This window comes from Leguminivora glycinivorella, chromosome Z, assembly GCF_023078275.1.
Source record: "Leguminivora glycinivorella isolate SPB_JAAS2020 chromosome Z, LegGlyc_1.1, whole genome shotgun sequence".
NCBI classification, from domain to species: domain Eukaryota; kingdom Metazoa; phylum Arthropoda; class Insecta; order Lepidoptera; family Tortricidae; genus Leguminivora; species Leguminivora glycinivorella.
The window spans coordinates 40,329,145-40,473,323 of NC_062998.1; the positions used below are offsets into that span (position 1 = coordinate 40,329,145).

The 144,179-nt window shown below is 37.4% G+C and overlaps 6 protein-coding genes, 2 long non-coding RNA genes and 1 other non-coding gene across 17 annotated transcripts; 4 read left to right on the forward strand and 5 right to left on the reverse strand.

Annotated features, from left to right (window-relative positions):
* Nucleotides 1-9,313: 9,313 nt before the first annotated feature.
* LOC125241795 (ecotropic viral integration site 5 ortholog) lies at nt 9,314-69,924 on the forward strand. Of its 6 annotated transcripts, XM_048150430.1 has the most exons (19): nt 9,314-9,453; nt 15,004-15,055; nt 25,470-25,637; nt 28,150-28,317; nt 32,199-32,434; nt 32,704-32,895; nt 33,180-33,344; nt 34,169-34,249; nt 36,325-36,519; nt 37,125-37,283; nt 38,437-38,670; nt 39,169-39,381; nt 39,856-39,963; nt 51,160-51,351; nt 53,160-53,327; nt 58,327-58,422; nt 59,208-59,306; nt 62,200-62,249; nt 65,665-65,799. In XM_048150430.1, the coding sequence occupies exons 3-19, from the start codon at nt 25,535-25,537 to the stop codon at nt 65,669-65,671; spliced, it is 2,466 nt and encodes an 821-aa protein (XP_048006387.1). In that variant the 5' UTR covers nt 9,314-9,453; nt 15,004-15,055; nt 25,470-25,534; the 3' UTR covers nt 65,672-65,799. The 6 variants fall into 6 exon arrangements, with proteins under 6 accessions (XP_048006387.1, XP_048006386.1, XP_048006385.1 ...); XM_048150429.1 differs by lacking the exon at nt 62,200-62,249 and having other exon boundaries at nt 25,402-25,637; nt 65,665-69,924; XM_048150428.1 differs by lacking the exon at nt 62,200-62,249 and having other exon boundaries at nt 65,665-69,924.
* Nucleotides 21,986-22,057, reverse strand: Trnat-cgu. The gene has a single exon. It is a non-coding gene; the product is annotated as a tRNA-Thr (tRNA).
* Nucleotides 43,905-46,336, forward strand: LOC125241799. The gene is made up of 4 exons (XR_007178768.1): nt 43,905-44,126; nt 44,224-44,584; nt 45,194-45,371; nt 46,179-46,336. It is a non-coding gene; the product is annotated as an uncharacterized LOC125241799 (long non-coding RNA).
* Nucleotides 47,279-49,912, reverse strand: LOC125241798. 2 transcript variants are annotated; one of them, XR_007178767.1, is made up of 4 exons: nt 49,611-49,912; nt 49,288-49,524; nt 48,654-48,807; nt 47,281-47,490 (listed from the first exon to the last, which is right to left on the reverse strand). It is a non-coding gene; the product is annotated as an uncharacterized LOC125241798 (long non-coding RNA). The 2 variants fall into 2 exon arrangements; XR_007178766.1 differs by having other exon boundaries at nt 47,279-47,490; nt 49,288-49,912.
* Nucleotides 69,925-70,073: 149 nt separating the features above from the next.
* Nucleotides 70,074-76,294, reverse strand: LOC125241796 (beta-parvin). 2 transcript variants are annotated; one of them, XM_048150436.1, is made up of 8 exons: nt 76,173-76,294; nt 75,886-76,030; nt 75,611-75,700; nt 75,103-75,374; nt 73,542-73,732; nt 72,602-72,716; nt 70,928-71,171; nt 70,074-70,343 (listed from the first exon to the last, which is right to left on the reverse strand). In XM_048150436.1, exons 2-8 carry the CDS (start codon nt 76,001-76,003, stop codon nt 70,267-70,269), a joined length of 1,107 nt encoding a protein of 368 aa, XP_048006393.1. In that variant the 5' UTR covers nt 76,004-76,030; nt 76,173-76,294; the 3' UTR covers nt 70,074-70,266. The 2 variants fall into 2 exon arrangements, with proteins under 2 accessions (XP_048006393.1, XP_048006392.1); XM_048150435.1 differs by having other exon boundaries at nt 76,112-76,260.
* A 183-nt stretch (nt 76,295-76,477) lies between these two features.
* LOC125241797 (LITAF domain-containing protein) lies at nt 76,478-80,488 on the forward strand. Of its 2 annotated transcripts, none has more exons than XM_048150438.1 (4): nt 76,478-76,618; nt 76,853-77,001; nt 78,077-78,230; nt 78,375-80,488. In XM_048150438.1, the coding sequence occupies exons 2-4, from the start codon at nt 76,854-76,856 to the stop codon at nt 78,478-78,480; spliced, it is 408 nt and encodes a 135-aa protein (XP_048006395.1). In that variant the 5' UTR covers nt 76,478-76,618; nt 76,853; the 3' UTR covers nt 78,481-80,488. The 2 variants fall into 2 exon arrangements, with proteins under 2 accessions (XP_048006395.1, XP_048006394.1); XM_048150437.1 differs by lacking the exon at nt 76,478-76,618 and adding an exon at nt 76,698-76,720.
* A 4,066-nt stretch (nt 80,489-84,554) lies between these two features.
* LOC125240939 (ATPase family AAA domain-containing protein 3A homolog) lies at nt 84,555-96,132 on the forward strand. Its single transcript, XM_048149142.1, has 10 exons — nt 84,555-84,844; nt 86,785-86,939; nt 89,201-89,313; nt 89,856-90,062; nt 90,196-90,353; nt 90,863-91,122; nt 91,667-91,790; nt 91,973-92,264; nt 93,344-93,542; nt 94,586-96,132. Exons 1-10 carry the CDS (start codon nt 84,652-84,654, stop codon nt 94,784-94,786), a joined length of 1,902 nt encoding a protein of 633 aa, XP_048005099.1. The 5' UTR covers nt 84,555-84,651; the 3' UTR covers nt 94,787-96,132.
* A 2,559-nt stretch (nt 96,133-98,691) lies between these two features.
* On the reverse strand, nt 98,692-100,930 carry LOC125240940 (ras-related protein Rab-21). Its single transcript, XM_048149143.1, has 4 exons — nt 100,491-100,930; nt 100,202-100,369; nt 99,844-99,962; nt 98,692-99,691 (listed from the first exon to the last, which is right to left on the reverse strand). Exons 1-4 carry the CDS (start codon nt 100,620-100,622, stop codon nt 99,481-99,483), a joined length of 630 nt encoding a protein of 209 aa, XP_048005100.1. The 5' UTR covers nt 100,623-100,930; the 3' UTR covers nt 98,692-99,480.
* Nucleotides 100,931-113,538: 12,608 nt separating this feature from the next.
* LOC125241251 lies at nt 113,539-123,586 on the reverse strand. Its single transcript, XM_048149624.1, has 2 exons — nt 123,440-123,586; nt 113,539-114,901 (listed from the first exon to the last, which is right to left on the reverse strand). Exons 1-2 carry the CDS (start codon nt 123,452-123,454, stop codon nt 113,576-113,578), a joined length of 1,341 nt encoding a protein of 446 aa, XP_048005581.1. The 5' UTR covers nt 123,455-123,586; the 3' UTR covers nt 113,539-113,575.
* Nucleotides 123,587-144,179: the final 20,593 nt, after the last annotated feature.

Consider the following 144,179-nt stretch of genomic DNA (forward strand, 5'->3'; position numbering starts at 1 on the left):
ACAGGACCCACCCGGTATAACATTTATAACAGTCAGGGTTTGAGCACCATGAGCATCCACATATAAGATTTTCCTACATATGAAGTATGTGAATTATGTGCAATTGTGCAAGCACTTAAAATTTTGTATAAACCATGTTTTCTCCTAATTATTTTACTCAAAAAAACAGAAAGACATAGGGGACGTTGCTATAGTTTATATTGTTAATAAACACGCGTGTAAAATATTCCTCAAAATTTGAAAATTCCGGAGGAAAATGGGAACTACGCTTGTATAAATAGAGCAGCGGCCGCCCCCTTTCCTTCTTAGTAATGTTAATAAATAAACCCACAAACTTCACCAAAGCCGACGAATATCTGTGCGAGTAGGTAAGTATGTCGGGCACTCAGGCAGGGCGCGGGAATTAATCCTCCTGCTGAGTGGCTGGTTGGACAAAGCTGCTTGACAAACCTTATTCTCGTCTTGGTGTAAGTACTTACGACGTTGCCATATGTGAAAACACGCGTTATTAAAAATGAATAAAAGAAAACGTGGAGTGAAATGTATGGAATGGTTAAAATAAAAGGATAGAGAGGAAGTCCTAGGAGAAACTATTTTAACCAAATAAAAGTAAAGGTTAAATTCGAGTCATACCAGAAGGTTAAGGAGTTGGCAGAGGACCGAACGCGTTGGAGATTGCTCCACCGACAAGAGCACAGCTCGTGTGAAGAAGATGACGAAGGTCAGTGTAGGTTTTATTCGCACAATGTCTGTTTTATTCGCACAAGGTCTCAGCAAGTAATACTTAGAGGTCATACCCTTCTGTATGGCTATGTTACCTACGTAATTGTTGTATTTAACCTTGTTCTTACAGAAATGTTGGGATAACATAATTATATAAAAGTTAGAACCGCCAATAAACTCCAAGCATAAGTAGTTCTATTCATCACTTTTTCCATACTCCGACCTTTTATTGCTTATTGTTTCTTACATTATATGTTAAAAATATTGCATTTTGTAATACTTTTTTGACTCGTATATAAGTACGATGAAAAAAGAACAAACTAAAGCTTGATCCAGATGTTCATCTTATCTATCACATTTGATACCAGCGCGTGCTACGCGCTACGAGCGTAGCCGATAAAACGGGGAATTGTAAATGTATAATAATATACAATGAATGCAAAATTTTCTGACACACGTTTAAAATAATGTAAGGGTTACTTTGTGCTAATGTTAATGAACAAAAAATGTAATAAAATTTTAACTTCTACTTTTGCCTTATCAGAACACGATACTGAATATGCCCTTGTACCTATTGAGTAATTAATTTTATGACTAGAGATCGTTATCAAGGTGCACTTTTCGTGGCAAACGGTACGGTTGGCAAAAAAAACAAATACTTACATTTAAATATTCACTTTGTTCTTAACTACAAAATAAATACTTACCTTCTTAGGATTACACCTCTACGGTACAAAGCCTTTTCTGATGAACTATATATTTAAAAAAAAAATAGGTACGTAAATGACATTAATTATGTCATAAAAATACATTACGCGAAGTGTAGACATATTATTTTAATCCAAATAATCAAATGCACTCTAGATAAAACTATCTAGAATTGTTATTCAAGTACCCAGTTCAAGTCAAAAGTAGTGCACGAAGCCAAATCGGTTGAACAAATTTTAGTTATTTATTCAATGTAATTTAGATAAATAATTATAAATATGTGTATATTTCATAATTTGTTAAGTATATAATGTTTTAAATACTTGTGTATTTGTTTTTTTGCCAACCATACTCTGCCACCAATACAGCACGCTGATAACGATCTTTATTTATGACAAACATTTACAGCGAATTTAATGAAATGTTTATCTGCGCATTATTTTACGACACATAGCTCTTAAAAGGTTATTTTGAAACTTTGCTCTTAGTAGATCAAGCAAGTCGCCGTCTAGCGAAGGTAGCAATTGTTTTGCGGTTGTTGGCACCCCTTGCTTCTGACGCTGCCAGCAAAGGTGCTGGGCTGTTACTCCCATCGCCGACGCCTGTGCTACGAACGAAGAGTCCATATAATAATTAAAAAAACTAACTTTAAATAAAAAAGTTGACATCACCATCCCCCATGATGAGAATCTCGTGAAAGCCGAGAAGGACAAGTCTAGTCCAGGACCTAGACTTGGCTCACGAGATAACCACCGTGTGGGATGTTGATTCGACGATCATTGTTCCGATAGTCGTTTCAGCGAACGGTCTCATAGCGAAGAGTCTCGACCAACATCTTGAGAGACTCGCTAGGTGGTTGGATCAAGGGTCAGATGCAGAAGGCGGTGATCTTGGACACAGCGCGGATATTCCGGCGGTTCCTCTCTCTGCAGCCCTAGCCATCGGCAGCTTGGGCCCTGCCCCGCTGCTGGCGACACCCTAGGTTACGTTTTTTATAATGTGTTTAAGTATATGTTTTTTATATTGTTTGTATGTGTTTTTGTATTTTACTTTTATATTCATATTATAAACAGCCTAACTTAAGACGAAAGATGAATAAAGGATAATAATAATTTGAAATACCCTACGCGAGTCTAATCTCTCACACATTTTCAAGTGGATACTGTTTTGTTGTTATTTAAATACATTACATGTACAGAAAGGCCATATTTTACAAAATGATCAATCTGTGGACAATATAAAATTATACCGCGTTATTTGATCCTCATGCACCTACTGAATATAGTGTACAGAGTTAAAACATAGCTGTTATCAGTGTTATCAACAGGTAATACGCCAACGACATCAGAGCAAACGTGTTTGACCCAGGTAGGAAAGGTACCTAAATGATCTAATACTTATCGTCTCCGGCGCCTATCGAAGGGCCACCAAGATACAATCGTAGCCCGAAACGCTTTATTTCCATATAATATAAAATTTCTCTCCTTTTGCGGAAAACATTTTTTTTTTCAGAAATCCAGGGCCCATAGCAAATTGTACAATCGATGACACTCCATGACACCATGACGAACGATAATACGCAACTGGCTCTGTCGCGTCAATAGAGAGTAGCTATAAAGATGTTACGATAGAGCGTCAGCGATTGCACGCTTGACTATGATATAGTTATTAATATTATTATACAGGCTCTGAAGTTACAGTTGTACCGGTTGATCCCGGCAGAACTGCTGCGCTCGGCGAGCTATGATAATACTCGTCAGGAAACGGAGCCAGTTCACCAAGTGAATATAAATCAGACTTTAGCGTCGCACTTCTCGCGCTAAACGATAAGTGCACAATCTCACTTCCTTCTAATGCATGATTGCATACTACAGCTTGCATAAGGAAACTACTAAAACGCGCTTACTACATCTAAGCAGTAAAGAGGATTTAGGTTTTGGACACGCGTTCAAATTTTCATCCCGAGACGTATACTTACCTAGGCCTCATTCTCTCAGAGGCCTTTTTTGTTTTCACTATCAGATGTTTCGTAGCGTAGGATGTGTGTAATATAAAAATCAAAATTTTCAAAAATTCTAATTTTTTAATGCTTTTATACGTGCACGATAAGGGTGCTGAAGTCCTGCCGAGAACAACTGCCGATTTTTCATTCTGTGACGTCATTGATCTTAAATAAGCGAATAGACTATACTATACTAGTAGTAGGGAGGTCACACGCCTCGTGCCGCTCACTATACGGTCCGTACTGTACGTGCAGATAAGTAGGTATACGTGTACTCGTATGAGTTCGAGTTGTCCAATTCGTCACTTTCAAGCAAAGAGAGATTTGCTGTAGTGAGTCTGAGAGGGTCTCAGCAAGTAAGCCGGAACCATCAATCCTTCAAAGAATGAAACGTCGCGCTGCTTTTACTTCGTGCCAACCACAAAGGACAGGAAATACAAACGTATAACAAAACAATGGGCCCTTTTTGTAATTGTTTTTAACAACTCTGAATATTACGCTTTGTGCCATGGATCAATTTTTTCGACTATCTGTTTCTTTCGTCGTTGACCAGTTGACAATCAATTGTAGGTAACCTAAAAATAATTTAAAGTCTTGTTGGTACCTACCCAACAGTTGGTTTGTGAGTGGAAATTAATGTGATATGATCATCTTTAATTCCATATTATAATACACGCATGCTCTCTTTCTGCACACTGTCTACGAAAATTCAGCGTTAGACTCCATTAAATAATAGTTATTTGTTTTACAAGGGAGCAAAGTAGTTGTTTAACCGCACGTGCCAATATTGATAACTGAGCAAGTGAAAGATTCCAATATTGAACCGAGAGCGTAGCGAGTGGTTCAAAAAGTGGAATCTTGAGCGTTGCGAGGGTATCAAGGCACGAAGGTTAAACAAACTTTGCCACCGAGTGAAACACAAAATTTTTCACCACACCAACACGAACATACCGACTATAAAACCTCAAAATAAATCAAATCATCGATCATTTATTGGTAAAATCTTGCAGCCAGATTAAGACATCGAGTTAAAATTTGTATGAAATTTGCCCCCTTGTGGATAAAATGCGATTTTGCTATATGTTTTCGAATAGCAAAGAAAGCCTTTACCAGTTGATGTGGTGAAAAACATATTTTAATTTTTACTACACGATTTCATCGACTTGTACCTACTTGAAAACATAAGATTGTTCTTATTAGAAAATGCTTAGAACTAACGTCATTATCATTAGCATTACCTACCGTCATCATTTATTTCCTTCTAAATGCTATGCAGGTATAACACTAAACAGATGTGGTCGTGGTAGTTTGCGTCAACATAGGTACTTTAGTTGTCAGACATACACGAAATAGAATATTACATATAATACCTACATATATTATTTATGTGATTTACATCTACATAGGTAAACCTGCCTGTAAGGATTACAATATTATATGTGCGGCAAAGTAGTGTTCTACTTGATTTCGTTTCTGTATGTCATTAGTTAATTATAATAATTATCTTTTCCCCTTACTAGCTCGGAAACACATGTTTTGTCCTTTAATACCAGCGGGTAAAAACGCATTTTATCCACTAGTGGGTAAAGTAATTTGACCTTGAATATAGTAATTTTTTCTGCTTTAAAATTGTTAAAAGTGAGTGAATCTAGTGATGACGATGATTTACCACTTGTGCAACTACTGGAAGCAGTGATAAACGTGTTTTTTGCGTTGTACCTACTTTCCTCGCTATAGTGAGGGGAAAAGTTTTGTGTTACTTCTCGTGTGTTAAAAAACTCGCAAGTTTCGGTTTTCTATTCTCGAACCACTCGCTTCGCTCGTGGTTCAACGATAGAATCCTTTCACTTGCTCGTTTTTCAATTCCACACTCGGCGTTAAAATACAACTCTGTACCCTTGTATAACAAATAAGTATTTCTAGTGATATTATTAATTATTTAAAAACCCCCGTTTTAAAGTTCACTAGTTGTGCCTGCCTACCAAAACAATGATATGTAGGTACCTACATGATTACGGAACTCTTATTCAGAGTACTAGAATTTATTGCGCTCATATATTGTATAAAAAGAAACGTGTGAAGCCTAAATGAGAAAATCATTAAATACTTTTTTCAGTTAAGAGTAATATTGCGATCCTTTTAAATGCACAGAACGATTAATCTCAAACCACAGTATTAAAGCAAACAGGGGAGTCGGGTGCTGCAACTGTTTGTTTTTATACATGCCATTCCTTTTTCCCAAAGTAGGGTTACTTGCCATTATATAAAACCGCGAATTTCAAAAGTTCTTTAAAGTTTCAAAGTACCTAGTAATTATATTCTCGTTGGCGACCGTCATACATGTCCGTCGTTCTGTGCGTAGATATGTCAAAGCGATTTTACTCGGAAACCATAATATATTATGTGCTTTACATAAGTAGGTATTTTAACAACATTTTGATCCGCTACTTAGGTTCAAGTTATTTTTTCATGGAGCAGACTCCATGCATGTAACTTAAAATAAATACGGAACCCTAAAAATTATGTTAAAAAAAATCAATATCACTTTTAAACTGACCTTTTTTTGAAAGTATCGTTCATAAATAAACAAAAAAAAACATATTCTAATTAGGTAGGTATTCTCCTACTTAGTATTAGTTAGTAATATAACAATAGTTATTTGTTTTACAAGGGGGCAAAGTAGTTGTTTAACCGCACGTGCCAATATTGATACCTGAGCAAGCGAAAGATTCCAACATTGAACCGCGAGTGTAGCGAGTGGTTCAAAAAGTGGAATCTTGAGCGTTGCGAGGGTATCAAGGCACGAAGGTTAAACAAACTTTGCCACCGAGTGAAACACAAAATTTTTCACCACACCAACACGAACAAAATACCAACTATAAAACATCAAAATAAATCAAATCCATCAACTTATTCTGTATTTATGATTCAAAATCATCATTTATAGGTAAAATCTAGCAGTCAGATTAAGACATCGAGTTAAAATTTGTATGAAATTACTTTGCCCCCTTGTGGATAAAATGCAATTTTGCTATCTGTTTTCGAATAGCAAAGAAAGCCTTTACCAGTTGGTGTGGTGAAAAGCTAATTTACATTGTCTGTGGAATAAAAATAAAAAACCGACCAAGTGCGAGTCGGACTCGCCCACCGAGGGTTCCGTATCCGTACAAACTTTCAATAGTTAAAATAATCATGTTTCTCATGTAACATTAAAGACTTGACTAGAAGTTTAGGTATAGCCCCATCTCTCGGTGAATTCGCTAACTAATTTACGCGACCTGTATAGTATGTCGGTTTTTCAGGGATAATTATTTATAATGCTAACCGATTTCGACAGGTTTTATTTTATTTGAAAGAGTTTTTTTACATAAACTCTTGTATTAATTTGAAGTACGATATAAATCCGCAAGAGTGGTTAAATTGAAAGTTAAAATCTGAAAAGACTGCCGATTGTGACCAACGACAAATGGACGCGTTCAGGCTGTTAAGGCCGTGTTGCACGTTTATGCGTCCGTGGCACACAAATGGTCTCGCCGGAAGATCAGCGCTGACCCTGTGGTTAGCATTACGCTGAGGCGGGACCATTTCGTGGTAAACAATTATATGAATGTGTTTTATTTTTCTTTGTTTTTTAATTATTATTTTTTCTTTTAACTTTTGAATGTGCTTTTATTGTTTTATATGTGTTGTATGTTGTTTATCACGAATAAATGATTGATTTATGATTTAAAAGTTTTTTTTCTTAAAAAACAGTTTTCAAATTACAGACACAATTTTATTTTTCCTGTAATATTTAGCATAAAACCAATGGTTCGTAAAATTTTCATAATTTTTCGTTGGTAAACTTCGGAGATAAGGGGGAGGAGGGGAGAACGGTATTTTTTTTACATTTTCCTTCATAATTCTTTTATTCTCCACTGCAAAAAATAAAATTAGTTTTGATATGTACAATTTTAGCTCTTTCTAACGATATCCCACTTGACCTAGTAACTTGACATTTACAGTTTGCCCCCCTTTCATTAGTTAAAAAAAATAATACCTTCAATTTGTAGAGGTTAACAATGTTCATTGTTCATAACTATTCCGAATTTCATACCGATAACATAAGTAGTTCTCGAGATATTTAGTTATGTGACAGACGGACAGACAGATAGACAGACACAATTTTCACCGATATACATTCAGAACGATAGTATTCACGTATGTAATGAAAAGAAATACGAAAATACCCGAGCTCAAAATGCGCGCCATCTCTAACGTCAAACTGCATACCACAGATTACGCAGGTGTTCGTAGTTTCGTAGGTGCTGCGTCTCGCGCTGAATATAGCGGATATCCCACTGCTGCCAATATAATCATAAAGTGAAACTAAATATTATCTTTCGTCTAAACTAAGTTTTATATACATGTTTTATTTTATCTTGATATTCAAACACGAACGGAAAAATACCCATTTTTTGTGTAAATTTCGGTATTGATACCATGCATGGACTTAATAATATAGGCCGGCAACAGACAGTCTTAATTTTCATAATCTTAAAAAATCATAAACTTATAAAATAAGATTGACTGCCTTGCCACACACATTCTTAAAATTCAAATTATTCGCAATCTGTCAGATCAATCTGAAAAAAATCATGATCTTAAAAAATAAGGCCGGCAACAGACAGTCTTAATTTTCATAATCTTAAAAAATCATAATCTTATAAAATAAGATTGACTGCCTTGCCACCATAGATTTAGAATTATTAAACTAGATTGTGTAGTTAGGTCAAAAAGTGTGTCCACATGAGAGGTCATTGTTTGGGCTGGTGTCCCTCTCGCACTTACTGACAATGTCAACATTATTCAGTGACGTCATCACTGTCATACATTGGGGATACCAGTCAATTTTCAAAGTTACTACCAAATCTACTAATACCCATTTGAATGTATTTTTTAATTATACAAATCTTTGATTTATTGGCATCAAAATAATTACATTATAATTATTTTCCAATTCTTTGTAATATATCGAAACCCTAGTTTGAATATAACACTAAAATAATATAAGAAGTTATAAAGTCAGGTAATATACAGATAAAAATACTACTACTATGGTAACCTCATTAACACTGGTCACACGTGCGAGAGGGACACCAGCCCAAACAATCCCCTCTCATGTGGACCGTTTTCTCTAGTCTGATACGATCAACTTTCTCTCTCGGTGATAAGGTTCAATTTAGTATGGCAAAAAATGTGATTGAGCTGTCCCCTGTAAAGGTCTTTGCTTGCCACACACATTCTTAAAATTCAAATTATTCGCAATCTGTCAGATCAATCTGAAAAAAATCATAATCTTAAAAAATAAGACTGTGTGTGGACAGTTGCGAAATTGTATGGGAATTCGTGCACTCGATCTGATTTCGGCCTTAGGCCGGCAACAGACAGTCTTAAATTTCATAATCTTAAAAAATCATAATCTTATGAAATCAGATCGAGTGCACGAATTCCCATACAATTTCGCAACTGTCCACAGTCCACACACAGTCTTATTTTTTAAGATTATGATTTTTTTCAGATTGATCTGACAGATTGCGAATAATTTGAATTTTAAGAATGTGTGTGGCAAGGCAGTCAATCTTATTTTATAAGATTATGATTTTTTAAGATTATGAAAATTAAGACTGTCTGTTGCCGGCCTTCGACTGTGTGTGGACAGTTGCGAAATTGTATGGGAATCCGTGCACTCGAACTGATTTCATAAGATTATGATTTTTTAAGATTATAAAATTTAAGACTGTCTGTTGCCGGCCTAAATCTATGATACCATGACATTGACATCAACATTGTTGTGTTTCTAATCTGTGGTCCTGTTTCGTTATTGTGAACGCAGTCCCTCTCGTCTAGTCTGCACTTTACTTGTAGAGTTTGCCAGCTGGGCGGTTCCAATACTTAAATTTTCTACTTTACTGTTAATGTTAAGCGGTTAGTGAATTTCTTCGTTATAGTACATATTAACAGTGCCCAACACACAAACTGTAAGTACTAAATTAGTTACCAACGTATTTGTTTTCTCAGTTGTCGAGTCGAATCGATACCATGACAGGCGGTGTAAAACAACGAGAGTAACAGTAACATAATTATTGTTTTCTAATTAGATCATCTCATCTACACATTAGCATTAATAGTCAGTAAAATCTCGGCCTGTAATAAAGTCCAATAGGTTCACAATATTTTGTTGTTGTCTAGTGTCAATATCACTTCGGTAGACGTCAGTAATTAGATGTTTTCCAGGTCAATAAACTTATGTACTTTTCTTTTGCCATGATGTTTTTATTACAAGCTCATAAATATACGTCTACTACATTTCTAATTACTTAATATTTTTTAGAACAATCAATAGCCCTCATATGTAGGATAGATAAAACACAAATATTATCAAAATACAGTGCAATGTCGATAATCTGGCACTGTTGCTGACACTGAGGTGCTGGATTAGTGGAAAATTCGGATTACTGGAAATTAGAGCCATTCTCCATATATTCTTTTTTTTTTAAATGTATGTCCTATAAAAAGACTGCTAAAATAATAAACATTCAACTATTATCTAATTTTTAGCCACTTTAAGGTGAATTCAGACTGATAATTTACGCATAGATGGTAAACGCACTTGAAATTATCACTTGCATCTCTATTTTAGTGCCAGATTACCGGATGTTTCGGACCACCCAAGTGCCGGATTGTCGAGACTGTATTGACATTATTGACCAAATAATCACGATTAGATCAGTGTCTGAAATATTAAAAACAAAATTTGAGCCACAGTATGACTATATTGCAATATACTTTTTGTCAAACTAACTTATAACTGCGAGATAGGTTAATGTTTGTAATATTTATTGTATGTTTTATTTTATCAACATATGCTTTGAGTGGCCCTAAAACAATTCCGTAACCTTTTTAATGCCATTACGCCAATGTGGCATATATAAACTCGAGGTCTCACGTCAACACAGATTAATCAATCCATCACAGACCGCAGAGCGACAAATTGATCATTGATAATGTGGCAACATGGCATTAAAAAGGTTTAAATTTGATTTGTCTATCGAATGTTTACCAATGAGAAGGCACACTCAATGGTTACGACAGATGGCACCACCCTATTAGTCCATTGCACAGATAAAGAATTTCATATGTGAGAGCGAGAAGGTGGTATTTGTTTTCTCTCTCTCACATATGAATGACAATGATATGCCTAGACACTTGCACAGGCGCCGCCTGACGGGATAAAATGTCAGTGTGCCTCCTCATTGTACCATGCCTACAAAGAGTTTTAACAAAGTACATATTTAAATTTTGAATGTTAAATACATAACATATTATTCCTTTATTCATTTATAAAGCCAAAGTTAGTTTTTACAATACAAATATTAAAACACTTACAAACTACTAGTAGTACAAAAGATATATGTCAGGTCAGCGTTGCAGAGAGAAGAACCGACATACTATCCACCCTATGTCCAAGACAACTGTGTTCTGCATCTGCGCCTTGATTCATCAACCTACAGTAAATGTTTTCTTCTCGAGATTGGTTGCTCTCATTCTCCTCCGAGTGTTTGATCATTTAATAAACATCCCTCATGGCAGTTATATCATGAACCAACTTTACTGGATTTGTCCTCTGCTTTCACAAAATTCTCTTCAATAGTCCTGACAGTGATGGAACATTGATCCGGATAAAGACATATATTTATTATTATTTGTTAAGTGCTGGTTTTGCGAATTCTTTTTTTGCATTGCCTACTGCTCTTTGCGAGTTTTAACAATTTGTTTATTGTCATTTAGACCAACTAATAACCAAACTGCTATAAACCTGCTATCACCAATTGTTTAAACTATAGATGCATCAGACAGCTATAGACAGATTTTTTATGAACTGTACCTATCAGACATTTCGTCACTACTTTTAAAAAATCTCGTATCTCACGCTGTTCCTCAAAGTTAAAACGCAGTAAGTCTATATGCATTCCATACATACTTACTACAATTTTCTTTTCATTGACAGACGAAGATACAAGTTTTTTTAAAAGTAGTGACGATTCGTAGTGTTCCCCGGGCAACATCAACCTGTCTGATATTCGCTAGTTTCGCCACAGCTACGCTATGCGATATCCATATCGTCCACCAACTGACTTCCTGATATCTTCCGGGTAACTGGCAATCTGTAAGTCTTTATTCAAATCCTGGGACTCGCAACGCAATGTTGCATTAGGTACACTTGCGGTCTTCCCACAGAGAACCTCCTTGGTTGGTCTGTGGGTATTCCTAATTTAGCCCCACTAAGATTGCCACGAATGCTGTCATTTTATATTTTACTGTCGGATGTTCATTTTGGTTTGTCGCTTGTGTGTAACGCGCCAGGTTTGCTATACATCCGAATTTTAATGAATCAGATTCCAGCCCGAATAGAATATATTCAGCAGCCTGCCTTGATGCTTCCCGACGCAAGATCTCCCACTAGACTTCTATTAATTATTCGCAAGTGGCTCAGGCCAAAACTTGAATTGGTTGAAGCTCTATCTTCAACATTTAGACCTCGGTTTTGTTACTCTTTTTTAGGGTTCCGTAGCCAAAATGGCAAAAACGGAACCCTTATAGTTTCGTCATGTCCGTCTGTCCGTCTGTCCGTCTGTCCGTCTGTCCGTCTGTCACAGCCGATTTACTCGGAAACTATAAGTACTACAGTGATGAAATTTGATGGGAATATGTGTTGTATGAACCGCTACAAAATTATGACACTAAATAGTAAAAAAAAGAATTGGGGGTGGGCCCCCCATACATGTAACTGAGGGATGAAAATTTTTTTTTCGATGTACATACCCGTGTGGGGTATCAATGGAAAGGTCTTTTAAAATGATATAAAGTTTTCTAAAAAACATTTTTCTTAAAGTGAACGGTTTTTGAGATATCAGCTCTCAAAGTCGTAAAAAGTATGTCCCCCCCCCTCTATTTTTATAACTACGGGGTATAAAATTCTAAAAAAAATAGAGGTGATGCATGCTAATTAACTCTTTCAACGATTTTTGGTTTGATCAAAGTATCTCTTATAGTTTTTGAGATAGGTTGATTTAACTGTAATTTTTTTGCTGCTACGGAACCCTTTGTGCGCGAGCCCGACTCGCACTTGGCCGGTTTTTTTTAGTAATTTCAGTGTCTATAAAAAGGCATTGTTTAATTGATGTCACGATACTATAATTACTAGACGGCACTGAAAAGGAGAGGGGCGGTGGCTGGGTCGTATCTGTGCCCTAGGTGGCGCTGTGAGCACAGATTACGATAAATTACTAACTAGAACGACACCCTTATAGGCACCATGGTTTTCCCATGGTCAGTTGCCGATAAAGTGAATTTCTAATTCAATTGCGGAATCTCATTAGATTCCTCTCGTAGGCGTAATTCTGAAAGTATGCCGGTAACAAAAATGATATTTTTATAGGTATCATCAGTCACTAGTTAGGAACCTACTTATTGACTACTTTTGCGTTTAAAAGAAATAATAGATATTTAGCCCCATAAACACTCTCCGGTCGTAGGTACTTATTGTTAAAGTACGATTCACCTCCTAGACTTCCCTATTCCGAGTCATTTGGACAGCTCACCCCGTGTGTACCTTTATACTGTATAGGCACATCGCACATCCTGCATTTACGCTCCGGGCTACACTCGGCCTGACGTCTATCCGCGATAATAACGTCACGCTCATTCGTTACGGTACCGCCGCCGTAAAAAAAACTCGCAAGCACGTTCTCGACGGTTTTTATGAAAATACGAATACGTGGATGAGACGCATGTACTGTAGGTATTTTAGTATGTAATCGTGTTCTGGGCTGTATCTGGATGAAATATGTCAGTGTTAGAACCGAACAAAGTTATATGCGGGGGGAAAGTAATTTACAAAGATGTGACAAAGTGAATTATCTATCAGACTGGCCTCCTGAACCCACAAACTATTATTTTAATTTTTGAATCTACATATAACTTAGTTACTATTATAATATTTTAAAATTTATGTAGAATAGCTATGTACAAATGTTTGTACTCGCAGTCTCAGGAGGATAAGCCGAGGATTGGATCTCCGAGAGATATCCGCGAGGTCCTGCTCAATGTCAAAAGTTTGAAAGGATTTCTTGAAGTGTTGGACTAGCAGAACTAGCCTTCACTCCACTCCTCCATCAGACCATCACGGAAACTAGGCGCGAGTCGTTGCCCCCTTGACCCAAGTAGGGGTAGTACCTTATTGTGTTTGGCAATAATTTCATGGCAAGGGTCAGTCTGTAATTTTAGTTCGTGATAATTTAAGTAATTGCTCCACAAGTTCGATACAAGTAGCTAAAATTGTGACAAGTCATAAATAACCTACCTGCCGGGAAATAAAGCTCAAATATTAAACCGAATTTGGTTTCCTACTTAATAGTATTAATCACGCGAGACCGTCGTACCTACCTACTCTCGTTGGTGTGCTTTGTCTGCGGTATACAATGGATTAGACATTAGACTAAACATTTTCCTATGAGGCAATAAGCTCTCAAATTATTCCCTTCTCACAAACGTAACGGACTAAGTTAATGTTAATTCAAACAAAAACGCCTCTAATGCTTGGCAAAAAAGTGTGATAAAAAATCTAGAATGGGCCGGTTCACGAAGGTTACAGTACGTATACGTACAATATTAGTAATGGGCAGTAGATTAGATATAAGTAGGTACTGCTATATCTGGTTCGTTGAATGTTATTCCAATCACAATCCAATTATCTATAAAAGTTGATGCTAACATACAGGTGGACCAGTATAAGTGCGTTTTCCGGTTAAACATAAGTACAAATTTTGAGGACACAATTACACTGGTCACCCGAGCGGCGGCCACGAGGCAACCAATAGGAATAAACACACTGGCTGTATCGTAGCAAATTAGAGAACGGGAAACGTCAGTAGCCGGCCGATGAGTCACGGTGCGTTCTACCTGCCCACGTGGGCCGTGTGTCCGCTTTAGGTATAATACCTGCTATTGTCAACATTAAGGAATTAGCAATGAATTTATTTTGCTCATGAAAATATACGTGCAAACCGCAAGCACAGGGGTCTTGAATTAGCAAATATCTATCTGACTGTAGTAACAGCTATATTATGTGGTTGTACCATAAGTCCACACCTTGCCGCAGTCCGCAGCTGTCATTGATTGTAATGTCCTAGGAATAGATATAATTGTATTAGTGTTGCTGCATGAGTTAGAGATAAATGCGCTAAATAGGAATGAAAAGAAGATTGCGACTGCGAAATACCGTTATGGATTCTTGTAACCGTTGCCCAGTTATTTATTCTTCCACCCTCTGATCGCTTTGCAAAGTCAGTCATTGCATTTTCTAGATATTCATATTTGATTTTCATATGCGCACGAATGGGTTCGTTGCAGTCTTTTTTAGCACGGACTCGGCAGTCAGACCGCTCACAGATAGCCTGAAATCGACATTTTGTTTACTTTCTGAATGGAAATCGATCCCATCCTGAAGTGTTTTTTGTTTGTTTCAGTTTGTTTATGTTTGCCCGTCTGCCAGCTGTGACAAACCCAACCCCAAAAGAGGTAAATATGAATGATTAGACCATTATTGTATCGTAATCGTAGTTTGAATTAGTCAATAATTTGCTGAGTGGCACAATAATTATCTACTTTGATCTAAACATGTGCACTGCTTTGACGGCAGTAAGCTTTAAACTATTATTTGAGATCCAATGGTTGAAATAATGCACATTTTTTTTTATGCAAGATAGTTTACTCTTATGTACATAAACATAACAAGTAAATAAACTCAAACTATATTCCTAGAAGCAGTAGACAGCACGTAATAAAACGGCCCAAGTTTCATTAAGGGGTTCAATGGAAACGAAATTGTGACATTGCAATACGTAACAGGTTTCTTTCTACTGATAGTGATGCCTATGGCCCACACCACAAATTAAACCCGTATCCCGCAGTCAACTTCTATGACACCCGCGAGAATAAGGGGATTGTGAATTATTTAGTCCGTTGTCAGTGTTGTCACTACACGCGAATTAAATGTATTATACTCACCCAAAATAAAAAAACCGGCCAAGTGCGAGTCGGACTCGCGCACCGAGGGTTCCGTACAAACCTGCATTTGATATGAATTTCAACTTGATAGCTCTACGCGTTCATGAGGAAAAAAGTAATAAGTTTATATTTATTAAAAAATATATATTTTGTAATGTAACTAAAAATTTAAGGTTTTCGGAATTTTTCCTTTATGTGTGCTATAAAACGTTGCTTCATGCCAAATTTCAAGATTCTAGGTCGACTGGAAGTACCCATAGCTGGGCATTAACTCGTTAATCCGTTAATCGTTAATTAACGAAGTTAACATTTCGATTAACGGATTAACTTTTAAGTTAACTTGAAAAAATGTTAACGGACTCTTTAACTTCCGTTAAATTTCTCCGAGTCCGTTAATCGTTAATCTAGTAGGGCACAGGCGCCATCTGCGCTGCGAAAAACACGTTCTGAACGCTACTATAAAAGCCCGAAGTACGGCAAATCCTACGATTTGCCGGTAAATCCTATGATTTACCGGTAAATCCTAGGTTTTACCGATGTCGATTGCTAAAAGTCCGAAATATTACCTAAAAAAGTATTCATCACCTAGATTTGCTTTTACTAACTTTGATTCGGTGAATCCTAAGCTTTACCATAGCGATTGTTGTAGTGATAGGGCAGCAAATTCGAGCCCTATTTACGACCACATTCGCTTCCCTAGCCTCTACCGCCCAAAGTGCCCCAACAGTCCCGTCACCGCCAGCATCTCTCCTGACACAGCTCTTGGCAATAGCTCAGGCGATCACTGCCTTCCACGTGCAGCCTAGAGTTCAATAGGCTAGCTGTACTTCGGCCTTTTACAGAAATATAATACGTTATACTGGATACTGATGCATCTAAATGTTTAAAGAAAAGTTCATTTTTTTTTCACGTGTTAACGGATTAACGATTAACTTTAACTTACGTTAAATTTGTCGAAATGTATCGCTTTAACGATTAACGAAGTTAACTTTTTTAGTAACGGATTAGCGATTAACGAAGTTAACTATTTGATTAACGGTGCCCAGCTATGGAAGTACCCTTTAGGTTTTGATTCCCTTGCGAGTACTTGCGAGTTTCAAAATATGCAGCTTAAATTGCTGTTTCTTTTGATTGCGTTGACATAAAAGTTTGATTTTGTTACAGCTTAAAGGTATTATAGACCTGAGTATTTGGTATGAATTTCAATTTAATACCTCTACGCGTTTATGAGGAAATGGGTAGTAAGGTTAAAATTATTAAAAAAAAATATATTATGTGATGTAACTAAAAATTTATGGTTTTCGTAATTTTTCCTTTATCTATGCTATAAGACGTTGCTTCGTACCAAATTTCAAGATTCTGAGTTCACGGGAAGCACCCTGTAGGTTTTGATTCCCTTGCAAGTGTCGAAAATTTGCGGCATAAACGGCTGTATCTTTTGATTGCGTTGGCTTAGAAGTTTGATTTTTTCACAGCTTCAAGGGACAGTAGACCTGAGTAATTGATATAAATTTCAGCTTCATACCTCCACGCGTTCCTGAGAAAAAGGGTCTTGACAGACGGACGGACGGACGGACAGACGGACAACAAAGTGATCCTATAAGGGTTCCGTTTTTTCCTTTTGAGGTACGGAACCCTAAAAATAGATTTAGATAGAAGAAACAAGTTCATCTATCGGCCGAACGTGTCAGATTTTGTACTGAAATTGTTAGCTGCCTGTGTTTTGAAATATGTCTCAGGCCCTTGAGTGCTCATAATTTTTGTGTTGTTGCAATTAAATATCACGTAACGAGGCATTTTTAATGTTTTTGTTGACTTCAACTTTATTACGAAAATTGACGCCCGAAAGCTGCAAACTGCGATTAAAGACGGACAACTCCGTGGAATCTACTGAGTTTATTGGACACGCTAAGTAGATACGTTTGCTTGATCTATGGTATATATGACATCTGTTATTATACTAGTCACTAAAAATCCGCTACCTTCTTCAGAAAACTCCCTGCACTGTGGGATGCACCATGTGATGCATAGTGCCTACTTGACCTGCGCAACTTATATTAATCCTTGGGCTACAGTTTTCACTGTAGCGTTTTATGATAAACAAAAATCTATTATGTGGGTACATAGGTGTTATAATGTTATCCGGCTCTGATCTCATAATAACTAATTGACATGTAAAATATATTATTTTATCAATAAATAAATGAATGAATGAATGAATGAATTGAAAGCGAATAACGAATACTTAAGTAAGTATATAGTTCTTTTGGATTAATTTACGTTTTCATTGAAATTAGTGAATAAAATGACGGTTTTATAATGATACGAGTGAATTATCAATTTGAGGTTCATAGATGTAGGTTTTGGCTCTCGAATGCGCCATACACATTTAATCAATTGTGCTTTGAAAAACGTAGTTTACCAGACTGAACGCGATAGAAAATAGGTATCTTATTTTGCACGTATAATAGCTGATGAAAATGAAGCAATCTTGAACTCGATTTCCCCTTAATGCATACATTTTAGCTGTGTGCGCGCAGGCTCAAAGCGGATGGATAGATTACTCGAATATTCAAACTGATTGAGGTACACCTAAATTGGCGGGTAGCATTTGTCTGTCTGTTTCTGCTCCGTCGTCATAGTCTAGATGAAATAGATTACTCGATACATTTCTCATTTTAGGCAAATTTACGTATTTAGCAATGAATTTCAGGGTGCAAGGCGGACGCTAGACGCCGGGGCCGGAGTAATCAAAGCAATTTTGATACTATTTTGTGTTCATTGTACTAGTTATACCTCATCATAATTATATGTATATACAAGTTCTATTTACATATATGTACAAGTTCTACCTACTTAAACACAAGTCGGAATAAGTAGTATAGGTACCTGTGTGCGTAGCCGAATGCACAAACGCTCACGATAATATCTCTTGCGTAGTTGTCTATCTCTATCGCACTTGCATTGGCGCGACAGAACCAGACTATCTTTCTGCGGCAATTCGATTTCGTTTCGCGTCGCAGCAATTAGTCATACTAGTTATGAAAAAAAAGCTGCACTTTTAGATGGAAGCAAGCCGCTTTACATGGTGATAGTAGACATCATAGTAAACGATTTTTTCCGAGGATATCGAAATTTCATCCCTTAGGAAGCCGAGCGCAGCGAGGTGTTTTATGAAAATGAAAAAAATTCTATCTTTTTATCATATGGTCCGATTTTGACAAATCGTATCTCAAATGAATGATATTGATTAGTGCAATTTAAAAAAAAATATTGTTCAGAAAAAGTAACAAAAAAATTGAAAAATGTAAATTTACGTATCGCATTAAACAACTTCAAAGAATGAATGACAAAATGTAGAATATCGATATACGAGTTTTTTTTATATCAAAGACAGATAAATTCATAATTGAAAACTAAAAACCGCATCGAAATCGGATCAGTAGTTTTTAAGGTACATGTTGCCAAAGTTGGAAAAGTTTAGTTTATATGATCACTTTGCAATTCCTTTGCCAGAAAGTCAGAAATAATCTATTTTTCTTAGACATATCGTCGATATCGACAGACGTCGGCTGCGTTCACTTTCAGCGTTACCAGTGTTACCACTGGTCGCATTCACATTCGATTGTCTGTCCAAACACACTACACTCAGTGTCACTCACTACGTTTGTTCAATTCTGACTTCACCGGTTTATACCGGGTGCCCGGTAATTAATGGACAACCTTTAAACCACCAAGATACTACTACATATACTCGAAAACCAGGCGACTTTTACTAAACCTTAATGTCTATTTTCTAGACCAGTATAAGGTGCCCTCTTGGTGGTTAAAAGGTTGTCCATTAATTACCGGGCACCCGGTATAAATCTATATCCCGGTCAATATAAGTCTAATAAAATAACCGTGAATCATTCAAAACTCTAAAGTCCCATGTTGTAAAATCATTAACAAAAGCAGCTCAGCTTTTGGCGAGAAGTTGGGGAGTAGCAATCCCGAGGGTACCAGAGTGCTCCTGCGAAGTTAAGTCCCCCGATGGCGGGTTAGTGGAACAGTTTGGTCGGCCGTCCAGATTGTAATCGCAGTAGCAGCATTCTCGAAGGCATTAAAATACGTCGTTAGTTGATGATTAAAGACTGTACACGATAAAATCCGGCCATGCATGATATGGAATATTTTTTCCCGAATCCACATTTTGAAGTAATGTTTGTACTTTTATTAACCAGTATATCTTAAACTGTGTAATAATAGTAGCTATTCGTTGTAATGCATGAGTATGTGTGAGTTTTCGTCGAATACAGTCCATAGTACCTTTCATTTTTTGTTCAGCGTTTTTTGACACTCTTCACAGGCTTCCTATCCCACTTTTCACAATAGTAATTATATTTTTAAAAGCCGTTTTACACTCATTAGAATGTCATCATACCACAAAAAAATAGTAATTGTAACTCATTTCAACATTTGGGAGTCAGAAAGGCTTTCTACTCCAAGCATTGAAAGTTGTTTTTATATGGGAAAGCCAAAAAGTGTCAAAAAGTCGAACTCAGCAAAGTTAGAAATTCTCAGAACTTTCTTAATCTTATTACAATCCCAAAAATGTTTACTATTGTGGAATCAGTATATCATCAGGTACATTTTGGCATTTTTGGCTAATATAATTAAACATTAAAATATCTTTTTAACAGGAAAGTTTTGTAAAGACTGCCAGAAGACTGAACAAAAAAATATTGGTACCATGAGATATACACTGCTAAAATTCATAGACCAACTGACGTCATGGTATGTTTATATCTTTAATTTGTAGGTTGATATCCACAAATTATATGGAACCGATCCTGCTTGAAAATTAACTTTCTATTAAAGATTTGCCATATTATGTATGGCCGGATTTTATCGTGTAGTTTTTATATGTACTAGTACGTTAATTCATATGTACAAACTAAACATCGTCTACAACAATGATTCGACGGATAGCGTTGTTCACAGCTAGGTATCTTGCTTCATAGGCACACACAATTAAATAAATGTTTGTTAACATGATCTAAACAGCATTGTTTTGCCCAATGGTAATCAATTATTAATATATTAGGCAGCGTCACATGCGATAGAAGCTTTTGCTTGAAATATATGTTAGTGCCGTTAGACAGCATACTCGTATTGACTTTAGTTGATTAGCCATTTTCGAAACTATCGTTTTAAGTATGTCAATGTCAACCCTAGCCTAGAGTCGCGTATTAAGGACAAGATATTTCTAAACTTCTATAACAAGATGAACCTTTTGAGAATTAAGTAGATAACTTGCAAAAACTATTTTGATAGCAGGGTTCGAAAATATCCGATATTTATAATAAATATCAAAATATCGGATATATATGATATATATCAACTTTGATATATATCTATTTTGTATGGAAGGCATTTCATTTTTGTATTTTTTTGTTGCGTTATTTATGAATACTACTTTAGATAAGGATAAAATGTACTATATATCCTCGAAAACATAAAACATTTTGTAGAAAAACAGTAAAAACAAACACAAAAGACAAGTTTTTTAACAATGTTACATTTTTCAAAACCATTTTTGTATTGAAATATTTATAAAAAAAAAAGATATATATCGGATATTTATATTCATTGATATATATTGTCGAACCCAGCTGGATATATATCCGATATATGTATATCGGATATATATCTTGATATGTATCCATTGATATATATCCTCGAACCCTGTTTGATAGTCCTCAAGTGGTTGATAAATACATAATTATTGTAATTGGAAATTATATACGTGGTAGACAACGACAGGCTGATATTTCTCTGCAACGCTAATGTGGAAGACAGATAAAGAATTTCTGTTTCGTTGTCTAAGGCGCAAATGGCGCAATCGATGTGCGTCTTTGCTAAGCTCTCTATTATTAGGTTTATTGAATAATCAACTAAGCATTATGACATTTTCTTGCTATCGGCATTCTGTATTTTCTATTTTAGTAATTTAATCCTGATTGATGATTTTAATTAAACCTCATTCGGTCTCTACTCCATATATAAATTTCTGCGAAGTCACATAAATCGGGTACTAATGAAGTACTTAGTAATAATGAAGTGACCGTGGTTTGAACTATTCGTAACCGCGTAGCCGTATTTCGGTGTGAGCGAAGTTTTTGTTCGTTACAATTCATCGCAAGCTCTATGCAGTGGCCTCGGTTTGTTAGCGTCGTGTAGTTCAAACGAGAACGCAGCTATGTTACAATTCCGTGCGACATTTTCAGAACTCGATGGATAAATTGGATAACTTTTGCTAGTGACGGTTATACGCGTTTTTTTATTCTGGGAGTTTGAAATCCCATGTTGTTTGGCCAATGCCAATAAGTAAATAATTATGTATGTATTATAAACTGAAATAGATATCATACACGAAGAAAAAACGACATGGCCCACTGGTGGCCGAGCCGGGAATCGAACCCGGGTCTTCAGCTTACGCGGCTAACGTCATTACCACTAGACCACCCGCCCGCCGTGGGCGCAGTGGGCCTTATCGTTTTTTCTTTCGTGTATGATATCTATTTCAGTTTATCCATACTAATATTATAAATGGGAAAGCGTGTGTGTCTGTTTGTTTGTCCGTCTTTCACGGCAAAACGGAGCGACGAATTGACGTGATTTTTTAAGTGGAGATAGTTAAAGGGATGGAGAGTGACATAGGCTATCTTTTGTCTCTTTCTAACACGAGCGAAGCTGCAGGCAGAAGAAGCTAGTAATAATATATAGTAGCGTGACTACTTGAAAAACAACAAATCAAAAAATATTTAATAAAATAATTTGATTTGGTCCATAGTTGTAATTATGTATGTAGTTAAAAAAAACTGAGACAATTGGACCAATCTCAAAATCGAAGTAAAAATGACTCATACATGCTGATCATTATGATAAAGAAGGCAATCTTTTGCGCCGAGCGAACAAACCGGTATCTGTCCCTACGGAGACTTATAACTTGTCTACGCAGCCCTATATATATATATATATATATATATATATATATATATATATATATACTTTAATTGTCTTAATAGTGTTATCAAGTTATGATGATATGACGTTGAGTGTCCCCCGCAGTGAGTCACGCGGCACTCGGCTTGTATACAAACTGTAACTTGATTTGTTTGCTGGCGCCAATGTCAACAACTCGACACCAACGCTGTTCTAATCGAAGTTCCTTAAGAGCTTTTCCGCTACAAAAAATACATTACAATTTTACCTAGCATTACTTACGTTAAAAAGTAAAAGACGTCCCTTAAGTAATGTCAACGGCCTTGAGGATGTTGGATAATTGAGAAGTAGAAGCACTTTTACCTAATCTTCTTTAGGTGCTATGTAATTTTTATGTATACATGGAAGCATTCATAAAGTGCCATGAATAATAATATTACACGAATGTGCAGAGAAAGTATTGGTTAGGTTTGCAGCCAAGTAGGAAACTTACCTACATTTTTCGTAGGTATTTATACTAGAAGGATAAATGCGTCTATACAAAAACAAGGTATAAAATAAACATGAAACAAAGTGTGCAGGTTGATATTTCATGATTGGTAATCCATTTAAGTTTAATACTAGACACATTATTTATTAAGGTAAATAGCCTTTTTTTGGGTGAAGAGTAAAAACAATTTACTCTTAACCTTAGAAACGGTGCACACACATGCTAGAAGCGTGTATATTATTTTTCCCCTCACTAGCTCGGAAACACGTGTTTTGTCCTTTAATACCAGCGGGTAAAAACGCATTTTATCCACTAATGGGTAAAGTAATTTGACCTGAATAAAGTCAAATTAACTGCTTTAAAATTGATAAAAGTAGGTGAATCTAGTAATAAAGATGATTTACCACCTGTGGAACTACTGGAAGCAGTGATAAACGCATTTTTAGGGTTCCGTAGTCAACTAGGAACCCTTATAGTTTCGCCATGTCTGACTGTCCGTCCGTCCGTCCGTCCGCGGATAATCTCAGTAACCGTTAGCACTAGAAAGCTGAAATTTGGTACCAATATGTATATCGATCACGCCAACAAAGTGCAAAAATAAAAAATGGAAAAAAATGTTTTATTAGGGTACCCCCCCTACATGTAAAGTGGGGGCTGATATTTTTTTTCATTCGAACCCCAACGTGTGATATATTTTTGGATAGGTATTAAAAAATGAATACGGCTTTGCTAAGATCGTTTTTTGATAATATTAATATATTCGGAAATAATCGCTCCTAAAGGAAAAAAAAGTGCGTCCCCCCCCCTCTAACTTTTGAACCATATGTTTAAAAAATATGAAAAAAATCACAAAAGTAGAACTTTATAAAGACTTTCTAGGAAAATTGTTTTGAATTTGATAGGTTCAGTAGTTTTTGAGGAAAATACGGAAAACTACGGAACCCTACACTGAGCGTGGCCCGACACGCTCTTGGCCGGTTTTTTTGTGTTGTAGTTTCCTCGCTATAGTGAGGGGAAAAGTTTTGTGTTACACTCGGGTGCAAATGTATTTTACTTCTCGTGTGTTAAAAAACTCGCAAGTTCAGGATTCTATACTCGAACAACTCGCTTCGCTCGTGATTCAACTATAGAATTCAAATACAACTTTGACCCCTTGTATAACAAATAACTATTTCTTTGTTACTAGTATACTTATGATTATGACATATGCAATGCACCAATGTAGTTTCAAATATATTTAAATTTTATCTGATGTTTCTCCCTCCGCCGTGGCTACCAACCTTTATTAGAAAATGTACCATATGGAAATGTACGTGTCTACGAATATTTTATGCAAGACGCCGAGAGCATAATATTTACTTTATATGACTTCGTATACTATGTAGCATGCCTTTGTGTAAATGTCTCTTACATTACACGGACATATTTCTGTGAATGCAGAATAACTTTTTAATATTTAATTTCAGGGAGTGTAAATTACATAATGTTACGGTTAGGCTTGGTTGGTACCTATGTGTAGGTTACAACTGACAGATAATAATTAATTAAAATATTTTTACTGCTCTACTTCATTCGCTGAACCGTATTGTGTAGGTAAAGTAGACTAAAATTATAGTAACAGAGAATTATTGTTCTGAATTTAATTAACTTTCGCACATTGTCTAGGCTAGGGTCACGCCCTATTTAGGGAGCGTTAACCTTCCCGATATTTCTTTTTTATGTTGCTTAAGTAGCTTGAGCGTCAAAAACCTTTGAACTATTACACTAATTAACGAAGGTATTAGGTATCTAATTAAAATATCTATTAAGTAATAATTCCTAAAACAGTTTTTTTAAACCGCGGGATGGCAGTTTCCATAGCGTTGCGGGCGAGACTCACGACTTGCAGCCGCTGCGTGCGTGGTTTTGATCAATTAAACGTACTCGTATGCTGCCGCTGAGACCTTCACGCTTAGTAGGCGGATGACCGAGGTGCGCGGATCGTTCTACTAACTTTCACCTACTGTAACATAGCATGATTACTCCAAAACAAATCTGATACGAATTGTGTGGATAAATATCGTAACTGTCATTAATTGATCTTTTATTTTAAATCGACATTTTTTTTGTGTCGTGGTTGCAACCTTATCATACTCGTTACCATTTGTCATGTTATTCATGTTTGTGCATGTCGGTGGATATATCATTTGCATACCTATCACTGGGACTCGTTATTATTTGGGCTCACTAGTCGAATCTGCACAAAAAAGTAAGACGCAAAATACGGTTATTGCTAGTATTATAGAAGTTTACAAATACGTCAGATAGGAAGTAAGTTTTTAAAGCTCAGAATTGATTGAATGTAATTATAAACAAAGTATACATAAAACATATAATGTAGGGCTAGACAGAGCGACGTACCTACTGTCTGGTCTGATCTGATGGCGTGACTGCGCGTGTCTGGTGCAGAGAGGAGCGAGGAGTGAGGCGGGGCGAAGGGCGAAGGGAGGGCTCTATATGGCACATCCGGAGCCATGAAGGTGGACGCCGAAGCTAAGGACGCGCCCGCCGCGCCTGCCGTCACCCCCGGGACCTCCATCGCTAGTAATACAGACTCGCCTGTGTCATCTCTGGACGGTTTGTTGGTTTAAAACTAACCTCACTAACTCCCAATCACCCAACGCTCTTGTCACATTCCAGACACTTTAATGGCATATCGTGGGTTGCTTGTTGCCAATATAATATATAAACGTCCCCTAACTGACGGACTGTACCTTCATATTCTAGAGTTTATAAGCCTACGAAATGGACTTCACCCTTATTTGGTCTTTTTAACGTGTTGTTATTTGGCGATTATTTCCAAAATATCTTAACAAGTTTGGCATGTCTATCAACGGCCATTTTAGTGTTTGGAAACCAAAGACAGATTAGTTTAACCTCGCATGCCTTCCACATCAAACTTATCCACCCTGTGCAGGAGCTTACACGCAACATACCCTAAATTCAACTCGCTTTTTCATTTGTTTGTTTAGAAATTGCACTTCCGTATAATACAGGACGCATAAAGTGAGTGGCAAGTTCAAGTTTATGATGTGACAACACTAGTAAAGAGTGTGTTACATAGCTGAATGTAGTCATCAACGACAGGGACACGTAGCAATACGCAGAACTGGCATGGAGAAATAGTCATCGTGTATCACGTACTGCGGCGACCTTCTCGTTAGTTACTTCTAGCAAATTTAAGAAAGTGTGACAAGTTTTGAGCTCTGTGTAATTTGTGTAATGCCTCTTGCATACGGCGCATGTCGTGGACTTTGCGCAGATTATACGCAAGTACAAATACCTACATTATACGCACAAACTGTAAACGGGTGGATCTTTGTTTATTGACTTTATTGTATAACGTATCATAGTTTGTAGCCAGGAATTTTTGATAGCAAGTTCTACTAAGATGCTAATTATAGGTGATTTTAAAAATCAGGTTTTTAAATGTAAACCAGAATAACGTAACCAACAAGTAACAATAAAAAGTTGATTCACCCAGTTACATTTGCATAAAGAGGCTTTTAAGTTCATTGACTTGCATATGCCAGTGCGAGCCTCCTGCGCAAGTAACCCGAGCGATATTCTCGTAGGTAAAAGTAAACGCAAGGAGCTCGCGGTATTATCATATAGCATTAACTGGTGCATAGAGTCTACGCGAAACTAAAAGAGTCATAGAATGTATGGACTCCCTTAAATTCTCAGCACTTCTCTTTCCCAACGGATCTGTGAATCCAAAAATATTGAATTTTTAATACAATTACGACACTAGCTAGAGCGCTTCATGCGTAGTATGCAGGAGCCATTACTGAAAATGTTGTGTAAAAAGACCAGTGGCCCTTATCAAGACTCCCTGGTGATAAACTCGCTAACGTGTGTGTAGTGTAATCGTAAAAGTATAGTACTACGTAGACGTTAGCCGTGACAATAATTTGTGGTAAGGCTACTACAGATTTTCGTCTCTCGTCTATATCGACTTTTAAACTTCCCTGTTTACCTAAAACACGATGTGAAGCAACCAAGTGCCATCGTTTTAAACAAGTCACATAACTTGGTGTACTTAGAATTCATGCAAGTAGGTTTTAAAAAGTTAAGCATATTAAAACTTTTATGGTCAATTATTTACAGTGTCCCTAAAAACGGTTTTTGGATAAACTATTGATGATTTCTAATTAGGTTAATTACGTAGTTACTCTAAGAATGTAAAAAACAAGATGGGATTGCTACTTTAATATGACTAACTATATCCTCCAACACTACTCATTTAGTGCACAATCCGCTAACCGATAACAAAGGTATATTATTATATTAGGAATAAGATCAAATATTTGACAGTCATGGACCCACCCTTATGTTCCTTATGCCAAAGCTATTAATTCACGGTCCTAGCTTAGTACATAATATAACATGTACCTAATATGTATAAATACAGCTGTCCGGTAATTAATCGGCAATCTTCTAACGTCGACAGCGTCGACTGGACAACTTAGCCTGGTCTTGAAAATGGATAAAATGTATATCTAATCACTCTAATCAGTCATAAATTAAATGTTTTTTGAGAAATGTTTGTTACTTTGTGCTTCACACATTTATTATTCATCAGAAGCTGTCAACGAAAGAACAGTTATTACCTATATTCAACGAAACTTTTCGACATTTAACGCTACAAAAATGTATACAAATATACTTAATAAGACAATGACCTCTATTCAGTCAGGTTTTCAGTGGGAACCTCATCTAAACTAAAACTTAAAACTGAGATTTTTAGATCTAAAAGTATATTTTTTGGATCTGCCTAAGGTGGTCAGTCGGTGGTAAGAAGGCTGTCCATTGAGTACCTGACCCTTAAGTGTCAATTCAGAAGAGAAGAAGCAGTACTGTCAAATATATGGTCTTTTAAAATTTAATATAAAACTCGAAAGAACAAACCAACTTTCATAAGTAAGCAATGGATACCTATTAATCATAGTCTGACTCAATAAACGACGCTACTACTTATGGGAATGTCGCCATACCAAATTTTCCAACTGTTTCTAGCGGTTTTTTGGCATTCGACAAATTAGTAAGGTAATGCATGAAAGTAATGTTTTTTGGGCATTTCTCTCAGGTTTTCCAACCTCGGAGACATCAGAGACGATTCCGACGCCCGCCCGGGCGCTGCTCGCCAAGCTGGAGGAGGCCAACAGGCAGATCGAAGCGGACGCCAAGAGCCTAGTGCTCAACACAGTACACAGCCGGAAGAACTCCGACACCTCACAAATATCTTTGGCCTCTGGTAACTAACTTTCATGCTAAATACCTATCATTAATACCATGAAACATGCCTATTGTGCATAGCCTCTAAGTGTTTGAACTCTAGCAGTGTATCACACAACAACCTCTTTTAAATCTTTTCTCATATATCTACATCCTAAATCGGATATGTAGGATATCGGTATCCTACATATTTAAGGCTCCATCTTTCGATCTGATCGGATATTATGAAACACTGTTAAATGACATGACTGATATTAGAGAATTTAGTAATGTTCTAAATTAAATACCTACCATCTAAGATCTTAACAACTTAGGTGAGTCGTAAATCTAATTATGTATTTTTAGGGTTCCGTACCAAAAAGGTACAACAGGAACCCTTATGGTGCGACTCTGTCCGTCTGTCTGTCCGTCTGTCACATTCCTAAATATCTCGAGAACTACTAATGCTATCAACTTGAAATTTGGAATAGTTATGAACATTGTAAACCTCTACAAATAGAAAGTATAATTTTTTTAAATATATTAATTTTAATTGTAGAAAATGGCCAAAATGAAGGGGGGCAAACTGTAAATTTCAAGTTACTAGGTCAAGTGGGGTATCGTTGGAAAGAGCTCAAATTGAACGTAAATAAGCTATTTTTTATAATTTTTTTGTTGTGGAAAAAAAAAGAATTTTGAAGGAAAATGTAAAAAAAAAATACCGTTCCCCCCCCCCTTATCTCCGAAGTTTACCAACGAAAAATTATGAAAATTTTAGTAAACATTGGTTTTATAGTAAATATTACAGGAAAAATATAATCGTGTTTGTATTTTGAATACTTTTTTTTTAATTCACAAAAGACTTTTCAGATTTTTACTTTCAATTTACCCACCCTTGCGGATGTATATCGTACTTCAAATTAATACGAGATGTTACGTAAACCATCTTCTGTCCAATAAAGTAAAAACTGTTTAAATCGGTTAACATTATAAAGAATTATCCCTGAAAAACCAGGTCGCGCAAATTAGTTAGCAAATTGACCGGGAGATGGCGCTATACACAATAATACTCATCAGTGCCTATACTTTTGTCTTCTAGTCAAGTCATTAGAGTTATATGAAAATATGAGATTATTTTTACTAGGTAGTTTGAAAGAAAGTTTGTACGGAACCCTCGGTGGGCGAGTCCGACTCGCACTTGGCCGGTTTTTTAAACTTTATTTTAAAATAGGTATAGATGTAGGTAGACAATGCTTTCGCTGACGATATCGAACGCATCTCGTGAAATAATCTGTCTTAACGACTGAAACGAAGATAAAGAGAATAGGCGAGAAAAACGATGCGCACCTAACTGTTCTCTTATCTGTTGTTTATCTTAGTTGGTGCTAGTCCAAGTAAGGCGATGTGTCCATGTCAGTGCGCCGAACTAGCTAAAAATGTCGAATTGAATTCGTGTCCATTGTGATTTTTTTTTGTGTGTATTCCGTTACACCACTGACCGGAGTATTATAGAAATGGTGATTTTAAATTCTTCATCATGCTATCGAATATTAATAACACGTTTGATGTAACTGTTTTCGAATTTTACCTTAGCAGATTAATTGCTAATGATGCTGCGAAGTATGAAGATAATGGTAAATACATAACTGTTTATGAATATTTACTGTCTAAGGTAATAATGGCAAGTGTAGCTGTAGTCTCGGTATTGGTTCTTAGTTCATGAATACGCTCTGACGACTAAGTATTCGGATTCTCCGACGATTGTTTTGCGTAAGGAAATTGCGCAACGCGACAAACAGTGCAGTGACTTGATTAAGGATTACCCAAGTGCACTGCATATTATGTTATTTACCCTTATTCTAAAGTATACCTTATGTCATCACAGTAATAGTTATTATTGTAAATACAAATTCTAGTGGCCCACTGACCGTGGTATGAGAACGAGTGCTATTCTATGTTGAGTCATAAACTCGTTCTATGCAGAAAGACCTTTTAATGCTTGCTTTATTACGTCATTGCCGAAATAGTTTTATTGTGATGCCGGAGAGTTCATCGCACGTTTACTGGGTTGACCAAATGTATAGTTGAAGTACCTAAAGACTGATTTTGAGAAAGCTGCAAAAGGTACACTACGCCAAACAGTGTAATTATTTCTAAAGGGAATATACATCTCGTTCGTTAGTTTCTGTTTCATGCATAGAAATCACATACAAAAGACATTTCATAAATTCATAGGTAAAAGATTGTGCATTAAGAACAATCTTTAATATCGAGTTGCCGCTCTCGACTGTTTCCTTCTGCAAACCTTACCTAAAGTTACAAATCGGAAAGAAATTTGAGAATCTGAATAACACTGAAATAATCTGTGTCGGATTGTTTAGTTATTTTGGCTAGTTGTCATAAATTTTGAATATCGCGTTTTTTGCGGCATAATCATATAGGCCGTATTTGTAAGTTTTTTTGTAAGCTTTCAAATAAAAATATAAAAAAACCGGTCAAGAGCGTGTCGGGCCACGCTCAGTGTAGGGTTCCTTAGTTTTCAGTATTTTTCTTAAAAACTACTGAACCTATCAAGTTCAAAACAATTTTCCTAGAAAGTCTTTATAAAGTTCTACTTCTGTGATTTTTTCCATATTTTTTAAACATATGGTTCAAAAGTTAGAGGGATGGGGGGACGCACTTTTTTTTCCTTTAGGAGCGATTATTTCCGAAAATATTAAAATTATCAAAAAACGATCTTAGAAAACCCTTATTTATTTTTCAATACCTATCCAACAATATATCACACGTTGGGGTTGGAATGAAAAAAAATATCAGCCCCTATTTTACATGTAGGGGGGTACCCTAATGAAACATTTTTTTCCATTTTTTATTTTTGCACTTTGTCGGCGTGATTGATATACATATTGGTACCAAATTTCAGCTTTCTAGTGCTAACGGTTACTGAGATTATCCGCGGACGGACGGACGGACGGACGGATAGACGGACAGACAGACATGGCGAAACTATAAGGGTTCCTAGTTGACTACGGAACCCTAAAAAGGCAAAACAGTCCGCCACAGATAAAAAAAGTCTGTTTTGAAAAAAATCATTGCTCTAACTTCAAAAACCAGCGGAATAGTCGACACCGACAGCGTTTGTATGAAGAATTGATCCCTCCTGTTGCTTCTTAATATTCAAATACTGAGGGATATTTTTATAATCAACATTTGCCTAATAGGCTAGTTTCCTACTAGTCAAATCAGCTTCTTTTTAAGAACTGTCAAAACTGAGGAGTGACGTCACGGTCAATTCATATACTTTGTATCTTTCTTATTGACTTATTAAATAGAAATTATGTTTAAACATAACTACTGTCCATATATTTCTTCTAATTATGTGGTGCTCTAATTCGTGCACTGCATAAAATATTTTATTTTAAGTACCTAAGGAAACTAGCCTATTGAAGGGTAGTATAATAATAGTATTTTATGCAACAGGCGTTTAAAGGAGGTCAAAAAAGACGAGTGGCGTGGGTATTAAGATGCCACGAGTATTTTTTTAACTCAGTTAAACACCGTTGCATACAATACTTTTTCTACGACCATGCACTTACTTTTGAATAGTTTTCTAGAATAACTTTCGTGAAATTCGCACTGTTTCCTATAAGTATTTTGACTTGTCCTCTGCAATGTTTCTGCACTCACCCTGTCGCTCGCACTCCCCCGCGCCGCCGCCCGCCCCCGGCCGGCGCCCCGCGGCCCGCCATATCCCTTAAAGGCAACCTAACAATGCTTTAAGAGCTATATCGTATGCGTGGTTGCGCGGGGCGCCGGGCGGGGGCGGGCATCTTTTATGTAGGGTTTTAACGATCTATGCACGACACGGTAAATGACGAATAACAACACGGGAGTAGAAAAACATTTTAATGTGTGTTGCAGGCACCAGCTCAAGTTATGAGCCGGAGGCTCGAGTTGGCGGGAATGGCGAAGAAGACCTGTGGAGCACGTGGGGCCGCATCGTCAACAACTGGGAGACCGAGTGGAAGCGGAAAAACCAGTTCGTTCGCGACCTGGTGCGGCAAGGCGTGCCTCACCACTTCAGGGGCATCGTGTGGCAGCTACTGGCCGGTGTGGACTCTTCGCCGGAGAAAAAGCTATATGCCTCGTACATTAAGGTACATAATTTTTTCAGAATAATGTTTCTTACGCGAGAGGATATATGGGACTCTTAGTTCATTCCTATCATGAATCGTAAGAACAAACTGTAATATTGATAGTTGCTTTGTTAACAATATGGTGACAAGGCGCACCGCACATGTCATGGAAAACGGTGGGGATCAAATAAGAAAAAGCTGCAGAATTCACATTTAAACTGCTTACTCGTATTTCACTAATAGTTAGTTGTTTCGATTTGTGATAAGTAATATAATTAATTTGTTTTCAGGCGAAGTCTGCTTGTGAGAAAGTGATTCGCAGGGATATCGCGCGCACTTACCCAGAGCATGATTTCTTTAAGGAAAAGGACGGCCTAGGCCAAGAGTCCCTTTTCAACGTCATGAAAGCCTACTCGCTGCACGACCGTGAAGTGGGGTACTGCCAAGGATCTGGCTTCATTGTTGGCTTACTGCTAATGCAAGTAAGTCAGTTCTAAGTGAAGAACTTGAACGTATATTTGGTGATGTATTTATTTGTTTTATTCGAAAACATGTTTCAATGACATTACAGAAAAATCAAATGCGGCATGAAATTTAAATTTATAAACAGCAAATAGTTAGGTACATGAAAAAAACGTTACAAACATTATATAGAAATACAATAAAGCTAAACCATTGATTTGGGTGATGACGTAATAGCGTGTAGAATAATATTGAATGATTCTTTAATCGGTTTTAGACTTTTAACATAGCATTATAATTCCAGATGCCGGAAGAAGAGGCGTTCGCGGTGTTAGTGAAGATCATGCAGCAGCACCGCATGCGCGACATGTTCAAACCGAGCATGGCCGAGCTCGGCCTCTGCATGTTCCAACTGGAGAACCTGGTCCAAGAACTGCTGCCAGACTTGCATGTCCACTTCCAATCACAGGTTACTTATTATTATTATTTACATTTAGCTGGAATAAAATTATAGGCATTTTCTATATTAATCTGGGAAACTTATTTTTCTAAAATAGGTAAATTTAATGTTTTTCCTACTTAGAAGTCCTTTCGACCCTACTACTAGGTGAAAAAAGCGTCCCAAATTTAATTTTTTCACTTCATTACCATTTTTGCAAAAAATGCATTATGCAAAAATAGAAAATACTGGCCATATTTTTGCCCTAGATCGAAAGGGCTCATGAACCTGAGTAGGGAAAACATAAAACTATCCTACTTCAGAAAATATTTTTGCTATCTCTTCTCGCGAAAATGCCCTTCTATCACCTTTAAGCTACCGATAATTTGCCCCACACCTTCCCCACAGAGGCGTAAAAGAATAGCCCATCAAAAACCTTAGAATTTTGAATTTGTGCCGCGAGAATACTTTTTCAGTTGTTATCGATGGTAGGGCAGTAGGTTTAGTTAAAAACTGTAATTACACTACATACGTTTCACCATAATTTGACACTAAAAGCCTAATGGATAAATCTTGACACCTAGTTAGTATATAATTCAGTTCCAGTGCACATATTAGTGTGGCCACGCTCGTTATTTTAAGGTTATTTGTGATTAACAAAATGTATATTGCTAGGCAACTTCACAAAATGTTAAATGATTTTGATAAACAATACCCACAAGGTTTGAACATAGAACACGTATATAAAAGTAGATAAATTTATCTTTCTGCGATTAACTATTCATAAAGACATAAACACATTAGCGACATCCTGCCATAGTTATTAAAAAATACACCTACCTAATATTTTGCAGATAGCCCTGGTGACGAAGTTTCGAAAATATGTATGGGGGCCTAAATCTGTGAGATCAGACAAAAAATATTTCTGTATGAAGGTGGAGTAAAATTTTGTTGTCACTTTACGCAACTCATGTTTTGTGCGTGTAACACCTGCGTATTGGTTACGGGTTTTTGTCGTGGCGTCTTGGTGCGATCTCTATGGGTATATGTATAACTAAGGGCAGACATATCACGTCCCAACGAATTATGTTTATGTCCAGTCGAAACGCTAATTAATAGATGCGGATAAAGTGCCAAAAATATGTATCCACAAATCGTGTATACATATTTTTTGATAATTCCTCCGCATCTATATTTAATACATTGTCCGTACTTGTAATATAGTTTCACTGGCATTTAATACAGTTATTAACTAATATTACGAAATTAGAGATAATTATGATTTAGAATAAATGATTGGAATATATTTACCACTATCTTACGCAAAAACTGCAAATTCATCTCTCTTCCTAAGGGCGTAGATACACATTATGTTAGTGCGTTTTCACATTATCCGATCCGATATCGGATGTCGGAAGGATTTCAAAGGCAAAAATCGGCTTCAATTTATGGGATATCGGTCCTACATCCGATATCGGATCGGCTAATGTGAAAACGCACTTAGGATCTTTGACCGGGTTCACCGGGTTGCGCGTGTTTAGAGTTTTATATTCAAATTATTTAGCTAATCTGAATGATGGATCTTAATTTACCTGCATTGATTAATATTCCCATTGACAGTTCATCCATTTAGCTTTTAGACGGGCTTTTAGGATTGTTAAAATAACAGACGCCGCGCCGCGTCCAACGCAAACTGTGCCACTCAAACAGCACGTCATCGAAGTGTCACAACTAAAATTGGACATTATCCGTATGCACATAACTCTATGTTGATCTGTGTTCTGTGACGGATTTATCTGTCTTTGGCGTTGGGCCTGTGGTTTTATATATCTGACTTTGAAGTAGAAATCGGATAGATAGCTATCTCTCATTTCGTAGGCCTTTGATCACTGTGCAAATGTTAGTTTTTGAAGTAGAAATAACTAAAAAGTACTAAACTTACTTTTCATATCTAAATAAATTGAGTGACTTTTTTTAAACGGGCTTCTTTTCTCTACAAAAGCATACAGAAATAAGAACTAAACAGTGACATCTGATGAATTAATTCAATTCGAAATTGTCGTGGGGTTGTTATTGGCCGTGACAGGTATAGCGACCCCTTACGTCCCCTTTTGATATTCCTAGCAATTTAAAGCACATAAGGTCAATACGGACAAGTATGATAAGGGGAAGTGTGTCTGTTCATCACAATTGACCGTCTTACTCATTGTCACAGGTGTTTTTGCGAGTTCATACTTTTGCTACTTGCTACTCACTATAGGTTACTTGACCCTTTATTAAAGTCTGTCTTAAATGATTAAGTACTGTCCAATTAACCGAAATAAAATATTAACATATTTTATTATGACTTCAAAACAGCAAAAAATATTGTTAAAGTATACTTTTACGTAATCAGGCGAAAACAACACAGTCATGTTAATCTATAGATTATCTGTGCATCAGGTCATTCTACTCGAAAACAACATTTTCTGACTTTTTAAGTATGAAGACATTAAGTTCAATATGTCAGTAATTGTTTTAACATGCAGTAAGGTTCGAATTCGATGACGTCACTACATCGCTGACAGCGTTTTCAGTGGCTAAAATAAATAAAAAATTACATACACTTTTAATCGAAAATACATAGTCATCATACACTTTTAATACCCAAAATCTATAAATATTATTTTTTTATGTCAAATACTACAGAAGACAATCATTTATTGTGCCAAATTCGATATGAGTCTAGTAGCCTATTAGTTGTAAACTTACCTATGAACTCTCAATAAACACTGATACAGATGTAGGGCGAAAAGGGTTTCCTTCGTATTTTTCCGGAAACGTTCGTATTGTCATGCTAGTTCAGTCAATGTCAGTACATCTTGATGTCAAATTGATGTCATCGGTATGAAAGTTACGGGCCCTGCTTATGACACACTTATCCGTATTGAACTTACCTATAGCATTAAATGTTAATTTGTCTATTAATCATGCCTTTACTATAGGTTAACGGAAGTGCATTTGTTTCCAGAGTTTTAGCACATCGATATATGCGAGCAGCTGGTTTCTGACGCTGTTCACTACAACGCTATCGCTCCCACTGGCCTGTCGCATCATGGACGTCTTCTTGTCGGAAGGAATTGAGATTGTGTTCAAAGTAGCCCTCGCTATGCTCACGCTTGGTAAAAACGATCTCCTTTCTCTTGACATGGAGAGCATTCTTAAGGTACACATCTACTCTTTATTCCGTTATTATAAATCAATTTTGGTGATAGTACCAAGGACGATATAATACCGGAACAGATAAAGCCCATACAAAAAAGCCTACCCCTGAATTGTATGGGCCTTTTAGGCTTAAAACTAGATGGCGCTGTGCTGCAGCCTGGAAATGGCCAAAATCATATTTTCCCCAAAAAAATATTGCTTGGTTTTATTTTTTATTAGAACAAATGACATGCTTCTTTATTTCAATATCATGATATCACATCAATACCTACAAATTTTGGGGAAAAAAAGTTGTAGGCATCATCGAGAGTAGTTATGATTTTATAATATGTGGCGCTAAAAAATTGAGGTACGATTCTTAGTATGAAGATTGTAAATCGATACTATAATATTATAAATGGGAAAGTGTGTGTGTGTCTGTTTGTTTGTCCGTCTTTCACGGCAAAACGGAGCGACGAATTGTGATTCTTTAAGTGGAGATAGTTGAATTGGTCGAGAGTGACATAGGCTAATTTTTATCTCTTTCTAACGCGAGCGAAGCCGCGGGCAAAAGCTAGTGCTATATAAACCATCTTTGATAGTACTAATCTTTGGTTTCTCTTACAGTATATACAGAAGGAATTGCCAGCGAAAGCAGAGGCCGACCAGGATGCGTTCATGAACCTAGCCTACTCCATTAAGGTTAACCCCAAAAAGATGAAAAAGCTTGAAAAGGAGTACACGGTTATAAAAACCAAAGAGCAGGGTGACATTGCAGTGCTCAGAGTAAGTTTAAAATATTGAATAATACATAGTTGTTATCTAACCCAATGAACGCCACGCTTAAGTTCGATTTCACATTATTCGATCCGATATCGGATGTTGGAAGGATTTCAGTGGAAAAAATCTAAGATGACGCCGGTAATGTATGGGATATCGATCCTACATCCGATATCGGATCGGATAGTGTGAAAACGCACTTACGTGTGAGGACATCATTGTAAATTTTATCGGAACTCGGAATGCACGAATGTTACCTACCTGTCAGGTCAGTTGGCCTGCCCAACAAAACTTATAGGAACACCGGTTTCCGACAAGTCAGAAAATACTTAGGTATCTAGTAAATATGTCTGCCATTTGTGCGGGGGAAACGTGCACCCAGTCACAAACAAAATGGAACCTGTAATGACGACACATACGTCGCAAGTAAACAGTTTTACACACTCGTCCGTACACAAAAATAAATCAAGATTTTTGTGTACGGACGAGTGCATGTGCAGCGCAGGGAAATAATGCGAATGCCGATTCCCTTCCGTGTTGCATGCAGCATAAATCTTTCGCAGTAATTGAGGCCTGATTTAGACGGGGTGCGAACTCGCATGCGATTTTCAGCCATCAATACCGCAAGGTAATGAAACTCATATGCGAGTTCTCGTACCGTCTAAATGAGCTTTAAGATTTCACTGACGCGCGAGTCACATGTCATCGGTTTTATTGTGCAATTTTAACATCGCGTGTTTCAATAGACGGGTCCTTACAGAGCGAGCCTCGCGGCGTGCGTCGCTCTGTGTGGATCGGGCTAATAGGCGAGACGACTAAAAAAAACTAATTAGTCCGTCAGTTACATTATCAAAGAATTTTGGACCCATATTTTTTCTTTTTTCTCATTAACGAAAAATGACGACGGTACAGTGCGTTGAAGTTTCGCGTGACGTCACGCCTAGGTACAATTTTTACTTAGAAGTGACGCCACAAGCCCCCACTCCGGAACTTTGTTGCTCTATATCTTTGTATTTTTTCGTTAATTAGAAAAATCGAATAATATGTGCTCAGTATTTTTGGACGATCCAACTGACGGACTAAACAGAATGCCACTTCTTTATGTAGTCGTCATCCCTATTAAATGGGATATAATTTCAATCGTAAAATAATTGTACAGTGTCTGAGACAAGAGAACCGTCTGCTAAAGCAGCGGGTGGAGCTCCTCGAGAAGGAGAGCTCCGCGCTGGCCGAGCGGCTGGTCCGCGGGCAGGTGGACCGCGCCGAGGGCGAGGAGGAGACGTTCGCGCTGGCGCGGGAGGTGCAGGCGCTGCGCCGCGCCAACGTGGACGCGCAGCAGCGGCTCGCCGTCATGCAGGACGAGGTCCGCTCGCTCGAGATGACCATAGCCGAGGTGACCAATACTTACACTCTTTCAATTGCCACATTTTAATATTTTGATAGTGCTGGCTACCTGATACTGTTGCTGATATAGCTGATACCCTATCAAATGTCAGCAAAGTTCAATATTTTATGTTAGCCTTTTGTCACATTCAACTTTTTATTTTTGTCGAAGACATTTTGATTCTGGTCGTCTACCACACGATCTGATTGATCCTATAGAATATTACGATATAAAAATTTTAAGGTATCTATATGCTCAAACGCTTTAATTATTCATAGGTTTCAGATTTGAAGAACACAGACACAATACATTACATACCCAATAATGTATTATGAAGTAGTAATTTTTGCCGTAAATTATACTTAACGGGACGTATCCCATGTTTCATTGATCTCTATTATTGCCAGAAATGTATGTTTAACGCAATAACTATCGAATCGCGTACTCCGGCGATCGAAACAAGAGTCACCCAGTGACTAGGCAATAATGTGCGTTACCAATTTATAGAACAACTCGCGGCAGTCATCCCTGGAGGGCACGGAAGGGCAGGGCAGCGAGGAGCTCGCGCGGTGCCTGCAGCGCGAGCTGGTGCGGGCGCGGCTGCACGCTGCCGAGCGCGAGGCGGCCGAGCGCGAGCTCACCGCGCGCATCGACGAGCTCGAGAACGAGAACAAGAGCCTGCGGCGGCAGCGCGTCGACAACAACGTGGCGCACCTGCAGGTCACTCTTTACACATCATTTTTAGACACTCCCGGTAGATGGCACTGAAGGGCAACCAGGCGAGTAGCTGGCGCGCCCTGCAGCGCGAGCTGGCTCGCGCCCGACTGAACGCATCCGAGTGCGAGCTCACCCCGCACATCGACGAGCGACAAGACAACAACCGTCTCACGATGCGAGCTGCAGCTTTCGCTTCGTTGTTGCTGAGTGAGCTCGCCGTGACTGCACTAATGATGTTATTTAACCCCTTGCATGTCTGAGCTCATCAGTTCTCATTAATTTGAATTCATTTTTGATATAAAGTGCAACAAAAAATTTGTTATTAGGTACATCATATTTTTCTCTATCGACTTTTTTTTTGTACACTCCGGTATTTTACTTATTACAAAGTGCCAAATGCCTATGATCAAATTTAATACGACGAAAAGTATTTACGCCTATATTTTCCAAAAAGTCTTACTAATTAATGTTTTACAGGACGAACTCATCGCAGTGAAGCTGCGTGAAGCCGAGGCTAACTTATCGTTGAAGGATTTGCGTCAACGGGTCACCGAGCTCTCTGAAGCTTGGCAGAGGTATCAGCAAGTAAGTTTTACTTAAGGTGGCTCGCTTAGGTTACCCGAAGCTCAGGCTGCGTTAGATGGCGTTAATCTGCAAATTACCAGTCTTATTTTTTTTGTGGAGTCGTACAGGCATTTACATACTTTCAATTATGCTTCGCGAACATTTAATATTAAAATTGACGTATTACAACAAACATTCAACTTCTCATTGTAACGTTAATCCCCTTAATGTAGATAAATTTACTATTTTACACTATTTTTAAGTACCACTCACACATACAAACAGTGTTTTTGTATTCCTTCTAGTCAACGAAGTAAGATAAACATGGAAGCCGCTTTTAAGAACATTACCGTTCAAATTCTTGGCACCGTTTAGCACACATACACAATTACGCCTACATATACACAAGACAATACGTTTACAGGCCATGTAATCAAAACTGGTAAACAAAACAATAGTCATCTCTTTTATACTAATGCACACAGATAAGTGTAGCTGAAATGCATATAATGTCACTAACTACCAATCAGCGATTTTATTCGGCTAAAAACCTTCTTGCTGTACGTACTGGCAGCTAAGAATTCGCGGTTCATATTTGACTAAAATTTGACACGAAAAGGGATGGGTTTATGTCATACATTAAAGAACCAAGCAGAAATAATTTAAATTTTATGCATATTAAAAAATAACTACATAATTAATTTGTTGTTATGAAGTACCAACCTACATATGAAAATAATAATTATGTCGTACACGTATTCCGCTGCAATAAGTATTTTTATGGCTAGATAAATTCAATTTATATCTGTATAACAATGTACAGTCACGTTCAGACTGTTGTCAGTTGCCATCTATTGTTAACAGGTGTTAAACGTTGGCTTTCATTTTATAAATTTTACCTTTTCAGGGCTAGTTTTACAGTACAGGTCAGATAAATGTCAGCTGTCACTGTTTTATACGTGTGATGAAAAGGATAGTGATAACTTTATCTGGTAGATATATTTATCTGGCGACTGAAAAACCGGCCCTTAAATTTAATATGTAATTACTTAGATGTCGCCACCGAAAGATAATAACATAGAACACTTCTTTCAAACAAAATGCCAGCCGAAAAGTGGTTCCAAGATCATAATACGCCGTACTGACACCGGACCATAGGTGACGTCTATTTCTATTCTACAACCTTCTAAATTAACACGTTTATTAGGGACGCTTAGTGACGTCATCTGTCATAGACCAAAGGAAACAAATGACTACGCGTATGCTATACCATACGTGTCCACGAATGTGTTCAGATTGGCCATTTAAACCACTATGCCGGTGACACAAAGTCTGTGATCAAAATAATCGAACTCCTATGCCACTGACACGTACGTATGTTTAAACAAGTTTACTGGCCTATGTCGGCCGCACAGCAGGCAGGCAAACATGGTCGCGCGATATTAATAAAATTATACCAAAATGAAAGTTTTTAAATATCAATGGCTATTAAAAATATTGCATAACATCATCCCCATACAAAAGTAGTTCGTACAAAATAAATCGAAATAATTATGATCCTCGCCAAATTACACATGAAACTTAATCCCATATTTTTCTCCGTATTTGTTGGAACGGCCAGCACATGCTATTACAAAACAGTACGGCATATTCTTTTTGTAAACATATATTCTAAATATGCCGCACTACGACTGTTCAGACTGGTCGCCATTAGCGCACTGACAAGCTCCGTGGCACAATTTTGAGGCCCCGCCTACCGTGGCACAATCTTCGTGGGGTCATTTTTGAGAGCTCTTTAGACATCTAGGTATATTAACAATCGCTGCTTCTAGTCGATAATTTCACGCGGCGACAGCTTGTTTAAATAGCCTTGCGGTAAATACGTGCCATCGCATGATTTGCATGGAAGTACTGGGTTCGAATCCAGGACTTTTTTTTTTTTTTAATACTACGTCGGTGGCAAACAAGCATACGGTCCGCCTGATGGAAAGCGGTCACCGTAAGCTATGGACGCCTGCAACTCAGAGAGTGTCGCATGCGCGTTGCCGCCCCATTAGAAACTTGTACACTCCCCTTTGCTGCGTGTGCACAGCAAAAAGGAGTGTACAAGTTCAAAGGAGGGTTTGGGTTGCCGACGACTCAAAGGACAATAGACGGAACAAAGTCCTCCCGTCGTCAGCACCCCACACCCTCGTTGAGCTCTGGCAGCCTTACTCACCGGCAGGAACACAACACTATGAGACACTATTTTTTGTTTTATTATTATACATAAATGTATATGTACTCGTACAGTAGTTACTGAGCGTTTTCCACAAAAAAGATTAAAAACCTGTTCTCTTACATGGTAATAATTTTTGGGTTCGTCGAACTCAGAATTTCTAACATAATTATCCTAATCTGATATTTTAAAAAATTCCAAAAAAGTATAGATAAATTTTAGTTTCTAAACTACGATTCGAATGTTTTTTTTTTTTCTAATTGTTTATTTTCGATGGAGCAAGGGTATTCAAATCGCTTTTGAAATCTTAAATTAGTAAATGAAAATGCAATAGTTAACTGAGTAACGTAATGCTTTAAAAACTCGAGTGGAAGATTTTATCTAAGGAGTAATTTCGATAAAATATTATATTTAGCGAGGGTATTAAAAGTTGTGTTTTATATCTCAACTTAATAAATAGAAAATTAAAATGACAATAAAAAAATCAATATGTTCTCTAAGATAAAATTGATACCTTCGGCTCTCCATTCTTGCTCGGTCAATAAAAAATACGAAATTTATATCAAAAAAAATACAAAAAGTTTATAGAATCCTGGGAATCGAACGCACCTTCACGGCGTGACAGACGACTGTTCACCAACGACGCCATTACATAACACGCTGTTACCGACGAAATTGGGCTATACATATAGAAATAAATTCTTACCTAGAGCATGTAAGATTTATAACGAAAAATTTGGCGACATTGATATATTTCATTTAACCTTAAATCAATTTGTTTCCGCAATAAAAAATAAAAGTAGAAATAGCAATTAAATTATTAACTGTACCTTAGCAACCAACAATCACTCTCTTTGCATGTAACTTAGAACTGATAGATTTAAAATTTTACCTTTAGTATGTATTAGTAATAATTCTGAGCAACAGAGATACATGTGTTATACATTAGTGGAAACTGTGTGGCTTATGTATGTGTATTGTGATTTGACTATATGTGTTGTATTTGCCTGTTTGTTTCCCAAATGTTTAAATAAATAAATAAATAATTATTTAAATATAAATAATAATGTCAAATCCATACTAATATTACAAATCGGAAAGGGTGTGTGTCTATTTGTTTGTCCGTCTTTCACGGCAAAACCGGAGTGACGAATTGACGTGATTATTTAAGGGGATTTAGTTGAAGGGATGGAGAGTGACATAGGCTACTTTTTGTCTCTTTCTTACGCGAGCGAAGCCGCGGTCAAAAGCTAGTTTATTATAAATGGGAAAAGCTGGTTACTCTATAATCTGAAGTGGAAGAATTCGTTGTTTCACCAAAGATAATGTGTGTTTGTTTGTTTGTTTGTCCGTCTTTCACGGCCAAACGGAGCGACGGATTGACATGTTTTTAAGTGGAGATAGTTGAAGGGATGGAGAGTGACATATGCTACTTTTGTCTCTTTCTAACGCAAGCGAAGCCGCGGGCAAAAGCTAGTACAGCACGGGTAGCATGGTCGCGCGATAGACGATAAAATATGAGCCGTCCCTGTCGCACTATTAGTAAGTGCGATTATAGGGACGGCCAGATGTTTTATCATTTATCGCGCGACCATAATTGCCTGCCTGCAGGGCAATTATGGTCTGTCATTAAATATATCTCTATCGTCTACCGAAGGTGGAATTATATTGTAGCTCAAAGCATACTAAAGTTATAAATCGGGGTTTATAACTTTAGTATGCTTTGATAAGTGTGTGAGTGACCACTATTGTCTTTTATAAAAATCCATTCAATAGCTGCCTTTATTTCGTTGCGGAATGTGTTTTGGAACAATAAAATGCACGGATTTTTCAAATTGACAGCTGTGACACCTGTCAAAGTTTGATTTGACATATTGACAAATGTCACATACACCCGAAAAACATAGAAGTCAAAGATGAAAGTAAGTTGTGTGTTGTAAAAACTAAAGGAATTCCACCAAAAATGGTAAGTTTAATGAAATAACAATACTTAGTATATTAATGGTAATATTTGGGTTCTTGTAGTTTGTTACATTATTAATTGCTTTTGTTATATTTTTCAGTTGATGCAAGACGGACAAGCGGGCAGGAGAATGATAGTGAAATATTTAAGAGGATACGTACCCGGGAGCACAAACGTTTACGATAATATCGTTATCTCTATCGCTCTTCAATATTGGCGCGACAGAGCCAGACTGTGTTTCAATCGGCGTCTAGCGACGGCGAATTTCCTCTGAGCAATTCAGTCAGGGTATGCTGCAAACATACCAAGGAGCCAACAAGGAATGTTGCCTAGGCTTGCCGCGAGAGATGTGAAATGCCATGACACAGACAAATTTTAAGTGGGCATGATATATAATTATATACTCAACAACAGCGGGCACTACAAGGCTCTGGCATAGAGTACCTAGAGCATGGAATGAGGTACATAAATTAAATATTTATAAATATTATAGGATGTTCTTACACATATTGACTGAGTCCCATGTTACGCTCAAGACGGCTTGTGTTGTAGGTACTCAGACAATGATATATATAATATACAAATACTTATATACATAGCAACAAATCCATGACTTGGGAACAAATATCCGTGCTCATCACACAAGTAAATGCCTTTACCGGGATTCAAACCCAGGACCGCGGCTTAGCGAGCCGGGTCACTACCCGCTAGGCCAGACCGGTCATCTCATGCGAATACTATAATTTCTAATGGTTATGTAGGTACTAGCTGACCAATATAAAAAAAAAGTGAATGACATTTCAAACAGATAATTCTTAAAATTTATAATTGAAAGAATGATAGTGTATAAAGGCAGTATAAACTTCCATAACTTAATTCTAATTAACACAAGTCAAATTATAATCTATTGCCTCAAGCACGAGAGGCCTTGGTCACTTTTGTCTTTCATATGTGTAATTTATTTCGGTTTTAATTCCATAACTTAATTGATACATAATAACTATAATAAATGTCTCTTGTTAATCATATATATATTTTTTCCCAAATCCAGTTTCTAATAATTGTTGCAGGCTACCATTGCATAGTTAAATATGATGTGGCTCCTTCTTGTCATACTTTCTACAGCTGCAGAAAAAGAAAAACAATATGACAGTGAACCATACTTCGGCCAGTGAGGTGTAATTGAACTAAATGCCATAAAACCAACTTGTTTGAAATAGTTTGAATTGGTCCAGAAAAGTTATAAGTGTGAGTGTTACTTTTGTAATAATTAAGCCTTTTAGCGTGCCTGCGTGGTGACAGGTTAGGAATTTCACCACCCCCTTTCTTCCCGTGGGTGTCGTAGAAGGCGACTATGGGATATGGGTTAAATTGTGGTGTAGGCGAGAGGCTGGCAACCTTTCACTGCAATGCCACAGTTTCGTTTTCTTTTAGCCCCTTATTTGCCAAGAGTGGCCCTGAAGCTTTAGTGGTTTCATGTGCTCTGCCTACCCCTTTATGGGATACAGGCGTGATTATATGTATGTATGTTAAGTCCTTTATTCAACATCGTGAGGAAACCGGACTAATCCCAATAAGGCCTAGTTACCCTTCGGGTTGGAAGGTCAATCGCTTTCTTAAAAACTAGTGCCTACGCCAAATCTTGGGATTAGTTGGCAAAGCGGACCCCAGGCTTCCTTGAGCCATGGCAAACGCCGGGATAACGCAAGGAGGATGATGATGATTCATAAACATTTAACAGCCCCTCTAGCACAACTTGCCCTGTCGCGCGCGAGTCCATACTTGAAGTCGCGTTTGATGTATGGACTCGCGCGCGCGACTAGGCAAGTAGGCAAGTTGTGCTAAAGGGTCTAATGACCAGTTTGGCTTAGCGCATAGTGACCCTACCTTCTAAGCAGATATTCTAGGGATTGTATATGTATATTTGTCCCGGAACCATGGATGTTTATTTTGAATATTATATACTTACATCATATGACTTATTTAAGATGGTTATTCATCATTAAAGTTACCATAAAAGGTGACCTCTCTAATTTAATTTATTTTTTGTTTCAGTCATGGTATATTAGAAAACACTGAAGATGTCGAGGAAATACAAGAAGTTGATGTCGATCTAATCAGAGATATTAATTATTAGAAATGAATGTATTTGAAATACAAATATAAAATACCTATTTTCAATTTTAAATACTTTTATCAAAAACTATTTTGCATTTTATTTCAAATACTATAAAGTGGATGTGTTTTGCATTTTTTAAACTTTAAAATACAAAATTCTTTTTTCACCACACCAACTGGTAGAAGCTCTCTTCATTCTCCAAAAAACGGATGAGAAAGTTGAATTTTATCCGCAAGATTGCAAAGTTGTTTCATACAGACTTTAACTTGTCCTAAGCTGGCTGGTAGATTTTGCTTTTTAAGTAGGTATGGTGTTTTTGAATCATATCATACCTACTCGCATATGTTTAATAAATTGATGATTTTGATTTAGGTACAGTTAGTATTTTCCTCGTATTGCTGTGGTGAAAAAACTGGTGTTTCCCTCGGGGCAAAATTTGTATAACCATTGTGCCTTGAAACCCTCGCAACGCTCAAAACTAATAGAGCTGCACCTAAGAAAGGTTACTTGTTAGATTAGTTTGTTTGTTTTTGCACTTCTTCGTTACTTTATATAAACTGTATTAAGTTGTGACAATAAAGATTATTAATTCAATATTTTTATACGACATACATAAAAAATATGGAAATATATGGAGAATGGCTCTAATTTCCAGTTATCTGAACTTGTGAAAGTTTTAACAGTGTAGAACTTAATTTCAATGACCGAAGAGCTGGCGACTTCCTCACACAACTTATCAGCATTGCGGTACAGCGAGGGATACAATGCCTTAAGGGCCTATTTTAGACATTAGATTTAGACAAAGATTATGTACATTTCTACGATGAAAAATAGTGTACAAATGTCAGTAATAAATGGTACCTATTTTCTTTAATTTATATTTTTCTGGGTTTTGTAACACAACAGTACAGTACATTTTAACTCAGAACCCATATACAAATGTCTTAAGTACATTTTACACCTACTGTACCTGAAATTTACATACTGTTTTTTGTCAAATAAAAAAAATATTTTATTTTGGAAATTGTATTATTTACCTATTTCAAATATTCTCGCCGGCACAGAGGTGACTATCAGATTTTGTTAAGGCTGTATGCAGTGTGATAGTAAAACAAAATAATGTCCTAAATAATTGTTTATTGTGGACGCTCGCACGCCAGCTCTTGACAACAGCCAGCAGTTCATTGCATCATGCTTAGATAGGCCGAGAGGCACCTCTTCCATAGTTCCTCTTGAACCACGAATTTTCTGGAAGAATAAAAAAGAAACAGGTACAGGCAACCAATCTGAATCCTAGGCCACGGTAGGATCCTTTTACAGTAAAATTCAAACTGACTTATATAGCAAATAAAGCACAGTATCAATAAGAAGGGGTTCTAGAGTGGTCTAGGATGCTAATTAGTTGACTGTAAATGTAAGCAGCAGTTTAGAAATTATTGTCACACAAGAAGTCTATTTTTAGGTTGTACCTACTTGGTTCAAAAAATGTGGCAAATTATCAATATAAAAAGAAACAGGGACAACGTGTCTGGTGGGAGGAGAGAGTAAACTTGAAAGTGAGTTGATACCTTATGTAAAGGGAACATGATGTTTGAATTGCCTTAACTGACCTAGATAATAACTTTATTTTCATAAAATAAATGATGGTATATTCTGTGGAAGTGTTAAAACTACAGCATACTCCTATACAATTGGAATCCACTGAAACAGAACAAACACACTGTAACAGTGTAAAATTAACCATTAATAGTTGTTCTCCATTGTGTGAGTTTGTCTAAATTTATACCTAATTTTAATTTAATATAAACAGTTTAATAATAACGCGCTGGTGGCCTGGCGGTAAGAGCCTGCGACTTTCGATCCGGAGGTCGCCGGTTCGAACCCCGGATCGTACCAATGAGTTTTTCGAAACTTATGTGCGAAATGCGAAATGTCATTTGATATTTTCCAGTCACTTTTCGGTGAAGTGAGGAAACCGGACTAATTCCAATAACGTCTAGTTTACCCTTCGGGTTGGAAGGTCAGATGGCAGTCGCTTTCGTAAAAACTAGTGCCTATGCCAAATCTTGGGATTAGTTGTCAAAGCGGACCCCAAGCTCCCATGAGCCGTGGCAAAACCGGGATAGCGCAAGGAGGATGATGATGATAAACAGTTTAATAAAAAGGATAATTGCAATCAAGTTTACAAATTATAAACCTGCTTAAACTTAGCTACTTAAATCATTTATGGGGCAATACATATCCTTTGTAAAACAGGTACTAAAGAATTTCATTCTCAGAGGTAACTGATTAACATATCAACCAAACAATAGCTACCTACCTATCTCACTGCACAATCAATAGGTACTTATAGAGATAGTGCTAATTATTTTTTTATGTCTAATGGTTTAGTAGGTACTCAAATGACATACTTGCCTTCTGTTGACATCAGATATGTACAATGTCAATTGATTGAGATGCTGGGTCATATCACAGTAGTCTACCAAATGGATGAGCCATAATCTTGTCTAGTCTTGTGTTGGTAGTTGGCACTAGCTCTGCTAGGGTGGATAGGTAATTAAGAACCTAAAACAAATTAGTAAAATAAAATAAAATAAAAAAGCCTTGTACAAACACCAGTGGCGGCTGGTGAAAATTTATGCAAGGCAACACTTAGCAAAAAGAAACCTGTCTTAACATTAGGTACTTTACAATTTAGTCCCATAGATCTATCATTAAAACAAATAAGTAATCAGAACAGCTGCAATTTTTTCAAGTTGATATTTCTCCTTGGGATATGAATAAATAATTATTTTGCCAAAGTAATAGCTGATTTTGTGTTTGATTAACAGATATATTAGAGTAGGTATGGCAAAGATACTTTTGAAGTGCTTTTGATAACAATGATGATGCTATGTGGGAGTTTTGTGAAATGATGATGTTTGCTTGAAGCAGCTCTGTCTGTCTCTAACATACAAACTTTTACATTAACATTAGTTAGGCATCAAGAATGTATTTACTTAACTAGATACACTGCAATCATGTCAATTTTATAAGTAGCTTTACCTTAGGGCACTAGGTAATCCATCATGGTTGTTAGATTTGTGATTCTCGGCGTTAAGTTGGGGAATGTGAAATGCACTGTCGCCTCCTTATGCACTCTGTAAATACTTATTTATGCCATTTCTTCATCGTACTTATCAGACGGGTTGCGAGCGTCTCTTGAAGCGTCTGTGTATTGGAATTTTCGACTAAAATTTCTTCTACAGCGGCGTCGAGTAGGTATAGCATAATTTGACTTTCCTGCAAAGAAATTATGAGAATAGTATACATAGCCGAACTTTCTAACTAATAAACTTCCAATATAATCATGGAAAACGGATGCTTACCGGATATTTATACTTTAAAATAGATCGATTCACTAGTTTTACTTCGACGATAAAGCTTATCGTGACCTCAGAACCACTTAGTTAAAATTAACTCCCCAAACTGTCAAAATGGGACGATCTGTCAAATGTATCCAACGAGCATGTTATGCGAATTGACGTTTATCAGCTCGGTCACTTACTGCTATAAATGTATAACTAACTTCATACTCTAACGAGCCAGCATGTTAAGAGCGATATATATCGAAAATTACTGTCATTTTATTGAACCCTAACTGTCAAATTATCTCTATCACATTTCCATGCTTCGCCCGCTGGACCAGATTATATTGATGATAATTATTATTTGTAACCATTTAGTTAATATTATCTTCAGTTACCGCGATAGTTAAATACTCATGAAATAAAAACTATGAAAACGGATTAAATCGCGTATAATGAGTTTAAAATTTATCCCGATGTTTCAAACACTTTACAGCGTTCGTGGTCAACGGGTGACTGAGGAAAAATTACAATGTGCAAAAGCTACCCATATTCTTGTATATAACCATTTAGTTGTTGAAGAAAAACATTCACACAACAATAACATATACTTTACTAATACTATGCCCACACTATGACCTATGTTAATGTATTATACCAGACGTGTAATATTTTATTTTATCAACAAAGGCATAATAAAGGATTGTATTGTATTTTTGTATGAAAATAAAAAATAGGAAAGCAATATAGTAATAGTCAAATATTCCATTAAAAAAATAAAAATACTTAATAAATCCATAAAAGTTCAAATTATTAAAAAAAACTTTGGACTCGAACCCACGATCTTCTGCATCATAGTCGGTCGTTTGACCGAGACGCCTTTTCGATTTACATTAGCAGTGTCGAAATACACGATATGTATTTTGTTGACAAAATGCGTCATTATTTCTGAGTCTGCTTGAGTTAACTAAACCAATATCTTTAAATAATTACTTGTCAAGAGCCAAATGTCACTGATGACAATGTCAACTAAAAATGCGCGAAATATGACGGCTCTGTGTCTGTACACAAAATTTGGCACGCACATTTACGTAAAATTAATAAAAAATTCACATGGATTTGTCCATGATTTCTGTATGAAACAATGTATTTCATTCACTACCGCGACGACGGGTAATGTATAGTAGATGTATGTGCATATTTTTATTTAGTTGTAGTGTGCGATGACTAAATAAATGGTAGATGTTTTTTGTATGGAAAGCGAGCCACCTTAAAATACCATCTATTTATTTAGGGTTCGAAGTTTTACGTCATATTACAAAATTATTCATTTCAAATAAGTATTACTTTAGTAAACAATTGGACTCCATTTAGATTACAACCAACAGTAAAATATGTCATGATTGCTAAAACAATATGAGAAAAATAATTAAGTTTGAGTATAACTTTTTTTTTTTTTATATAGTATGAATAGGCAGACGTTTGACCACGTTAACTTAACTGCACTAAAAGTTCAACGCCTAACCTTTAGAGATTATAGCCAAATTATATCTCATAATTTGATCAACAGGAGCACAGACAAGAGCCGACCGCAGCACCCGTGCAGTCGAACGTCGTGTCGGACATAATGGCGACTCCCAAGAAACTGCTCAGAGCTTGGGAGGGCCGCTCCGCCGACATGCAGAAGCTGGACGAAGAGCTCATGAACACCAGGATACGGGAGGTGGAGGCGCTCACTGAGCTCAAGGAGGCCAGGCTCAAGGTCAGTGGCTCTAGCTTGTACATTTATGATGGAACACTCACATCAACCATATGCATCACCGGTACTAACGTTGTGTCGGATGTAGTGGCGACTCCCAAGAAACTGCTCAGGGCTTGGGAGGGCCGCTCCGCCGACATGCAGAAGCTGGACGAAGAGCTCATGAACACCAGGATACGGGAGGTGGAGGCGCTCACTGAGCTCAAGGAGGCCAGGCTCAAGGTCAGTGGCTCTAGCTTGTACATTTATGATGGAACACTCACATCAACCATATGCATCACCGGTACTAACGTTGTGTCGGATGTAGTGGCGACTCCCAAGAAACTGCTCAGGGCTTGGGAGGGCCGCTCCGCCGACATGCAGAAGCTGGACGAAGAGCTCATGAACACCAGGATACGGAAGGTGGAGGCGCTCACTGAGCTCAAGGAGGCCAGACTCAAGGTCAGTGGCTCTAGCTTGTACATTTATGATGGAACACTCACATCAACCATATGCATCACCGGTACTAACGTTGTGTCGGACGTAGTGGCGACTCCCAAGAAACTGCTCAGGGCTTGGGAGGGCCGCTCCGCCGACATGCAGAAGCTGGACGAGGAGCTCATGAACACCAGGATACGGGAGGTGGAGGCGCTCACTGAGCTCAAGGAGGCCAGACTCAAGGTCAGTGGCTCTAGCTTGTACATTTATGATGGAACACTCACATCAACCATATGCATCACCGGTACTAACGTTGTGTCGGACGTAGTGGCGACTCCCAAGAAACTGCTCAGGGCTTGGGAGGGCCGCTCCGCCGACATGCAGAAGCTGGACGAGGAGCTTATGAACACCAGGATACGGGAGGTGGAGGCGCTCACTGAGCTCAAGTAGTATGTATAACCATATTATGTGGTTTTTTGCGCATTTATGATGGAACACTCGCACGGCGCCCGTAAAGTCCCAACGTATAGAAGTAGGATGACAAAAGTGAGACCAAAACCGGAACAATGTCAAGTGTCATTGAGAGTATTAAGTTCAGAAAATTATGTATGATAACGTGAATAATTTGTTTTTATAACTGTTTAATCGAAACATCATGGCAACTCCCTAGAAACTGCTTAAACTCTGAGGACATGCAGAGACTGAACGAGAAACTTGTGAACATGTATCTTCTCACACTGTATTATGAGTAACTATAGCGACCCGTCCCGACTAAGCACGAAGATTATCATAAAAATGGTTATAGTAAGTTATCTGTCAAAGATAGACATATGGCATGGCGAACTTTTTTTGTAGAGACACGATTTCGCCATACATTGTTTTGATATTGCTCAAAAAGTTTGGGCAGCGTTTACGTTAAAGTTTCAGTCAGCGGGATTTTGTCCGACTCTATTAGAAAATATCGTCATATTTCAACCAATTAAAACAAAATCTCCATTCATAGGCGAAAACCGCATGAAAATGCGTTCAGTGGTTTTTGAGTTTATCGCGAACACACTACACACAAGGGGACTTTGTTTTATAAGGTGTGGACACGCACACACACACACAATCACGCCTGTATCCCATAATGGGATAGGCAGAGCACATGAAACTACTCATGTCTCAGTGCCACTCTTGGCAAATAAGGGGTTGAATGAAAACGAAATTGTGACATTGCAGTGACAGGTTGCCAGCCTCTCGCCTACGCCACAATTTAACCAACATCCCACTCGGCTTCTACGACACCCACGGGAGAAAGAGGGTGGTGAAATTCTCAACCCGTCACCACACAGGAAAGATTAAGATGTAGATTAAGGTGTGGAGATTTTATAATAATATGCATATAATTGCAGCTGATGGAGTTGGAGACGCAAGTGCACGTGTCGACGAACCAGCTGCGGCGGCAGGACGAGGAGGCGCGCGAGCTGCGCGAGAACCTGGACGCGGCGCTGCGCCGCGAGCGCGCGCTGCAGGCGCGCCAGCGCGAGTTCCAGCACAAGTACACCGACCTCGAGAGCAAGGTACCCTCAGTCTACCTCAAACACAAGGTCACTTTGCCGATTTAAACTAGACCGCGACAGCAATGCCTGACGACTGGAGTAGCACCTGAAGACCACTGATGGACAAACATCTCCTATATGACAACCGATCCTGGCGCTGCTCAATTCGCCTATCAGATCATTCACATAGAGGTTAAAGACGTCCGGAGAGGTTAAACCACCCTGACGTACACCTCAGTCTAGTAGTAGTAAACTCTTTATTGTACAATTAATAATAAAAACACAGTAATTACAGTAAAGAACAGTACGAAGGCGAACTTATCCCTTTGAGGGATTTCTTCCAGATAACCTTTGAGTGAATGACTGGATAAAAAGAGATGTGGGTCTAGTCTATAATCACTAGACGTCGCGTCGCCCCACCTATTAACGTAGCTAGTTTGGTTCCCGTACCAGTATCTCAACAGCCCGACGATAGGTTTAGGTAGCATAGTGACGCTAAAGCATGCTCTACCGTATAGCATCAGGACGAACAGGGGGCGTAGCAGAATGGCATTTCTGCGAGGCGAAACGCCACCGAAACGCCGCAGAAAGGTAGTCTGGCTCTGTCGCGCCAATACGCAAGAGCGATAGAGATATTAAATATCGTGAGCGTTTGTAGTGCGTTCGGCTAGGCACACGGGTATTGTTCCTGTAGAGCGTTGTATTATATTGTTAACGACAGTTAGTAGCTGAATACCTATAATAGTGTAATGATACATCGGCATACAATTAGCGTTTAATTACAAAATTAAAATTTTGAAAAAACCCCCGACCGCGACGCAGTGGACCGATTTTCATGAAACATGACTAAGAACACTCCCGACTAACTCAGCTTTCAGACAAAAAAAAACTAAATCTAAATCGGTTCATCCGTTCGGGGGTTACGATGCCACAGACAGACACATACACAGACAGACAGACAAACAGACAGACAGACACGTCAAACTTATAACACCCCGTCGTTTTTGCGTCGGGGGTTAAAAATCATAAATTTTGTGTTTTTAACCCCCGACGCAAAAACGACGGGGTGTTATAAGTTTGACGTGTCTGTCTGTCTGTCTGTCTGTCTGTCTGTCTGTCTGTCTGTCTGTTTGTCTGTGTGTGTGTCTGTCTGTGGCATCGTAGCTCTAGAACGGATGAACCGATTTTGATTTAGTTTTTTTTGTTTGAAAGCTGAATTAGTCGGGAGTGTTCTTAGCCATGTTTGATGGTAATCGGTCCACTATGTCGGAGGTTTTTCAAAATTTTAATTAGTTTTTTTTTTAATAAAAAAAAATTACAATGGTATGTGGCTGATTCTTAGCGGCCCGAAATGTATTACAAAAACACCTAAATACTATTTTTTTCAGCCTTCTAGCTCAAAAAATAAAGATTTTACACGCGGGTTAGATTTTTTTGAAAAAAAATTATCCAAATCGGTCCAAAAAAATGTCTATATATACGAAAATATAAAATTCGTGTGGCACAATTGTGCCACCGAAAGCCCAAATCTGAAGTCCATTTTGGTCTATCTCTTATCGTTTCCGAGATATAACGTCTTGAAAGTACGAAATGTACTAAACTTCTACTATTTGTTTGTGAAATCGTTGCTATCACATTCCATCAGGCGCTCATGACTAAATTGTATGGAAGAGTCGAAATCCGACTCGCACTTGACCAATTATCGTAGAAAGTTGTGTTTCGACGTAAAACGATGAGGTGTTATAAGTTTGACGTGTCTATCTGTCTCTGTGTGTGTGTGTGTGTGTGTGTGTGTGTATGTGTGTGTCTGTCTGTGGCATCGCATCGTGTCGTAGCTCCTGAACGGATCTACCGATTTTGATTTATTTTTTTGTTTATAAAAGGTGAATTAGTCGAGTGTTTTTATTTATATTAGCTGTAGGTGAGGGCCTTTCTTCCCGTGGGAGAAGGCGACTGTGGGATGTGGGTTAAATTGTGGCGTAGGCGAGAGGCTGGCAACCTGTCACTGCAATGTCACAGTTTCGTTTTCTTTCAACCCCTTATTTGCCAACAGTGGCACTGAAACCTGAGTAGTTTCATGTGCTCTGCCTACCCCTTCATGGGACACAGGCGTGATTGTATGTATATGTAGCTGTAGGTGATGGCCGCTGGTCCAAGATGGTCGCCGCCACAAAAAAAATATTTATTTATTATGGATTACAGAGGCAAGCATGATCGCGCGATAAATGATAAAACCAGCAGGGTTAGCACATGATTGCCGCGAGAGTATGTCACCGCGAGATAGACTACCGGTTCTTATGTCATTAATACAATTACGACAAAGACGTGTCATCTCATCTATCTCGCGGCGACATACTCTCGCGGCAATCATGTGCTAGGCCTAAAGGGGCGGCTCATTCTGCGATTCTATCGCCGCGCTACATGTACATGGCGGCGGCCGCGAGTTTCGCGGCCCGTTCACTGGTGACGACCTTCACGCGGCGCAATAGAATTCTATGTCGGCTGCTCGCGTGCGGTCTGTTTGTTAATGTAGGTAAGAATTTAGAATGGCGGCATTTTATGAACATCAAAGGAGTGAGCCTTCAATATTTGTACTGTTATATTCTGTGATATTCGTACTATTAGTAAGTGCGAAAAGGACGGCCTGGCGCGACCATGCTATCGGTGCTGATTTTTAACCGCCGCCTCAAATCTCAAAGGAAGGGGTTCTCAATTCGTCTGTATTTTATTTTTTATGTTTGTTCCTCGATATCTCCGTCGCTACTGGACCGATTTTGAATTTTTTTTTTGATAGTATATGAATACAGATTGGTCCCATTTTTCTCAGAACCCAGTTCTGGGTGGCTAGCCGAATGGCACAATCGCTCACGAAACGCTCACGAAACGAAGCGCTAGTAGATATCTATCTCTATCGCGCTTGCGTATTGGCGCGACAGAGCCAGCGGCGTATCGCTTTCGTTTGGCGTCGGAGAAATGCCATTCGGCTACGGGGCCTGATGATGGGATCCTGGAGAAATCGAGAGAACTCCTCAAATCTGAAAGGCATACATATGGTGATTTTTGTGTTTTTAAAGGAATGGCATGCATTTACTTACGGAACAGTGATATTTGGTGCAGTGGAACTGCTGATGATGGTCAGAACGGAACTCCTCAAATCTGAACGGCACGCTTATAGTGACTTTAGTATTTTTATAAAAACAGCATGCACTTACCTCTAGAATATCTTGAACGTAAAAAATGTAGGTAAGTACTTAACATACAATTCGGTACTTGAATTCCAAAACACAAGAAATATGACAAAAGAAAGAGCCCCCTACAAAAAGAAAGAAATAAAAACCTTAAATTATAAATTTAAAAAAACCCCGACACAAAAAAAAGGTGAATTAAATTAAAAATTAAATAAAAAAAGGGTGAAAAAAACTAAAAGTGCGAGCTTTCAAAAAGTAATAAAATAACTAAATAAGTAGCTCTAGGAATACCTACCTTCCTTCTTACGAAATACCTACCTTCTTCTTCTTAGGAATATCTACCTACCTTCTACCTTCTTACGAAATACGTAAGATGAAAACCTAACTACGAAATTCTTGAACGTAAAAATTTTGGTACTTAAACATAAAATTACTTGAATTCTTAAATACAAGAAATATGACAAAATAAATTATTAATTATTATTCTCTTTATTGATTTCCATTATTAATTAATGGTAAAGTGTTGTCGCGTCGGGGGACCGCTCTTTGCCTGTCTAACTTGAAACTTAAAAACTAAATATTTACACAGCTAAACTAACTTAATAAATGTTTAACAAAAAATTCACTAGGTACATACATTAAACTAACTACCTGAACATGAACAATGTAACTATACAACCAAAATGTCAAAGGAAGTATTAGAATTACAAGTAACGTATATGTTTACAACCAAACAAACTAGATAAGTGCTGAGCAAAAATTTCAACACCCAATCTTAAAATAAGACTCTAAAGACTGCATCGGAAACACAACCGTCAACGACGTCTGCCCTCGCGCTAATATTGAGAGCGGTCCCCCGACGCGACAACACTTTACCATTAATTAATAATGGAAATCAATAAAGAGAATAATAATTAATAATTTATTTTGTCATATTTCTTGTGTTTAAGAATTCAAGTAATTTTATGTTTAAGTACCAAAATTTTTACGTTCAAGAATTTCGTAGTTAGGTTTTCATCTTACGTATTTCGTAAGAAGGTAGAAGGTAGGTAGATATTCCTAAGAAGAAGAAGGTAGGTATTTCGTAAGAAGGAAGGTAGGTATTCCTAGAGCTACTTATTTAGTTATTTTATTACTTTTTGAAAGCTCGCACTTTTAGTTTTTTTCACCCTTTTTTTATTTAATTTTTAATTTAATATATACCCGAATACAGAGCCTCCTTCTCGTAGGTCAAAAGTCGGTTCAAAAGTATAGCCCTAAGGGGTGGTTAATTTGTAACACGCGCGACTAACAACAACATAATAAACACTCATCCTATTTATTGTGCTTGAAATACCAAAACCTTTTATTTTACCGAGCGACGTATATTCCGTCACAAACAAACAATACAGTTTCCTGTTCCTTTGTACTACAAAGTTTGTAGTCACTGATCCTTTTCCTCACTTTGTTTTAGTAAACCCTGCTAAGTTGTAATTAAAATTTTGAAAAAACCCCCGACTGCGACATAGTAGACCGATTTTCATGAAACATGGCTAAGAACACTCCCGACTAACTCAGCTTTCAGACAAAAAAAACTAAATCTAAATCGGTTCATCCGTTCGGGAGCTACGATGCCACAGACAGACACACACACAGACAGACAGACAGACAGACACGTCAAACTTATAACACCCCTTCTGTTTTGCGTCGGGGGTTAAAAACCATTTAGTTTACAACAAATACCTAGTCATCCTTTTGTATAAAATATTATAATTTATAATAATTACCTCCGGTGTTTACTTTTAATCATAATTTCGGGTGATTTGTACTATTCAAATTTATATTTCTTTCAGGCGAAGTACGACTCGATGCAAGCAAATATTAGAAATATGGAGGACGCACAAAGGATAGCAGAGCTAGAGACGGAAGTTTCTGAGTATAAGCTAAAGGTGAGTTTGGAACTTTAAAATTTTATCACAGAAATTAAACTTCGAATGATTCAACATAGTATAGAATACAAGTGTAATTTTTATGACTTGTCAGGCTTCTGTCATTCTATTTTTAAAATAATATTCTAAGTATGTGCCGAATTAGAAAACATTAGCTGGTTGCAATGATTTTGATACCTACTTAGGGCCACTTGCACCAACGAAAATGGAGGTTTAACCCGAGGGTTAACCCTCCATTTTATATGGAATTTGACAGATGACATCCCACTAACCCTGAGTTAAGTGGTTGGTGCAAGTGGGCCTTAGTAATCTTCAAGCAAATAATAAAGGGCGACGAGTTATTTATTCTCATACAATCTTGTACTGTTGAATTGTTTCTTTCACCGCGACCAGGGTGCGTAGCCGAATGGCACAAACGCTCACGAAACGAAGCGCTAGTAGATATCTATCCCTATCGCTCTTGCCTATTGGCGCGACAGAGCCGGACTACGTTTCGTTTTCGTTAGGCGTCGGAGAAATGCCATTAGGCTACGAGGCCAGGCCCCGTAGCCGAATGGCAACGAAACGCCGCGAAAGGTAGTCTGGCTCTGTCGCGCCAATACGCAAGAGCGATAGAGATAGATATCTACGAGCGTTTCATTTCATGAGCGTTTGTGCCATTCGGCTACGTACCCTGTTAATTATGCTTATTTTAAATACTCTAAAAAATGCTATTAGTCCTTCGTGGAGACATTATATTTTGGGATCATCCTATGTAGTATTGAAAGTACTATGTCTATGCATAGAACGAAGTGATGGCGACAGAAGGAGAGCTCCGGAACAACATGGACGACACGGAGCGCGTGCGCGAGCTGCAGGAGCAAGTCGCCGAACTCAAAGCAGAGGTGAGAGTGCTGGCGTGCATACATTACATAACCAATCATAACACTGGTTCACTACACTTATATTGCCACCAGTGGGCTTGATCGATTCTTCTATTTCAGCATAAATTAAATATAAGAAGATCATGACCATCCCATACATTAAATGCGACCGCCTAAGAACGTATATACACTACACCACACATAGATGGCACAAAAAATGTCTTGTAGCTTTCGATTTTGCTGGTATGGCGTTAAGTGTCACTTTTGACATAGATTTATGGCTCGAAAGTGACACAACGCCAGTCTACAAATAATCGACGGCAACAAGACATTTTTTTTGTGGCGACATCTATGTGTGGTGTAGTGTATGCGCGTTATTAGGCGGTCGCATTTTAATGTATGAGATGGTATGATCTTCTTACATTTAATCTATTATTTCAGTTTATATTGGTTAGGCGTGTCGACACTGATGAGCGAGGCGATATCATACCTGGTGTACGGCTTATGCAGAAGTGCCTCGGCCGAGGCAGCTCGCGCGTTTGCCTCGACCAAGCGACCCGATGCACGACGACGTGCCTCGTGTCGTGTGTCGATCCACCTTTTTGTTTTTCGTAGACCTACCGATATTTCGAAGTTACTTCATGCTCGATGAGGGTAGGCCCGCCGGTCGATATAAGTCTAGTGAAACTAACCGTAAATCATGCAAAACTCTTGCATCACAGTTTGCCTTTAAGATTGGGCCTTTTAAAGTAAAGGTGAACTATGATGGCGCCACCTATGTAAACATTTGGCAGTTATCAATACCGTACCATCTTAATTCTGGCAGGCAAGCATGGTCCCGCGATAAATGATAAAATATCAGGCCGTCGTGCGATAGCGACGGCCAGATGTTTTATCATTTATTACGCGACCATACTTGCCTGCCTGATCTGTATAAACCGTGAAGCGTTCCGAAAACCATTGACAGAATTAGAATATTACCTACTTAATGAAAAAATAAGAAACATACAAGAATAATTTATTGGCGTTTGATGTCTGCCCTGCCATAAAACTATTTATAAAGGAAGTATTGAATGAAATACTATGATTGGCCTTAGTGTGGCAGTGATACGCCGTCACTATTTTAGCTCTAAAAATGTCCCAATCTTACAGACACATTAAAATAATATGATTTAATATCTGAACTAGAGATGGGCCGAATATTCGGTAAATATTCGGTATTCGGCATATTCGGCAAGTTTTTCAATGTTCGTATTAGGCCGAATAATTCGGTTGCTTTGCCGAATATTTACCGAATAAACAAAGTAAAAAAAAATGAAGATCTTACGTATTCCTTTGGATAATAAGCTCTTATTTTAGTAGCTTTCTAAGGAACTACTAAAAAGAGATAATTGCCTATGCGTCAAAATACAAATACAAAGTTGGAAAAACCGTAGTTTAAGAGTTGAGAAGAGTTTAGAGTTGTTTTAACTAAGTTTTAGTTAAATTCACTAAATCGTAATAACATATGTAGTTCTAATTACATATGTGACCATTATCAATCATTAATAGTTTTTTCTTAACATCCGCTTTCTAAATATGGCGTAACCGAATATTCGGCCGAATGTTCGGTTCGGTAAGAGCTGAACCGAATGTTCGGCCGAATATTCGTATTCGGCAAAGTCCATATTCGGCCCATCTCTAATCTGAACCAAAACCGTAGATCACGTTGCAAAGATACGACGATATACAAAACTTACATCGCGCCTCGCTTTGCTTCACTAAACACATTTTAACTATTCGCCGACAACAATTAATTTACATGCTTAATGTTTATCACGTTTTACTGTAAATATTCACAAATCTGGTTGGATTTCATCTAGGGGCTAAGATCTGGTAAGGAAGGATTTTTTAACCTCATTTGACATTGTTTTATAAAAAAATTGGATAATTGCACATTGGTGTCCTAACAAAATCCAGGCTGTATGGAATAGTTAACTACTTACGAGTTCAAAGTAGGTGTAAAAACCGTGCCTCCTAGTTTGAAAGAAACTTTAAACGATAAAAGTTACCGCATAATACGCGGTTTTATAGATTAGGATACCGACATCTACATCAGCTGCATAATGCGAGCTACCAACGCACATGTTTTACGTTTCGTTGGATAGTGTTAACTAACAACAAATTACAACATGTTATATCTACTTCAGCCCCGATTTAGTTAGGCGACCCAACCCGATTACAATTAATTATCAATGTATATAGTCACATTTATATCCATAAAAAACAGATGAGGGTAACAAAATCATACGCCACAAGTTATATCTTAATTGGCGGCGTGAAACAACGTGATCGTCCCGCAAGATGTGTTGCGTCATGGGTATAGCTTTACGTTGTTTGTCACATATTTAGCTTACAGAATAAACTGATTCAATTGCATTTGTCACGCAATTAAGAAAAAGTAAATTGTTTTCCATTGCTACTTAAAAAAGGTGTTTTTATTTAAGGAAGTTACTGTAGAAACTTGTCACTTTCGTCGATTATTCCGGGAAGACTAACATGGATAATGAATTCAGTATGACCGTCACCATATATAAGTCATAACCTTCGAACGTGATGAAAACTTTGAAGGTGCACATAATCTACTTGAATGTTATAAACCTACTTACATACCGTACAACTAATTGCAAATACCTTAAAGCCTGCGCTTATATCCGACAAACTCAATATGAAATCACCAATACCTATACATACCTACAAGACTTCACGTACACGTGCAACCAATTTTTTTGTTAACTTATGGAAAATAGGTTTTCCCCCAACGGGGACGTAACAATATTGATCCGATGGAGATGTACATACAGCTTTTTCTGTTGTTGACGAAGTTTACGATGCGCTTCCAGTGATGTCTGATAATCTGTTTGGCACTGCACAGTTACCGACACCCATCACCACTCCGGACACAGAGCCCTGGAAATGGCTCGAGTAAGTCAGTCATTACAACATTTTGTTTTTGTGGTAACATCCGTCAGTAAGCTTTTGTATTATGACTATGACAAGTATGTGTGTATTTATCCATCTATGTCCGTCGTTCTAATGTCTTGGTAGTTACATATTTCCGATTTTATAAAAGTTTACTTTACACTTAGTATTATGTACCACTTTAAACTCTTTTGAATGCGGCTTTCTAATTTTAGCGAGGAACAAATGCAAATATTTTTAATATCTAGTTTAGCGACAAAAAGTCGCACTATTATCTTATTGTTTGTAATTACGTTACTATAGGTTATAGTTTACATTATAAATATTGTTTGATATTGAGGATTAGATTTCGCTAAATAAATATCAATCGACAATTGTCGCTAGTAAATATTCGAACGTAATCCTAGCCATTCGGACTGGCCATGTTTGGCTATATGCAATTATGCATGTTATGTTAGTTTAACACGTATCGCACTTTTGTATTCCCTTACGCTTTGCATGTCTGACACCAAGCTTTCTTGCCTATTTCCGATTTTTTACATTACGACGCGTGGGCTCAGATAGATCTCTGTGTCAAATTTTCAAATGCATTTTTTCAATCGATATCTAAAACGTTACAACCTAGTGGCTCCGCGTACTGTTAAACCAGTACAATGGAAATTCACCCAATTCTAAATTTGACATAACGTTCGAGTCTAGGCCCACTTCACTAATGCAAATGCAACTAGCCAATAAATCCACTAAAGCATCCCAAATCGTCGCGTGTTAGAATTAGGACATTACTATTTTGTCTAATTCGTAAAATGTACAAAAACTGGCAGTTGTATTTGGAACATTCGTTATATTATTGAGTGTGAATCATATTTTGCTCACAAGTGTCTTTGTTCCTTCTACGTTGTCTTTATAATATAAGCTACCATTCATTTTATTAGCGAATCTCATGGTAAATTTTATCACAGATAAATTCAATTCCGGTAATCAGCAACGCTTAGTTGGCCCTCCAAAGTCCAAAAAGTCTGTTATTGAGACCGCTAAAGTCTCGGGAGACATACTATACTTACTGATGTGCCGACGGAATGTTCCCAAAATTCTGAAATTTTCACATAGGAAAATTTCGGAAACTTTCCATACTTTGTATGGACAATTGTATGGATGGAAACTTTCCATTTCATAAATTTAAATTCCCTTTATTTTTCAAGAAATTAAAGACTTTTTTGGAAAGTTTCAGCAACTTGCACATCACTAACTATACTACATACACACACAACAATGCCACCAAAATAGTCTCGCTATAAGAAAACAGACATATACAATTTAATCAATCACAACATGCTGAATGTCTTTGTTGATTGCCGGACTTGTGGGTCAAAGAAATTAAATTATGTTATTTGCTTCTATCACACAAAAAGTGATAGAACGCAGATAAATACATTTCGGCATTTAGGATCGACCGTCAGACCTGTATTTAACTTATTCCATGTATCCGCCACGAGTAAAGCCTGACCAGAAATATATGACTATTGTCAGGAGGGCGCTGTTAAGAATAACAGCAGGGCCGATTACATAAGTTTACTAATAATACTAGGAAATAATACGAGTTACAAGTCAATAATTTACAAGTCGTACTTATTTGTGTTGCATAACAATTTATGGTTTTACTAATAATACAAGAATATTCCTGTTGCATAAATTGCTAATAATATTTCAAAATTACAAGTTATGTGATCTCAATTTACAAGTACTTATATATTCTGTTGCATAATATATTTATTCAAACTTGTAATATTGCTACTAATATTATTTGCGAATTATATAAATTATGAGTAAATTACTTGGATGACTCAAACCTCTGCCTGAGATATTTTTTTAATTCTACGCGATACGTAAAGCCGGCCACACACACTAGGTTTTGTGTGTCGGATTTGCACGGTTGAACTGTGCGTGTGTGGCCGGCTTAAGTAAATTCCTTGGCTGAATGAGTGAAACCTTTGCTTGAAGAATTCGTTCAGCTTTAATTGCTGTCATACGGAACATTTCGTAAAAATGTGCCCGGTTTTCAAAGGCGAAATTGATTCTCTTACTATAAATTTTTCGGTGTCGCCTTTGTAAGATCAATTCCGCATCTTCATCATCAGAAGAATTTAATACGAGGTTCATTTTCGATTACAATAAAATTCCAACCCGTCAATATAGACAACTAATATTTAAAAATATGGTGCCCCTGACATACGTAGAAATAATTACAAGTTTGTTCTAATAAATTGTTATTTTACCTTCATTTTGCAACAGAAACTAGTAAAATTCACTAATTATATAAGTTATTAGCAATAATATTTTGCAAGTTGTAGTTTTTTACTGGTATTTTATTATGCAACAAAAAAATATAAGTTACAAGTTAAATTACTAATATTATTAGCTTGTAATTAGGTACTTGTATATTTGTATCTTGTAATTTATTATGCAACACAAAAGTACAAGTTACAACCAAAACCACTAATAATATTAGCTTGTACTTTGTTATGCAATCGGCCCCTGGTATATCAGAAGATGTATGGGGTGCAAATGGGTTGACAGTTCATTTAGTGTGAAGAAAGTTGTAATGAAATTCCGTAACATGGCGCGTAGCGTAGTCATATATTCCTGGTCAGGCTTTAACGTACCTACGTCATGACTCGCCACTATACGTCCAATCTGTACTTGACAAATATTCTAATCGTTACTTGCCTTGTTTACTGATTTATCAATACTTATTATGTTAACGTATGTATTTAAGTAGATAAGAAGTTATTGTAATGTTAACTATTTCATGTGTATCTGTTTAAAAATAGGTAAGTAGAACTCGCTGTAGTTAAACAGAAAACAATATTAGTACTTAATCAAGTAATCGTCTTTGAAACTTTTGAACAGAAATCGTTGTAAACTGTTTTAGTTATTTTTTTTTACTATATTTGTCTGGCATGCAATTGAAGGAGCAGAAATCAAAAAATTGGATCGTTATCGTAAAGAAAGAAATTTTTTCTATCTGATGGGTCTCGATCCAGACTAATATTATTATATTAAAGAATCGGCCTGTGTGGCTGTTACCTCTTCAAGCTTAAGGCAGTCCCTATCGCACGATTTGTAAGTGCGATAGGGACGGCCTGATATTTTATCGTCTATCGCGCGACCATGCTTCCCGTTCTGGAATCTATTAAGATGAAATTTGGTGTGTAAGGTTATAGGAATCTCGGATAAAGGACAAGGAATAGATTTTTATCCAAGATTAGAAGTTTTTACGGAAAATGTATAAAGGAATACTGTTATAGAGATCCTACCCAAAATACCCAAATTACTAATTCCAAAGACGATGTGATCCAAACTTTTTGATTTCTTCCCAAAGAGGTATTTAAGCAAATGTTGAAACTTTGTTTTTGTGTAGGTCATGAGGCTAGAAGCTTCCAAAGCACGATCCTTGGGGCTCAGCCACCAGTCAGTTATCTGCCGCAACATCTCCTTCGAAGACGACCCGTTGGACCTGGAAGAACTCAACAAAAATTAAATTTATACGTTTCACTATGACCTCCCTAATGGTGTGGTAATGTCGTTACTTTTGAGCTAAGAGCCCCTAGAATTGATTTTATTCGAAAAGGTACGCTTCGTTTTTAACCGACTTCAAAAAAGGAGGAGGTTCTCATGTAATGAAAATGTTTCCAAAACGCGCCACTTGGCGCGCTGTTACAAATTCTCCTCTACAAAATGCTTGCCGAAGCGTTTATGTCGCGTCACGTTTTTGAATGGAATTCGCACTCTTCGATTCACATAAAACTGAAGTGTTATGGGCTATGGGCACACAGCTACAATCGTTCACTCTGTTAAGCGTAAAGGCACTGCGGCATATTGTTTATATTGTTCTCTTAATTATATATTCGGCTTTACACAGACATCAAGAACTGATTTACATTAAATCAGAACTATACCGATGGGAAAAGGCGGATCGTTAAAAAGTGTCAATTGAATTAATATTACCGATTTACACGGGAAATTAACCAATTATAATTTGTACTTTTATAACTATAACAAAAAACGTTAAATCTAGCAACCGCAGTTTTAAGTAGAACGGTAAACTACAGTTGCAATGACTTTATCGTTTATTTAAATTCCAACTGAGTAGGAACATAGTTGGCTCATGTTTGTATTGTTCGGAATACACAATAAGTACTTAGCTTTAGTGTGATACAGCTTCACCCCAATTTATAATAGAAGAAAAGTGGGTGTTTCTTTTATAACATATGTATAACAAAAAAATATCAGCACAATAATAATTGTTAATGGAAGTCACCGGGGATGAAAATGAACTATTTCAGGTGGTCCCAATAGATGTCGCCTTATTTAAGGTGCATGTTTTCCAATGTAGACATCGTGTAATATCTACTTATTCATGCGTTCTAAAACCACAACGATACTCTTATAATACAATAATTAATTATATAAGTTACTTAACATTGTTAAACTATTAGTAATCAATAAGTTATGATATGATATTCATGACACCTACGTGTTATTTTCATTTATAACACTGTTTAAGCATAATTTTACGACGTTAAACTCATTTTAAAAACTAAATCCATAAGCATAATCTTTCACTGATTTCTTTATATGTATATAACATTGGCTAATGATTTTTTATGAAAGTTTTTACAGTAATCATAGGACTGTCAATTGGTGTGTTCACAAAAAGAGATCACCGTAAAATAATGTCAATACCTGCATTTTTCGGTGGCTGTCATGCTGCATATATAATCCATAGAACAGTAGTTTAATCCATAAAACTGTAGTTCTAACTATAGTCTTTAGAATACCATATTTAACCAAATTTTGTAGTAATACATTTATTAATACCTAATAAAATAAAGTAAATCCTACGAACTGACACTGGGCAGAAGACTTCACTGAAAGTGTTGCTGGTGAGACCTAAATGATAGTTTAACTATTTGTGAAAATAACTTGATTCGCCTGCGTCTTGATTATACTTTTATGAAGGTTGGCTCAACACGGTCAAGTGGGGCTTGTCGAGCACGCAGGCGCATCAGAACATTCGGAGTCTGACTCTTCCATAGTTCCCAAAAACTCGTGTTGCCAACTACATTGATGCACTATAGATAAAATCTTTTTATAAGGTTGTAGTCGAAATAGACTAGGGTAATCAGTAGTTAACTACTATCTACTTAGTACAGAAGGTAGAAGATGTAGGTAAGTTTTTGTACGTGGTAAGTGTGGGCAAGCAAAATCAATTCACAGTGACAAACATGCCAAATTGTTTGATCTCAGCTCCCATAAATGTACTCCAGCCCGTACGCATAAGGGCAGTAGCCAAAATCCAGCTTATTCCGAGTATTATTTATAATATTTATATTATGCTTTATCAATATTAACGCTGAGACATTCCAGTAATAATGTAGTATGATTTATAATTTATTTTAAGTTTTATAAAAAAATGGCGCTAGCCCGAGGGTGGCGGCCAATTCAATGTTTTGTAGAAAAGTGTTTTATAAATATTAGCATAGGGAAGGAAAAGTTTTTTAGAAGTGATGCAGGGATAGTTAATCGAGTCTTACAGCAAATAACAGTACTTACTAGATTATTAGTTTACGCAATGTTTTGTATAATTTTAAGAAACGATATTTTATTATATTTGTAGTTTTATGATGCTTCGGGTGAATACTCATGTTACACTTCGTTACGACGTCGTGTCTACTAAATAATGTGATGTTATTCATTCCACGCCCTGTGCATAGCTAGCGACTGAATATCGGCAGCTTTTTTTTATTTTGACTGGCCGGTACTGTACTCACCAACTCACATAATATATAAAGTAACTGAATTGACCGTGACGTCACTCAATTCGATTACATATTAATTCCATATTAGCAAGTCGTTCAAATTCGTTTTGACAATTCTTAAAAAGAAGCTGATTTGACTAGGAGGCACGTAGCCTATTATTATTTATTAGGTCTTCCTATAGATCTTTCTATAGATCTTTCTATAGATATATAGGTCTATATAGGTATATATAGGTCTTTCTATAGATCTTTATTATTGCGTGATAGTACCTTTGCTTAGCACAACACATGCAGGCTTATAGTTTCCGAATTTATTTACTCAGTCAAAATATTACCATCAAGATTCAAAATTGAATTTGTCAAGTATTTTTTTATAAACCGATAGAACCATGAGTTAATTTGGACAGCATACGCTTTGAAAATAAGCATACATGTGTACCAAATTTTTTTTGTTGCTTACGGCCATACTATTAACAATTTAAATTATTAAACTAAACACATGTTTCTGCTTAGTAAAATAGTAACTTTAAAGTGAGTCCACGTTGCTGACCGATTATTATACACGTGAAATGAATATTTTTGAGAGGCTGCTTTAATCATTTTATTATAAATAATTAATCTTATCCCATAAGGACAGCCACATATATAATTAACAACGATCTCCTGTCCCGAATAGAACACAACATAGAGGGAGTTGTACACGTTCGTATTCGCGAATAAATAACTGACTCAATAAAGACTGTTGTGTTTAACCCGGTTCCGGTTGGTATTTGCTTCATTCAAATTTATTTTCAGTTTAACGATACGAAAACGGTCATATAATATAAGAGAGGTACACAGATGCGTAATCCTTTAGGTATAGGTACCATCGTATTTTTTTTGGAAACATGCGAACGTGTCATGCTATTTCAGTCATTCTTATTACAAAAAGTATCGAGGTAAGTAGCATGATAAATACGAAGGTTTTTTGAGAAAATATGATAGTGTCAGGATTATGCACTACCTACATCTATACTTAATTGGGTGTTAGATGTTTCTCATTATACTAAAAAACGAAGATATGGTCAAAATTATAACGCAATTTCTTATATCTGCTTTTGTCACATTTAAGCTGAATCAAAAATTCATTGATTTTGTAGCTTGTCCGATTTCCTAACCGAACAAGCTTATCAAATCCTATAAGTACACGAGTTTATCTTCGACTTTGAACATCTAATAAAAACGATGATTGTTTGGCTGGATATAAATAGCATTTCTATTTTGACCATGTCCAGAGACGTGCACTTTTACTTATAGAGACCAATCGTCGAACTACTCAATTAAGTCCCTGTCTTTGTTTTTTTTTTCTATAATGTATTATAATATATAATCGAGTAGCTCAGCATAGGCAATTTGTATTGTTATGAAAACCATGACTTATTATTTCTATATTATTGATATTGTTGTATTCATTTTAGTTTATTAGAGTAATAATTGGTTATGAATGAAAATATTTTATTTTATAATTTAATGTTGCAAAGTATAAACAAATCACACTATTGAAATCGTTTAATATATTTGTACATCCGGATACAGTATTTGACCTGATGGCAGTTTATTGTATTATTTTACCTTTTAAGTTAACATTGCTTTGAATTTAACTGCTGAATAAAATGAAAAGCAATCAACGCATGTCAGAGACATGAAAAACGACACATGTCGGGGCTATCGTTAATAATTACCTGACAAAAGCAATAAAGTGTTTAGATAATTATTAAATCTTGCCGGCAAGTTATTGTGTTTTCATAATGTGTATTAGCAACAATAAACAACAATTACAATTTTAGAAAATAAACTACACTTTAAAATAAAGTTTAAAATTTGTGTTTTATTACTGATTAGATGCTAAGTTTCCTGGCAAAATCTAAAAGACCCGAGCATCCAAGCAACACAGATAGGAATCGTTGCGATTTTCCCCTTCTGCCAAAGTATATTCCCAAGTAGTATTTATTGAAATAAAAGTAATTACTAGTCATTTTAAAGTTTATTTATAACTATTAAGGCACAACATTTACAGTTTAGTAAATAAAAATCCTATAAAATATATTATTGATTACCTCTTCATACAACACATTTCATAATTAATACTTATTACTCTTATTAGTATTTTCAGTTTCCACTCTAAAACTCTGTAAATTAAGTAAACAGAACAGTGTAGAACCTCAAGCCATATTTTTGTATTTGGTAAATAAGTTGTAAAGAACACGTAGCGTCGATTTCAGATCCAAGTTCACGATATCTGTAAAAAAAGAAGTTTATATGATTTTAAATACATATGTATGTTTGCATATAACATAACCCATATCAGGGACGTACATAAGGAGAGGAGTCAGAGGAGGTTTAAACCGAGCCGTCGAACCCTATGCTGCTGACAGAATCCCTTTCCTGAATCAAATCCTGGATTGCATATATATACGTTGCATAATATGTTACGGTCGATAACTATACTTACAGTAAACGGCGATAAAGAATGCACAATTGCACATCGGTCTTTGGAAATAGATACTTAACGTCACATAAGCAAGAAAGACACAACGCTCTACGAAGACGAAAAACAGATGTGCAATCATTGTCGCCGGGTACTGTACCACTTTCAGCAGATCAATCTTGTCGGACCTTAAGATGTCGTTAATAAAGAACAAAAATATTAATTTACAGTTTCATACTAAATCAATTAGTTGTGTGACATCCTGACATCTAAAGGTCCATCCAAACGTGACAAAGAGACTTACGCTCATCACGATCGCTCTCCGAATAACCTATATGTGGACGCAGCATCATATGTCTATTTAATATCTCAATGAAGGCAACAAGCAATCTTACCTTCAGGCCTGGCCTTAGGCTTGGCTAAGCCAACATCTTGCATAAGTTCAAATGCAAAGGCAACATTATGCACTTTTTGATCGAAGTCCTGAGGAGTCAGGTGGAAGTCATAGAGAGGCACGAAGAACCCTTCCAGGAGACCCATCAGCAAGCACAAGAACACACCGTCATGGAATTGGGTGTCCAAGTCCATCACTTCGAGATTCACCTTGCTTAGATGCTTGTTTACGAAGGTAACCAAAGACTGAAAGTTAAAAATATAAACCTTATGTAAACGTTAATGTTATTTATAATATTTACTACACTATATTCGGAAATGTAAAAAAAACAGGATTATGGCGATTTTTAGTATGGGATTTAGGCTGATTTCTGAGTTAGTAATTATTTTAACTTTAAACATTTTAACATAGGGGTTTCACAAATTGTGTACCTTTCTAATAGTAGTTAAACTTTTCAAATAAAATTTACCAATAATTATATATTTGTATAAATATGATTTAGTCTATTTAACTTCTAACACCGATTTAGTATTAAAATCGATGTTACATTTTTTTTTCTAGAGTCAGAAAACCGTTGTCTATCACAGTTAAAACATTCACAAACATTATCAGTCCAGGGCCCGTAACTTTCATGCCGATAACATAAATTTGACGTCACGCTGCATATAGGTGATTCAAGAGTTCTGTTTAATAATTAATCATTATTCATCAATCATTTTAATCATGACTTTAAAACTAGTCTATTTATACGTGAAATAATTAATACCTACAAAAAACGTGAAAAGTAAATTAAATTATTTGTTTATTTTTATACATACATATCATTAAATAGGTTTGTTACTACATTAATTACGATAGCTACAATCGGAGGTCCGAAAAAAAACCAAAAACTTTTATTACTAATTTAATTAAAATCAAAGTTACAAAAATTATAGCCTAAGTGCGATGACAATTGTTCGAAGTCTGAATCAAGAGTGCGTGCTAATAGAATTGCATTAGTTAGGTAAAGTCGTGTTATGCTGATCTTGCGCCTCGTGCGGCAGGTCGGTGAACGTGCGCAGCTGGCTCGGTGGTTGTCCTTATGGTGCAATATGTAATTCATTTCAATAAATTATAAAAACAAAACAAATTGTTTCCTTTTCGTTTCAAGTAAGTGTTAATTATTCCACGTATGAATAGCTTACTTTTGAAGTCATTTGTACGTGATTAAATTGATTAATGAATAATGATTAATTATTACAATAAACACAGAGATAACCACGGAGTGGTAGCCCCACGAATCAAACCGGGGATCCGGCAGACCACACCGGCGATGGCGGGATAACCTGGACTCATTTTTGATTGGATGGCCAGAAATAGCACTAGACAGAGAAGATTGGAAAAAGAGGGGGGAGGCCTTTGCCCAGCAGTGGGACACAGTAGGCTCTGAATAATAATAAATAATAATATTACAATAAAACTATTGCATCACCTATATGCAGCGTGACGTGAAATTTATGTCATCAGCATGAAAGTTACGGGCCCTGATTATCACAGTTGTCTATCAAAGTTTCGCGTTAAAAGAAAATATCATGCATTTAAGGGTTAATCTAAAATCGAATTACATAATTGAATTGAAATGTTAAATAGAACAAAATTTTAATGTGCTCAGCGAAATATTTTTTTTAACTCATACCTTTTTGACAACTTGCAGTTTATCTGGGGCGTGGTCGAACAACGCATCAAACGCATCTCTTTCACCTTTCATTCCAAGGTCGTCGTACGTGGTTGTGATATCCTCGATATACGTTCTGAAAGAAGGTTGTTCTTAAGTTGCGTCTTAAAGTATTGTTGTTATAGTTTATCAAGTGATACTTAAAACTCGCCACACATGCTTATTAACATTCGACTTAGGCATTACTTTAATAACATTATGTTAGGCATCACGTGTATAAAAAACATTAGAAATCGCTTGCCAAGCAGCATGTATCTTATTCCTTATAACTTTACTAAATAGAAGGGACCATTCCACAGCAACACAATACTTTATGGTAGGTGCAGTGTATGCACACGAGATGTTCGTTATGTTAAGCAAGCAGAGCCCTGGCTTTTTATCTTATTTTTATTTTCATGTCAGTCTCCTATATCAGGAATATAAGCGTGAGTTTATTTTTGTATATATATATATATATATATGATTTTGAGATGCTATTTATCCATAGTAGCATAGGCAGCATAGCATCAAATTATAAGCTATTATAAGTAGCATAGGCAGCATAGCATCAAATTATAAGCTATTATAAGACCGGGCCTGTGGGCATGAATATTATTACTCTGTCTGCTCATTTGACATAAGAACTTAAGATTGAATATTTAGTTTATTAGTTTCGATACGTGATAGGTAATATTAGTTAGTTCTAGGTGATATCAGTTTAATGGGGTAGTGTTTTTTTTTCATTCAAATATTAGGATTTTTATACTTATATGCAGAAGATGCTGCAGCTGTTAAAAGCCTCAATTTAGCTCTAATATAAAGCACATTAAATTAATAGACTTGTAAGGTTTTAAAAAAAAAATCATATTCTATGGATCTAAATTAACTTAGTAATCATTAATAAATAATTATCAATAAGTACCTGTGAGAGAGTTGATTTGGCGCATCCTTTTTGACGACAACTACGTTGACGCTGACATTCTCGGGGAGGCGCACCGGGGCACGGAAATGACGCGCCAGAGCCACAAGCAAGTGCAGAATGGATACAATGTTCTTTGAGTGCACTGAATCCACACTCCACTTCTGAGCTGGCTTAGGTGATCCATAGAGAGCCTGCAAAAATATTACTTGGCTGAGACAGACCTTATGGGAGTTATGGGCACTGATGGGACATGATCAGAGCCAGTTTCTTGGTGCACAAGGGTTTTATGTTAAGCATTATGTTTTATTTTGAAAGTATATGTAACCTCATAATATGCACTTGCACCAGGTGACACATTTACCTCAAGTGCACTTACTTACTTACTGATTACTGCTAGCCTTTCTCCGCAGACGTTTTGTCTGGTTGCCTTTGGCATAGGCCTCTCCCATATTTCTCCATGTTTCTCTGTCTAGAGCTTGTCGCTAGACAAGTGCACTTAGTTAATGTTGAATAAGTGATTCCTTGTCTGAATCTGTCATAACAAGTTATGTTATGGGTCATTCATTTAAATATTTTCTTAAAAACCCATCAGGGGCCTATTGCATAACAATTTACAACTCATATTACAAGCGGTAGTCCCCCTCCAATTCATTTTATAAGAAAGAGAGTTCTGCTTGTAATACAAGTTGTAAATTGTTATGCAATAGGCCCCTGCTCTTCTTTATCTAAACAAACAGGTAATTGTGGCTCTTTGAGATGTCATTTATCCATAATAGCCTAGGTATACTAGATTACCATATTATGCCACAGGAGCAAACTAGACTTTGACAATAGTTCAAAGGCAAATGAAAGGTTAAGATGAGGCAGAAGAAACCTTTAAACAAGCAATTCTTGTATATTTATTTAGTGATATTACCACAAACAGCTCTAATGATATTGCTGAAGTTTGCAATGTGGGGGTTTTCAGGTGTGAAGAATCAATCTAGTTTTTAAGGTTCCGTAGTCAACTAGGAACCCTTATAGTTTCGCCATGTCTGTTTGTCCATCCGCGGATAATCTCAGTGACCGTTAGCACTAGAAAGCTGAAATTTGTTACCAATATGTATATCAATCACGCCGACAAAGTGGTAAAATAAAAAGTGAAAAAAAATGTTTTTTTACCCCCCCACATGTAAAGTGGGGACTGTTTTTTTTTTCATTCCAAGCCCTACTGTGATATATTGTTGGATAGGTATTTAAAAATAAATAAGGGTTTACTTAAATCGTTTTTTGATAATATTAATATTTTCGGAAATAATCGCTCCTAAAGGAAAAAAAAGTGTGTCCCCCCTCTAACTTTTGAACCATATGTTTAAAATATATGAAAAATATGACAAAAGTAAAACTTTATAAAGACTTTCTAGGAAAATTGATTTGAAATTGATAGGTTCAGTAGTTTTTGAGCACGACCCTACACTGAGCGTGGCCCGACATGCTCTTGGCCGGTTATTTAGGTTGAGGAGCTCGGTCGCCCAGGTACTTAAATAATAATGCACACATGTCAGTTTTTTACAGCACTTACCTTGTTGACCTCTTTGAGTACGACTGCCAATTTTTGTCTTTGGCCTTCCTCTGATTGTGTAACCTCAGGCACATCCAGTTTCTTCTCGGCAAGTTTTTCTAGAAGCTTCTGAAGTACTTGTCCATCGTAAAGATCCTCACTGATGTCTTTAACAATGATCCTCTGCATGGCGAGCTCATCATTAATCCATTCAATTAGAACTTGAATCAGCTCTTTCACTCTGGGATCCTCTAGCGAACGAGGTTCAATAATGGCTCTTTCTTCATTGTCCACTGAAATTTCAATATTATTGGTGGTTAAAAATATAACATGAAGTGATAGGGAGGATTACAGACATAGAGGACAATGCAGCAAATTTTCCTGTTCTAATATTAGAATAACTTCTTTGCATAAATACTTTTTTTAATATTTTTTACAGGCTTACAATTGTTACAAAGCAAAATATCAGCTAACCAGAAGTCGTATTAGAAAAATGTTCATGGAAGAAATGTAAAATTATGTTACTCACACAAGCTATACTCCTCTGGTGGAATTTCTGGGGCAGTTGGGCTTCCTGGTGAGTCAATAGCATATTTACCCTCTGCTTGAACTTCTTGCACTGTAAATAAAAAACACTTCATGTAAAAGTAGGTTACGTTATTTACACTTTTCTATTTTGGGTGAATGCAACAACCAAATGTTTACGATGAAGTCATATTGGTGGTACCAACAAGTAGTCCTTGCTAATGCATCCTACGCAAACACGCAAATGGTACACAAAAAGTGCAAATATTATGATCTCACCTTCCTTAATCCCCTTCTTTCGTCCTATAGTCCCAATTTTGTCCCAAAATGATTCTGCCTTGTCTTCCTTTTTAGGCAAAACAGGAGTACGAGGTGATTTTGGGCGTGGAGAAGACATCTCGTTTAACACAAACTCGGCACTCAACTACAACAAGGATAAATCACACTATGAGTCATCATTTCAACCTTCAACTTTAATCCTTCTGGAATTACCACATTAACTTACAAGGAAAACAGGTAGCTGGTTACATCAAATAACAAAATTAGACTTCCTTTACTCCACCTACCTATTCTAGCCTACTTTTCTGAAGTTTCTAATAACTATAACAAACTTTGACAACCACTGAACTACTGATATGTCAAAATAAAAAAAGTGTCCTACACACTGAACCTCAGAGCACTGGCTTAGATTTCCGCAAATAGTTTGGCAGCATTGACAAAGAATAGAGATTTGTATGATATTGTATAAATATTCCAAAGTGAATGTGAAAAACGATTTAAAAAACTTACTGGCCAACATGACGATTACTCTTGATTTTCTAATGTTGGTAGCTTTGGACTTCTCCAAGTTAAATTTTTGCTATTTCTATACGATGTTCATCCCATAGTATAGCGCATCGCTAAAAAAATAATTTGTTTGTACCCCGTTTTCACCTGCGCAAACTTTGTAATCAATCACTCTTAGCATCCTTTGTTTTGATTATATATAATTGTAATCAAACAGGAATCATAAGTGAGAGCATAATTTATTTTAAAGCATTTTTAGTCTTTAACGCTGCAGTACATAAATCTGAAACACGTTTCTTAGAGCATCTGCTTTATGTTTAATGGTTTGGTAGGAATCATACCTAAAAATAGCATTCAAGTTTGTATTGCATCATCGTATCTGTGATATTGATTACAGCGCACACTGTTGCTTTTAAGAGTATTGTGTTCACTTGTCAGTTAAAATTATAATTGTTGATAGCATGGAGAAAAGTGGTAACCCTCCCCCATACGGATGGGGCAATGGTTATCATGTGCAAGTGCAGCCACCGCCGGCGGCCCCGCCGAGCTACTCGCAGGCGGTCGGGGGTGTCGGGCCCTCCAGCCCCTACACTCCTCACTATCCTCCTAGTAAGTAAACAGCTACTTGTTTCAAAAACAAATATACTTACACATACCGATTTTTATTTTCATAACAGTGGCCTTGTAACGATTCTACTATTACCAAAGCAAGGACAGCCTACATCATGCATTTAAATGTCTTTGACAAAATATATTAGTTGTTAATGTATGTGTCTGGTATATTTTGTAAAGTGTATGTCATATGTATGTTCATCAAAAAGTTGTTGCTTAAACTTAATATTATAAATAAAGGTGGTAGTAATTAATAATCTTTGACCTCACAATTTCAAGAGGCCCTTTCTTTAGTAGGTATAGTCAAATTGAAGTTAACATTATTGTCCTTGACACAATACCTGCATGGCAAAAATAGCCTGTGTTAATTTTACTAATTAGTCATTAATTGATTCAACTTTAGAATGCTTGATAACATCCACTCCAGACTAAGGTTTATACAAAAAAAATATTCCAAGAAAAGTCAATGAATTTAAGAACAATTTATGCTATAGAGCTTACTTCTCAATGCCAATTCTTTTCAACACCAAAAACTTTGTTGATATATATAATTCTAGAGGCAATATCAATTATTGCAACTGCAAGCAGCCTATTTGTGAATAGTTAATTGTCACTGCTTGCTTTATTCTTTATGAATAATAAATATGTAAGTTATCACAACCAAGTGGCCAATGATACACTGTGATGAGACCATTTCATGGCACATTTTTTTAAAGTTAAATATTAACTGATTTTCCGTATGCTTAATAGTACAAATAATTTAATAAACCATTTTTTTATTATATCATACTCTAGTCCATTCTTTACTACTCAACATTGTACAACACTGGTAAAGAAGGAACACCTGCTCCTTATTATTGTTAAGTTAAAAAAAAATCTCATAATACCAAAGAAATAAGGTTCACATATATATTTACACAAATTGAGGTTTTCAATGGCGAGCATTTTTCACCTTATCAGTCTTTATCCAAAATGTATGGTAACTTTTTTTATTTTATTTATTTTATATTAGTTTCATATTAGTTTAACTACCATGAATGTGATTGACAGCAATATGCAATGATTTTTTCAGCTGCCGGGCCTCAAATTGTAACTACAGTTGTACCAGTCGGACCACAGCCTACTCACATGATCTGCCCAAGCTGCCATGCAGAGATAGACACTGCTACCCAAACAAAACCAGGCCTGCTTGCATACATATCTGGTGCCATTATATTTTTGCTGGGGTAAGAAAATAAATATATTTAAAAATGTTTCATCAGAAGCTGCTCAAGACTGAAATAAAATAACTCCCTATGGTCTTAAATAACTGAATCAATATTACGCTAGACATGCAAAGCAAGCTACACATTTGATTGTTTTTTATTCAGATGTTTCTGCGGTTGCTGCCTCATCCCTTGCTGCATAGATAGTTGCATGGTGATACACCACAAATGCCCCAACTGTGGGGCCAAACTTGGACGTTATCAACGATAAGGACCTACTCAGTGTTATTAGCCATGTAAATAATACTTAATAGTAGGAAAATCATCTCAATAAAAACAAAATTAACAATGATCTGGATCTAAAAATCTCCGCATTTAATTTTGCCAGAGATGTATTTATAAGAACAGGTTTTACCATATTTAAAACTTATACTACTTTGAAAAATAAATTTACACCAGTTAACAGGGCTTATTGGCCTACAAAAATCAACTATTCTAATATGCAGATTCTTCATATTATATGAATATGTGCTAATTCCATATGAAATGCCAAATAGCCTTCCCTTTTATTAATTATTATTATATGTATGAGAATCTCAGATTATTGTCAATTATTTTGCAGCTGTGATTGTTTAGGATGTTTACAAAGAGTGTGAGGTCACTTCAAATAGGTACAATTTTTTTTTAGGATACATTTGAACAGCACAACTGTTCATAATATATCATTTTATACTAAATTAGCCCACTTACACTGTCAAATCTTGTTTCTGTTAGTATTTTTAGTATTGTAATTGAAATGAACAGTCTTGCTCCATGAGTACTTAATTGTGGTGACCTGGCAGGCTAGCATGGCCGCGCGATGAATGATAAATCATCAGGCAACCCCTATCGCACTAAATTTAAGTGCGATAGAGACGGCCAGATGTTTTATCATTTATCGCGCGACCATGCTTATACGCCTGGTTTGTCTTATATCCTCCGTCTAGTAGGTGAGGTGATCCATGGTTTAGGGTCAAACTAATTTTCTTATGGTACTACAAATCTTATGGGAGTAATACATAAGATAATAAGCTCATGAATCTCGTTTTGAAGAGAACATAGATTTACACACTTCTCCAATATTTGTACCTAAAATGTGTCTCATTCCTGAATGTGTCAAAATGTTATCCGTAAGTTTTCATCATGTTTTTGCGTAAATATTAATTGAACATTGGATTTTTTTAAATTCATAACTTTACTGTCTTCCCTGTTACAATTTCAAAAACCTAATTATTAAACATACGGTGACTTATTTATATACTGTGAATTAACAATGAAATGCTAACCAGTTTTTAATTTATATTTATTAATTATTATCTATGGAATCACAAGTAGGTATTGTAATTTACTATTATTTTTTGTGACCCATGTATTTAGTAATTCCGGTTATGTGTTCATTTCAGTCATTACTAATTTAAGTTGCCTATTAGAATCACAAGTTTTATAGCAGGAGTCACCAATCGGCAGAACGCGGTCCGAATACAGAACGCCGACCTATCCAATGCGGACCCCGTGTATTATTGTCATCTTATATTTACAATCTGGACCCCTGGCAGGCAAGCATGGTCGCGCGATAAATGATAAAACATCATTATCATTTATCGCGCGACAGTACTTGCCTGCCTGAACTAACTGGTGACCCCGGCCCTATAGTAACAATCTTTAATTAAGGTAAACCTTATGTTAGGAGTAAGTTGTAGACATAACATCATTTCATGCTTGTACATGTTTACTAGGTATCTAATTTAAATGTTATGTTATATATCTTATTGAGTACATTAAGTACTAATCTTAATATATGCATAAACACAATAAGATCAATATTGATGTACCTAATTATAACATGGAGTCCTTGCTTTGGTGTTTGACATGTATTAAATTGTTACCCCCTTATTCATAAACGTACTCTAAAGTTATCAAGCCGATAAAGTTCGTTTGTCCCTTTCCGACGTATTGGTGTGAAAAAAAAGGACAAACGAACTTTATCGGCATGATAACTTTAGAGTACATTTATGAATAAGGGGGTTAATGTATTAATTAACTAATACAGGTTAAATTACGAAAGCTATTGATTCGAATTCGCTGTTAAAGTTGAACTGGAAAAATGAACTTGCTAAAGTGTTCATCATCCTTCTACTGAAAATTTTAGACTGGTTGAATGACTATAGTTATTAAGGCGAGGGTCTCAATTAGAATTTGTAATTTTGTAATTGTAAAAAAATATAATTCCATGCTGCATATAGCTGCATTAATATGAATTGTGTGCTCGTTTGCCACCTGTCCTTTATGATAAACAGCATATATTTGGCCCCGTTTCTTGTATGCTAATCATTAGAAGTCACGTGATGCAGTCAGAAACGGGAATATTATACCCATAACTATCAAAATTGAATGAACATAGCTTCATAAAGAATAATAAACTGAATGGTGTAATACCGTTAGTGCTGTTAGACATATTTTATTTATAAATATAAACTTAAATTTAATTTTGACTCCAATGCCGCCCAACCGGATGCATACGTCACAGTATAAGGATATATCAGTAGTTAATCTCCGGCAGCGGCGGCGCGGTCGTTACTACTGCGCAAGGTCACGCAGGGTTGTACAACGTTACTATAATCGACTTCGTACAATGTAAGTTGTTGTAAATCTAATAGGTACTATTAACTGTAAGTAGGTTTTAGTATAACAATACCACGTCATGACACCACATTAGTCAGTATTGAAGACACAAAAAATCATTATAAATATATTACTCTCATACGCGCAATAGTAGATTGTGTAACAATAATTGCAAAAGCGTTAATTTAAGTGTTCATTTTATATGTTTTCTCTAGAATACACCCAATCCATCACAATAAAAAAAAGATTCGTTTGAACTAGAAACGTAGGTACCTACTGTCCTACTCGTATTAGTAACTGTGTATGGCGCTATGCTAGTACCAACGCTCTTTCTACCTTTTTATCTAATAAAGATTCAAGTACGTATTTGTTTCTTAAATACTGACGAAATCATATTTACATAAAATGTTTGAATAGATGTTTGCACAATATTTAAGTAGGTACCAAACTTTCGAGCTAGATAGATCGCAGCATCTACCTAAATGTCGTTACAGATAAATCCTTATTGATTTTAATGTGTCATTCTAGCTTTAAATCTCACTTTTACGCCATTTACGTAAGCAATAATGTACCTAACACTGCAAATATATAACAACCACTTACTTTTCTGGGTGTCTAGGAATTCTAAAGAATGACATTTCCGCATTTTGAGAACTTTCCATACACCCATAAACACTACAGTAACGAAAATATGTCTTCGGTGCTGACGTCATTTTCTCCCGAACTCAACACGTCAACACAGCGCGCAAACGCGGCCCCGACTGTCCAGCCCAATAATCACCAGTTTCGCATGTTTTCGCCGCATGCGAGGGGAGGGAGGGGGACACACCGCGCGGCGTGAAGTTTGTAAGAAGAGTTATTACTGGTTTTATACTGTGCATACGTCGTTCGCGAGCAATGCTCACTGTCGCTAGAAGACACTCGCCTCTGTCGATGGGCATTAGCCAAATGACCTCCAAATTGATGTTTATTTGATTAGCAGTGATTTTTGTACTTTAACTATCAGCCAAAGAAGAATGCTGTAGCTATTTCTAGAGATTGGTTACATGTTCACAAAACTTTGAACAGTATTTTATAGGTGCCTATCGAACATAATCATAATTATTACGTACTCTGTGGCCTCCACACACGTCGCTAAACATTATACGCGGTTTACGTTGTAATACAGCATTAATGGGATCTAAAATCCCATGCAATGTAATTTGTAGCAACGTGAATGGAGCCCATTAAACTTAACAATTAGTCGGCAATCACCAAACCATCACATTACCTATGTATGATGATATTCTTAAAATAATAAACTGGATGTACAATATAATATGTACTACTTATTTTTACAATTTTTTATTAATAAAGTATTTTATTTAAAGTTTGTTATTCATTTTGCTATTTCTGATTGGATAGTACAGTCACCGGCATAAATAAGTGACGATTTCTGTACCTTGTTGCTTCGTACCTGACAATTTCAAACACGACGTTAAAGTGACAAGGTACATCATCACTTATTTAAATATTTATGCCGGTGATTGTACAAAGAGGAGGCACACTGACTTTTTATCCTGCCAGGCGGCGCCTGTGCAAGTGCCTTTGCCGTGTGCCTTTGTTAAGCGAAATTTAAATGTTACTTTTAAATCTTTTTACCGCACTTTATTGTTGCAATCCTTATTAGTCTACACCATGTCTACACTTTGGTCTACACAATGCACCCACATAAAAATGATAATTCGCAAGTATAAAGTATAGTACTATAGTAGTAATATTTTTAACCGACTTCAAAAAAGGAGGAGGTTCTCAATTCGACTGAATGTTTTTTTTTTTTTTTTTTTTTTGTATGTATGTTATTCGATATCTCCGAGAATCGTGGACCGATTTTCAAAATTTTTTTTTTTTTGATCGAACCGGTATAACCCCGAGATGGTCCCATTGGCACCAAGTCAGGGTCTGATGATGGGATCCTGGAGAAATCGAGGGAACTCTTCAAATGTTATAGGCACATGTAATGTTTTTAGTCTATTTTTCAAAGGTACACCAGTATTTACGTCTGATGGTAATAATTTTATGTGGCTGAGCTGATGATGGAAGGTCAACTCCTCAATGGTTAGGAGTTTAAGGATAATTCTTTCACTACTGTACATGTATTCGGACTGATACATATAATATCACTAGGAACCACTAAAAATCAACAAATAAATAAACTTTTTAACAAAAAATAAAACCGCCTTCAAAAATAAGCGCGTTACAAAACACGGAGAAACTAGAAAGCCAAAAATAATAAACCTTTCAATTCAGATTTCTTATCGTATTGCAATAAGCTAAACATCCAAATTATAAACAAATCAATTATTTTTGGAGTCGGTACCAGCCTGTGTATGGTTGGGTGGGGCAAACAGGCAATAGCAAGGCGACGAACAGGTCTGGTACCGACTACAAAAATAATTGATTTGTTTATAATTTGGATGTTTAGCTTATTGCAATACGATAAGAAATCTGAATTGAAAGGTTTATTATTTTTGGCTTTTTAGTTTCTCCGTGTTTTGTAACGCGCTTATTTTTTATTTTTCACGTGTGGACGAAAATTAATGAACAACCTACTTATCCTTCCTCACGATTCAAATTAACTCCAAACCTACCGAATTTCATGTAATTCGACTCGGGGAATTTTATGCTAGATGATCCTCTACTCACACTCCTTAAAAAAGTTTTTGGAAATTAAATTATTAGGGATGTACCGACTAGTCGGGAAAGCCGACTATCCGGCCACTTTTGTAGTCGGCACCAAAGAGCATTGATCACTACGTTTTACGTCGGCACTTCATAAGTGATAGAAAAATAGTACAAAAATAAATTAAAAGCTCATGTGTTTGTATTATATAGGTACCTATTCGTTATGCCTTTCTTAGTGAAACAACAAATATCTGTGATCATCACAGAAATAAATGTCCTACTAGGACTATTAACTTCATAAGCAGGATCACTAATTCACTACCTACTATGTTAAACCGGCAAACCGGTTGTTAAAAATGGAAAATGTATACGTAGACATATTCTCATATACCTTCGAAATTGTAAAAAATCATGAAAAGGGCGAACGAAGGAACAAAAATGACATTCAAAATTTAAATTTAGCCAAAAATTCTGTTTTGGCCGACTAATCGGCCACCCAAGCGCTGACTAGTCGGTAGTCGGCCAAATCAATAGTCGGTACATCCCTAAAAATTATCCCACATCCTTATTCAGGACAGGACTTGAGCTCTCTCTTTCCCAAATTGCCTACGGAGTCAACTCGAACGAAGTAGGTATGTAATTGACCACAGCTACGCGTAATGCATGTCATGTGCGGATCCATGACCCTCGTCCATGCCTCGTCCCCTAGAGCCTTGTCAGCGCCTATAACTTGACCACAGGACGCCATTGCCTTAACTTAAGGTAAAAAATGAGGGCGCGAAATTCGCATGACTGTTTACTGACAGTATTTATACCAGAGTATAAAATCGTATATATGTTAAGGCCTTTACAGACACGGCGTACCGGATCACGATCAGGACCATAGATCTTTGGTCCGATCGTGTGGAAGAAGATTCACGTTTGACATTTTATGTAATCTGTATTTTTTCTTTTACCTCCTCTCTACTATCTGTGGTTCTGGTTGGTAGGATTGATAAGCCGTCCGACAGCTTTGTCCGACAGTCCGACAGAAGATCCTCGGGGGTCGTATTGGAATTTTATCTTTTTATCCCATTTATTTTGCATATTTAATGAATTAAAGTTATCTGTGTGAACTATGTCCTGGTTATTTGGGTATAGTACGAAACCTCCGCAGCCGCCAACCGATGACCCGTCGGGTAATAACGGGGGTGCGGCGGCACCCCCAGTTAACCTCACAAAAGCAGAAAAGAAAGCAATGGAAGCTTATCGGTTCGACTCCAGTGCTCTCGAAAGAGCTGCACAGGCCGCTAAAGAATTGGAGCAGTCCAGTAAGTTCGATCTATAATCACTGTTATCAGTCATATTTCATACTATTGCATAATGCGACCCTATAACCTAAAAGCACACTGCTGACGGCTAAATGCCTTGTAGCTTTAACTTAATGAGCAATAAATAAACACTTAGGTGTTTAGAATTGCTCATGAATATGTAGGATTTTAGTAAAACATTCATAACTCGTCGTAGTATGTCACACTTCAGCAAAAACAGCTAATATTTTATTACGAGAAACATGAGCTCGTAAGTGCCTATGGAACCTTGAAACTATGTGATATTAATTCCATTCAAGTGAAACATGTTAATGATCATCAACCAGAGTACTATGTGTTAATAAAATGAATTAAAATGACTCTCTAAACATTAATGGTGAGAGTTAAAGAAAAGCGTTATCAAGGATTGGCCCTTATTTTACGACATAAAATTGAATGCTTTAGCCATTTTTATTTTTCTAAAATGCAACTGTTTGCCTTTGCCAAATAGCAAACAAACCAAACTGATGTTGTCTAAAATCAAATATGAATATTAATGTAAAACTAAAATTTGTAAACTTTAAAAGAAATGTAATTTGTAAAAATAATTGTCTGAATAAAAGGCTTATATTATTATAAAATGCAACTATACAATCAATATTTTTATACAATTAACTAGGGCTTGCATTCCGGAATTCCGGAATCTCGAAATTCCGGAATTTCGGACAATTTTTCCGATATTACAGTTCCGGAATTGAAACACATAATCTCGAAAATTCCGGAATTGAAAATATATATATTTTAGATGAAAACGTGTAATATCAGCCTGGTTATTTTACAAAACTACCACAGAATATATTATAAGAAATATGTAAATTCATAATTTAGACACTGCTCGGACTCAGGTAGGTACCCTATTTTATGGCCTAAAGGGGCTAGACAGAGCGAGATAAGTAGTGTAATTTTTTAAATTTTAACCCGCTAATATTAACCATTATCACATTCTGGTTTTGCGAACATAAATTCAAATGCAAATCGTAGTATTTGTTATTACATTCATTCACAAGCATAACGTCGTAGTTACTTACTTTTCACAAAGACGTGTGCATATTTTACTAAACTGGTGGACTTTACTGCAATTTATGGAAAATGGTGGATATAAAAAGTATGCTTTTTTTCTACAAAAATTCAAGGTGTATATGTACAATTGTACATGTACAGGTATAAATCAGGAAATCTGACTTTTTGGGCCTCGAGTCTGATACAGGTAATTCAATATTTATTTTATTACATTTATGTGAATAAGACGTTGTGCCATTCTTGTAAATTATTACTTTTACATTATTTCGGTGGACAATCGATGCATATGGATTTTTAACCCTTGTTTTTATTAGATTAATTGATAAAACAGTAATGTTGTCCTCGTCCATATTGCTGTAAAGCCTCAAATATGAAATAAGTGCAGAAGGAAAACACTGTATTTGGGGTAATTTTATTTAGTTTTTGTCTAAAATATGTAGTTTTTATTACTGAATGATGTGTCAAATACTATTAAATGATAATGCTAAATATATTTACTTTAATGTTAACTACTATCACAAAACTGGCACTAAAACCTTGTTTGTATCGTTTGCTGTTGTTCGAAATACTTCGCAAGACCGATTTTGACACAAAATGGACTCTCCTATAATAAAATTACTAAAATGAAAATTGCAGTGTTATATGCCTTTCAGGTAGGGAGTTATTATCTTAAACGTCGATTAATAGTAAATTTCAATTTAAAATTGTATTATTTCATCAGAAATCCACCAGAAAACCAAACAAAAAAAAAATTGTTCAATTCCGGAACTAGTTCCGGAATTCCGGAATTGAAGTCCAATCTCGAAAACCAGTTCCGGAATTGAAAATCGTCCGATATTGCAAGCCCTACAATTAACTACATATTCCAATAATGTTCACAGGGCATGCGAAAGATGCTCTGGAGCTCAGCAAACTACAAGAAGGCACTCGGCAACAAGAGCAAATGGCTAAGATCAAAGAATATGAAGCGGCCATAGAGCAGTCCAAGGTGGAGCAGAAGAAAGTTGACTATGAAGAAAGAAGAAAGACCTTGCAGGTAGAGAAGATTATTGTTAAATAAACATTTTGAATTTATGTAATACTAGCTTTTTCCCGCCAGCTTCGCTTGCGTTAAATTTGAAAATTTCGGAATGTCCCCCACTTACCTAAAATGGGGGGTGGAAGTTTGTATGGAAACTTCCACCCCCCATTTTAGGTAAGTGGGGGATTAGAATGAGACAATAAGTAGCCTATGGCACTTTCCATCCCTTCAACTAACTATCTCCACTTAAAAAATCATGTCAATTCATCTCTCCGTTTTGCCGTGAAAGACGGACAAACAAACAGACACACACACACTTTCACATTTATAATATTAGTATGGATTATCAAGTTTCTCAGGATTTTATTTCCTTTTTAGTACAATCTTTACAAACACGTTTAATTGTTTCTCCCATTCTGCATTACTAATCTTTGATGATGACTCAATTAATGAGAATATGTCATTCAGGGTTTTGTGAGTGTGAAAGTTATCTTTTAGTTACTCTAGGAAATAAGTCCGTATCTAATAATCTTTTGATATAAAAATAGATTTTTATTTTTAAATAGTACATTTTATTTAAGATCTGCACTACAACATACAACATAAACTTTGTATGAACGAAAACATGAGATATGCATGGTATATGGTATCTATTGGGTTGGTAAGAAAGTAATGAGCGATCGATTGAATTCCACATAAAATTTTTGAGAGAGTTCTAGAATCTTCTATGGTCGAAAGTATATAAAGGGCGAGTCGCACAGTTTCTCGTCAGTCATTCACTAGCTGTCGCCGAGCTAATATAAGGAAGAAAATGGACGAATTAAAAGTGCATGTAAGGCATTGCTTACTATATGAATTTCAGTCTGGCCATTCAGCCGCCGAAGTAGTGCGTAATATATGTCAGCGTGTTGCTCCTGAAGTTGTGTCTGAGGCCACGGCGAAACGATGGTTCCAGCGGTTTCGTAGTGGCGACTTTTCATTATCAGATCAACCTAAGTCTGGTCGATCGGTGAAGATTGATGTAGCCAAATTAAAAACCTTAATTGAAGGAGATCCGAGGCTAACGAGTCGTACTCTTGCTACCGAGTTAGGCTGCTCTCATGTCACCATAGAAACACATTTACACGAGTTGGGAAAAAACTACAAATACAGTGTTTGGATACCGCACGAACTTGATAGAGATCAACTAAACCGCCATGCCGATATCTGCATACAACTTCTGTCTTTTCGCCGCACATTCAACTGGTTGGACCATCTTATCACTGGAGATGAAAAATGGGTCTTATATATAAATCACACACGCAAACGTCAGTGGCTAGCTCCAAACGAAAAAGGAATAGAGGCACCAAAAACAGAGCCTCACCCGAAAAAAGTTATGCTGTCCGTTTGGTGGGATATTCATGGTATTATTCACTGGGAACTCCTACCAAGTGGAATGACTGTTACCGTATCAGTATACTGTAATCAGCTTGAAAATTTAAACCAAAAAATCTGTCAGAATCGTCCACAGCATGCTAAAGTTTTTTTCTTACACGACAATGCTCGCCCACACATTGCAAAAGTGACTCGGCTAAAGCTATTGAAGCTAGGTTGGAAAGTGATACCTCATCCACCGTACTCTCCAGACTTGGCACCTACGGATTACGCATTGTTCAGATCGCTAAGCAATGCCTTGAATGAAAAAAAGTTCGATGATCAAGCCCACAGATGTCATATATACCATAGATCAAGCAAACGTATCTACTTAGCGTGTCAAATGAACTCAGTGAAATCCACTGAGTTGTCCGTCTTTAATCGCAGCTTGCAGCTTTCGGGCGTCAATTTTTGTAAGTTGAAGTGAACAAAAACATTAATAATGCCTCTTTAAGTAATATTAATTGCAACAACACAAAAAAATATGAACACTCAAGGGCCTGAGACATATTTAAAATCATAGGCAAGTAACAACTTCAGTACAAAATCTGACACGCTCGGCCGCCATACAAATGAATGAACTTGTTTCTTCTATCTAAATCTAATTCTGTGATCAAGCCCATCTACGACAGTACATAGCTGAGTTTTTTGAATCTAAACCTAAGAACTTCTTCGCCGATGCTATTCATTCTTTACCAGAACGATGGAGACAAGTAGTAGATAACGAAGGCCGTTATATTTTTGATAAATGATTAAAATAATAAATTAAAAAAAAAATTACAATATTGGTTATGATTCGCTCATTACTTTCTTACCAACCCAATATTTTAGTGATGTTGAATAAAACTGTTAAATTTTTACAGGAAGAAACAAAACAACACCAAATGAGGGCGCAATATCAAGACCAATTGGCAAAGAAGCGTTATGAGGAGCAGCTAGTCCAACAACAGAGGTCACAAGATGAAATATTGAAGAAGTGAGTATTTATTTATTCATCCTGTATGTAATATCATTCATTAACACCTTCACTACAGCAATTACTTAACAATGCAATGAACCATACCTGTGTCAGGTCAATAGATCAGATGCAGGAGAAAATGTGTTAAAAATCTAACGAAACTCATTTATGTTCATAGAAGGTACATAGATGGTCAAAGCTCTTTAGTCCTCGAACATTAACTTGCCTATAGTTATTTGCCATACATACTCATACCTTTAGATATGGTTTCAATATACTAGTTGTCAGTTGATGTTTCAGAAAAAAAAACCATTAGCCATCAAAACCACCTTTTATAGCTTTGAAATTCCTAATACTAAAACTATTAGGAATTTCAAAGCCAAAAATGTTGTTTTCCAAGGTCTTGTCTAGGAATTGCAAGTGTTAATCTTTTCAGTGACTTGTAGAGTCACATTTCCACCGATCAACATTGTAATATGATTTCAATACCATAGGGCTTAACAGAGAATTGCTGTTAGTGTGTATCAGACCACTTTAAAATATTTTTTAATGTTATACAGACAAGAAGAAAGTGTTGCAAAGCAAGAAGCTTTGCGTCGCGCTACAATAGAACATGAAATGGAACTCCGCGAGAAAAACAAACTTAAGGCTATTGAAGCCGAAGCGAGAGCAAGGGCAAAGGCTGATAGAGAAAACCGAGACATCAATCTTGAACAGATCAGATTGAAGGCTGCTGAGAACCGTACTACTATTTTGGAGAGCATAAAGTAAGTAAATATACTTAACACATGAATTTGAAGTGTTATCTTTATCTTTTATGTTTAATTTTCGTCACCGTATATTTTTAAATAACAAAGCAAAATAGTCATAAGACCAATTAATGAAATATTTTTAAAACAGGACAGCAGGCAGTGTGATAGGCACGGGGTTAAATGCATTAGTGACAGATTGGGACAAGACGTTGGCGGCAGCCGGAGGCCTGTCACTTGTAGCGCTCGGAGTTTACACGGCCAAGGGAGCCACTTCTGTCACTGCAAGATTCATTGAAGCTCGAATTGGTAAGTATTTAATGACTAAGCAATCTTAGCATTGACTGGGTTGCATAATAATATTTACTAACTACATGCTACAAGTTGGTCTCATTGAAGGCTACTTTTCGGTGAGGTAGGTATTTGCATGTGCTAGTTACTGATCATGCATGATACTCTCAAAAACTTCACCTCTTACAATTATTTGAGGAGCAAGAATACCAACGGGCCAAGCACACTAGAGTGATATAATATGGCCTATGGAGTTAGTGCGTACTTTTCGGCACAGTATAATAAAGAGTACTATCATACAGTATGGCCACTCCCGCTCCCCGCTGAAAGTGCCGCCCACCCCCTCTCGGTTACCTCACAGTCACCGCCTGTCAAAAACGCGAACAATCGACCTGTTATATCTCACTCATACAAGCATGGTGCCCGTTCACCTACACGAGCTACTTCTTCCATATATTTGATCTCCAGTGTCCGAGATGTGCTGCTGGTCTTTTAGTTTACAAGACTTAGTCTTAATCATGTTTCAGGTAAACCAAGTCTCGTAAACGAAACATCGAGATTCTCTCTCCTGGAAGCGGTGAAGCACCCGATCCTGACGGTGTCGAAGGCCGTGGCGAGTTTCCGCAAGCCGTCGGACGCGCTGGCGGGCGTGGTGCTTGCGCCCATGCTGGAGCGGCGGCTGCGCGACATCGCCATCGCCACCAAGAACACGCGCATGAACAAGGGCTTCTATAGGAATCTCCTCATGTACGGCCCGCCTGGTACCGGCAAAACGTTGTTCTCTAAGGTCAGTCATAATTCGTAATGTAAACACATGCGAATGTTTTGGAAAGGTGCAACCATAACATCTACTATGGCTATTTATAGAAATAAACAATAAATATAAAGCCTGACCAGAAATATGTGACTATTGTCAAAAGGGCGCTGTTATTCTGATGTATGGGGTGACAGTTCAGTTTAGTATGAAGAAAATAGTTGTAATGAAATTCCGCAACATGGCGTGTAGTCATATATGTCTGGTCATGATTTAATAAACATTTGAACTGCCGTTGCGCATTTCGCCGCAGTCTGATAATTATTCGATATTTTCGTACCGGTGGCGACACGAGCATGTTCGATGAAGAATACTAAACGGTTAAAAGATCAAATCTCGACCAAAACCTTGAAGGAATATCATTAGATCTGGTTAGATCAAGGGTTAGCTGCAATATCTAGGTCACATCGCGTATAGTCCGCGGCTATCTTATAATGCTTGCCGACCATTATTCAGTTTGTCATTCTTCAAAAATGTGTATTGATTTCTTTAAATGACTTATGAATGGTTGTTACAGAAACTGGCGAAGCATTCGGGCATGGAGTACGCCATCCTGACGGGAGGCGACGTGGCGCCCATGGGCAAGGACGCCGTCGCCGCCATCCACAAGGTCTTCGACTGGGCCAACACTAGCAAGAAAGGTATATGTGTAAATGTATCCAACAAACATTTGACATAGAAGCGCGTTCCAGTACTTGCAGAATGCGCTAAATAATCTTGTAGTGTCATAATACTTGTTGAGAACTCTCATATTAATTTACCTGCCAGAACCACAATCCATTATTTTTCCAACTTTGACATTAATACAAGTGAAATTTTGTAGGCGTACTTCTATTCATCGACGAAGCCGACGCATTCCTTAGGAAACGTTCCTCGGAAAGGATAAGCGAGGACCTGCGGGCGGCGCTGAACGCGTTCCTGTACCGCACGTCCGACCAGAGCAACCGCATCATGCTCGTGCTGGCCTCCAACACGCCGCAGCAGTTCGACTCGGCCATCAACGACCGCCTCGACAAGATGATCGAGTTCGGCCTGCCCGGCCTCGAGGAGCGCGAGCGGCTCATCCGCCTCTACTTTGACAAATTTGTGCTCCAGCCCGCTTCTGAAGGAAAGAGGTAAATATTCGGGTCTGGGCCGGAAGCACAGAATATATAATATTTATAATAGTACAAGTAGTAATGGCGAAAGCTCGATTTAGTTTCTCTCTGGAAAATTATTAAAAAGCTCGATCTCACTGCAGATATTTAGTAATTACACATTTTGCACAATTTAATCCATTGTAAATCATTTTAGAATTTAATTGTCTGTCATAATACGCAATGCGACACCTCTAAATCCTTATGGAGACTGAAATGTGATTTGTTACTTTTAAATGGTAGAATGAAATGAGTATAATAAACTTCAGATTTGCGACAATCAGGGTACGTAGCCGAATGGCACAAACGCTCACGAAACGAAACGTTCGTAGATCTCTATTGCTCTTGCTCTAGCTACGCAACCTGGTGAAAGCTCGCCAAAGCAGGTGTCTCTATTAGAATAGAATAGAATTTATTCGTGAGCACAGTCAGGACTAATCAAACCACAGAGAACCTCCTATAGAGTGGCAATCTTGTATATTTTGTTCGCGATACGAGTCACCAGTGTTTGGGGTGCGAGGAGCGGGCGGGGAATGTGTTAAGCGCGCTGTGATTGGCCGTTTCAAGGATGGCGGGCAGTCGCGCCAGATGAAAAGGGACAGAAGTATGACTGTCCCTCTACTGACGCGTAAGTGGCCAATGTAAGTTGACCTATGCCGGCTCTGAATAAATTATAAATATGACTTATTTGTGGAATGTAATGCCGTCTGTTTTTAAATTTGAGCTTCTTGTTACCTTTCCACACCATTTCACACTACAGGTGGACATCTTTAAGGCATCAAAATACCCTTTTCCAATTTTTTAGTGCGAAAAACACGCGCTGCTTTCGGGTCTGTTACTTGGTTGATACTGATCGGGCACGGCGAGCGCCCGCGCTTATATCAGTGCAAATACTAGGAAGGCTGGCGACTGCGAGTCGTCTTGTAATGGATGTCTATAGGGGTTGGTCTGTGAATCAAACATAACAACACAAACAGAAAGGGATGAAGTACCACGAAATGGTCTCATCTCAGCGTGTTGCTGTTGACTTCGAGTGACTTATTAGTTTTGGTGTTTAGACGGCTGAGCGTGGACCAGTTCGACTACGGCGAGCTGTGCAGCCTGCTGGCGGCGCGCACGGCGGGCATGTCGGGCCGCGCGCTGTCCAAGCTGGGCGTGGCGTGGCAGGCCGCCGCCTACGCCTCCGACGACGGCCGCCTCACGCGCGACATGTGCATCGAGATCTGCGACGACGCCGTCAAGGATCACCGGCAGAAGGTCAGCTCATCACTCACTACAGACAGACTACCCGTTGTGAAGCGTTTACAAAAAGCCCGTGCTCACCAAACATATGACCAATTTTACTCGTAAAATCTCACGTATTGAGCAGCGCAATAGGCTACTTGCATCCTAGTCAAATCAGCTTCTTTTTAAGAACTCAAAACGAATTTGAACGACTTGCTAATATGGAATTTATATGCAATCTAATTGAGTGACGTCACGGTCAACTCAGTTACTTTATAAATTTCAACCTGACTTGTTAAATAGAAATTGAATTAAAAAATAACTTCTGTCCATGTTTTTCTTATAATTATCTGATGCTTTATTTCGTGCATGGTATAAAATATTTTCTGTTAACTACAGCCAAGTTCCCTATTGAATAGCATCTTATGGCATTATTCATAAACGCTTTATGAACCATTCGTTTGTCTCTGTCATGCTGACTTCTGGTTTTGTGAGAAAGGGACAGAACACTTTTTAACTAATCAGTTCAGTAACTTTTTTTTATCAATAAGAGGGTTACACTACATATAACAACCCAGGTTCAACTCTAAAACTATTTTTTTACAAATATTCCTAAATTTGATGAGTTCTAGTTGTGAATTGCGATTGCGTTTCTTATATAAAATTACTACGAAAAATCATATGTATGGTGACATTGGTGACTTTGAGTTGGCTTGAATGTTCCGTCTATAGTTGAGGTAGTCTGTGCCAGTGACACACAATCACTAGACAAGTAACGCTGTCGGCATTAGAAAAGATATAAAAAAATAATTGACGTGTAGTTTTATTGAAAAATATAAAGTACACAACTGTTATTGAAACCAGAAGATTGTAAATGGACATCTATGCTATACATATTATGCTGTATATTCTCAATTATAAAAGTGTTGTATTATTAGTTACGGCAGCTTATTTTTTTTTAAGATTTTCCAGTGGAAAAGGAAGTTAAAAAAAGTCTACATGATTTTAATTAATCAAATATAACTTATGTATTACAAACCCTAATGTGCACTAATATTTGATTTATATATTTATAGATGGAATGGCTGTCGTCCGAGGAAAAGTCCAGAAGCATGATGCCGTATTTGTTGGACCTTCCTCCGCTGGACACAGAGGCGCAGGGCTTGACCAAAGCCACGGTCACCGAGATCCAAGACAATGTAGAAGCTCCCGTCTCAAAATCCAAATCTTCCACCAAAAAAAGAGCCACAATCAAAGAAAACGAGACCGACAAGTGACACAGTCTAGTTCCGAATAGCGAACAAGAAAGGCCAATAGAACTTACACAAGTAAACATCAGCGAAACACAAGTGAACTGTGATAACAAGCACAAACAGACGTTTGACTTCAAAATTTCCAGAAAGAATCAATTTATAACATTGTCGGACCGTGATATGGAAAAGCTCTGCTGGTTATCACAAAGGATGAAAGGGGTTTAGTGGAATTAGGAATAACTGTAATGACGTCCCATCAATATTGTCCCACTAGGGTTGTCACAACCACCAGTACAAAAACCTGCTTTACTTAGTTATTTTACTGCTCGAAAATCTAATGTAGCTTAGATTTTTTGCTATTACGTGTGGTGGGGCGTAAGGTCGCCTAAGACCTTAGATGGTAGAAAAATCGAATTTTACTCCCTTGGTTTTGATACCATATTCCATTAAATTGTACGAGGTCTTAGTCCTATTTTGGTGACGCGTCATTACAACAGGGCTTTAAATTACATTATAAGTGTGCAGGATCCGTTAGTTAAAGGGTTGCTGTGTGTTGCTATTACTGCCAATAGTCACTATGAAAACTGTATTTTTAAATTGTATCAGCTGAGACAAGCACTTTTATAATCGAATCTTTTGTTATTAAAATCATCTTGTCATTAAAGCTCCCAATCCAAGTCCGAAATTATAGTCATTGCAAAACATGCTTGTAAGCCTCCGTGTAGAATTATCATAACATGTTCCTAAACTATTATACAAAGCTATTTTATATAGCATTTAAATTATCTCAATGAGTTAACTGGTTTAAATGTAATATCGTATATTATTCGGTATAGATGTGGTTTTATGTAACGCAATATCAAACATTTTAAATCTTTATTATAATATTATTAACCAAAACAGAAAGTTTGCATTTATCCTTTTTTGATCATTGTAATTTGTTTTCTGAGTATGCCTGCCCCTCTAGCACAACTTGCCTTGTCGCGCGCGAGTCCATACTTGAAGTCGCGCTTGATGTATGGACTCGCGCGCGACAAGGCAAGTTGTGCTAAAGGGTCTGGTAGATGTATGTTGGAGTTGAAATTGTACCAGTAGGTATATGTCAATGAATCGTAAAGATATAAGGTAGTATGGTCATTGATGGAAAACGCAAGGATTTTAACATATTTAGTTAAATATGTTCACTCTAATACGGTACAAATTGTACATGAACACTAGCTTGATACAAAATTAAAAGCAGTAATACATTTCTGAGCACACTGTTCAGCGCATATATTATAGTCTAAACTTAATGTAGGGCTTTGTTTACTGTTGTAAAATTTATTAGTTCTATCACACATAGCATATTATTAGAAAGTTGTTAACCCATACCCATTGTTTTATTTAATATCTTACCTTTAAATAGATTTCAATACGAGTACCGTAAGTTGAATCCAGAATTAGATAACTTGTTACCTGATTTTTGCAGATATGTATAAGAATTGTATAGACTATATTGCGGCTATTGGAATATAGTTTATGCCATTCTCAACCGTCATAAATATCTTATTCATCAAAAACTGCTAGACGCTTTCTAAATCTAATACTGGATACAAAACTTGATAAGATAGGTTACTGTTTAGAGTTTCATTCGAAAATTGGGGCTAAAGTCGGCAAACCAAATGTTTGAAGAATGATGTAGCCATAGGTAATGTTGAAAATATTTGTTAAGTATTGGTTATTTTTAACCGACTTCAAAAAAGGAGGAGGTTCTCAATTCGACTGAATGTTTTTTTTTTTTTTTTTTTTTTTTTTTAATTTTTTTTTGTATGTATGTTACTCGATATCTCCGAGAATCGTGGACCGATTTAAAAAATTTTTTTTTGATCGAACCGGTATAACCCCGAGATGGTCCCATTGGCACCAAGTCAAGGTCTGATGATGGGATCCTGGAGAAATCGAGGGAACTCTTCAAATGTTATAGGCACATGTAATGTTTTTAGTCTATTTTTCAAAGGTACACCAGTATTTACGTCTGATGGTAATAATTTTATGTGGCTGAGCTGATGATGGAAGGTCAACTCCTCAATGGTTAGGAGTTAAAGGATAATTCTTTCACTACTGTACATGTATTCGGACTGATACATATAATATCACTAGGAACCACTAAAAATCAACAAATAAATAAACTTTTTAACAAAAAATAAAACCGCCTTCAAAAATAAGCGCGTTACAAAACACGGAGAAACTAAAAAGCCAAAAATAATAAACCTTTCAATTCAGATTTCTTATCGTATTGCAATAAGCTAAACATCCAAATTATAAACAAATCAATTATTTTTGGAGTCGGTACCAGCCTGTGTATGGTTGGGTGGGGCAAACAGGCAATAGCAAGGCGACGAACAGGTCTGGTACCGACTACAAAAATAATTGATTTGTTTATAATTTGGATGTTTAGCTTATTGCAATACGATAAGAAATCTGAATTGAAAGGTTTATTATTTTTGGCTTTTTAGTTTCTCCGTGTTTTGTAACGCGCTTATTTTTGAAGGCGGTTTTATTTTTTGTTAAAAAGTTTTTACTGACACGTTTTCTTGTCATCTAGAACTCCCAGATACAAATCAGTCTTCTATCTCAATAGCTCTCGTGTATAAATGTATATGAACTGATAAATAAAATAGTCACCGAAGCGGGAGCGGGTCGCTAGTTATACTAGATGATGGGTTTTTATTATCACGGCGGCGAGCAAATGTTATCAAAGCGTTATCGGAGCTAATAAATAAAAAATAAATAGCCTTTATTTCAGACGTTTTGTTACATTTCATTTTGTTGTTAACACACATATATTATATTTCCTAATTTTTGTCTGTATGCCATTTGTAGGCAAAGGCCTCCCCTAACTCCTTCCATTTGTCTCTGTCTTTTGTTATTGTAGTCCAGGAAGTTAAATTATGTCGGAGCTAAACGCAACGTAAATTCAATGTCGACAAATAAAAAAAAATACTCTAGTCGGTCTGGGACAGGAGGGGAATAGTATTTTATTAGGATACTACATATTAGCGACCCGTCCCTTCTACAAGGATTCGCGGATTTTTTTGTAGACCTATACTCGTATAAGAGGTACAATTCCACCATACATTGTTTTGTTAACTATATCCCAATCGGTATAGTTTTCGATTGTAAGCTCTTAAGACAGCGTGATTTTTACCGACTTGAATAGCACATGTAGTGCATATTTAAATATTTTTTTAACAAAATCAACAAATTATATACCCAAACCTTCTTTGAATCATTAAATTATTCATAGGTGAAAACCGCATGAAAATCCGTTCAGTAATTTTGGAGTTTATCGCGAACAGACAGACGCGGCGGCGGAATTTGTTTTATAAGGTGTAGTAAGTAATAGTGATGATTCGCCTTGCTATTATTATTATTGGTTTTTTTTTTCAACTTGCTACGTTACGAGAGGGGCAATAGTAGTTAGACAGATTTGCCTTGCTATATTATTTCATAGTGAAAAGTTGCTGTCTCTGTCTTTAGTAAATGTTACTCTTTGTCTCCAAAAGTTGCATCATACGGGAGGTTTAGTGATATTTTAGCGGTGCCTGAATTACTTCGAACAGCTATTACCTACTAAGATGTGGATGAAAGAACGGAGCTTCATCCCAGTGAAACGTAAAATGTTTTAATTGCTATAGGGTTCTTAAGCTTCATCTACTCGCACATGGGCAAATTTCTGTAGGAATTTCAGACATCTATAAACGTTTATATTGCACTTGAAGCATCACGAGGATTTCTGTGATGGAAAGTCACATGAGATAGTATATATAAACACAGATGACTTTACAAGATAAGACTCTAATCTGTAAAGCATGGCCAATACAGCCAAGTCATGTTTGCAGTGTGGGGTGACGATAGGATTGCTTTCAGTGAGACAAGAAACAAGCCCGTTAAAAAAAGCACAAGTCTGTATATTCGCCTTATCTAAATAGTTTAAAATGTATACAACAGCTAGAAAACAACTTCAAGCGGTTTGTTTTTCAAAGTGCATAAATTAAACAGTAGAGACAGTACACACTTCCAATTATGATCATATCTAAAATACATTGACTTTTAAACCTTATTATATGTTTATTTCAATATTTATATTACAAAAACCTTATGTAACGCATATGCTAATAATAGTGATTCCTATTCCTACAACAATGTTCATACACAGCTGGACATCCAAAACTACAACGATGTAAGCAGATATTTACGTTATGTAAATATATCACTCATAACAATACATACAATAGTCATTGTAACAAATAATCTATATTTTATAAGTATTTTATTTGTTCGATAATTTTGAAATAAGTATATAAATTCGCATTTTCACATCTACATTATTACTTTATCACTTCTTTGATAAAATAGAAAATATACATTAGAATAATATGGTGTCATAATATCCTTACAACCAGAGGTTTAATGCATTGTAAATGCTAACTCGCATTGCTCATTTAATTTTTCAACAATAGCAGATTAAAATAAATCCCATCATAACTTACATTTATTAACTTTTTATGGGCTTTTCAATGAGTACCAGCATTATCAGTGGAATTTCATGTTTTCAAACAAAGTGCCGTTTGCTATCATAATGCATTGAAAAGGTTAATTGAATATTGATATAAGTATTTTTTCGTACTTTAAACAAGCAAGATTTTTAGTTATTGTCCATAAGTAAAGAAGAATGGTTAATTGCTTCTGGAGCCGGAACAACAAGAGGATTGAGTAGGGGCCTCATCGTCAACCACAAGGACCCGAGAAGTTCGGTTGTCTTCCTGTTGGGAGTTCTGTTCAAATTTTTCAACCATTTCACGAGTCAGCTCCAAAAAAAGATCCTCAACACATTGATTTAATTTTGCAGATGTGTAGAAATGTTTAGCACCAACCATTGCTGCATAACTAAAACAGGATAAAGCATCATTAGTGATGGACTACATTTGAAGGTAATTAGACAAATTAAAATTACAATGCTAATTACTAGCAAATAATTTAATCACATTACAGCAAAACTATGTGACATAAGGTAGTTTTTAGAATACAAAATACTTTACCTTTCTGCTTCTTCTAGAGGCACTGTTCTCTCATGCTCCAAGTCAATTTTGTTGCCAGCTATCAATAAAACAATATCCGGACCCAGCATTTTCTTTAGCTCTTTTACCCAATTTTTAACCTGTAATCAATATTCATTGTTATTTCATATCAGAGGTTCCAGCAGCTGTTTATCAAAGCCATCAGGAAATTTAGATTACCTACGACTGCAGAATAGTATAATAACATGTCTGATACACATCCAAATATCACTGGAATAATGTTGCTTATTTCCTATTTTATTCCACCACCATTTCTATTTGTTTAACAAATTTCATTGAATACACACAATTTATCAAGTTTTCAAATAGGTAAACTTACCTTTACAAAAGAATCTTCATCGGTGATGTCATATACTAGGATTGCACCATTAGAATTTCGGTAATATATTGGCCCGAGTGCATGGAACTTCTCCTGTCCAGCTGTGTCCCAAATGGAGAGATTGATGCGCTTTCCGTTTATATTTATTTTCTTGTTAAGAAAGGTAGCCTAGAATGACAGGTAAAGATTAATAATACACAAAATAGTCAATAATATACACTGACTGGATATTTATAATATATATAAAGGTAAAAACAACAGACAAATAAATGAGTAATCAAAATTTTACCTGAAGCGTAGTAAGATGTTTGTCGTTGAATTTGTCCTCGATGTAACGCAGCAGAAGTGACGTTTTGCCGACGCATCCCTCGCCCAACAACACTACTTTGAAGTTATATGCACCGCCCGCCGATGTACTCATAATGGTTTTTGGCTTTGCGCAAAGCCTAGCTTTTGTTGTGAATTGACAATTCAATCAATCTTGCAATCGTCACGTAAAGATTAGATATTTTCAAACATCAACAGCTGATGACATTGGCATCTTTATCTTGAAACTAGACACAATAAACACAATCGAACAATGGACAGTAAGTCAATCTTAAAACTTCTTTTAATAATAAATGTTAAAGCTACCGACTATTCTGTAGTCTAATGTAGTAGTTACTTAAAGAAAGAAACCTGAGAACTATTGAGAAACAATTTACTCTATAAACTCGATCACTGTAATCACTTGCATTTCTTTGACAACCATTTGACACTGACAGCTTAAGGAGACGTTCGAAAACGCAGCATATTGGGTTGGTAGGAAAGTAATGAGCGATCGATTGAATTCCACATTAAATTTTTGAGAGAGTTCTAGAATCTTCTATGGTCGAAAGTATATAAAGGTGTGAGTACTGGCCACGGGACTCTCGACGCAGATCGGAATTCAAATCCTCATTTGAATCCGTCAAACCGACGTAACATTATAATGTTTGTTATTGTTGTCATTTTATTATCTAAACGAATCTGTAGAATAAAGATCTATTCATTGTGCCTGTGATCCGTGACTTTATACTCCAGCTGCCCTCTCATATTCCCTCTCCCTCACAAATGGTAGCAGCGTGCGGTTCCAGAATCTACGCGCCTGAGAATAATCGAGATGGCATCGACGAGTTATAGACATATTGAACCATTGAACAAGTCAAATTATGACACATGGTGCTTACAAGCACAAGCGGTTCTGATAAAAAACGACTATTGGGATATCGTTAGTGGCGAAAAGAAATTATCGCAAGAAGCAGATGAGAAAACGAAGTCAACTTTGATCAAAGAAGATTTGAAGGCAAGGGCTGAAATTTTTCTTTTGCTGTCACCTTCCGAACTAAAACAAGTGAAAGTCTGCACGTCATCAAAAGCCGTGTGGGACAAATTAAAAGCGATTTATCAAAGCACCGGCCCTGCGAGAAAAGCAACCTTGCTAAAACAATTGGTTCTAAAACGGATGACCACAGATGAAGATATTCGTGATCACTTAAATAATTTCATGGATATCGTGGATAAGCTAGCCGACATGGACATAAAAATACCATCGGAATTGCTCAGCATAATGCTACTCTACAGTTTGCCAACTACATTTGAAAACTTTCGCATCGCGATTGAATCAAGAGACGCCCTGCCCGATCCTGATGACCTGAAGGTAAAAATTCTAGAAGAATATCAGGCCAGGAGTGGTAGTGAACAACCAGAGCACTCCGAAGCGTACCATTTCAAGAAAAAGAACTCGAAACCGTACTGCAAGAGCTGCAAAAAGAAAGGTCACACCACTGAGGCATGTTGGAGCAAAAAGAAGACTTCAAATGAGAAGATGAACAGAAACCAGACTAGCAACTTCAACGTTTGCCTGAGTACCGCAAATTCAAGCACCGGAGAAGATATTTGGTGTTTAGACAGCGGCTGTTCTTCCCACATTTGCGGCAACAAATCTAAATTCTCCAAAATAACCTCCGAAAACGGCGCGCTTAAGTTGGCATCAAGAAAACACACAAGTAATATTGAAGGAAAAGGAAGAGTAACAGTCAAAACAGAAAAAGGTGATGGTTACAATATAGACGACACCTTATTCGTTCCTGATGTATCAGTAAACCTAATGTTTGTTGGAAAGATCACAGACAAAGGATTTAAAGTCATCTTCGACAAAGATAAAGCTCTCATCACACAGAAGAATGGCAAAATATTACTGAAAGCACAGAGAAGAGACGAATTGTACTACCTTAAATTCAAGAAAGAAGCAACTGCAAACTACACACAAAAAGGGCTTTCTGACATCATGGAGTGGCATTTAAAACTTGGTCACATAAATGAAAGAGATCTTAACAAGATGGCCGCAGACAACCTTATGTACGGATTGAACCTACGTAAAGAAAAATTAAATACCTGCGAGACATGCATCAAAGGCAAGATGTCAAGATTACCTTTCACAAGACATGATGATCTTTATACGACGCAACCGCTAGAAATTATACACAGCGACGTTTGTGGACCCTTCGAATGTGAGTCACTGACAGGCTCGAGATACTACGTCACATTCATAGATGATTATACTCGATACTGCTACGTATACTTCATCAAGAAGAAAAGCGACGAACTTACAAAAACGAAGTTGAAACGCTCCATAACAAGAAAATTCGACACCTGCAATCTGATAACGGGTCAGAATACCGCAACAAGGAATTTGACAACTTTCTCGCATCGCATGGCATTTAAAGAAGATTGACCACTGCTTACACGCCCCAAATGAACGGCATAAGCGAAAAGAAAAATCGTTCCTTATTAGATAAAACCAGATGTCTGTTGATAGAAGCAAATGCTCCCCAAAAACTCTGGGCAGAAGCGGTATCTACGGCAAATTACCTTATAAACCGTAGCCCTTCAAAAGCATTAAATGGCACCATACCGTTCACGAAATGGATGAACAAGACACCATCTGGAAATCATCTTCACGTTTTTGGCAGAAAGACCTTCGTTTTGAAAAAGAACAAACGAGGAAAACTGACACAAAAAACCAAAGAGGGTGTATTTGTGGGATACTCGTTGACCTCTAAAGGCTACAGAATCTACATACCCGAAGATGACGACGTGGTAATAAGCAGGGATATCAAGGTCATAGAGAAAATGTACTTTAAAGACGAAAATACAAGCTATGAAGACCTCGTACGCGAAGAGGAGCGCAACACAAAGAAATCTGAAAGAGGAAACAGAAATAAACATCAGAATAGTCATGGCAGACGACATATAGAGGTAGAAGTCACGGATCACAGGCATAAAGATCCCCTCAAAATTCCAGTGATATCAGCTCAACAAAACAGGCACAATGCAACAGATCCCATTCAAGAGGACGAGCCAGAAGAAGACAACTTCGATGATGCTCCAGAGTTTGCTGAGATGCCCGAAAACGAGATTCAGATGCCCGAAAACGAGATTCAGATGCCCGAAAACGAGATTCAGATGCCCGAAAACGAGATTCAGATGCCCGAAAACGAGATTCAGATGCCTGAAAACGAAAGGCAGATACCTGAAAACGAGAGGCAAATATCTGAAAACGAGAGGCAGATACCTGAGAACGAGAGGCAGATACCCGAGAACGGGAGGCCCCAAAGAGAACGGCGAAAACCTTCATGGTGGAAAGACTTCATACTAGGTGACAGAGAACAAAGTCACATGCTCACAGAGACAAGCAACCTCTTTGACGAAAATGAAAATGACGAATACTGGCATGACGCGATAAAAGCTGAAATAAGAGCACATGTCAAAAACGGGACATGGAAAATCGGAAAGAAAACCAAAGATATGAAAGTTGTAGATTATAAAATGGTACTTAGAAATAAAATCGGACCCGATAACAGCGTCACTAGAAAAGCAAGACTTGTTGCAAGGGGCTTCACACAAAGACCAGGAATCGACTACAACGAAACATACGCTCCCGTTGCGAAACTAAGTTCGATCAGATCTGTCATTGGCATTGCTATGGAAGAAGGGTTACAGTTGAACCAGATGGACGTAACAACGGCGTACCTAAATGGAGAACTGGAAGAACAAATCGTTATGAAATACCCAGACTACCTAGAAGATTATCTGACAGAAATTATGGTCGAAGAAAGTACAAAAGATGATTTAACCATCTTCAATAAGACAAAGGACATGCTGATAGAAATAAAGAATACTCCAAAAGAGAAAGTAGGTATGCTGCCTTATTAAAGCACTTTATGGACTCAAGCAGGCAGGGAGGCAGTGGTACAAGAAGCTCGACACAGAATTAAAACTCATTGGATTTAAAGCATCAGAGGCTGACCCATGTGTATACGTACTAGAGAAAAGAGGAGCTAAAGTCATAATAGTAATTTATGTCGACGATCTACTAATTGCCTACTCAAGTCCAAAGATACTAAATGAAGTCAAATACCTACTAAATTCCAAATTCGAGTTGAAAGATATGGGAAGACCAAAGAGGCTTATCGGCATAGATGTGTCATATAAGAAGAACGAAATAAAAATAAACCAAGAAAAGTTCATTGAAGACACTCTTAAGAAATTTAGGATGGAAGACTGTAAACCAGTATCCACGCCATTGGAGCCCGGTCTGAAATTAGAAAAAAGCAAAATTGAGGAGACTCAACAACTGCAACTCCCATACAAAAACTTGATTGGTACACTCATGTACTTAGCAGTGGCAACACGACCAGACATTATGTTCGCCATAAGCTACTTATCACAATTTAATGATTGCTATAACGAAGAGAGCACTTCAAGTGCGCTAAAAGAGTACTTCGTTATTTAAAAGGAACAAAGAGTGTGGGCCTGACATTTAAGAAAACCGGCAACGATTTGCATGGAATGGCCGATGCGGACTGGGGCTCATGTAAGCTCGACCGAAGGTCTTTTTCAGGCTACTGTTACAAATATGCTGGGGCATGCATAAGCTGGATGTCGAAGAAACAAAAGAGTATCAGCTTATCAACTGCAGAAAGTGAGTACATTGCTTTGACTGAAGCCGCGAAGGAAGCTATCCACTTGAAGAACCTTTTCAAGGATCTGGGAGCTAACTACGAGCGCATACTCATTCTAAATGACAATCAAGCCGCCCTAAAGTTAAGTCAAAATTCAATGGTAACGTCAAAGTCGAAGCACATTGATTTGAAGATGCACTTTATTAGGGACTGCATTCAAGAAGGAGCAATAGAGGTGAAGTACCTGCAAACCGAAGATATGGAAGCGGACCTTCTCACCAAAGCTTTGCCTGGCCCACGGCTAATGAAATTGAAGAGCAGCCTTGGGCTCTACTGATGGCCTCGATAGTGCCGTGAAGAGGAGTGTGAGTACTGGCCACGGGACTCTCGACGCAGATCGGAATTCAAATCCTCATTTGAATCCGTCAAACCGACGTAACATTATAATGTTTGTTATTGTTGTCATTTTATTATCTAAACGAATCTGTAGAATAAAGATCTATTCATTGTGCCTGTGATCCGTGACTTTATACTCTAGCTGCCCTCTCATATTCCCTCTCCCTCACAAAAGGGCGAGTCGCACAGTTTCTCGTCAGTCATTCACTAGCTGTCGCCGAGCTAATATAAGGAAGAAAATGGACGAATTAAAAGTGCATGTAAGGCATTGCTTACTATATGAATTTCAGTCTGGCCATTCAGCCGCCGAAGCAGTGCGTAATATATGTCAGCGTGTTGCTCCTGAAGTTGTGTCTGAGGCCACGGCGAAACGATGGTTCCAGCGGTTTCGTAGTGGCGACTTTTCATTATCAGATCAACCTAAGTCTGGTCGACCGGTGAAGATTGATGTAGCCAAATTAAAAACCGGAAAAGGAGATCCGAGGCTAACGAGTCGTACTCTTGCTACCGAGTTAGGCTGTTCTCATGTCACCATAGAAACACATTTACACGAGTTGGGAAAAAACTACAAATACAGTGTTTGGAAACCGCACGAACTTGATAGACATCAACTAAACTGCCGTGCCGATATCTGCATACAACTTCTGTCTTTTCGTCGCACATTCAACTGGTTGGACCATCTTATCACTGGAGATGAAAAATGGGTCTTATATATAAATCACACACGCAAACGTCAGTGGCTAGCTCCAAACGAAAAAGGAATAGAGGCACCAAAAACCGCCTTCAAAAATAAGCGCGTTACAAAACACGGAGAAACTAAAAAGCCAAAAATAATAAACCTTTCAATTCAGATTTCTTATCGTATTGCAATAAGCTAAACATCCAAATTATAAACAAATCAATTATTTTTGTAGTCGGTACCAGACCTGTTCGTCGCCTTGCTATTGCCTGTTTGCCCCACCCAACCATACACAGGCTGGTACCGACTCCAAAAATAATTGATTTGTTTATAATTTGGATGTTTAGCTTATTGCAATACGATAAGAAATCTGAATTGAAAGGTTTATTATTTTTGGCTTTTTAGTTTCTCCGTGTTTTGTAACGCGCTTATTTTTGAAGGCGGTTTTATTTTTTGTTAAAAAGTTTATTTATTTGTTGATTTTTAGTGGTTCCTAGTGATATTATATGTATCAGTCCGAATACATGTACAGTAGTGAAAGAATTATCCTTTAACTCCTAACCATTGAGGAGTTGACCTTCCATCATCAGCTCAGTTGATTTTTAGTGGTTCCTAGTGATATTATATGTATCAGTTCGAATACATGTACAGTAGTGAAAGAATTATCCTTAAACTCCTAACCATTGAGGAGTTGACCTTCCATCATCAGCTCAGCCACATAAAATTATTACCATCGGACGTAAATACTGGTGCACCTTTGAAAAATAGACTAAAAACATTACATAAGCCTATAACATTTGAAGAGTTCCCTCGATTTCTCCAGGATCCCATCATCAGACCCTGACTTGGTGCCAATGGGACCATCTCGGGGTTATACCGGTTCGATCAAAAAAAAAATTTTGAAAATCGGTCCACGATTCTCGGAGATATCGAGTAACATACATACAAAAAAAAAATAAAAAAAAAAATAAAAAAAAAAAAACATTCAGTCGAATTGAGAACCTCCTCCTTTTTTGAAGTCGGTTAAAAAACAGAGCCTCACCCGAAAAAAGTTATGCTGTCCGTTTGGTGGGATATTCATGGTATTATTCACTGGGAACTCCTACCAAGTGGAATGACTGTTGCCGCATCAGTATACTGTAATCAGCTTGAAAATTTAAACCAAAAAATCTGTCAGAATCGTCCACAGCATGCTAAAGTTTTCGTGTAAGACAATGCTCGCCCACACATTGCAAAAGTGACTCGGCTAAAGCTATTGGAGCTAGGTTGGAAATTGATACCTCATCCACCGTACTCTCCAGACTTGGCACCTACGGATTACGCATTGTTCAGATCGCTAAGCAATGCCTTGAATGAAAAAAAGTTCGATGATCAAGCCCATCTACGACAGTACATAGCTGAGTTTTTTGAATCTAAACCTAAGAACTTCTTCGCCGATGCTATTCATTCTTTACCAGAACGATGGAGACAAGTAGTAGATAACGAAGGCCGTTATATTTTTGATAAATGATTAAAATAATAAATTAAATAAAAATTACAATATTGGTTATGATTCGCTCATTACTTTCTTACCAACCCAATATTTTGAAGCAATAATAAACGGGCGTACCAAAATTGGGTAAAACAATAAAATCCGTACCGAAACTTGGCTATAGTCACCTATAGCAACCTATAGTATAGTACATTGTGCAATATGGGACCAGGGAGTGTGATGAAAAAATATTGCACTCGAGAGTAATTTAAATCGCGACGGCTTGCAATTTAAATACTTGAGTTAGCAATATTCTTACGCCCCGAGTTTCTTACTTATCTCTACTTAAAAAATTCACAGATTCTCAGGCAGAACAGACAGATTAAAAAAAAGTAAAGCCTGACATGATTTCAAAATTCATACAATACTGAATTGTCTGTTTACACGCACGCATGCGGAGCGGGAGTTATAGAAAAATCGTTCTCCCTAGGGAGTTATGAAATTTCTAATACCGTATTTAACTTTTTTATCGTTTTACATATTTTTTATATTGCAAGTGTGATGACAAACATTGTGTGTAACTCGAGGCGTAAGAATACATATTGCAAACACGAATTTTTAAGAAATTTAACTTTACTCTCCTTAGCAAGATTCAACTTCCGCCCCACGTTGCACAATATGTTGTTTAACCGCACGATTGATACCCGAGCAAGCGCAATATTCGAATATTGAACCGCGAGCATAGCGAGTGAATATAGGCAGCAAACGAGCACTGAGCAGACGAGCCGCCTGATGGGAAGCAGTCATCGCTGCCCATGGACATAAGCAATATCAGGGGAGCCACACATGCGTTGTCGACTTTTGGAACCCTAAATACCTGCTTCTTGAAGAACCCCATGGCATAACGCAAGGGAAACACCTCGGAAGGTAGCTCGTTCCACAACTTGAACGTTCTGGACAAAAACGAGCGAGAGTCCCTTGTTTGTTCTTGGTTTGCCTCGTGTCGAGAAAGTGAGGATAAACTTTGTTTCATTGGCGGGAGGTTCGGTGACAAAAGCGCGAAAGTTCATCAGAGTATTACCCACTGTACAGACGGGGAATGGTAAACAATTTTTTTATTTTAGGCTTAATAGCATCGTTCGGAGTTTTTATTAGTGAAAAAATAATTTACTTTGATCCCCTTTATTAATTGTCTGGCTTAGGATAAAGATACTACGTATACGCCTGTACTATAAGGAAACATTAAAATATATCTCAGGTAGGTTTTATTCATTTCAGAATCTACACTAACTTGTTAACCAATCGAAAATTCACGGCACATTACAAATCATAACTACACTTATACGTTTTTTTTAACTAAACAAACAATTAATAATAAACATCAAACACAGAATAACTTATCTACATAATAGGTACCTATTCAAAACTTGTTACTTAAGGCATTCTATTTCTCTGATAATATTATTGGTAATTACGTACATTTGAACTTTTATAGGTAAATATGGATTAGGTATTTCCTAATTCATTTAAACAGTTAAATCAACAAAAGGAGTATTATAAACTTGCTTAACCGTTGTGAGTACAAAGTACGAGTGATTACCTGACTTGAGTTTATTTCTTACTTTTTGGTTAAACCATTCCATGGCGTCAGTTTGTGTACTGAAGATAGAGAGAGCCGGCTCGGTCGTACTGAGACCCGCCACCTCCAGCGGGGGCTCCGACACGAGATCCACAGTTACATTTAAATCAACGTATTCTACGTTTGTTATTGTGACATTTGTGACAGTTTGTGTAGATTCTGATGCCCTGGCTGGTGTAATATCTGAAGGTTCTTTTGTGGTCTCTTCAGGTTCAGGTGTAGTTATTATCAGCGGCGTTTCCGTCGTTGACATTGTTGTTATAAATGTTGGAGGCATTACTGTTGCCATTGTCATTGGAGTTTCATGTGGTTCAACATAAGTTCGTATCGGTTCCGGTTCTATCTCGTTCGCTCGATCATCTGGGTACAGCTGCGCAATTGTAGAGTTAATCCAGGACAGTTCCGTGTCTATCGTATTGAAGACTATTTGTTCGTCGCTACATAACTTATTATTGGTCGCCGCGGTGATGGCCATGACTTTACCGTTCAAAACGAGTGGAACACCTTGCCTTTGAAAGCATTTTTTCACTGGCTTAGTGCTGTTGGTTTTGACACCACATACGTGATGTCCGTAAATATGTTGGCCAGGTTTACCACAGGTACTGACAACCATTTCGCGCATTCGCGTATTGCCGTCCTCCATGTATGGATAAAAGGCCTTAAGCCCTATGGCTGATAGAGTATCGACAGTGCTTAGCTGTGCCGTCCATCTTAATTTCCAATCGATATTGATAATGACTAAGGCGATGTCGTGTCGTTGTTTAGTTTCCATTCTTGGCTGTTTATACGTCCTAATGATATTAATGGCCCTGGCATACTTGTGCACGGCCTGACAGGACGTGGCACAGTAGGACGTGGTGAGGATGACGTCCTTGTGTATGACGGTGCCGACGCAGCACTCGTCCGTTTCGGGAGCACAAATCTCGCAGCTGAACTTCACGAGTTGCTCAAATCTTAATCCGTGTAACACGTCAAAAATACCGACTAAAAATACGGCCAACAACCATCTTTTGAGATGTGGATTCATCTTACAAATACAATTTTATATGGCTATAAAAATATTTTGATACTTTTTACGACATACTATTTTTATTGGCAATTTTTATGTATTTTATAGATTTTTTTAACACTTCTTATTATAATAAAAAATATTGGCACTTTACCAGGACTCTACCTACCTAATCAACTTAGTCATTTTGACAGAATTATAAAAAGTGAACTTGTCACAAAGAAAAAGTTTCACCTCATACAAAAATCTATTATAATAAAAATAGTAAATTAATCCTTCTTTCGGGCGAGGCAAGACAAGTCACAACAGCAATATAAGTATAGATAGGTACCATTGGCAACACTGTTAGCTGTAAATTTGTAATCCTTATTACAAGGACATAAAGTCTACCGATCGATGGTTAATTAAGGGTGTTGCTGTTTACTAAGGTACCCCTTCTAACTACGCACCGAACGGGAAACCGTTTCAGTTTCGGCAGACACAGAAATAAGAAATGACAGAAAATTAAAATACTTAAAAGTACAAAAAACATCACCTCAGTGGGTCATGCCATGGACCATTAACCATGATTCGTAAATAACCGCACACGCACAAGGGCGAGTCGGATTTCGAGGGTTCCGTATATAATAATTTGCTACACCCTCTCAGGGTTCATGTTGAACAATTTTAACATAATACAGTACTCTTTATTATACTGTGATAATACTGTCATTTGTTGTACATGATTGCAAAATAAATGATTACTTAAATGACATGTAAACTTTACCATGTAAAGTAGATTGTCATGTAAATTGTCATATATATAAATTATACTTACTTATTCATATTTTTTTACAAATGCAGTTTCCAGATTTTTACTTATACCTTGTATTGTAAAATAAGAATACATTAGATCAAGGACGACATATATTTTTCAGTAGGTAGGTACAGATGAAGTTTTTTTTACATGTGCGAGAAGGGGTTCATTTCTGGTCAGGGTGCGTAGCCGAATGGCACACACGCTCACGAAACGCTCGTAGATATCTATCTCTATCGCTCTTGCGTATTGGCGTGACAGAGCCAGACTACCTTTTGCGGCGATTCGTTTTCGTTTGGCGTCGGAGAAATGCCATTCGGCTACGAGGCCAGGTCGAAACTTCGGAGGGCAATCTGTACTGAAACGTCGTGCGATACACGTGCGAAAAGGAAATTCGTAACTCGTATGGATTTAAAACACTCTCTTCGGTCGTGTTTTAATTTATCGCCACTTGTTTCGGACTTTCTTTTTTACGCACTTGTATCGTAATGTACTAATATTTCAGTATAGATGGTGCTTTTTTGCGCACTAGTGCGAGAAGTAGGTAATTAATTTCTTGTCTGATCGAAACTTCGGAGGGTCACTTGTACTGAAAAACATCGTACGATACACGTGCGAAAAGGAGATTCCTCTTTTCCGCACTTGTATCGTAATGTGCTATTTTACATTAGGACAAAAGGTCAGCGAAAAATACCTACCCTATTAATTTTGACTTCCTAGATAGTTAGTGATATACTTACTTGATTTACGTTTTTGCGGCATTAACTGCTGTATTTTTAATTACGAAGGAGTTGCAGACCGGAGTTTTCGATTGTAAATTGAACGCGATATTTCGATATACAATACTCCCGGGTGCGTAAAATAATTCGTGATTTAATATAGTATTTACCAGTACCCTCTTATAAACTGCTTTTAGAAACTTAGGAAAGTACCTATAAGTATAGCAGTAGTATAGTCTGTATCAGTAGTAGTATGTAAGTAATCACTTTATTGTGTACAACAGATTTATACAATTTACAGGAACAGAGCTACAAAGGCGAATTTATCCCTATAAGGGATCTGTTCCAGTTATTTAACCTTAGATTAGAAGAGAGGAACTAGTTTAGACAAGGCCCGGACTATTAAGTGTAACCAAAAGAATTATATCGACTAAGATACACGATATGCGATTTATTTAATGTAGTGGCGTTCCCAGACGCAAACGAGAGTCCGAATTGATACCGGCGCCGGCGCCATTCCCCCCTCCAGAGGAAAGTGCATCCGCGAATATCCCACCCGCAACGAGCCTTGCTAATACCCAACATTAAACTATCACGCGTCACTGCACCGAAATAGAGACATTCCATTCATAAACAATGCACATCATGAATGAAATCCCATCGGACCCGCCGCATTACCGGCCAAATGAAGTACTCGAGCCGATATTCTGGGATGCCAGCTGAAAGCGAGCTCAATCAATCAAGATAACGTCATGAAGCTATGCGAATGGCCCCGCTATTAAAATACCAATAATGTGCCAACTCCAATTGCAATCCGAATCGATTGGTTCCCAAAATACGATGATAAATAATCATCTGGCATTCCTAACTGTAACCCTTGCTGTCGTCATTACAATAATTTACAAAACATGTTCGCAGCATGGTACCTATTATATATACTTGTGAGATTTCTAAGGTTTTTAAAGTTACTTTCTGAGTTGGAAGGTGAGATAGTAGTCATTTTCATAACAGCTAGTGCCTACGGTACTACTCCAAATCCTGCGACCAGTTGCCAAACAGGCTCTTAGCTCATTAATAATTTGACCACGTATAACTTTTTTTGCATACTTAAGAAGGCTCGAGGGATGTTTTAATTTTAATAGATCCTCTATAAGATTTGACTCATTATTCTGTCTATAGTAGACATTTACTGATACATTTTTCTGCAACACTTTACAAGCCCAAATTTGCTAATAAAATGTACTTTATACCTAATAGTTTGTGTTTATCGGTCACATTGATCTAAGTATGTACTATGTAGGTAATGTCTTTATTAGAAACGATTATGTTTTGATTGTTCGTGTGTATTTAGTGTACTGATTGTATGTAGGCACTAGGCACTAAAGTGGGATAGTTCGGTACAGTGGGATATGTGCAGTTTATACTATAATAGTACATGCCTACATGTTTTATGTTGGCAAGTAGGCAAAGTACATTGTTTTTCAAATTCGTTTCCTTTAAATTACGTAATTGTATTAAGAATACGTCTAATGTACCTACACTAATGAATTACTACACTTTTAATTCATACATCAGCTCTTACTTACTTCCTTAATAATTTTAATAATTAGCATTAGGTAATTTAAATTAATAATAATAATCCGAACAGTTTAGTAAAATTTTAATGGTTTCTTTAGTTTGTTAATTGTTGCTAAATTTGGGAGTTCCATAAGTTTCGTGAGGAATACCCTGTTGGGAAGAGAACGCGCTCTGGCCGCCAGTAGAGGTTACCGTGGACGAGAACGCTCCGGTGCTGTCGGACCCTCTAGCATCGATCTGGATCGGGGCTGCAGTCGATACATGATAGCCCGCAGTTGACGACGGGTAACCCGCGGAGCTAGATCCAAAGGATTGTGATTGGAAACTGGAACCTGATGAGCCACTCTCAAAGGATCCTGAGCTTAATGATTGATCCACAGAACCACTGCTGGCCTCATACTGAGATCCCGATGATCCGCTTAAGGCTTGAACTCCAAAGCCGCTGCCTGTCGATTGAGAAGTTACCACGGACTGTGGCACGTATTTGACATCAGCGATCGAATCTAGTGTACCACTAGAATGGAACGCACCCGCGACATTGACAGACTCTTTTCCACTGTTGTATTCATTAACGATGTTATTGATTACAGCTTGACTGTCTTCTTTGCCCTTATATTTGATGAAGAATACCTCTGGTTTAGAGGGCGGCTTCTGCTCAATTTTTGGAACGACAATGTCTTCAGTAGCTTCCGGTTTTTTCACTAGAACATATACAATAGTTTTTTCTTCGTTTTGTTGCTGCACGGGTACAAATTGTGTAGAACCGACAACAGGGGCTGGGGTCTTGATGAAGATGATTTTGTAATGTTTTTGAGGTGCAGGCAGGACCACTGGCTGACGGGGTCTCGGTAACTCGGGTTCTTCAGGGGCGGCATGAACATAGAAATGTTTGAAGATCTGAGCCGGTTGCTGTTGCACTTGATTGTAATATTGTTGGTATTGGTTGGCTGACTGGTACTGGTTAAGGCCCTGAACCCCTTGGAGTGACCCATCGGAAACGCCGAATGATCCACCAGTTTGATATTGATTTCCAATAGAATCTGCCCCAGAGTAGTATCCGGTAGTTTGGTATCTAGTATTATCGGTCTGGTAACCAGCGGTTTGGTGACCAGCTCCAGAATTATATCCGGTACCGGTTTGGTAACCACTGCCCGATTGGTAGCCCGTGCCGGACTGGAAAACGTTTCCTTGATATCCTACACCGGCGGTGTGGACTTGACTCGGGTATCCATTCTGGAAACCTGCAGTGGTTTGGTACACGTTCGAGGCGGAACTTAAAGCCTGTCCTTTGTAGCCAGTATTATAGCCACCGTTGCCGCTTGAAATGCTGTACGATGGTGTGCCATACGATGTCTGTATTTTGGGCGGACTATAATGGTAGCCGAGTCCAATATCGGCCGTTGCGAGTCCTACCACAGCAAGTATTACCTGAAAAAATTATAAAATACTATTAATAAGATAATAGTTATTAGATAATATCTAATTATTATTAAATTTACAAAAACAATTGAAATGGAACTAATTATATAATTTATAGATAAGTATGAATGAGGTAGTGCAGTTTGTGGTAAGTCCGAGCGGCACGCGGGCGAGCCGTTGGGTTGGGCCGGATCGTTGACCACGAAGCAGCCAGTGTTGCAATGCCCTACCACGTTCCCGTAAAATGAGATCTAGTTACTCACATACCCGGTCTGATGCAACATAACCGTACATTACTTTAAGCTAACATATTATTTTAATGTGCCCCTTAATGGTCTTAGAAGCCAGATTCCAGACAAAAGTTCTGACGAAAAGCGACAATGGACTTATTCTGAGAATCACTTTTACGATAGACAGTATTATAGCTAAACATATGTGTGTACTGGTCAAAGCTAAAGCTTCCAGTTTAGCCCCCCCCCATTAAGATACATTGATATTTAAATTAACTATTACTAACTGGTTTTCTCAAAGCGTGTCATTATGTAGATATTGTAACAGCCAGTCAATTAATTCATAATAAGCCGATATGATGGTAGTGCATCATTTTGTGAGGTATATCCGGCATAGAAAGTGTGGGTGCAAGGTCAATCTCACCCACGCCTCGAGCACGGTGTCGCGTGGATTTTTCGAAGTGCATGCGTTGCGTAAGCGAGAGCGATGAACTTGAACCACCTAACGCGTTGTCTTCCGAGAACCATCAAGACGATGGTGTGGAGTGGTTTCATTGTTTTAAGTGATTTGTTGTATTAGACGCTAAGTGATTGCAATCATAATCATGATGGCATCAAACTTCATGATGGCATTTACATTCAAATGTGAGTTTTATTATTATTTTAAAAACAATGATTTCGATTTCGATTTCGACGACCTGTCTGCCCTAGTGTGTAAAGACGGCTTGTGTAGCCGATGGCCTTCCGAGGAGCCATGGATGTATCGTTGTATGAGTACCGAGAAAACCTTGTTCTGGATAAATTATTCCAAGAACCCCTATCGCGCCACTAGAAGACGTGTGTGAGATTAGATTTCAGTTGGCCCCCGGTGGACTAAGTACCTAGCTAGTAGCTATAGTTCTTTATTGAATGATATATCTATATCAGTTTACTATTGAGACACAACTACTTAAAAAACTAATTAATTAATATTAATTAAAAAATCGTCTTTTAAGTGTGTGTATTTGATATTAATACCACAAACAGAAGCCGGACCAAGGTTTTAGTGCTAAAAACCCCACACCACACCACAAGTAATTATTAGTTTGGTCCTAACTGCCAGAGCGTAATTAATTAATAAAAAAATATGAGCAGCAATATATTGCGTGCACCTTTGACATCTCGAAGACGCGGTACTAATTGACAGTTCATATGCCAAGTCAGCTAACAAAATAACAATTCATGGGGTGGTGAATTATTTTGTATGAAAAAAATAAAAGTAGAGTAAACTCGCCTCATTCGGTGACACGCCTAAATCGGTGATACAAGCTTTGAAGCACTCTATTCCGAAAGACGATTTTTGGTTGTGTCACCGAATTAGGCGTGTCACCGAATGAGGCGAGTTTACCCTAGTATTTTTTAATGAAATCATATGAAAATATGTGAGTGTGCACGGAAAAACGTCCCACTTTGTCGATTGCTATAAAGCCGCTTTGTCAGTTTATTAATATAAAGATACAAGTAAATCTCGCCTTAATTGTAACCGATAAAGTCGGGCGTTTCACTAAACACACTCACATATGTTCCGTAAAAATACATCCTGTATAGTCATACTCGTACATAATTAGATGTGTTTCCTAAGAGGTGCATTTTTATACAGACACACCTAGCTATTTTATTTGGTCGTTAAAAAATAGTCCAATAACTAGACAGATTATACCTCGCACGTCCACCATAATCCTTAATGCATTTTTTTTAGTTCTAGCATTTAATAAATGTGTAAATAAATGCTCTAAGAATAGATGTATTGTCTATAATTAGTCTTAAGAAAAGTTGTTCGTACTCACACTAAAAGCTAAATAAGTACCTATATCTTGTTAAAAGAAATATAAATGATACTGTTAGAAGAAAACAAAACCTACATATTACATATACAATTAAATTAACGCGCACTTGTTTCGAATAATAACGAAATATCTGTTTTGTAAAAATACGAGGTAACTAGATGTGTGAACAATCTTAGTAGGTAGATTACGAGTACGTAGGTACCTATTGTCGTCAAGAAAGTCATCAAGAAATATTTCGCCATTCTAGAACTTGCGCTCGCGACTCCTATTGTGTCTAGATAAAGAACATTTTCAATTAGGTTTTGTCACTGTCAACAATGAAAAAAGCCTATCACAATACAATAATACGAAAAGATTGCCATGTTATTGCTTAATTTGTTTCTATGTTAAATCAACTTTGTAAGGGCGGGTCATCTTCTGTTTTCTGCGTCAATAAAGCTTTATACAGTTTATACAATAAGTAGTGACAGCGCAACATTTCGAGTACGTCCTTAAGATGCGGGTTCAATTTTGTACAATTCACCCCTCATGCAATGCAAGTTGTAGGTAAATTGGAAAGGTAATAAAAATAAATTTTAGAGACAGAAAAGTTTTGTAGACTTAACGCAAGGATGGATATTGCATTGTTGAATATTTAAAAGCTCCATAATTGATAAGATTTAAATAATAACTATTAATAAATTTAACAAATGCCAAAGTTAAATGTCAAGTTCACCGGTGACCCGCCCGCTTGCATTGATGATGCAAACGTTATGTCACAGCGTTTATCCGCTTTATCGGTTTCCAGGGCCCTTCCAATTAGCTCCGTGTCAATTTTTAAGCATAATGCATACATGAGTTTTTAAGCCTTTGACCGCCAAGAACGACTAAAGGCGTCGTGTGCTGTCGCGCTCACGACGCCATGCAGTAACGTCTAAATTGGGGGTGGAAGTTTGTAAGGAGCATTCTTCAATTTCCCATTTGACGCGAGCGAAGCCGCGGGCAAAAGCTAGTTCAGTGTATAATGTCATAAACTCATGAGTTGTCTAATGTCTACCGTGACAGATACTAAAGTTAATATTATTGTAACGCATAGTAGAATAATAACAATATTCGGATATACATATTATGTATAAATTAGCTTCAATTATTTTTCTGATCGTTTATACCGTGATTCTTTTGATTTGTTATCGTTAGGCTCATTAACAGAAGCTAACTTTGCCAGTATGCCGTTAAATTATTATTTTTTATATTAATTAACAAGTGTCAGAGAAGACTAAACATAAGTAAGTCAATCATCATCCTCCTTGCGTTATCCCGGCATTTGCCGCGGCTCATGGGAGCCTGGGTTCCGCTGTGACAACTAATCCCAAGATTTGGCGTAGGCACTAGTTTTTATGAAACCGACTGCCATCTGACCTTCCAACCCAAAGGTAACCAGGGCTTATTGGAATTAGTCCGGTTTCCTCACGATGTTTTGATAACTGAATAACATAAGTGTTAAGACATTAGTTTAGAAATGAATTAAATTTGACTATTTCCTCCCTGGTTTTTGAAGCTAGAGCAATGATTTTTTTCGACACAGATTATTATTATTTTTATCTGTGTCGGATTTTGATACGGCTTTTTTCATTATGGCGCAAAAAAGGTGTGATATTCAAAATTGGTAACAGTTAGCCAAAAAAACTAAAAGGTCCGATACTAATTATTTCATTGTTATTCAGATTAGTTCCGACTGATTATGTTTTGGAGGAGGAAACAGTCGAGAGACTCGAGAGCGGCACAACGATTTAAAAAAATCGGAATATCTATTAACTGAGTTGTTCTTGGATGGACAATTTTTTTCGATAAATCTAGTTAATAACACGAGTATATTTAACTAAAATTACCAAATTGAAAGGGGGGCTCCTTTCCATTTTAGCATTTTCGCTCCCGTTGCGTCTTAAATACATAGGTAAAATGGAAGTAAGAAAAACACGGTAGGTAGTGGTAAGAAACCTGAATTGTAATTAAATACTAATTAGTGATACAAATAATAATATTTGTACAGGTATGGTATATGTCAGATATTATTATTTATTTTCCCCTCACTAGCTCGGAAACACGTGTTTTGTCCTTTAATACCAGCGGGTAAAAACGCATTTTATCCACTAGTGGGTAAAGTAATTTGACCTTGAATAAAGTAAAATTAACTGCTTTAAAATTGATAAAAGTAGGTGAATCTAGTAATAAAGATGATTTACCACCTGTGGAACTATTGGAAGCAGTGGTAAACGCATATTTTGCGTTGTAGTTTCCTCGCTATAGTGAGGGGAAAAGTTTTGTGTTACACTCGGGTGCAAATGTATTTTACTTCTCAGGTCGCAAGTTCAGGTATACTCGCTTCGCTCGTGGTTCAACTATAGATTCCTTTCACTTGCTCGTTTTTCAATTCCACACTCGGCGTTAAAATACAACTTTGCCCCCTTGTATAACAAATAACTATTGTTTCTCCGTTTTAAAACTCTCGGGTCTTTCGAGCCCGGTCATTTATTTATAAGGCGTGCGTGGGGATATAGATCCAACACGTAGAGGCCGTTTGGAGATATTTGATGTCATGTAGAACGCCTGCTGGAACCCATTCACGGGTACATGACCCGTGAATCGGTTTCAACAGGCATTGGTAACTATTGTAAATAATATGGATAGAATACTGGTCTATGGTTTAAATTGGGTGGAAAAAAGACTGGGCTATTGCAAAAAGAAATCGGACACCTGTCATAACATTGTTGGCACAAAGTTATCGAGGCAGGTGGTGACTCGCCACTCGGTAGATGGGCACCTGATTCGCCACCGTAGAGACGGCCAGGCGCAACACCGGCATGAGTGGCTCAGGGGTATCGAGAGGTGGTGCTGCGCTTTCTCCGAAGTTACTCGCGGCGTTATGCCCTTTACCACTTCCACCCCTGGAGCTACAGCTCAGACGTTCCTCTCTGGACGGCCAATGAAGGCAAGCCAGAGCTGAGAGTACTGGGGGTCCCCTTGGGGTTCCACTCCACTCCGGCCGGCGAAAACACGCCGGAGACGGAGACCCTGACCGACTCTCGGGAACACTCGGGTCCGTGCCGTGGGGTCGTCACTCCTCAACAGCTCGCCACAAGCTGCCCGCCACTTATTTATTTTATTATTAACGTTAAAATAAATGTGTAACAAAGTTCACTTTGTAATAAATGACAGATCTTATTTACCTAAATGGTTAGATTGATGATGATGAAACAACAAATTACCTATTTTATCTGTTTGTTATTAATTGTCTCAACATTACGTCCAAAAAACCGGCCAAGAGCGTGTCGGGTCACGCTCAGTGTAGGGTTCCGTAGTTTTCCGTATTTTTCTCAAAAACTACTGAACCTATCAAGTTCAAAACAATTTTCCTAGAAAGTCTTTATAAAGTTCTACTTTTGTGATTTTTTTTTCATATTTTTTAAACATATTGTTCAAAAGTTAGAGGGGGGACGCACTTTTTTTTCCTTTAGGAGCGATTATTTCCGAAAATATTAATATTATCAAAAAACGATATTAGTAAACCCTTATTCATTTTTAAATACCTATCCAACAATATATCACATGTTGGGGTTGGAATGAAAAAAAATATCAGCCCCCACTTTACATGTAGGGGGGGGGGGTACCCTAATAAAACATTTTTTTCCATTTTTTATTTTTGCACTTTGTTGGCGTGATTGATATACATATTGGTACCAAATTTCAGCTTTCTAGTGCTAACGGTTACTGAGATTATCCGCGGACGGACGGACGGACGGACGGACGGACAGACAGACAGACATGGCGAAACTATAAGGGTTCCTAGTTGACTACGGAACCCTAAAAAGGCGATCAGGGCCCTTAGCTAGTGCCCACTGCCCACAGCTGGGATCGAATCATCGATCGGTGATATGGACCTGGACCCGCATCGCAAATTTAGGAGCAATTTTGAGAGGCAGGGAAAATGTATTTTCGTGTACATACCTATATGTTTTCCTAGCAAAGTTAGGTGCCTCAAAAATGTAAGGGAAATAATTTTCCTATTGCAATAGAGATGTATACCTAATTACTAAATTAAATGTTTGTTATTGTGTTGTAATTACCTACGTATTACTATTCACTACCCATCTTTCCCACTTTTGTCAGAAGTCAAGGCGTTAGTGGACAATCTGTGTTTTCCACAAGTCGAAAAATTGTTAGATCATCATCAATCAAAATTAGGTAGATCACCTTACAGAAACAGCTCATTATTTTAATAAGCTATAAATATCAACACGGAATCGGTTTAGCATAGCATAGCTAGACAAATATTCAAATCGCCATGCTAAGCATATTATTATTCGCGTTTGCCTTCATAATATCACATCTTTTGATGTAAAATTAAAAACTGGTTGTTATCCGTTTCGTTGCTCTTATAGCTGAAATATAAATAATGGAGGTTGTTTTATTTTATTACTCAGTTTGTGAGATATGACGGAAATGGGTTACTTTTTAGCATAATACATGATGATGGATGTGATAAATAGGTTTGAGAACGAAAACATAACGCTGAATGAACTACTTATGTAGCTAAATGGAATACTTTCATAGGTATGATTTGAATAAGTTCTTTTTGTACCTACTGAAACTGACTAACATAGCATGACACAAGACACTACACGAGGGCGATATTTGAATCTCGCATACGGGATTTTGTCACTAAAATACCGGTTGAAAACGGTGACTTGCCTATTATTTTCAGTGACAATTTTCTGAATTCGAATGCGTGAGACTTAAAAATCGGCCCGCAGGAGCGAAAATGCTAAAATGGAAAGGAGCCTCCCTTTCAATTTGGGAATTCTAGTTTAATATTGGTACTAGTGTTATTAACTAGATTTATCGAATAAAAATGTCCATTATGACGCTACGGGCGCGAAAATGCTAAAATGGAAAGGAGTCCCCCTTTCAATTTGGGAATTTAAGTTAAATATACTAATGTTATTAACTAGATTTATCGAAAAAAATTGTCTCGGTTAAAAGATATTGCGAAAAAATCTTTTAAATCGAGGTTCTCTCTCGACTGTTTCCTCCTTCAAAACTTATTTAAACGGAACGAAATTTTAGAATCTGATTAACAATGAAATAATCTGTGTCGGACCGTTTAGATTTTTTGGCTAATTGTTACCGATCTTAAGTATCACACCTTTTTTGAGCTATATTGAAAAAGGCCGTTTTTAGAAATTTTTTACGCCATAATCAATAACGCTGTTTTAAAATTTTTGATGGGCTCTAGAGTCTTTAAAAGTAAAAATATCAAAAAAATAAAAACGGTAGCGTCTTAAGGATATTTATAATTATACGAGTCACTACAAGTTACAAGGATATAAAATGAATTGTATTCAGTTATAAATTTATAACACTGCATACGTTGACTTTTTTAAATACCTAAGCCCTATAACAAGCAAAATTAAATTCAACTCACTAAAATACATTTTCACCACTCCAACTGGTAAAGGCTCTCTTTGCTATTCGAAAACAGATAGCAAAATTGCATTACATACAAATTTCAACTTGATGTCTTAAGCGGGCTGGTAGATTTTACTTATAAATGATGATTTTGAATCATAAATATTAAATGATGTAGTTGATGAATTTGATTTAGTTTCATGTTTTATAGTCAGTATTTTGTTCGTGTTGGTGTGGTGCAAAATTTTGTGTTTCACTCGGTGGCAAAGTTTGTTTAATCTTAGTCCCTTGAAACCCTCGCAACGCTCAGTATTCCACTTTTTGAACAACTCGCTACGCTCGCGATTCAATATTGGAATCTTTCGCTTGCTCGGGTATCAATATTGGCACGTGCGGTTAAACAACTACTTTTCCCCTTGTAAAACATTTAATAATAAATAAATCCGTATTAAGTACATTTTAAATTTTTCCCGAGCTGAAACAAAGGCGTCCGCTTGTTTATTGTGTTCGCCCGGCTAATAAGAAACCGTTATATTTTGAATGTACTTACTTTATATATTTTCACCATTTTTGTAGTGTTTAAGAATGTAGTCCAATTATATTATACAATTTGCAACACAACATCGTTTACCTACTATAAAATATAAACACTTCAATTGCTAAAGATGCTACGCTTTTTAAATTTTAAGTTCGTTTTGTAGGTTACTACTTATCATAAGATGTGCGGATATTTTCGGAAGCAGTCTCGTATTATGAAGAAATTTTATTAACACGCAAATTTTCTTTTTTTCAGTAAGCCGTAAGAACGACACTTTTAGAGTCAATTCATAGATATTGCAACTGTATTAAAAACTAAAGTTCGGTCTTGTAAATCTATTTGTAAAAACTATTTAAAACATAATTATCTTAAGTTAAAAAATAAGAAACCTCACCGCAACCAACAATCCTGCAACCTATTTTCATGTGAACACTCAAAAAAAATATCCGGTTGTGGCCGAAGATTTTCGGTGAAAATTCCGTGAAGCAAGTAAACAAAGGTTACGTACCACGAACGTCTTCATAGTGAGGCAGTACCACGGTCCCCAAAACTGGCGATGCGTGTAGTGTCGCCGGGTCCGGTGGCTAGGCGCTTATATATCGGGGATCCACCGTGGCCCGAGACGCGCTGACCGCCGACCAAGGTTGTTTCAACGGGTTCAAGCTATCGGCCACTCAAAAGCTCCGAAACATTGTTATAAGAAAAGATATGTGAACGCGGAGTCGATTTCCGCTGTTATTATTTAATATACCTACTTACAGATAGAAGATTGACCAAACAAGAAAACAAGATAGAAATTGGTCAAACAATGCCTTAGACCGAGAGGCGTGAAAGAAAGAGAGGAAGGCCTTTGCCCAGCAGTGGGACACAAGAGGCTATAATCATATACCTACAGATAAACGTTCAGCTACTGTACATATTTTTTTTACGGATGTCTTTTTAGGGTTCCGTAGTCAACTAGGAACCCTTATAGTTTCGCCATGTCTGTCTGTCCGTCCGTCCGTCCGTCCGCGGATAATCTCAGTAACCGTAAGCACTAGAAAGCTGAAATTTGCTACCAATATGTATATCAATCACGCCAAAAAAGTGCAAAAATAAAAAATGGAAAAAAATGTTTTATTAGGGTACCCCCCCTACATGTAAAGTGGGAGCTGATTTTTTTTTATTCCAACCAGGTATTTAAAAATGAATAAGGGTTTACTAAGACCGTTTTTTGATAATATTAATATTTTCGGAAATAATCGCTCCTAAAGGAAAAAAAGTGCGTCCCCCCCTCTAACTTTTGAACCATATGCTTAAAAAATATGAAAAAAATCACAAAAGTAGAACTTTATAAAGACTTTCTAGGAAAATTGTTTTGAACTTGATAGGTTCAGTAGTTTTTGAGAAAAATACGAAAAACTACGGAACCCTACACTGAGCGTGGCCCGACACGCTCTTGGCCGGTTTTTTTATATTTTTTAATATTCATTGTCATGGAATATGCACCATTATGAGTTGCTATAATCGTGAATATATGTTTTGCACTACGGTCGACTGGTAGACAATGTCTAAAGGCATTAAGTCCGTCATTTGTATTATTAACTGTGCAATAAAGTTTAAATAAATAGACTGATAGGCTATATTCCTTTTGAATTAAGACCTTGTGAATTTGTGATTCCGATCTCCATTTTTAATGAAATTACTACTCACCTATATTAATTGTTTTGTAATAATAATCAGGATGGCATGTCGGGCATCACAGACCAAATCAATATAAGGAACTTTTTACAAATGTAAAGTACATTTGTAAAAAGTTCCTTATATTTATTAAACAGTTAAACAATAATCTAAGTTAGGCATAAGCTATTTCAATGATTCAATGTTGGTATAATCTTAAAATGGATGTAATTAAGTATGTATCAAAAATAAATATGTAAGTTGGTCCATCCATATGAAATCCTTCCTACATCTAATATCGGATCGGATAATGTGAAAACGCACTTACACTACGTAGCACATCCAACATACCTATTATCATCATCATTATACATACCTATTACTCCTGAAGATTAGACATATTATAATTCCGTTTCCTATCTGTTTCAACAAATGTAAATACTTATTGTAGATGTAAGATACAGAGGGGCAAATTTCGACTGGGGGGCAATTGTAACTAATCCATTTTTTCCATTATTACACTATGATGTTGAGTTCTACATGTATCCACTGGACACGCCTACCATATACATATAACCGGTGGACAGTGGACACTCTATTTAATAATGCAAACATTGTAAAACATGGAAAAAATGGACCAGTTACATTTGTCCCCCAGTCGAGATTTCTTACTTAATTTATTTTCATTCTGTTATGGCATGACATAATTTGATGAGATATTTTTTATTTAGAAAAACATAAATCCGCCTGCAAGTTCACGCTGTTTCGGGTTACAAATGAGACCGGTTTGAGGTTGACATGACCTTTGTTGATGTTTGAACTAACATTAATGATAAATATCCTTTAACCTGTCAACCAACCAACATGCCACGTATGTGCCAACTTCTAACTAACTGTCAAACGTGAACGTAAATGCATTCTTGAAATAAGAACCTATCAATAAAATCAAGCTTACTATTGTCCCAGAGCTGTAAGAACCTCTTTATGACATATGACAGCGTCCACAAAACGTAAACTCGCGCAACCTAATGAAATTTTAAATAAAATCCTGTAATATTTTAAAAAATCAAGCACTTGAAAACAATATTTCGCTTACTTTAAACATAATCTAACACATGTTACATTTTTGCGGATCTTCGTTAGTGAGTATTTTACGATATTAATTTATCACGCAGGATTTACTTATTACGTCATTTATCATTCATTTTTATTTTTAAACTAGTGCTGTGGCAGAGTCTGTCATTTCGATTCAAATGACATTTCAGCAGTGAGTTGATAGAAATCGTATATTTGTTTAAGCGCCTCCTTGTACATAGGGCCTAATCGATTCAACCAATTCGAAATTAATCGTTAGATTTGGCAAACGATACGTCTTAGCCACATCGCAACATACATCAAAACAAATGTGTCAAAAATGTGAACCTATAAATCCGGGACAATACTTACTACCTACTTAGAACGGAGAAAACATATACAATGTTTTTATTGAATTCCGTTAACTTTAAGGGAAAGTTCTTTAGATCAAATACAATTAATTTCTCTAAGAAACTAGCGTCTTAACTCTTACGGTTATCGAGTTATTAGAAAAATAAAGATAATTACTGAACACGTGTGTGACAACATTTACCAAATCCTAATGTTATTTGTTATGACATGTGCCGTCAATCACTTGACACTAACTTGAATGTTATTCTTGCTTTAGTTATACTTCCGTGGTTATTCTTAAGGGTCTCTCACACTAATAAATTCATTTATTATGTATGAAAATGATGATTTTTTTTTTGCGAATTTAACTAAAAGTCATATACAGAGTGGTTCCTGATAATGAACTAGCTAGGTTTTAGGCGTGTCGAATTTAACGGAAAACAAAAAATAAACACGGTGTTTATACACAAAAATGATATATATATATATATACCATAATTATGTAATTATAGTACTGTAATTTATTAAGTGCACGTCGAATAGTTACGACTTTAATATTTTCTATATATACTCGTATAAGCACTTTATTCAATTATTTATTATTGTTAGTTTTACATTATTAATACTCATAATTAGATTTCAGACAACATCGGTTTGGTCTATTTGCCGCTTGGCTAAGGCCTCTTCCATCCTTTTCCATTTTTCCCTATTTCTCGCCAATTTGGTCTCCAGAGTCTCCCCGCGAATTTTACTATTTCGTCTTCCTATCTAATTTTTGGTGGTCCTCGCTTCCTTTTCCTGCCTTTTAGGAACCACCATATGATTTTTTTGCTCCACTTTTCTTTGCTCCTAATCATATGTCCAGTCCACTTCATTTTCGTGTTTTAACTTTTAATGGTTACATCTTCCACGCGTGTTTTTGATCTGATAAGCTTGTTTCTTATCCTGTCTCTTAGTTTGACTCCAAGCATGTTTCTTTCTATGGACCGTTTATCTTTAAGAGTCCAAGTTTGGCATTCGTTAGTTAAGACTTTTTTTAACTCTGTACATTCCGGTACGTTACATATTTAAGGAGACTGACTGGATCTGTTTTCCTGGCTACGGACTCTAAGCAATCTAAGAGCAAGCAGCAGGTTTCTAATTGACCACGGAACCTTAAAAGATTAGGTATAATGACGGCCTTCCTTTTTATGAAAGTCCCCATATAACCATAATCGGTCGCCGTTCCTACGCAAATCCTCCTATTTTGTGTACACACAGGTCTTCGGGTCTCAATGCTTAGTCGCAGTACGGTCGACGTTTAGTCGCGGCGACCCAAATGGGGACGATTGGTAACAGGCACAAATGGTCACAGAAGTGACAGAAGTGTGCACTACGCGTGCACACATTGTTACCGTTTGGCGACTACTTTCCCAAAATCATTCGTTCATTTCATTCTTTTCAAATGGCGACTGTCAGAGACGTCAAAGTAAAAAAGAAATAAAATCATTTGACATTAAAATGTAATGGCGTAAGAATTTGTTAAAGATAAATATTGTTTGCATTTGTAATATAATGTGGGCTAATTACCATGGCCAATTAAATTGCTCGAGTAATTTCATAAAATAAGTCTAAATTTATCAACGCGCCATCAATTTACCTCATTTTAACCAGTAATAATATTATTGACTACTCGGTGTTTGCGTGTTATGTATATTGATTGGTGAAGTTTTAGTGCTCCGGTGCATATACTATACTGAAATAATAAAAATAATGCCTAGAAAACCAATAAAGTTGTTAAAATATGGATTAAGACGGTAATATTCCATGTAAAAAACAGTCGCCAAACGGTCACCAAACGGTCGACAAACGGTCGCAAAATGGTCGCAGCGTACACGCGTGACCGAAAGCAGTGAATATTTATTATATTTTCAAAATGGCTTCTTGTATTATTTTTTTCCAGGTATCCTCAAACTTTATAAACAATTAAATATGCCGTCGTACTCAGTTGCCCTCACTAAAGAAGATTAAAAAAAAATTGTAACGTGCGTACCGAGCTGCTGGGTTGTAAAGGATCGGGGATCATATGGTCTTCTATAGAGCAACTAGTATTTTGCGGCATTTCACAATTGACACTTGTTGAAGTAGTCGTCATTAATATTACTATCAACATTAATTTCAGCGATCTGTACTTCTTTTGTTAAGATTTTTGTATAGATAAGTGTCTACAAATTTGTAATGTTAAAGAGACATAAATAAAACGAAGTAGAGTAAATAATGTGTTTTTTTTTGTAACCCAAACAAAATACTTGTAGATACGAGTGCGGAAAAGAGAAAAATCGATACGAGTAGCGATAAATTAATACACAAACGAAGGGAGTGTTTTAAATCGACACGAGTTGTGAATGTCCTTTTCGCACGTGTATCGTACGACGATTTTCAGTACCTAAACTAAGTAAAGTAACTTCCTGTACTAAGTAAAGTCTTTGAGAAGCTAATGTTAAATGATCTACTGGGACACTTCAACAGACATAGATTACTTACAAGCAAACAGTTCGGTTTCACAAGGGGCCGTTCCACGACCGATGCTGCTTCGGTACTCATTAAACATATATATAATTTTTGGGAAAATTCTTGTGATGCAATTGGCATATTTTGTGATCTTTCAAAAGCCTTTGATTGTGTGGATCATGGAACGCTCATTTTGAAATTAGAACACTATGGTTTGTCTATAAATGCCCTAAACTTTATGTCTTCTTACCTTAGCAATAGAACACAAACAGTAGTTGTTAACAAAACTCGCTCTAGCGGGACTGTAGTCCAATTAGGAGTGCCACAAGGCTCAATTTTAGGTCCATTCCTGTTTTTGGTTTATATAAATGATTTGCCATGTATAGTGAAAAACTTTTGTGAAATAGTACTTTTTGCTGATGATACATCACTGCTTTTTAATGTTGACCGAAAATCTACGGATTACAATGTAATTAATAGCACGTTAGCTGATGTACTGCAGTGGTTTACTGTCAACAATTTACTTCTTAATTCTAAGAAAACCAAATGTATTCGATTTTCTCTGCCGAATGTTAAACCAATCGATACAAAAATACTTTTGAATGATGAATGCTTAGAGATGGTAGATACAACACTGTTTCTTGGTTTAACATTGGACAAAAATCTACAATGGAGTCCTCATATAAAGAAACTAGCAAGCAAATTAAGTTCAGCCGCATACGCCGTTAGGAGAATCAGGCAACTGACTAATGTTGAGACAGCTCGCCTAGTGTATCATAGTTATTTTCACAGTGTAATGTCATACGGTATTCTGGTTTGGGGCAAAGCAGCTGACATACAGACTATCTTTGTATTACAAAAGAGAGCCATTCGTTCTATTTACAACTTAGGAACACGTGAATCAGTAAGAGAACTCTTCAAAGAAATTAATATCTTAACTGTAGCTTCCCAATACATTTATGATAGTATAATTTATGTTGTTAAGAATTTAGACTGTTTCACTAAGAATTCTGATATCCATAATTATAACACTAGAAACAAAAATAAGCTTGCCATAAAGAAGTTTCGTGTCCGTAAAGTACAGAAGTCATTTGTTGGGCAATGCATTCATTTTTATAATAAGTTACCTGACACTGCTTTGAGATTACCCCTCCCAGCTCTTAAGAACTACTTAAAAAAATCATTGATGTTAAAGGCTTATTACAGAGTCGAGGACTATTTGACAGACAAACATGCATGGCCCGAACCAGAAACTACAAAAAACGAATAGCAATTAAAATAATTGTATTATGTATAGAGGACACAGTTCAGATAAGAAAGCACATCAAATATTTTATATTTTATGTTGTGTAGGTAAATTACATATTTAATGATATTGAGATTCATATTATCTTTTTCTTCTATGACAATTTGATATGTTTTCTCTGAAGAAGAACGACGTATTATTAAGCAATAATATAATTTATTGAAATTGATTTCCATAGAGTACCTAGTCTGTTCATATTCTTTGATGAATACTTTTGCATGTTAAATTGTATGTTGTTATTTAATGCATGTTAATTATAAGATGTAATGTTTTGAAAAGAAGTTGCCCGCCGAGTTTCTTGCCGGTCCCATAGTGGATACCCCCCTCCCAACTGAGGGGGGACTGAAATCTTCTCGAGGCTGAGGCGTAGGGTTAGAGCCGGCGTAGCTTTATTTGACGTTCATATGCGCATTGTAATATGCCTACTTGAAAAATAAATATTTCATTTTCATTTTCATTTCATTTTCATTTAAATCTAAGCTAAGAGTTTCGACCAGACAATAAATGAATCATTGCTTGATTTGCTCGCACTACTGCGTTAGAAAAAGCAGCATCTGTACTGAAAAAAACTATCATTGCGCAACAGAAATTCTATTAATATCACAGTAAATACTCTATTTCATTTGATTCCTACTTTTATTGTGTAAAGCAACACTACACTTCATTTTTATCAATAAGAATTAAAAATTATATACTTAATACATTAAGTAACTATAAAGTGCTTATCTATTTGTATTAACATTCTGCACTTTTCTTAACTTTCCCACATTTCTATAAAATGTCGAAGAGTGCTTAAATGGTCGTCTTCGTTTATTATTATTTAATTCGCTCATATTTAAATGATTCAAAGCAACCAGTCCACAACTTCACAAGACAGTTTGAGAAACCTTCGTATTTCAGATTGTCATTTGCGGATACAGTGGTTTAGGAGCAGTTCGGTAATCAGACCTACACATGTGTGTACAAATTCTGTCAATGTCACTGTCAGAAACCGTTCTGACAGTGACAATGACAGCCACAAATTCGTCCACATGTTGTTACCGTTATGTGTGCAAACGTCGACTAATAAAGTGTCGTTAAAAGTCATTCTGACAGTGACATTGACAGCCACAAATTCGTACACATTTTGTTACCGTAACGAGTGCACACGACGACTACATTTTGTTATTGTATCAATACGGTCGCATTGTTTGCACGACGTTACCACGCGTTATGTCACATTTGACAGTTAGTTACTGATTTGAAGATTTTGCGACTGAAATGGTTGTATGGGTCGGTTAAAATCATTTTACCAAAGATATTCAAGGTATTGTCAATAGTTACTTGGTTTTTCTGTTCACCTAGCGTGTTGTTATTGACAAAAGAACGTAATACCAGGTTTATATTACGCAACCTCACAGGACTGCGATAAGTGCCTGTTACAGTTGTAAGATGTATTTACTGATATTTACAACACATTCGTGCGTCAATGGATCGTTCTTCGAATGAATAAGTGGATGGAATGGTAATGCACGACGCTCATTCAGTTTCGCTCTCTCATTCAATTCGATTGCGCTTTTAAAGTTTTTTTTTTACAGCCTGTTAATCTCTTTCTGATTGAGATGTTACAAAAATAAGTCAAGTGTTATATGTAGGTATAGCTAATATAGCTATTTATTTACGGAGTCCATGAAAACGTTTGTGTGTAGGTACATATTTAGCTTACAGGTAGGTCAATAAAGTTAAATACAAACAAAGTGCCTATAACAGGGAGAAATAAGTGACACAGTAAACTGAGTTCGCTCAGTTTTCTTACAGGAATTCCTTTGGCTTATTTTCGACCACACGTTCAGATCAGAAAATCAAATATTTGTTTCTTTTCTATCACAGCCTTCTTATTTAAGAGTTTTTTTTTTTATCTCAAAAGGAAAATATCAAAATCCTTGTTGGATCAGTTTTTTGTTCGTCCATCCGTCTATCCTCATGTCTCTGCCTCTGACCCCAAGTTTAAACCACATTATACATATTCAGGCATATAAGTAGTCGCTTCTGGCTGTGAAAAAAAATCAAACTTCTATGTTTACTCGTAAAAAAAAACATTCAGTCGAATTGAAAACCTCCTCCTTTTTTGAAGTCGGTTAAAAAAGGGAAGGCTGTTTATGTCGCAAGGTCAAGGAATCCAAAATTAATAGAGCACTTCCCATTCCCGTATCTTCAAATTTATACTACACAATCAAAAATATCTAAAACATTTAAAAACAAGTTACATTCATATTAGATCCCTTGAGAGCGCCCAACTCGTACTTTTCTATTGGTAGTTGGTAGTCACTAGGTAGTCACAGTTCTACACATCATTTATTTCAAATGCAAGGATAAACAAATTCATATAATTTGAATTGTTACTTGATGCGTCGTGATGGAACGCTACAACGCGATTGGTTGATGAGTTCGCATCACGAGCGCGATTGGTCGCATCAGACTGCACGCAAGGTACATTTGTGACTGACTCCGCTGTGCTGGCACCATTTTTGGTGCCCTTTGCCTTCCTTATGCCATAACCTTACGCAGTATAACCTAACCACAAAATTAAAATTTTGAAAAAACCCCCGACCGTGACATAGTGGACCGATTTTCATGAAACATGGCTAAGAACACTCCCGACTAACTCAGTTTTCAGACAAAAAAACTAAATCAAAATCGGTTCATCCGTTCGGGAGCTACGATGCCACAGACAGACACACACACAGACAGACAAACAGACAGACAGACAGACAGACAGACAGACAGACACGTCAAACTTATAACACCCCTTCGTTTTTGCGTCGGGGGTTAAAAATATCACACTTTGTTGGCAGCCGGTAGATCACATTCCAAATATAAGTCATTATTTTTTTACCTCAAGATCACGAATGCGATTAGCATAAGATGATGCGATGAATACCGTCACTCCAATATCTATTCATTCTATAATATATGTACATATAATAGAAAAACATCTTTTTTTTCACGTAAATAGATGATTCTATGTTAACATATAATAAGTCCTTGAGTGGAGAATTACATTATTGGCTGCAGACTAGCAGGAAGGATCTGCAGCCTGGGAGTAAATAATCTATATTTACTCCCAGGCTGCAGATCCGCAGAAACTAAGCGTGACATCGCAATAGTGAGAAAAATTGTACTTACATTGCACAAATGCAGTTTTTTATTTTAATATATCACACAGTATAATGAAGGACAAATGAAATAAAGACGTAAATTTATAGTATTTTATACAATCGTGATATAATACAAAACTTTTCAGTCGAGTACCATGTTTGGGCCACGAAGCTTGCTGAGTGGCCTAATAGTACGGTACGAGAGTGAAAAGCTTAATTATATCACTAATATCACTATTGTATACAATACTTTTTCTACGAGTCATCATCTTCATCATCAATGGACGGAAATATCATCATTCATGCAAGTTAAAATTAATGTTAATAGAGTCGTTCACCGTTGTATCAACATCGAATTACCTAGCAACCAATTGTTTGTAATGTCAGCTTATTATAATTGAGTCGGAACTGCCATAGAGTATCCAACACTGAAAAGTTAGCACTTATAGTTTAGTCTGTGGTGTCCTAATTGACAGATTACAGTCGATAAGTAGAAAAAGTATATAGTTTATATATTTCCCAGTATAAACACCATGGAAGAATCATAAGTTTAATGAAATGACAAAATCAGTTTCAAAATTTTACCTTGCCTTTCTTTTAACTTCGCATTTATAGTGAAATGATAACCAAAAACACAGTAGCGCTTAGGTAGTTATAAATTACGTAAACACGATTTTTTTACAGCTATCATAAATCTCGCAATATTCATTCCATTTATTTACGAGTAAAGGTATTTTTTTGAGTATAAATCCATATGTGAGAGTCGTCGCCGCCGTAAGCTACTAATATTTTATTTATTTTTCAAAAATCGCATTAATGCTTATTTTGATACTTTTCAGAATAAAGATATGGATTTAGGTGTATTTTTTGTATTAGTCAGGGAAAATTGACAAACTATTCTTTATCTCCCCTTTATCTCATGAACGCATACAAATGTCAGATTGGAATTTATCACTACATAGTATAAAACAAAGTCGCTTTCTTTGTCCCTATGTATGCTTAAATCTTTTCCCCTCACTAGCTCGGAAACACGTGTTTTGTCCTTTAATACCAGCGGGTAAAAACGCATTTTATCCACTAGTGGGTAAAGTAATTTGACCTTGAATAAAATGAAATGAACTGCTTTAAAATTGATAAAAGTAGATGAATCTAGTAATAAAGATGATTTACCACCTGTGGAACTACTGGAAGCAGTGATAAATTCATTTTTTTTGCGTTGTAGTTTCCTCGCTATAGTGAGGGGAAAAGTTTTGTGTTACACTCGGGTGCAAATGTATTTTACTTCTCGTGTGTTAAAAAACTCGCAAGTTCAGGATTCTATTCTCGAACCACTCGCTTCGCTCGTGGTTCAACTATAGAATCCTTTCACTTGCTCGTTTTTCAATTTCACACTCGGCGTTAAAATACAACTTTGCCCCCTTGTATAACAAATAACTATTAAAACTACGCAACGGATTTTGATGCGGTTTGTTTAAAAGATAGAGTGATTCTAGAGGAAGGTTTACATGTAGGTATAGTACCCGTGCGAAGCCGGGGCGGGTCGCTAGTATCATATAAGTCAAGGCTCTTGAAACTGTGAAAATGAATAGAAAACTGTGAAACTGAAAAAAACAACGCAAACCCGCTTATGCTGCAAAAAACGTATCACGTATTCAAGGAAATCTAAATAGGGTAGGTACTTCCCGTTTACCTATATGTAATTAATAGACGGAGAGCTGGCAGGATTTTGGAGTAGGTCCTTGAGGCAACCTGGAAAGGTGCTCAGATGCTTCTCTGATCATAGCCAACATCAGGTCTGCAAGTCTGGCAGCTGGGGAGCGGGGCTTTATCGAGCTATGAATTTTTAAAGATTTAATTTTTTGAGGCCCAAAAAAGGTGTTTGAGGCAACCTGGAATTATTAAAAAGTGAAAATAGAGTTCCTCAGAAGTCGCATAGTATTTATGCCAGATCATTTGGCCGGGTCCTTCACCGTGCCAGAACGGTACAAAGTGGTAAAAAAAAATTCCAAAAAAGGTTCTTGAGGCAGTCTGTCATTTTTACCAGTGAAAGATGAGGGTCTAAATAGCCATGGAAAAATAATGCCATGACATGAGGTGGGGTCCGTACCCTGCCATTCGATCTTGAAAGTCATTTTTTTAGTTTTTCGTAAATAACTCGTAAACGGTGGCCCACAGCAAAAAAATATGTTAAACAGAAAATATCTACATAAAATTTCCTACAAGAAAGGTTATGTACGTTTTTTCGATAGGATCAATATATAAACGGATAATTTAGTAAGAAAGTTTTTTTTAATCGATTACATGCTCCGTTTTTCGTCAATACCTCGTAAAAGGTGGCCCACAGCAAAAAATTATGTTAAACAGAAAATATCTACATAAAATTTCCTATAAGAAAGGTTATATAACTTTTTTCGCTAGGATCAATTTTTTAGTTGGAAAGTATTTTTAAATAAATATTTAAGCCATTTTTTGTTGATAACTCAAAAACTTTGGCTCACAGTCAAAAATAATGTTAGACAGAATTAATCTACATAATATTTTCTACAAGAAAGGTTCTATAAGATTTTTCGCTAGGATCAATATTTTAGTTGGAAAGTATTTTTTAATAGATTTCATGGGCCGTTTTTTGTTAATAACTCGAAATTGGTGGCTTACAGCCAAAACTAATGTTTCACAGAATTAATCTTCATAATATTTCCTACAAGAAAGATTCTATAATATTTTTCGCTAGGATCAATATTTTAGTTGGAAAGTATTTTTCCAACTTCCCGGACCGCCGGCGGGTCGATCAGGGACGCTCCGGGCCTTAGGCCCTACGCGGAGCTCGGCCTTCGGCCTTCGCTCGGCTCCGAAGTTCCACCGTCGGGCCTTCGGCCCGCCGGTTACGCTTGTTTAAGACAGTTTTGTAAGGAAATTGTATGGGAGCACTTTATGCCCGCAGTGAAATTACTTGGATTTGGCCCGAGGAGCCTAAAGGTGAGCTCCGTTCTTGCGGCCCTCCGCGGGGTCGGCCTTCGGCCTCCCACCCTGAAGCTCGCCCTTCGGGCTCGCGAAAATACTAGAAAAATTTATTTTGCTATAACGGTGGCCATCTTGGATTTTCGATAAAAAAATTTTGACATTTGTATTCTAGGGGCCCATACCTCTCCGCATGCAAAATTTCAGCGCGCTCGGACCAACTTGAAAAAAAAAGTCGGCCATTTTGAATTTTTTTGATGCAACTTTTTTCTACTCGGGCTCCTGTATGACATTTGATCGAGCACCCCCCGGCTATCTCTTACGGTTTAAAAGTTGCCATACAAAAAAGTGGAAATTTTTTTCACATTTGTAGCATTTTTCAAAAAAAATTATATCATTTTAATCTAGACCCTAGAGAGATTCTATGACCAAAATCTGAGCACTCTAGGATAAACTTGAAAAATCAACAAAAAAAAAGTCAGCCATTTTGAAAAAAAAAATGGCGGCTTCAAAAACTACCCAGGGTCCTTTATGACATTTGGTCGAGCACCCCCCCAATATCTCCCCCCGTTTAGCCAGGCCGTCCAACATTTTTTGACCCAAGAGTCGCAGACCAGATTCCATATTTTTTCCACACGTCTCCTCGCTCCCTCTATACAAAGACACTTCGATCGTCGAAATCGGTTTAGCCGTTCTCCAGATATAGGGAGAGGTTAGAAATCAGTGGGGTTGCAGCTATATATAAGACCGTATGCCTGTTTGCCACCCACGGGATCAAGATTTGTTAAGTCGCAGTATACAGCATTTCTCGGAACTATCTAGCTACTTACGAAAGCAAGGAGCGCCGGACGATCGAACGCAAGTCCGTTGTCTACGAGCGCTCGGCGCAGACTGAGCGGGCCCGTATCAACAGTGTATTTTATTCGAATTTTAGGTGCTTTAAAAAAATGTCTGTCGACAGAAAGGTATGTCCTATATGTATAATTTTTTCTTATATGTCAACAAGAAGTTCTAGTTTAGGATAATATTATTTAAGAGTTACAATAAATGCAGGAATCGCAGGAAAAATACATAATGTAAACCTCTTTTTATCGAAAAAATGGGGAAGATACGGAAGGTTATTTATCCACCATTTCAAATAAATCTTAAAATGTCAAACTATGATTACCTCGTACAGCACGGGGAGCATGGTCGCGCGATAGACGATAAAATAGCAGGCCGTCCATCGCACTATTTGTAAGTGCGATATCCGGACGGCCTGATATTTTTTCGTCTATCGCGCGACCATGCTTCCCGTGCTGGATATAACAAATAGGATTGTGATTTGTGATCATTGATTACCCCAAATAACATATTTAACAGCACAATCACGATTCTAAACGAGTGATCCCACTACGAAATTTGAAAACGTCTACCGAAAAAACTGATTTGTTTTAAGTATAAAAAGACATATTTTAAAATATTATATTATGATTAACTAGCTTAAGATATGTTCTTTTCGAAACATTATCAGTTTTTTAATAATCACTTAAGTATAATTTCATTATAGTTTTGAATGAAAAATGTTACATTTTGCAAAAAACGCTCTTCTTTAGGAATAAGGCCTCTTAACCTTGGTTGATTCCGTTTCGCGCTACTTAGATAGAGGGATGCAGGTGGACGTGCTGTACTTTGATTTCAAAAAAGCCTCTGATCGCGTAGATAACGACGTACTCTTAAGCAAATTATGCAGCATTGGTTTCTCGCCTAAACTGCTTTGCCTTTTTGCTAGTTATCTACGTGATAGACGGCAATATGTGCAGCACGGATGCTTTGTGTCGAGTGCCTACCCCACCCGTTCCGGGGTCAGTCAGGGCTCTATTCTGGGTCCTCTGCTCTTTGGTGTTATGGTCAATGATCTAGCCTTGGTGCCTAAGCATGCGCAATGCCAACTCTATGCTGACGACCTGAAACTAATTTACAGGGTCCAGGAAGATTCTGACTTACAATCTTTACAAAGTGATATTGATCGGGTTTATGAATTGAGTCTTGTAAACAAACTTCTGAAACTTCAGTTCAATGTTGACAACTGTGCGGTTATGTTTTAGATTCCCACCTTAACTTTCATGAGCACATGACAATGCTTGCTGCAGACTGTTACCGCAGGCTTGGGTTTGTTGTCCGCAACGCCAAAGAATTTGACAATCCCAGGGACATAAAGCTTTTTTATACTGCCCTGGTGAGAAGTAAGCTTGAGACAGCCTCAGCCGTTTGGAATCCCCATGAAGCGCCCTACATCCTGCTGGTCGAAAAGGTCCAAAAAACATTTTTGCGTTTCTTTTATAAAAAAATGTACGGGTATTACCGATTCTTGTACCCAACAAAATTCCTTTTGGGGACGTTGGGTTTCTTCTCGTTAGAAGTTAGGCGTAATGTCGTGCTGATGTCTGTTGCATGTGGTACACAGACCAACCCCTAGTTGGTTCTCTGTGATGTGGTATTTTGAAGGGGGAGTCAGATTGCCCGGTTTTAGTATCCCAGCTGGTCCGTCTATTTGTTCTCTCTGTGACGAAATATGCTTTTCGTGAATGTAGGCACCCCTACTGGCGGTGCCGGCCGCTCGAACCGTGTTTTGCCGCAAGTAACCTCTAGTTCGTGCACTGCAAATAGTGAATGAGTTTTTAGACGTGGCACCTAATGTTGATATTCTTGCGAGCAGATGGGCGTTTATACGCGTTTATATCGCATTATACTCTAATTTGCTTCTGACATACGCATTATACAATAGTAGGGCAATTTTCACGTCACTGAATTGTGCGGCTGTTCTCATGATAAAATCTAACGTCTTGTTAGCCTTCTTGCAAATGCTTATGATGTGATCGTGCATGTTGAGCTTAGTATCCAACCCAATACCAAGATCTTGGATGGCGGAAAGGTGCTCCAGCGGAACGCCAGAAAGATGGTAGCTCGCTGTGATCGGGTTTTTTGACCTAGTAAATGTGATGGCTTGGCAACATTAACTTGAGATCGTCAGCAAAGAGGAGAAAATGCGCCCCAACAATACTACTGCAAAGGTCGTTTACCATAATAAGAAACTGTGTCGGACCCAAGTTGCTCCCCTGGCTAACTCCCGAACGCGTATAATATTCTCTAGACCGGAAGTTCGACATTTGCACGTATTGGCTACGATCTTTCAAGTAATTAGCAAAAAACGACAAGAGCTTTGGGGTGAAACCGAGTGCTGCAAATTTCTGCAGTAGTACGTCATTGTCGACCAAGTCGAATGCCTTTTTGAAATCGAAGTATATCGCATCTACTTGGTGGTGCGAGTCCATCTTTTCCAACATGTAATCAAAAAAACAGATATGGTTCGTGGCAGTAGACCGGGCTATACGAGCGTCATGTTTTGATTTTGCTGTTTATTTAATATTTAATTTTGTGTTACTTGTTGTAATGTTTATTTAAAATTCACGGTGCTTTAGTTTTGTATACTGTCATACTGTGTAATTTTCTTTGTGTAAATAAATAAATAAATCTATTTAAATATTATTGATCCTAGCGAAAAAACGTACAAAACTTTTATTGTAGAAAATTTTATGTTTGTTATTCTCGTTGAAGATTGATTTAGCTGTGGACCACCGTTTTCGAGTTATTTGCAAAAAACGGCTCGTGTAATCTATTTAAAATACTGTCCTACTAAAATATTGATTCTAACGAAAAATCTTACATAACGTTTCTTGTAGCAAATATTATATAGATTATTTCTGTTTAATATTATTTCCGGTAATGGGGCACCGTTTTTGATGTTATTAACAAAAAGCGGCCCATTTAATCTATTTCAAAATATGTACTTTCCAACTAAAATATTGATCCTAGCGAAAAAACGTATAGAACCTTTCTTAAAGGAAATTTTATGTAGATTTTATTCTCGTGAACATTTTATTTAGCTGTGGGCCACCGTTTACGAGTTATTTACAAAAAACGGCTAATGAAATCTATTTAAAAATATTTTCCAACTAAAATATTGATCCCAGCGAAAAATCTTATAGAACCTTTCTTGTAGGAAATATTATGACGATTAATTCTGTATATCGTTATTTTTTGCTGTGAGCCACCGTTTTTGAGTTATCAACAAAAAGCGGCCCATTTTAAAATACTTTCCAACTAAAATATTGATTCTAGCGAAAAAACGTATACTTAGAACCTTTCTTGTAGGAAATCTTATGTAGATTTTTTTCTCGTGAACATTTTATTTAGCTGTAGGCCACCTTTTACGAGGTATTTACAAAAAACGGCCCATGAAATCTATTTAAAAATACTTTCCAACTAAAATATTGATCCTAGCGAAAAATATTATAGAACCTTTCTTGTAGGAAATATTATGAAGATTAATTCTGTGTAACATTAGTTTTGGCTGTGAGCCACCGATTTCGAGTTATTAACAAAAAACGGCCCATGAAATTTATTTAAAAATATTTACAACTAAAATATTGATTCTAGCGAAAAATGTTATAGAAACCTTCTTGTATGAAATATTATGTAGATTAATTTTGTGTAACATTAGTTTTGGCTGTGAGCCACCGATTTCGAGTTATTAACAAAAAACGGCCCATGTAATCTATTTAAAAATACTTTCCAACTAAAATATTGATTCTAGCGAAAAATGTTATAGAACCTTTCTTGTGAGAAATATTATGTAGATTAATTCTGTATCTATATAATATAAAGCTACAACCCGACTGACATTTTTCAAAAAATAGGCAGAAGGGGGATTTGAAGGTGGCAGTGTTTGGTGTGGTCGTATAGAGTTTGGTCCTGCGACCCCGGATAGATCAGACCGTCGGTCTACCGGTTCCGGGTAAAAAAATGTTGGACGGCCTGGCCAAACGGCTGGACTTAGCCGGGGAGTGTTCGACCAAATGTCATAGAGGACCCTGGGCAGTTTTTGACGCCGCCATTTTTTTTTCAAAATGGCCGACTTTTTTTTTTGACGATTTTTCAAGTTTGTCGTAGAGAGCTCAAATTTTGGTTATAGAATCTCCAAGCGGCCTTGATTCGAATGAAATAAAAAAAAATTGAAAAATGCTACAAATGTGGGAAAACTGGCCACTTTTATTTTGTATGGCAACTTTTAAACCGTAAGAGATAGCCGGGGGGTGCTCGACCAAATGTCATACAGGTCTCGGAGTAGAAAAAAGTTGCATTAAAAAAAATTCAAAATGGCCGACTTTTTTTTTGAAAATTTTCAAAATGGTCCTAGCGCGCTGAGATTTGGCACACGGGTGGACGGTCGCGCTAAGATTAGTATTCAAAAAGAAAATTTTGAAAAATTCAAAATGGCGGCCTTTGAGGGCCAATTGAAATTTGAATGGAGGTTTTTCTTTTAATTACCATAGCTCCGTAACGGTACAAAGAAGTGAAAAGTGCTCAAACAAATGTTATACAGTCACCCGAGGTCCATCGAATGGCATTAAAAAAAAATCAAAATGGCCGACTTTTTTTTTTTGAAAAATTTCAAAATGGTCCGAGCGCGCTGAAATTTTGCACACGGGTGGACAGCCACCCTAAGATTAGTATACAAAAAGAAAATTTTGAAAAATTCAAAATGGCGCCCTTTGAAGGCCAATTGAAATTTGTATGGAGGTCTTTTTTTTTAATCCCCATAGCTCCGTAACGGTAGGGAAAAGGTTAAAAGTGCTTGAACTAATGTTGTACAGTTATCTGAGATCCATCGAATGGCATTTACAAAATTTCAAAATGGCCGACTTTGAAATTTTTTTTTTTATTTTCGGTCCGAGCGCGTTCAAATTTGGCACGTGGTAAGAACGGGGGCCAAAAATAGAAATGAGAAAAAAAAAATTTGGAAAAGTCAAAAACGGTGGCGAGAGGGGACAAAGTCAAATTTCCCTACCAGTTTGTATGGAGGTTTTTTTTAAATCCCCATAGCTCCGTAACGGTAGGAGAAAGGTTAATAGTGCTTAAACTAATGTTGTACAGTTATTTGTGGTCCATCGAATGGCATTTACAAAATTTCAAAATGGCCGACTTTGAAAATTTTTTTTTTTTATTTTCGGTCCGAGCGCGTTCCAATTTGGGACTTGGTAAGAACGGGGGCCAAAAATAGAAATGAGAAAAAAATTTTTTTGGAAAAGTCAAAAACGGCGGCGAGAGGGGACAAAGTCAAATTTCCCTACCAGCCTGAGGGAGCGTTCCACAGCCCAACGGTCATTGCTCCGGTCCAAGTTCCGAGCTGCGTACAGACAGTGCTCCCAAGCAAGAAAATATAAGTAAAAGTGTCTAAAAGCGACGCGGCGGGCCGGAGGCCGCAGGCCGGAGGTCCAACTTCCCTACAAATCCTACAATCCCCACAGTAACTACGCGGAGGACCGAAGGCCCGGAGCGTGTCTGACAGGCTCCCAAGTACGCGAAGGCCGCAGGCCGAGCTGCGGGCAGAGTGCTCCTAAGCACGCGAAGGCCGCAGGCCGAGCTGCGTGCAGACTGTGCTCCCAAGAAAACAATAACAAAAAGTATCTAAATAAGCGAAGCGGCGGGCCAAAGGCCCGACGCGGAGCTTCGAAACCCAGCGAAGGCCGAAGGCCGAGCTCCGCGTAGGGCCGAAGGCCCGGAGCGTCCCTGATCGGCTCGCCGGCGGACCGGGAAGTTGGAGCTTAAACACGACCCAATAGTAAAAGTGTCTTAGAGAAGCGAAACGACGGGCCGGAGGCTGCAGGCCGTAGGCCCGTCGTGAGCTTCTCAAGACACTTTTAATATTGGGTCGTGTTTAAGCTCCAACTTACCTACAACTCTCACAGTAACTACGCGGAGGGCCGAAGGCCCGGAGCGTGCCTGAGAGGCTTCCAAGCACGCGAAGGCCGCAGGCCGAGCTGCGGGCATAGTGCTCCCAAGCACGCGAAGGCCGCAGGCCGAGCTGCGTACAGACTGTGCTCCCAAGCAGACGATAATCAAAGTGTCTAAAAAGCGACGCGGCGGGCCGAAGGCCCGACGCGGAGCTTCGAGACGAAACCCAGCGAAGGCCGAAGGCCGAGCTCCGCGTAGGGCCGAAGGCCCGGAGCGTCCCTGATCGGCTCGCCGGCGGACCGGGAAGTTGGAGCTTAAACACGACCCAATAGTAAAAGTGTCTTAGAGAAGCGAAACGACGGGCCGGAGGCCGCAGGCCGCAGGCCAGTCGTGAGCTTCTCAAGACACTTTTACTATTGGGTCGTGTTTAAGCTCCAACTTCCCTACAACCCCCACAGTAACTACGCGGAGGGCCGAAGGCCCGGAGCGTGTCTGAGAGGCTCCCAAGCACGCGAAGGCCGTAGGCCGAGCTGCGGGCAGAGTGCTCCCAAGCACGCGAAGGCCGCAGGCCGAGCTGCGTACAGACTGTGCTCCCAAGCAAAACAATAACAAAAAGTATCTTAACATGCGAAGCGGCGGGCCGAAGGCCCGACGCGGAGCTTCGAAACCCAGCGAAGGCCGAAGGCCGAGCTCCGCGTAGGGCCGAAGGCCCGGAGCGTCCCTGATCGACTCGCCGGCGGTCCAGGAAGTTGGAGCTTAAACACGACCCAATAGTAAAAGTGTCTTAGAGAAGCGAAACGATGGGCCGGAGGCCACAGGCCGTAGGCCCGTCGTGAGCTTCTCAAGACACTTTTACTATTGGGTCGTGTTTAAGCTCCAACTTCCCCACAACCCCCATAGTAACTACGCGGAGGGCCGCAGGCCCGGAGCGTGTCTGAGAGGCTCCCAAGCACGCGAAGGCCGCAGGCCGAGCTGCGGGCAGAGTGCTCCCAAGCACGCGAAGGCCGTAGGCCGAGCTGCGTACAGACTGTGCTCCCAAGCGGAACAATAATTAAAAGTGTCATAATAAGCGTAGCGGCGGGCCGAAGGCCAGACGCGGAGCTTCGAAATCCAGCGAAGGCCGAAGGCCGAGCTCCGCGTAGGGCCGAAGGCCCGGAGCGTCCCTGATCGACTCGCCGGCGGTCCTGGAAGTTTGAGTTTAAACACGACCCAATAGTAAAAGTGTCTTAGAGAAGCGAAACGACGGGCCGGAGGCCGCAGGCCGCAGGCCCGTCGTGAGCTTCTCAAGACACTTTTACTATTGGGTCGTGTTTAAGCACCAACTTCCCTACAACCCCCACAGTAACTACGCGTAGGGCCGAAGGCCCGGAGCGTGTCTGACAGGCTCCCAATCACGCGAGGCCGTAGGCCGAGCTGCGGGCAGAGAGTGCTCCCAGGCACGCAAAGGCTAAAGCAAACAAGCAAAGCAATAAAACAAATAAGCAAAGCAAAAAAAC

Coding starts and splice junctions, on each gene's coding strand:
- LOC125240939 (XM_048149142.1), top strand. CDS start 84,652: ATGTCCTGGTTATTTGGGTATAGTACGAAACCTCCGCAGCCGCCAACC. Junction 89,314..89,855: donor CAAGATGAAATATTGAAGAA/GTGAGTATTTAT, acceptor AATGTTATACAG/ACAAGAAGAAAGTGTTGCAA. Junction 90,354..90,862: donor ATTCATTGAAGCTCGAATTG/GTAAGTATTTAA, acceptor ATCATGTTTCAG/GTAAACCAAGTCTCGTAAAC.
- LOC125241796 (XM_048150436.1), bottom strand. CDS start 76,003: ATGTCTTCTCCACGCCCAAAATCACCTCGTACTCCTGTTTTGCCTAAA. Junction 73,733..75,102: donor TACTCAAAGAGGTCAACAAG/GTAAGTGCTGTA, acceptor ATATTTTTGCAG/GCTCTCTATGGATCACCTAA. Junction 70,344..70,927: donor GCCTAAGGCCAGGCCTGAAG/GTAAGATTGCTT, acceptor CTTTTTTTACAG/ATATCGTGAACTTGGATCTG.
- LOC125240940 (XM_048149143.1), bottom strand. CDS start 100,622: ATGAGTACATCGGCGGGCGGTGCATATAACTTCAAAGTAGTGTTGTTG. Junction 100,370..100,490: donor AACATCTTACTACGCTTCAG/GTAAAATTTTGA, acceptor CTGTCATTCTAG/GCTACCTTTCTTAACAAGAA. Junction 99,963..100,201: donor ATGAAGATTCTTTTGTAAAG/GTAAGTTTACCT, acceptor TATTGATTACAG/GTTAAAAATTGGGTAAAAGA.
- LOC125241795 (XM_048150429.1), top strand. CDS start 25,535: ATGAAGGTGGACGCCGAAGCTAAGGACGCGCCCGCCGCGCCTGCCGTC. Junction 32,896..33,179: donor TTGGCTTACTGCTAATGCAA/GTAAGTCAGTTC, acceptor TTATAATTCCAG/ATGCCGGAAGAAGAGGCGTT. Junction 39,382..39,855: donor ACAACGTGGCGCACCTGCAG/GTCACTCTTTAC, acceptor AATGTTTTACAG/GACGAACTCATCGCAGTGAA.
- LOC125241797 (XM_048150437.1), top strand. Junction 77,002..78,076: donor CACTCCTCACTATCCTCCTA/GTAAGTAAACAG, acceptor TGATTTTTTCAG/CTGCCGGGCCTCAAATTGTA. Junction 78,231..78,374: donor GCCATTATATTTTTGCTGGG/GTAAGAAAATAA, acceptor TTTTTTATTCAG/ATGTTTCTGCGGTTGCTGCC.